Here is a 144179-nt window from a genome sequence, read left to right as displayed (position 1 = left end):
TTAATTTACACATTTGCCTGAGCACCTTTGAGTTCTTTCCTGTGGGTGGGTCAAAGGGTTTCACCCACAGGGCGGTCGTATCTTTGAAGGGTTAACCGTCTCACTTAACAAACACAGAGCTCGTTGTCAAGACATACAGAAAGGCAGGCACTTGATCAAGTTGAAAAACATCAACAATATCACATATAAAATAAGAAATAAAGCTATTTGGTATTTAAAAAAATCTTCAAACCCTAGACAAAAACAGTATGAATATGCAAAGGCTGAGATGTAAACCTATTTTTTTCACTTCATTGAGACCCTACCTATTAACATTTGTTATGAAAACAGTCAATATCTTTGTTGTAATAATATACTAATTACGTGACTTTTCTTCATGACAGGTAAAATGCGCAAACAAATATTTTTTCCCGAGAGAATTGCAGTTCCATTTCGCAAGGGACCTCTGGGGTATCTTCGTCAGGATCCTACTAATTCTGCAAAAGTCATTAAAGACAACCCATCTCTCCAGGACAAGTCTGCACCTGTAAGGGAGGAGCTGGTCAGGCAAAATGCACTCAGTGTCGTCCGTCAGAGAGGTGGGGATGCCTCAGATAAATCTGAGGTGGCTGGAGAATACATCCTGCAGTTTGGGAAATACAAGGGGAAGTCCTTCCGCTGGCTTCTTTAAAATGATGTAGGGTATAGGGTATACCATCTACCTAATCAGGAACAAGGTGAAGGAGGAGGCTGCAGGAGTGTTTATAGCAGAGGGGCACAGCAAGGGCAGCCTACTGTCATTTGTGAACTATGCCCTCAGCTTTCAAGAAATCCAGTCTCTTCTTGACTATGAGGCAAGGTCACAGGTTGGGACAGTAGCAGCATCAGAGGATGACCAGCTGGTTGGGTTTGGCTCTCGTGCCAACAACGCTTGGCGAGAGATTTGGGACAGCAGGGATGATGGCTATGCAGCCTTTATACTGAAAAAAAGCTGTGCTTCAGGGACAAGGATGCACAAGTTACAGCAAAACCTGCAGAAGAAGCTGCCCTCACCACGCTCTGGCTCTTCTCTGATGACACGTGCGTCAAATGCTCCTGCTCATTGTGCCGTTTCCCTCCCCAGCCAGAATTAATTGACAGCATCTCTGATCTTCCATCCCCAAAGTACTTTCAGCTCCATCCCTTTTTTTTATATGGAAGCCAGAGAATGACTTAATGGCAAGGCTGAGGAACAACGACACTCTGCCATGCATTGAAGGTTGCGCTCAGGCCCAAGTTGCCTCTGCAGGTGTTGGTAGACCTCGTGTGATTGTTGGCATCACTGGTCAGTACTACCTTTTTTCATCCAGGCTGTGCTGTAAAGTTTGCCGGAAAAGGTGGTATGCTGACAATCCACCGTGGCTGGAAAAACTACCAAAGAGGTTCGCAAACCTGTTGCCGGCAATACTGACCTACACGAAGGCCGTCTGTAAATCCGTAACGGACGAGCTCAGGCGCACAGGTAACTCACCCACCGACATGGCAAAGCAGATCATGGAGATGATGCACCTGAAATACAAGCGTGCTCACCTGGCCTTCCTCCGTAACTGCCAGAACATCATGGATGGTGAGGCAGGAAAGTATGACCTAAGAACCATCAGCATCAGTTCATAAGACAGGAAACCAAGCCAGCTCCCTTTGGAGAGTATGGGGATTCAGATGGCTAGAACGGGATCTCTGTGTCACACTACCTAACTGACTGCCTACTGCACGAGTACAAACACCAGGAGGGTGCTATCACAAAGCTTTCTCCAGGGCACCTTTGGACAGGCTTTCCGCTCAGACCACACACGGAAAGTTGCTAGGAAGGTCACCTTTTCATCTGGGACCATGTCATCATATGCAGTCATGAATGAGAACTGGATGATCCTTGGATGGGTGATGGTGCAGTCTGAGACAGAAAAGTCACTGAAGCCCATGTATGAAGGTATAGCACACCGCTACAACACTGCAGGCATAGAGGAGGCACACTACCAGCGGGTAGACAGGTAAGATATAAACAGTATATTTTACTTTCGTTGGTGACGTGAACAGCTAATAATCACAATTAAATTTGCTTTTAATTTTTCATAATTTCACTTTGCGTTCATTTTATTTTATTTTTATGACTGAATACACTGAAGTGTAAATAGGGATTGATATCACTGCTTTGTGGTGACCCACAAGTAAAAAGTAGAGCGTTTAAGTGGTGTGGCTGTGTCTCACTCGTTGTATGTATATAATATGATGTGGAGAGTAAAGCTGACTCAACGCATCTCCGTCTCTTGTCTCCTCACTTATCGCACTCCACATTGGTGACCCCGACGCAAGTTGAACATGGCTGAATCATGTCGAACAACGACTGTGGTGAGAATGCTGCTGCTGCGGCGCCGGCCGCTGTTAGCGGCACGGTTAATGTCGGCGCTATCTACGCTGCCACTATCAAGTTACCGGACTTTTGGCAGCACAACCCGCGGCCATGGTTTCAACACATCGAGGCCCAGTTCCAGCTGAGAGGAATAACGCAGGATGTTACAAAGTATTTCCACGTATCGGCCTTGGATGCCTCAACGACGGCCAGGGCTATGGCGCTGTTAGAGGCTCCTCCGGCTAACGGCAAGTACGACGCACTCAAAACATTCCTGTTGAAACTCTTTGAGCTGTCGGAGCTGGAGAAAGCAGACCGCCTGCTGTCCCTGAACGGCCTTGGTGACAGCAAGCCGTCTGAGTTAATGGAGCGGATGCTCGCTGTGCTGGGAGCGGCGGATCCCTCATTCCTCTTCGCCCACATCTTCCTGCGGCAGCTTCCAGCGCCTGTGCGCACCGCACTGGCCTGCTCCCCCCTCACTTCCTCCAGAGACTATCGGGCGCTGGCTGTGGAGGCGGACAGGATTTTCCTCGCCAACCGGCAGCAGTTTGTCCATGCGCTGCTGCCCCCCCAGCACGCGTCTGCCACGCTCCCACCCCCGGAGGACGGCCCGGACACCGCAGCTTCTGTAACGGCCCGCCGACAGCGTGAGAACGGGTGGTGTTATTACCATTCCAGGTTTGGGGCCAAGGCCAAGCAGTGTCGCCAGCCTTGCAGTTTTGGAGCCCAGGGAAAAGCCAGGGCCGGCGCTCATTAGCAGCTATGGGCGCTGGCCGTGACTGCAAGCTGCTGTTCGTCACTGACACCTTATCCGGCCGGCGGCTGCTGGTTGATTCTGGGGCTCAGCGCAGCATCCTTCCGGCGAAGCCTGTGGACACCATGGCTGGCGGGCAGGGCCCTCCGATGGACGCCGCCAACAGCACGCCCATTCGTACCTATGGCACGAGGTATGTGGAAGTGTGTTTCGGCGGGCGGCATTTCGGCTGGGACTTCGTCATGGCCGCCGTGTCTACGCCGCTCCCGGGGGGCGGATTTCCTCTGTGCTTACAGACTGTTGGTGGATGTTACAAACTGCCGCCTGATCGACGCCCTCTCTTTTGCTTCGTATCCCTGTACGCTGGGCGGCGCTGTCTGTTGAACACGCTTGCCACCGGGGACCAGTACCAACGCCTGCTTGCTGAGTTCCCTGATATCACCACGGCCACGTTTTCATCGGCGGTGGCTAAGCATGGCGTGGAGCACTACATCACCACGGTTGGCCCTCCAGTCTATGCACGAGCCCGGCGCCTCGACTCTGCCAAGCTCGCGATTGCCAAGGAGGAGTTCGCCACCATGGAGCACCTCGGCATTGTGCGCCGCTCCAACAACCCGTGGGCGTCCCCCCTGCACATGGTGACCAAGGCTGATGGTGGTTGGCGTCCCTGTGGTGATTTCCGTCGCCTGAGCAACGCCACCACCCCCGACCGTTACCCAGTGCCGCACATACAAGATTTCTCCGCCCACCTAGCCGGTGCCACGATCTTTTCGAAGGTGGACCTGGTGCGCGGTTACCACCAGGTGCCCGTCCACCCGCAGGATGTTCCCAAGACGGCAGTCATCACGCCCTTTGGCCTTTTCGAATTCCTACGGATGCCTTTTGGCCTCAAGGGTGCAGCGCAGACGTTTCAGCGCCTCATGGACTCTGTGCTGCGGGACATGCCGTTCCTGTTTGTTTACTTGGACGACATTCTTGTGGCCAGCGCGTCCGCAGACGACCACCTGACGCATCTCAGACAGCTGTTCGGCTGCCTCAGTGAGCATGGTCTCATCATCAACCCGGCCAAGTGTGAGTTTGGCCGGTCATCTATCACTTTTCTGGGCCACCACGTCACCCCACAGGGGGCCGTCCCCCTCCCTGCCAAGGTGGATGCCGTCGCCGGTTTCCCTGCAGGAATTCCTGGGCATGGTGAACTTCTACAACCGTTTCCTCCCCCATGCGGCCCAACTCATGCGACCCTTGTACGATGCCTTGCGGGGTCGGAGGCCGGCGGACGTGTTGGATTGGTCCCCGGAGATGACTGCTGCTTTTGATGCTTCCAAAACTGCGCTGGCCAACGCTGCTCTGCTGGCGCATCCGTCTCCTACCGCCCTGGTGGCTCTTACTACAGACGCCTCTGATTACGCCGTGGGGGCTGTGTGTGAACAGTGGGTGGGCGGAGCCTGGCAGCCGCTGGCCTTTTTCAGCAGGAAGCTCTGTGACAGCGAGAGGAAATACAGCGCCTTCGACAGGGAGCTCCTGGGTCTTTTCCTCGCCACCCGTCATTTCCATTTCCTGTTGGAAGGCCGGCGGTTCACGGCTTTTGTTGACCACAAGCCGCTGACGTTCGCCATGGCCAAGTCTTCGGAGCCATGGTCTGGTCGACAGCAGCGTCAGCTCTCTGCTATCTCAGAGTACACCACTGACATTCAGCACGTGACCGGCAAAGACAATCTCGTCGCCGACGGCCTCTCCCGAGCCATCACTGGATCCGTCCACTTGGGCCTGGACTATGCAGCCATGGCTGAGGACCAGACCGTGGACTCTGAGGTGCAAGCCTACAGGACGGCCCACACGGCGCTGCTCATGGAAGATGTGCTGTTTGACACTGCCGACGCTACACTCCTCTGCGACGTCTCCACTGGCCAACCGCGCCCCATGGTACCTGCTGGCTGGAGGAATAGGGTTTTTGACGCCATACACGGACTTTCCCCACCCGGGGGTGAAGGCCTCTACCAAGCTGGTGGGGGCTAAGTTCGTCTGGCCAGGCCTGCGGAGGGACGTCAGGGTCTGGGCTGCTTCCTGTGTGGCGTGCCAGCGTGCAAAAGTGACTCGTCATACCAAGGCTCCTTTGGCACCTTTCAAAGTGCCTGAGAGGCGTTTTGATCATGTGAATGTGGACCTGGTGGGCCCACTTCCCCCCTCCCGTGGTTACACCTACCTCCTCACCATGGTGGACAGGACCACCAGGTGGCCAGAAGTGGTTCCCCTGTCCTCCACTACAGTAGCTGAGGTGGCCCGGGCGTTCGTTATGGCTTGGGTGGCCCGTTTCGGCACACCGTCCGATCTCTCCTCGGACAGAGGTCCGCAGTTCACGTCGGAGCTTTGGACTGCGGTCGCCGAGGTCCTGGGGGTAAAGGTCCACCGTACCACAGCCTATAACCCACAGAGCAATGGACTTTGCGAGCGGTTTCATCGTGACATGAAGGCCGCGCTCAGGGCCAGCCTTATGGGCGGCAACTGGGCTGACCGCCTCCCATGGGTTATGCTTGGCCTTCGCTCCGCCCCCAAGGAAGATCTTCAAGCCTCATCGACCGAGCTGGTGTACGGCCAGCCTCTGCGCGTCCCGGGGGAGTTTCTTCCGGATGCCACATCTGGCCTGAGCGGGTAGCTATAGACCGTCTCAGGCCTGCTCATGTGGATATTGGCGAACCGCTTCAGCTGGCCCAGCCCCCACGGCGAGGGCGCCCCACGGCGAGGGCGCCCCCCTGCGGCGGCCTCGGCTCCTGCCCCTGCCCTGCCCCTCGCCCTTCTCCTGCTAAGCGCAGCCGTTATGGCCGCCTGGTCCGCCCCCCTGTACGTTGACCTTTCTATGGACTGTTATGAGCTGGACTGTTCTGTTTTGCACTAGCAAATGGTGTCCTATGTTCACTTTGGTGTACCTGTTATTATGGGTGAATTCTGGGGGGGCCTGTGTGGTGACCCACAAGTAACACTGAAAGAGACATTCACCAAGGTACTGTACCTTTAAGGGAGAGGTGTTATGATTTGAGTGTTCCGGTTTTAACGTGGTGTGGCCGCTGTTGTTCTCACTCGTTGTACTTTGTTATATATTGAAGTGGAGAGTAAAGCTGACTCAACGCATCTCCGTCTCTTGTCTCCTCACTTATCGCACTCCACAGCTTTAACATTAATGGTTCTACTGTGTCTCTATTTCTTCTTTCAGGGATTGCTGCGCAGCATTTAAGGTTGCAGAATCTTACACAGGAGAGCATATGAACTAGGATGCTTGGACAACTACTAATGGCATTGTTGCTGCTGCCACTACTGGTGACCTGCTGAACACCTGTGCATCAAGATCCCACTACAATGGAAACATAATTATCAAGCTGGACTTGTTCCACTGTTTGAGACGGTTCCTCCGTGAGTGTGTGTCAGAGCATCATCCCCTGTACAGTTCCTTTGCTCAGTTCCTGTCGGCAGCCTTTTCAGTGGTGGATCAGGAAGACCTGCAGAGGCTTAAAGAGGCATATGCCTTCTGTGGCGTTCAGCCTGCCAACCCAACAAAGGCACACATTCATGAGCACTGTAGGACCAGAATTCCACAGCCTGAGGAGCTCGTCAAGAGAGTTGAGGGAGTTTTCCAGCACTTTTACCTCGCAACTGATCCAAACGGCGTTCCTCTCTTCAAGCCCTCTATGCTGAAGACATGGCGCATTCAGCGCATACACATCTTGCGCGGGTACTGAGTGATCCTGAGGTTGAAGGTGGGATCTTGTACAGGCACGGAGGAACACTGCAGCTAAACCACGTGCAGGGGGAAGGTACTAAAGTTCCTGTGTGGATCCCCATCAGAGGCACTTCACAGCAAGAGGGATACCATTTCCATCAGGCTCAGTGGGTCACTGGTACACGCGTCTCCACAGAGCCGTTCCAAGCCCAGGGGATGACAGGGGTGGCACGGCGGAATTATCAGCGCCTGGCGGACTTGAAACAGCCAGATGTTCACCTCCCAACTGTCTTTGATCCAGCTTTAATGGCAGAACTAAATGCAGTCTCTGAAAGATAGGGCTGGGTATCGTTCAGAATCTTTCGATCCGGTGCCAATTTCGATACCTCAGTTTCGATACAGATTCCTAACGATACTTTTTTCGATACCAAATGTTTTAAAATCCATTTCAACATCAACAAAAATACATTAAACACAAAGCTTTTATTTTCCATCTTAATTGTGAATCAAAACAGTTATCAAAATAAAAGAATTCTGGTAAAACTTCTCACTCAGAGTAACATTAATAAAAGTGCCTTGCCTTGCAAGCTCAGCCTGTCAGTCAGTCATCAGGGCAGGGAAACCACCGTTGTGGCTGCTTGTAAGAGGAAGTGGAATGTCAACAGCACCGCGACCGCTTTCGGCTCGCCATTAATATCATATCGCAGCAAACGCTGTCTGCGTGAAGTTTTAAAAAAACTGTAACCACACTTGAAACCAACCGTGACTTTCTGTGACTTCAACAAAACTGCAGACAGTTTACTCCGTCCGCACCTCTCTGTGTGTGTGTGTCGGAGCTCCGCTCTGTGTCAGTATGCAGAGAGGACAGATAAGCTTGCGCTTACGCGCTCAGACGCTTTTGGAACCGAAATTTGGCACCGAAAGATAAAGAATTTTTCGATACTCATAGGATTGGAATATTTTTTTCGATACCATAAAAGTATCGACGTTCGGTACCCAGCCCTACTGAAAGAGTGCTGGGGCATGTGAAGTATGCGGCTTTTCATTTCACTGGCAGAGACACTGGAGAGAAGTTTGGCTTGGAATATGTTGAGCCTAGTTGCCGCCCAGTTCCTCTAGACTGGGATAAGCACAGGAGCAAGACAGACTTAACCCCTGCCCTAAATCCCCCTCCTCAAAGCAGCCCACCCACTGCCCAGGCTGAGCTTCCTCAGTCATCTTCCAGCTCACCAGCCAAGCTCTTTCAGTTTGCTGCATGCCCTCCTGCTGTTAAACCAGATGTGACTCCAAGTTCAACTCCTGAGCCTCAGACAGAGCCAGGTAAACATTTGACACTTGACAAAGTGGTGGACAAAACTTCTGTATCAGTAGCAGTGCCTAGGTTTCGAAGCCTTTAGAAATGAGTTACATCTTTCTTTTCTTAGAGAGGAGACAATATGAGAACTTTATGTCATGTGTTATTGAATAGACTTTTACATAAAAATAATCATCCATCAGCCATTTTCTAAACAAACTTACCAACTGGAAAGTGAGTTTTCACCCATACAAGTGTATGAAATGTTTTGCGGTTTGTTTGTTTTATCTTTTTTTGGGCCGGAATGACTTATTGTACTCTGTCTTTTGTTGTTACAGAAACCAGAAGTCCGCTGCCTCTCCCCTTGCTTTCCTCACCATCTGGTGCTCGCACTGGACCTGTGAAGATACGTGGGAGGGTGTTTGTGTTGGACCACAAGCGCTGGCCAACCCCTATGAAAAAGGCTATTGATGACCTGCTTAATAAACACCATGGCCAGAAGGACATGCTCAAGCTTGTAGACCAGGACTATGCTGGTCTAGTTCACAACTCCTGTAAAGACCCAAACAGGATGCTCCACCCAACAACCAAACTACATATTGCACAGTATTTAAAGCACCTCAGCAAACTGTTAAACACCAGCTCCTCTTTAAACACCAGCCCGGAGAAACTCTGGCACTCTCTGACCAAGGGGAGTACGACTACCAGTGTGCCAGTTGTTACCACGCCTGCTGCAGTTGTTAATCCACCACCACCAGTGCAGACCCTGGCCACACCTCTAACTCAAGACTCTATTGAGAAAATAGTAAAAAGCATAATGGACAAGCAGCAGCAACAACAGCTGGAACAAAAAAAGGCACAGACAAAAACATGTCTTTCCTGTGGCCAGCCAAAGTCGAGGTATGAGAATGATGGTTCTTCCATCCACTTCTTTTACCAGCAAGGCCCTGTCAGGTATGTCTACTGCTCCACTAAGGCTTTTAAAGCCTATGGTGCTGAAGGTCTGAAAAAAACCCAAATGCCCTTTAATGACTTTTCACGGACAGTGTTCTTTCAGCAAGAAAAAGGTGGAGGACAGAGGACAGCAAAAGAGGAAAAGGACCACCACAGAGGAGGTCGCAAGTGTCGGTGTTGCAGAATGGAACTGAAGCAGGGCCCAAACAGTCCTCATATTCACACTGGATTCCCTGGAGTAGCAAGGAAGTACATTTACTGCCCTGCTAAAGTCTTTTCTATTTACAAAGACCAGGGCATGGAGAAGGAGATGACCTGGAAAGAGTTCCAGGAGTCTGCCTTTTATAAGTCAGAAAAACTGCGGTGGGAGGTCGAAAAGGGAAAATGACGAACATTGAGGGAGGGGGGATGTTTAGTAAGTACGTAAGTAAGTAAACTTTATTTATATAGCACCTTTCACAGAAAAAATGGGTCGCAAAGTGCTTTACAGTGAAACAAAAACAGAGCAAAAACAACACATACAAAGCTATATGGCTAATAAAACGCTTGTCTAAAAAGATGAGCCTTCAGGTGTTTTTTAAAGGTTTCCACAGAATCCAAAGCTCTCAAGGCTAAAGGGAGAGAGTTCCAGAGCCCTGGGGCCACCACCGAAAATGCACGATCACCTCTTGTTTTAAAATGTGTTCTAGGAACAATTAAGAGTTCCTGACTTGAAGACCTCAGAGAGCGACCAGGAGTGTGTGCGTGCAGTAGTTCCTGGATGTACGAAGGAGCTTGGCCATGTAAGACTCTATAGGTAATAGTTAAAATTTTAAAATGCACTCTAAAACCAATCGGTAGCCAGTGAAGAGCCTTAAGCACAGGAGTAATGTGCGACCTCCTGCTGGTCTTAGATAAAAGTCTTGCTGCTGCATTCTGTACGACTTGCAGTTTGTCCAAGGATGATTTGTTTAAGCAGGTGTACAGTACATTGCAATAATCCAAACGAGAAGAAACAAAAGCATGAACAAGCATCTCCATCTCTCTTTGAGAAACCACAGATCTAATTTTAGCAATGTTCCTGAGATGGAAAAAACAGGAACGTGTGTATATATAGTGTGTATATACTGTATATTTTGCCCATTTCATATTTATTTTACATATTTTGTTTTGTGTATGTTTGACCTTGCACTATGGGGCTTGGTGTGTTTAAACTGTCGTTGTATTTAATAAACAAGACATTACATTAACCAATATTTACATGTCTCATTAATAAGTGCATAACATTAAGAGAACAGTAAAATGTGTATAATTGAATGCAAAGGTTTTAAGAAATTGTAATGTTACACATACTAAGAAAACTGTAATATAAGGGAAGTCAAGTATTTGATACAACAGTGTCATATATTTTTAGTATATATAGTATTTCAGTATTTAGTAATATATATATATATATATATATATATATATATTGTTTAAGGTATTTACTTGACTAAAGATTAAAAACATACTAATAAACACCTATTTATCTTTAATAATGCATCACAGACATTGCCCCAACTGGGATTCGAACCTACGTCCAGATAATAATTATTAAATATGCAGGAAAAAACGCAGCTTGTTCAGCACCTTGGACAGCGTTAATAATGCCGCAACTTCATTGGCTGTCACTGGCTTCCACTTAGGCTTAAGTCAGACAACTGTAAGTCTCCCAACAGACACCAGATAATTAAAGTAGGTAGCCTATTATCTGCATTATGCCAAATGCCATTTAAAGAGTATCATGTAAAAGCTTAAAAAAAAAACTATGAAGCATTGAGCAATTTAAAAATGTAAGCAGCGTGGCGGATTTGAGACTCAGCTTCCAGAGATAGCTCCATACAGCCGAGACAGCCGGGGATAGGAGAGACAGAGCGAGGTAGCATGGAATTCTACAACGCTTTTTCAACGCCCACCTCAGAAGGTACAACTTCCAGCTTCACAGTCTTGCAGCCACACCGGCGCAACCTACGGATAACGATAAGGAATCGAGCTGTATTTAAAGGCCTCCAATCTCCCACTTGTTTCACTGAGGGTGCATATTTGTTTTTTCTATTCATTCCCATGTAGGACATATTCTCTGTTCATTCTCATGTCGGAAAAACTCTCTCTATCTCATAGTCACTGCAGACACTGAGTTCAGATTTTAAATTGCTTTAGTTTTGAAATTATTGCCGTTGATTTGGCTGACGATGCCCATTGGAATTGTGGGTAACGCCCGATACGTGCCATGTAAAAACGAATGTATGCGAATTCTCATGACTCATCCATAAAATGGGAACTTTAATCAGGTATATATGGTCATGGCTCTAAGCTAAATCACATTTCCTCTAGCCACGGCTGCCACTGTAGTACTTTCTCAGTTATTTTGTCTGCTGAAAATACGAGCCCTTTAGATTGTGTTGTCGTTTTGTTATTTTGTGGCCTCTACTCGCTTAGAAGCGAACCCTCATCTAAAGCGCCATGAGCATGCATGCTGCATTACCATGTTCGACCACAACGAGGTGTCTATGGGCAGGTGGCGCTCTTTCCCATTGACTCACAGATCTGAAATAGGTCTGTATGGTGTAAATGACAGTAACAATGTGTGCAAACAGGTACTCACTGAACTCAGGAGAAGAACTTTAGACCACAAACAGCTCCTTCCTTGGAACATATTGATATTGTGATCTAAAGCACTTTATAAAGGACTCAATGCACGGGATGCACTTTATTAGCTCATTTTGCACATTAGCAATGGTTTGTTCATTAGTTAAGCTTGTCAAGTGGCCGGGTTGGCTCAGTGGGTAGAGCAGGCGCACATGTACTGAGAGGTTTATGCCTCGACGCAGAGATCGAGAGTTCGAATCCGACCTGTGACGATTTCCTGCATGTCTTCCCCCTCTTTCTCACCTAGCTGTCCTGTCAAAAACTAAATGCGGAAAAGCTCAAATAAAGCAAAGGTTATTGTTTTATTATTTTTTTTGTAAGATATGTAGCCTACTGTTTGTAACTTGTATTTTGTAAAACTTTAATAAAGCTCTATTAAAAATAATAGGTCTGTCAATTCGAGACTACAGTTGTACAGACAGAGCTGCAGGACTCCAACCTCCACAACGCAAAGCGCGCGGAGGGCTTCTGTTGTGGCCTCTCGTGATGTTCGCGAGCGTTCACTCTCGTTGTTCCAAAAAAGCGCTAATCTGACAACTGAGTGGATCCAGCAGTACATCTACTCCACGCACAGACGTGCCCGCCTTGAGTTTATAGCTTGGTGTTTTTTATTCAGGTCATCCTCTTACCCAGCACAGCGCGGACACTTGTGAACGGGCTCTGCTCCCAATGTTTACTTCCCCAGCATGTCTCTTCCAGACAGGAAAAAGTAACGCTTCGGTTTATCGAAGATATCTATATGATGAGTCGATTGGAAAGCCACTATGTTTGTACGGCTAATGCACTATAGCTTACAGTAGTTAGGACACCTTCCTCTCTTGTTGTCGACAATTGGAGATCCTCTCGTGCTCCATGATGGCGATGTTTCGGAGCTTGGTCTCGGCGAGCACCCTGCTCCGCCAGCAGCAGCAGCCGCAGCTGCCGCAGCAGCAGCAGCCCAGCAGCGGCTCCGGCTCGCTGGCAGCCCCGGCGGAGGGCATCGAGAGCCAGTTCTCTTGTCCCATCTGCCTGGAGGTCTACCATAAACCCGTCAGCATCGCCAGCTGTGCTCACACGTAAAGTAGCTACTTCTTGTCTGGATGCGTGTTATTGTGTGTGGACTTACAGTTCAACGACATACCGCATTTTTTTAATTATTTTTTATCATTATTAGCAGACAGCTGAATGTGTTTTCGGTTTATAGCTGAGATCATTCGTCTTATTACTAATTGTTTCTGAAGCACTCAGTATTTAAATGATCTGTCAGCAGCCTCACCAGGCAATGATAGCCTACATCTGTCAGTCATACACCTCTGACTGATGCGCAATCCATCACCAATACTATGGGCTTATGAAAACAGTTCACGATAAACGGCTAACTAGATCTGAGGCAACGTTAGTTTAACAGTAACAGTAACGTTAATGTATTCATTTATTGAACATGGACAATGCTCATTAATCACTTTACAACGTTAGCAGGGGCGATTCTAGGATCAGACCTTTAGGGGGGCTCAGCCCCTAATGAGAATGTGACACAGATACAGTGCCTTGCAAAAGTGTTAACCCCCTCCCCGCTAAATCAGTAATTTCACTGGATAACAATGAATATATGTATTTACTATTATAACAGAGGATAAATGCTAAATATTGAACATATGAAAACACTACTAAAGTCCCTTCCTGGACTACCAGAAACAAATTAAATGATAATGAGGTGTAAACAATAACTAAATAAAAAATAAAACGTTCCTTGACTGGGTTACAGGTGCATAGCATTGACGACAGCGACACAGGATATTAAACCCGATTCTTTGAACCTGTAATTGTTTGCCCTCTGTAACGAACCGACACAAAACTCTAACTTGAAGCACTAAAATTGATTTTAAAAAAAATTAACAATTTCTTTTTTATTACAATTTTTAGAGGGCTGAGATGAGCCCCCCTAAAAAGTGTCTAAAATCGCCACTGAACGTTAGTGTCCCAGTTTCATGGTTTGTTCATCAGAATCATAAAAAGGTGTATTGCCACAATAAGTAGCCTACACTTAATGTGGAATTTGCCTTGGTTAATGGTGCAAACATAAACACACAAACATATTAAACATTAATATGAAATAAACAATAAATACAGAAAACAATTACATACATACGAAAAAACTGTTGCATAAGAAAAGAAACGAGGCTGAATGGGTCGAGTGCAATGGGCAGATGTATAGTAAGGTTAGAATAAAGGTTAGTGCAAAGTGTACTGGGGTGGGGGGGTCAGACAGCACTGACATATTTTTACACTCTAATGATATTAATAATAATAATTAACTCTAAATTTATATAGCACCTTTCAAAACAATGTTACAAGTTGCCTTATAAATATAAAAATGGTAGATAAACAATGATAAAAACAATAAAAAACAGTAAAAATGTTATAAAACATTGAGCAAAAGGAGCTATTTATAAAACAATATAAAATATATATATTTGTTTAACGTCCCTACCCATGGCTGTGAGATGCAAGCTCCGTGATTATTTTGAAATGACAATTGAAAACATATTTATTCAGCACTGCCTTTTATTGTCGCTCTTCGTTCATTTTATTGTCCTGGTGTTTACATTTGTTGCATTGTTACTATGCTTTTCCTTGTTTTATTTGGATCTTTCACATAGTCTATTGTTCTTGGCAAACCTGTTTGCTGCCTGTTGTTTTTTTGCTCATTGATTGGTTTTATCACACTGTGTCTGCACTTGGGTGTTTTTGTTAGTTTTGTCCTCACTTAGTTTGAGACTAATTTTACAAATGGTGCTATATAAATAAAGTTTATTATTATTATTATGAAATAGGTTTTAAGTAGGGATGCACTGGTCCGACTTTTTCAGTCCCCAGGGCTTTGGATATCGGCCAATACCAACTACCGATCTGAAACCTGTGTTTAATGCCTCAATGTGTGGAGGTGACTTGGATCATTCTTTAATGTGTAAGGCAATATCAGGCTTTCCTAACTTTGTAAAACTTAATGTGACCTAATAAATTCGATGGATATAAATGTACTGAATTGTTATTTATAATTAAAATAACTAATAATAATTAGAATTGAAATGAATAGATGGACAGCGTTTTCACTGATACCCGATTGAGTCAGTATTGGCCCGATCTCAGTATTGTGCATGTGACTTAACAGATAAAAGTGAATTCAGGCCACAAACCCTGTGAAAGCACACTTATATAAATGTGTTTTTAAGAGGCAGAGGCATGTTGTTAAGAGGACGTCACTGCTGGAATAAAACCTGACGTCCGATGTGTCTCTCACGCGCCAGATGTCCCTCCCCTCTCGCTATCTCTGCTATCAGGCTTAGCTTGGTTTAAAGAAACACAAACAAGCCAAAGCATTTTCTTCCCCCTATCCTAGAATAGATAGGCAGTGTAGCCTGCCCATACTTCATCGCAGAAACAGCGCAATGAAGATAGGTCTGGCAATGGGAGACTACTGATGGGACACTGACACTATCAGCTTCTTACTTTGTATCCAATGACAGATTTTTTTAATCTTTCTCAGTCTGGAGCTGAAAAGAAGAACAAAGAGCAGAGCAGACCTCAGGTAGCCTCAGTTCTATTTCTAGTTAAAGGAAACTGCAGCTATATTTACTCTTCTGCTGTTGATGGGGATGGATGAAACTTCAGGAAACACTAACACTAATGCTTGGGCCAATACATACAGTATTTTGGGACCTAAATAGTTTAACAGTAAGGGCCTTTTAAACAAAGTACTCTGCCATATGCTAGCCACATTCATTTTTAGACACAACACATGAGATATCCAACTACAAAAAAAGCCTGAAAAGTCTGAAGTTAGAACGGAAGTACAAAGAGTCGTTGCTAGTAGTTCCAAGTAGTTGCAAGATAAAAAGGCTGCTGGAAACGGCTGGAAAACTGTCCGACTTGCCAGCGGATTTTTGTCACCGACCCCGGCTGCTGCCGCCTGCTCTCGTCCACTTTACACGCGAGGTGTAGTTCATCTCCAACGAGCCTAATCTTGCCCTCAGTGATGCCCTCTGCCCCCAGTCACGTGACTTTGTGTATATTCTCACACACAGAGTGTGAGTTTTTAAAGTTATGGAGATTATGACAAATGCCCTGTGAATAGTAACCAAAAAAATACACTTGAGCTTTGAATAAAGTGCAGCTTCAGCTTGTAACGTTTACATCACGTCGTGCAGCATTGCCTTAAATCTTAACGTAAAATGCTACGTTATCAATAATGACATAATGTATGTAGCAGCAGCAGGCTAACGTAGCAATGTTACGTTACGTCCGTTACATGAGTGTGCGCTCTGTAGGCTCAATGGTGTTTTTTGCCCCCAACTGCTCCTTCCAGGCAGCGCTGCGACCGCTGCCTTCAAGGCACCTAACCCTAACCTTAACCCTAAGTAATGCAGTAATGCAGGAAGTGTGCATTTAGTTTCCTTGTTTATTGTGTTTCCACAACAATGTTAGTGAGTAAATCTACTGAAATGGCCACCACACCATAACAGAGGAGTGGGATGTGTCAGATGAGAATGCAGAGGTTAAGTGATGTATGTCATGATTGTAAAAAAACAATGTCTATCTGTACATCTTTGCCAAGCGCATACCAATGCAGAAAACATCAATACATTGTTGGGGAGGGTCATGCGTCTTTTCCCAATCATTTTGGAGGGTCATAGAACAATTTTAGTGCTGGCGAAGGGAGGGTCAAGTCTATTTTGACTAAAGATTCCAAAAGTCCTCCAGTAGTCCCTTAAATAAAAAACGAACAGTCCCTTATGAGATGATAAATGAATATCCCAATTGGTGAATGTAATAAACTTTGCATTTAAAAAAGAAGAAGGTACAACCCAATGTTAGCTTTGCGTGCTTAAGTATGCCTTCACAACAAAGACGACTGAAGAGGAGAGAGAAAGGGCTCAAAGAAGCAGCTCAAAGATATGCCGCTTTGCAGAGCTGGATTAAAACTGCCAGAGGGCCAGCTGTGAGAGAAGCATTTGATAATGTTAAGCAACAATCCTGCATTATTCATTTTGATGTGAAGTTGGCCTATTTTATCAGAAGCATTTTCTTTAAGTTGGAGTAGGCTAATAACTCATTAAAAACAAATGTTTCATTAATAATAAACACACAGTTAATTGTGTCTGTGCCATTTATAGCATTGTGATTATTTTATGTATGTCAAGAGCTCCAGTTCACAGAGCATTTGAGAACCTGGGGATCGAGTAAAATACTTGTACTAGCTGTAGTCATGTAATTGTTCTTTACAATATATATATATATATATATATATATATATATATATATATATATAAAATTCAAAAAGGAGCACCTTGTTCAATTGTATTTGTCTGTTCTGTATGTTCAAAAATATACTGTAAAACAATAAAAAGTTGATCTAAAAAAAAAGGAGCACAAAACGGCGAAAACAACCACTGGATGGGAAAAGGGTATTTTACAATAACTTTGAATGCACCACTAGGCTGGCGAGGCGAGGCTGAGTCTGTGTTTTTCAGACAACAGCAGCTACAGTCTGGTGTTAGAATCCTCTCCAGTGAAATACATACACACTTTTACACCGTTTAGCTGTCAGCATTTTAACCGTGTTTACTCCAGCTGCTAGCTAACGGTAGGCTAACGTTACCTGCTGTGGAGTGTAATGTTGACTAGCTAATGGTAGGCTAACGTTACCTGCTGTCGAGTGTAGTGTTAACTAGCTAACGGTAGGCTAACGTTACCTGCTGTCGAGTGTAGTGTTAACTAGCTAACGGTAGGCTAACGTTACCTGCTGTCGGGTGTATTGTTAACTAGCGTCCAGTGCGGCGATGTTTCAGTTCCCTCTAACGTCCGTTTTCGTAACATCAGAGAGAAGCGCAGGCATTTAAGTGGCACCAAAATAAGGCACCGAAATCTGCGTTGCTATTCGTCAGGTAGATCACGGTCGTATTAGCACCCCCCCGAAATAAAAACTCTTCGGATCTACACGATTGACGTGGATGACATTTTCCCTTCAAAACCGAAAAGCGATTAGTTTGTTTGCAGATAGTTTGCAGGTATGAACTACTCTTGGCCGGCTTGTTGCCTTTTTTCCAGATTAGAGCAATAGCCCCTCCAAATGTCTGTGCACGTCCCTGGTCAGAACTACATAATTACATACACAGATATACAGATGAATAAGGTGCGGATGAATAGAAATGACATATTGCACAGTAGGACGTGACATGGAGTAATAAATCAGTTATGTTGAAATAATAACTAAGTGGGTAAAGGCAAATAACAGAAAAGCTAGAACAGTCTGGTGTGTTCAGAAAATGACATCATTCTACTGTAATGCAGCCTTTAAAACCAGGAAAAGACAACACTTGTGTCATATCAGGATATTACGATATCCAAAATTTAAGAAGATATCTAGCCTCATATATTGATATCGATATAATATCGATATATTGCCCAGCCCTAGTTGATGGTCCATGCAGACAGGTGGCGGTCAGCTCCCAGCTCCCAATAGACCTTTTTCACGGCAGACATGTTGACATGTCATAGTAGGAAAAGCACAGGTGTATTCAAAACCATTAATGATGGCTGCATTCCACTTAGGAGAGGTCCTGGTATTGTGCATGCTGACTCACTGAAATATCTTACTGGGACACTTGATGGAATTGAGCCATCGTTAAGGTTATCAATTTCAGCTGTGCTTTTCCTACTATGACAAGTCAACATGTCTGCTGTGAAAAAGGTCCATAGCTTCCCCCAGAGCAGTGATGGATGAAAGCACCATAAACACTGTTTGCTGCTTCCTGTTTGGTGCTGGAGGGAGCGCGTTTGTTGGTTGTTGACAGTGTTCACATGATTTATTTGCACTGCCAAGACTTAAAACTTACGATAATATCAAACACGTTGATTTTTTTCGGAAAGTCAAGAGGAGAAAAAGATTGACTAAGTTTTATGACCACATTACACCTAACGATCGACATGACGGGAGCACGCCCCAACTCTACCAAGACTCATGATTTCATTCCTATTTTGTTAATTAGTCTGCAACTGTGATTCCACTGCTTGAAAAGTTGTCAACAGAAGGGAGGTTTGGGTTAGGTTTGGGTTAGGGTTTGTAGAAGAAGTGCTCTCCATGGCGAGTTCCATTTATTATCCATTGGAAATCTTGGCTTTGGTGGTTCTACCTGCAAAACAGATCTTCCAAGAGCTCTGCAGGCTCAGCTGCGATGACATAGTTCTTTGGAACTCACCTTTCTCAGCTACGGTTTGATTGACCCTATTTTAAGCCTGCACATTCTTAATAGCCTACATTCACTCAGTTACAAAATGTCTGTCATGCTAGTGACAAGGGCTATGGGACAGTGACCTACTTAATCCATCAGAACAGCGTCAATCCAGTCCATTGCGCCTTCATCATGAAGAAGGCAAGAGTTAACCTCTCTCAAGCCCACCACTATCTCACGCTTGGAGTGAAAGAATTCCAAGAGGAAATAAACACAAAGGGTGAGACTGCTCGACCAAAGTTCTTGAAGATGGCATTCTTACCTGGATATTCGGACCCTATGCCAGACCGTACGCAGTAGCCTGACCTGCACCTCCCAAAAAATGTTGCTACACGTCACGATGACGCACGTCCCTCGGCCGTGGCTTGGTCGCGTTGCATTTCCCACCGACTCATTTCCTGGTTTTCCTTCTCTGTAAACAAAATGAAATCAAGGAGAGGGTTAACTTCTCCTGCTTTGTTTCTCCCACTACGCCTCTAGAGTCGGTACTCGCCCCGAAGCAAATCGCCGTCACTCTCTCACTCGCTCTACCACACACTCCCCGTGCACACACACATGCTGACTCTGCTATTCTCTTAAAGAGATGGACGCACACACTAACGCACAAGTATAAACTTCAGGCCACTTACGTAGGCTACAGCGAAAGCTCTGCTTGGAGCCTGCGCAGATCCATAAATCACGCTTTAGAGTCGCAGGAAAGCTCAGTCGAGCAACAATGGCAAAACAACCTGCCGTTATGGCTAAGGACCTTCAGGTGTCAGAGCTCATGCTTTGGGAGATCCAAGAAGTACAGTAGGTCACAGTGGGCACAATCATGTGCTGTCCAAGCTGTGTCTGAAATACTGGGTTCCCAGTGCTAGTGCAACAATCAGAAGAGTCCTGTCCAAGTGCCTTGAGTGTCGCTGACTACATAGTGTTGTTGGACAACAACAGATAGCAGACCTACTGACCTATGAATGCTGTAGGTGGAGGCAGAATTTGGCAGACCTCTTTTGGAATGTTGGGTGAGAGAGTATTTGCGAGATCTCCAAATATGCCAGCAGTGGTCGGGAGTGCCAAGAAACTTGCCCGGCGACATTGTTTTGATTGTGGATGAAACTGCACCAAGAAACTAATGTGGCAAGGTAATTCAATGGATGCCAGATTAGCATGGGCTTCTTGCCAGTTGTGTGTAAAGACCAAGACCAGTCACCTAGAAGCAGTGTGGCAGTGGTAAATACTAAACTGCATAACCCTATATCATAGTTTAGTGCCAAAATACTAATACTAAACTCATTGGTCACCTGCAAGAATATTTATGATGATTTTTATAACTAATTAATAAAAAAACACAGCTTACAAAATGTGAAGGTTGTTATTTTTGTTGGACTAGAGAAGCACTTTACAGACCAGTTTAGGCTCTGGTAAGTTTATGATGAAAACGTGTCATTACTTTTGACATTCATTAGACTGATTGATTCATGTGAAATAATAATTGATAGATTTATAGATAATAGAAGGGCATAACTTTGGGTTCAACATTGGAGGGTGGGGGGGCTTGAGATCTCCACTTTTGAGCAAAATTGAAATTTTGAGCATCAAACCCTTCATTTTCTGCGTTCTGGTGAATGTTTCTGCATCAATTTATGGTGCATATGTCTTTATTATGTAAAGGAAATTATATAAGTTTTTTTTGGGGGGGTTGCACTGGCCAGTTTTGATTATTGGGGAGATTGTAACCCCCCCATCCCCCCTGTAAATTACACCTATGGCAAGCAGGTATGAACAGCGTCCCCCGGCGCAAGTCGTCCCCGGCGGTCTGTGGAAGCGACGCAAGTCAGACATGCACGCTCGAAGACAGGATGCATGTTGAGAAAAGAGTAGTTACGAAAAGTAATTGTGGGGGACTATCAAAAGTATTTTGATAACTTTTTCTCATGAGGTTCCACAGAGTCTACATGCAAAATTCCAAGCAGATCGGATTCATTGTCTCTAGTTAGTTATTCTATTATTATAATGAAATAATCCAGGCAATATTGTAACCGAAAGACTTTCAAATGCAAATATAGACTAGTGATGAAGCAGTGCTGAGAGAACTCATCAGTGCTCCCTGGACCAGCAGGACATATCTGGGATGCCCCTCCCTCATTTGAGCAAGAACTTAACATTTTCTCCCCTGCTGTCTGCTGTTCCAGGTTCTGTGGGGAATGTCTACAGCCATGTCTTCAGGTGACCTCGCCCCTCTGCCCTCTCTGTCGTGTGCCCTTTGACCCCAAGAAAGTGGAGCGCTCCTCCAGCGTGGAGAAGCAGCTGGCCTCATACAAAGCACCCTGCAGGGGCTGTAACAAGAAGGTAGATATTGACCATTCATTACCAGGGCCACATGGAATCTGCGGATACAGAATTCTGCAAAGTTTTCAATTTTCAACTTTCTAATATGGGTATGTTTATTATTTGGTACAAAAGTAAATCATCATATTGTGACTGCCTAGTACAATTGATATACACTCATGTGAATATACAATTTACGTTTTATTTCTGCAGCATTTACAGTAAAAAAAAAAGTTATTTATGTATTTATTTGAAAGTAATACCAAGTAACTGCATCAATTAAAATGTACATGCACAGAGTTGTACAAAACTAAAGACAGGGTGAGGTTGAATGATGAATGCATTTGATCAGTTGTTATTTATGCTTTGCAGGTGTCTGTTACTAGCCAGATATTTCAAGTGATGATGGTCAATCAGTTAGATCTTCTATGAATATGGCAGCAAGTAACACTAATGAGATGTTTTATTACTAATGTTTGTTTTATTCTGTGTGTGTGCGTGTGCGTGCGTGTGCGTGTGTGTGTGCGTGTGTGCGTGCGTGCGTGCGTGTGTGTTCTCAGGTGGCTCTGGTAAAGATGAAGTCCCACATTGCTTCCTGTTCTAAAGTACAGGAGCAGATAGCCAACTGTCCTAAGTTTGTCCCTGTGGTCCCCACCTCCCAACCTATACCAAGGTACAAACACTTTGGCCACGTCCATGCTGAGCTGCCTCAATCTGAACATGCGGTTTACATGCCAAAATAATGTATGTGCACATTAGCATTTTTTTTTCAATTATTTTCATTAACATTTCTCGCCTCTACTTTTGAGAACAACCCAAATCTCTTTTTGTGCAGTTAACAACTACAGCTTCCAGGAGTCCCACTCATAGCTGCACTTTCAAACCCTTATTCTTTGTTAAAAAGTCAAGGTGTGGGCGCCCGGATAGCTCATTTGGTATAGCGGGCACCCATATGTAGAGGTTTACTCCTCGATACAGCGAGCCCGGGTTTGACTCCGACCTGCGGCCCTTTGCTGCATGTCATTCCCCCTGTCTCTCCCCTTTCATGTCTTCAGCTGTCCTGTCAAAATAAAGGCCGAAAATGCCCCAAAATAATATTTAAAAAAAGACAAGTTGCTCACATGTTAATGTCCAGTGCACGAGTAGAATGTAATGATTATAGTAATATAACATACTTGATATGTTGCACATGTACACAATGTACACTAGTTACTACAAGCTTGTCATAATTAATTTTTTATGTGTAATGTGTGTCCACCCATATGCAGCAATATTCCAAACCGGTCAACATTTGCGTGTCCGTTCTGTGGGGCCAGAAACCTGGACCAGCAGGAGCTGGTGAAGCACTGTATGGACAGCCACCGCAATGACCCTAATAAAGTGGTAAGAGACTACTCTGTCATATACTAGATTACACTGTCTAGAAGACAGTCCAGCCAATATTTACTGCATGAAACTATAACACTGTAATCTGATGTGATTGACGTTTAAGCAACAGCATGTAGCTGACCTGTGTGTAGCAGGCTTCCCTGGTGGCGTTAGTGTTAGTGCTGGTGCTGACCACCAGTTTGAATGTGGCCAAGGACCTTTGTTGCATGTCATGCTCACCTCTCTCTCGCTTCTTTTCCTGACTGCTGTCCACTGTCTGCTCTTTAACAAAGGGATACATGGGCAAACATGTACTAGCCTAGAAATCTAGACGCACCCTAGCGGCAGCAAATGTAATTTGCAGCCAGGGGGTCTAGCAACTCTCCGTTGGCTTGCGAGCTGGAAAAACCAAACTCTAGTCAGGCCAATCACATCATGTATAGAGTCGGTGGGCGGGCTTATGGCTGCTGCTGCTGCTGGGAACAGCGGTCTTTTGAATCGGCTTTGGCCGCGACTCTGGAAGACTTGGAGTTCAGCTTTTCTTTGAGAAAAGAACAAAGAACGGCACTGAAGTCATTCTTAAAAAAGGAAGATGTGTTCGGAGTTTTGCCGACCGGATACGGCAAAAGTTTAATCTATCAACTAGCTCCGCTACCTTCTTCGTTGCTCTGGTTGGTTGTAGCACTATCCTATTGCGTGCAGAGACATTTTGAAAGACAACCGTTTATCCCGCCCCTTGGATTGAGCCCTGCCAATGGTGAGTTCCCAGACCCAACATCTTGATGTGGGTCTGGCTTGTCAGGCTAAAAATGTACTGTAAGGTGGAGAGAAAAAGGAAGAAAAAGAAAGAGTGAAAAAATGAGAGAAAATTAAGTCCACACATGAGTTCCTGACTTTAATCTCTTGTGACTGTTTCTTTGAAAAGGTTCCCTCTCCATCGTTGATACATCTTCAGCAGTCGGCTTTTTTCTGCCCCTCTGCATCTTTCTCTCCACACAACATTCCAGGATGGGAGAAAAACGTGCTCTGGTTTATTGGCATTTCTTTAAACCAATCCCAATCATCTTGGGCGGCGCTAGGCGAGGGACAGAGCCATGGGGCCTCTGCAAAATAGTCTCGGGAAGGAACTTGTTTTGGTGGAACATGTGTACGTAGGGAGGCGAGCTCTGGAATTAAGTCTGTGATGAGAATTTGTCCCAAAAAATTTGATTATCAGTTCTAGCACAGAGGATGTTTCCCAAATCGACTGGTTTAGAATGCCAACACTAGGAAAAGGGCTGGTGGAAGTGCCAAGGTCCACCTTAAAGCGTAACTCTCGCCAAAATGCAACCTAGGGTCTTTTTGTGAATGTAACTTAGTCAAACTTTAATTTAAAAGCACGTTTAAAAGCATAATTAGGACGGAAGCGCCATTTTTTAGATTGACCGTATTCTCGTTTTCGATCAAATGGCCTTTTGAATGGGAGCAGTGTTGGGGAGTAACGGAATACATGTAACGGCGTTATGTATTCAGAATACAAATTATGAGTAACTGTATTCCGTTACAGTTACAATTTAAATAGTTGGTATACAGTTACATTGTTGAAATCAATGGATTACATGACGATACTTCTCTGTTTCACGAGTTTATTCACTCTGACTAAATTAAGGCAACTCAATGTTTATTCCAGAAGCCCCGATATGAAATCGAAAAAAATTGCTATTTGCGTGATCAGTCACAATGGAGTCGGAACCGGCACGACAGAGCCAGGGCAGGAATGCGTTTCTATCTTGGAAATTCAAACAGCATTTCACATTAAAGAACGAAAAGGGAGAACGAAATATAACTGTGCAGTGCAACCTCTGCTAACCAGCAACCAACCTCCTTTCAGCGTCCAAATTACTCCACCCCCAAACGAAAAAAAAACTTTAAAAAAATTATTTTTTATAAATAAAAATTTTTTTTTTTTTTTTTTTTTTTTTTTTTTTCCTTTTTTTTTTTTAATATATAAATTTTTTTTTTTTTTTCTTCCTCTTTTTTTTTTTTTAAAAAAAAAAAGTTTTAAAAAAAAAAAAAACCCCACAATCTACTCCTTTTTTTTAAATAAAAAAAAAAATAAAAAAAAAAAAATAATATTTTTTTTTTTTTTTTTTTTTTTTTTATAAAAAAAAAAAAAAAAAAAAAAATTTATTTATTTTCTTTTTTTATTAAAAAAAAAAAAAAAAAAAAAAAAAAAAAAAAAAAAAAAATATTTTATTTTTTTTTTTTTTTTTTTATTTTCAAACCCAAAACCCAAAAAAAAAAAAAAAAAAAAAAAAAAAAAAAAAAAAAAAAAAAAAACAAAATTAAAAAAAAAAAAAATAAAAAAAAAAAAATGCGTTACAAATTACATTTGTGGGCATGTATTCTGTATTCTGTAACGAAATACGTTTTGAAAGTATCCTTCCCAACACTGAATGGGAGTGCTAGGGATACTACTATGATAGCATCAAAATCACTATTTTTACAACACTAAGAAGGCTCGACACAACATGAAGTATCACCAGGGGCTCTACACATGAAAATAAGGTTTTAATAACTCACTGTAGCAGTTGGTTTTTCCGCTCTGCCCCATCTTGCCAGTCAAAAAGAGTCGATCTCCGAATGCAACGTAACAGGGAGGAGACTAAAGATGGGAAGCTCCTAAAGCTAGTTCCATATAAATGCACGGATAATTTGTTGTTTTATCTTTAGTGAAAAACAATATTGACTTTGTAGTTGAAAAAGGAGCCTCATATAAGAATGACATTTCCTCCTATGGAGTCCGTTCATGTGTATATATATATATGTAGAGGTAGCGGAGGTGCAGAGCCTCCCCTTTAAGGTGATTGATTTTGTTCTAGGAAATAATGTGGCTGGGGAGAAAGTAGGTCCAGCCGTAGCTGGGCAGCTGTTGCACCCACTTAAGCCCAGATCAGGATCTCGTAATTATGAAAAAAGTACATATCAATCTACATGTTTGCGAATACTTATTTGTGACTTTACATTCAGAAAACGCGTGTCAGAAAATGTTGAATGAGTAAAAAAAGTATGACATACAAGTTCAGATTTTGGTTCTTCAAGTTCTAGCATTTTGAACCATAGCCCTATTGATCCTCATAGTAACTAAACTTGGCTGTGTGGTTGTATCTCCAGGTGTGTCCGGTGTGTTCAGCCATGCCGTGGGGAGACCCCAGCTATAAGAGCTCCAACTTCCTCCAGCATCTCCTCCACAGACACAAGTTCTCTTATGACACCTTTGTTGTAAGTCCTCTTGAGTGGTATCTCTCCATGTTGATACTTTTTTTTTGTCCAGGTTTGGAGATTCCCTCAACCACAGTACAATAGAGGTGAATAGATTTTAATTTGTGGTGCAGTACTGAGTACTAGGTCCTGCTTTATCACAGGGTCCTGAGGCCTTATTGATTCCTTATTGCATGATCCAAATTTTCTTCCAAACTTGCCATTTTCAGCATGTAGAATTATATCTAACTATATATCTGTGTGTGTGTGTGTGTGTGTGTGTGTGTGTGTGTGTGTGTGTGTGTGTGTGTGTGTGTGTGTGTGTGTGTGTGGCACGTGTGCCCGTTGTCTTTGAAATATCTCATGCACCGTTTATCCAATCTACTTCACACTCAGTTTCCTGTGTGCCAAATAATATTGGCATTTAGAATTTGGAGCAGTAGTAACAGCTTTGGATATGGATATGAATGAACTATCAACTATGAATTAAACTAAACAACCGCACAATAGAGGATGAGGATAAAGGTTGACAAAAAGGGCTACCATATCGCTGGCTCTTCAGTGTCTCCCCTTCACAATAAAAGGCCTGCTTCAATTCACTCAGAGCATTTCAAGGCATTTTAGCGTAACTAAATATCAAACAAAAGCCAGACACTACATAGTATTTAGTTGCTGTGAGCGCAGACTGATCTCATGAAGTGGCGTATGTATGACACGCCAATTTGTATGCCATTTTGGCATGTTATCAAGATGCATACTCGCTTTTCAGCGTGTTTATCAACACCGATTTTCAATGAGAAGATGACGTAGCATTAAGAGCAACTACGGTAGCGAGTAGTATGAAAGCCTGAAAATTTGCATAGGGAGGTTGGTTGGGGGGGTTGGATGGGTCAAACAACACAGGACTTTCACCCAGGAGACCGGGGATCGTGTCCCGCATGTCACGTTTCTTAAACCCAACCGTCCAGTTCTTCTTTTCCTAAACCCAACCGTCCCGTTGTACATGGCGTCGACATACTATCGATACTAGCTAGATAGCTCAAAATGTATACAGATAACACGCCACTTGGCGTGTATGTTTACGCGAAGTCATGATATTATGTTGGTGAGCTGTAAATTCACCACTTCTAAGCACACAGCAGAACTTAACGTCATCTCGGAGCTAACGGGCAGTCAGGCGCGCCGTCTACTCAGACTCCCACACACACACACACACACACACACACACACACACACACACACACACACACACACACACACACACACACAAACTCTTTTTCCCCCCCCCCACACACACACACACACACACACACACACCCACACACACACACACACACACACACACACACACACACACACACACACACACACACACCCGGAACAAGGTGCTCCTTCATGATTCAACCACTTCCCAACTATCCTAACTAAGTCAGCAGGTTGGGGGAGGTGAGGGTTGATGCAGGGTTCACATGGTCCATGGTCTTTTGTACATGTAGTCACATAAAATTACATTTATTTTGTACAAATTTATAACAAACATTTCCCAAGGATTAGCCTTATTAGTCCAACATACCCCTACAGCCAGGGGTCAGTCAGATGAACTTGCGTACCCCTTCATCAATTCACAATGTACACTATTCATTATATAGGCCTAAAAGTGGATATTGTTAATTTTATATATACAATTAAACAGTCAATATTAAAGTTGGTTTGGTCAGCAATCGTACTACGACTAATCTTCTAGGCTACTACTACTTGGAGTGAAGATGAATGTTTCAATCATTTATCTATTATCAACCATTATAACTATTTCAGTACTTTTAGCTAACTAGTCCAACCTTTAGCTAACTATTTCAACTTGTAGCTATGTTTACTGTTTCTCTATTACTTTAAGCTAATCATTCAAACTGTATAGTTAAACTTTTAGCTAGTTATTTTGACCATTTATTCATTAATTTTACCTAACCTTCTGTGATGGCTTGTTGACTAGTTTGCACACACTCTACACAACTGCAACATGTAGTGTTCAGGTGTTACAGATGACTTCATGTTAATATGGAATTAGTTGAGCTACTCTCCGATCTTTCCACGAACTACCTGGCAACTGCTGAAGTACCCCCGGTTGGGAATCACTGCCTTAACCCTTGTGTTGTCTTCCTGTCAACTATGCAACTTTTAGTTTTTCTGGGTCAACATTTTTTGACACTTTTGTTGCTTTTCCACCAATGTTTTTGTCACTTTTTTCAACATTTTTGTCACTTTTTCCCAATGTTTTTTCCTGCACCTTTTGACGTTTTTTCAACGTTCTTTTATATATGAAAAAATTCAAATGCTATGAAATTGAATAAAACTTGTCAAGAGCGTTGTAGGGAGCCATCCAGGTCATTTCTTTTGACAATTTGGTTGAAAGAAACCTAAATTTCTGATATAGAAACCTTTTGAAAATGGGTCAAATTTGACCGAAGGACAACAGGAGGGTTAAATAATGGAAGGTCGATTAGGGTTGCATTGTGTGGTTTGCAGTGACTAGTAGCTGTTGCTTTTTGTGTTTTGTCAGGACTACAGCATTGATGAAGAAGCAGCGCTGCAGGCAGCTCTGGCACTGTCGCTGGCTGAAAACTGACAACAATCACACCACAGCCACCCTCTCACCGTGAGAACCAACTCGACCATGACTGCTGCCACTCTCGTCCCTCTGCACTGCTGCTGTTCCTCACGTCTCAGAAGATATCATCCAGCCGATAGACACAGCTGACCCCGCCAGGTTCACACAGTCTCTACGGAAAGCCACATCGCAGAGAAGTCCAGCCATGTTTGGATTTGGTGATAAGCTTACTTCCTTTTTTGGGGGGGGTTTTCCTCGGGTAGCGGACAGCCAGTTTGCTATGCTACAGAACAAAAGCAGTTGGGATGTGTCTTCACTGCTTCATTTGATTTGATGATTTGAAGATAAAACATTCTGTGTGCTTGGAATGGATCCAGTGGGCAGGTTTGTAGTTGAGACCACCTAAACCGAGACCAAGTCACCACCAAGACCAGAGTGTATCGAGACCGAGACAAGACCGAGACCAAGGCCGGGCGAGACCGGGTCAAGACCAAGACGAGATTTGTGTTAGACAGCCAGAGCTTCTTCTCCTGTCTCCCACAATCACTTTCTTGGGAGTGTGTGTAAAGGGGGCAGGGAGAGGGGGCTTTACGGTAACCAATTTCAAATAAGATATAAGCCAAGTAAGTGGTTGCATCCGCAAGTTTTAACACATAGGCTTACATCAGACAATGCACAGGCAACTGCGAAATCCCAGCAGTTGTGGTCTTGACCGGTCTTGAAATAAAATGCAGAGTCCTCTTTATCCAAGAACGGTCTTGAGACCAAGACTGATCTCGAGTACTACAACACTGCCAGTGGGTGTTTAACATAAACTACGTTAAAATACCAATCTACAGCTTGGAAACAGTCCGTCCACTCACATCTTCAGATTGTCTGGACCACCACAGCATGAAGGGCTACCTCCATTAAGCAAATGTCTTGTGTGTGAGTGTGTAACATCCTGAAGCCTGCTGACTCTTAAACACTCGTCAGTGGCCACTAGTCACTGGCTAGGAGTTCCTTATTGCTGGTACTCACTGTGAAGAACTTATTCTACAGATTGGTCTGCAGTGAGCAAGTTTGAACGGGCACTTTTTTTGATGAGTTAACATACAGTAGCTAGCACACAAGGGCTAATTAGGAAGTATTTTGCAAAGGTACAACAATGAATAAAATACAATGAATAAATAGCTCCTCTATATCTCCCCAAATGGTGCAAAATACAACACACCAACTCTAAAGTTGGTGTGTTGTATTTTGCACTTAACAGACCAAACAAAATCATAGGAGTCAGAAACGCAGGTTTGTTGACCATACACACAACAGAAGAGTTCATCCTGTTGCTTAGTTCTGTAAGTTCAAGACTGAGCTGCTCAAAGTGTGGTTGCACGGCAACACGTGCAACGGTACTGCCCATGGCATCTTCTAATGGTCATGGTCAGTAGGTCAGAGCAGTGGTTCCCAACCTTCGGGACCCCCTAGAGCAGGGGTGTCAAACTCAACTTCCCAGAGGGCCACACTGGAAAAAGAGAATCACACCAAGGGCCAGACATGGAGAGTTTATTGACGTGCTTTTGTTACTGCATGTCACTTTATTTTTTTTACATTTTTGTAGGTTTTTTCCTTATTTTTGTTCCGACTTTTTTGTCACCTTTTTGTAAATTTGTTGCTTTTTCCGACATTTTTGTACGCTTTTGTCGCATTTTTGTTGACATAAGGCCCTACAAAAGTCATCAAAAGAGTTCCTTAACCATCATAGAATTTAAATCAAGTAAAACAATGATAATTTTTTTAAACGAGGAAAACTCTCTCTCTGCTTTTGGGGGAATTTCTGAGTCTCAGAGTCGGCAAATCTGCCAAATTCTGCTTTGAATGACACGTAATTGCAGTTTAAAAAACACTTTCCTGTGTTTTGGGTTTGGCGCACAACTAGGCAGGCCAAAATTTATTGTGAACCCAAATTGATATGCGGGCCGGATCTAAATCGGCAAGGGGCCGGATTTGGCCCACGGGCCTTCAGTTTGACGCATGTGCCCTAGAGGGTCTCAAGAAAATTTCTGGGGGTCGCCAGTAGTTGAAAAAAAGAAATAACATTCTAGACTGGGGAATGTTTTTTTACATTTCTGTGTGAGTTTGGTACCTGGAACACAGAAAAGGGTCTGAAGGTGGGTCGGGGTAGAGAAGAGCACCAACTTCAATATATTGAGGGGTCGTGACTCTGAAAGGTTGAGAACCACTGGGTTAGAGGACGGTGCCAGAACATCGTGCATGGAAAAAGTAAAAGTCCATGGATTTTTGAATGCATCATGCTCCTCCCATTATCTGGCCTTCTAGTTTCACTGCGGTAACCTGGGCATTTGTGCTGCTGCACACTGCCACGCTGGCTCTCTCCAACTTCATGCAGGTGTTATGAATATTCTGCCTGACAACACAGTAGCACAGACTGACAGTTGTCCCATTAATACAATGTTGTGTAGCAACAACAGATTGTATTTCACTAGGGATGTAGCGATGCATCATGAATCGGTTAAAATCGGTATTTAGTTTTTTTGGGCATGTTTTTAGGCCTTTATTTTTTATAGGACAGCTGAAGACATGAAAGGGGAGAGAGAGAGAGAGAGAGAGAGTGGGAATGACATGCAGCAAAGGGCCGCAAGAACCCGCAGCCGCTGCACCAAGGAGTAAACCTCTATATATGGTCTACCAAGTGAGCTACCCAGGCGCTCAAAATCAATTTAAATTTGTAAAAATTACAACCGGTTGAGATAAAAAATTAATTGCGATGCAATTTTCAAACGGCCTAGGACATGAGGTAACACTTTACTTGAAGGTATCGATATAATTGTGACATGACACTGTCAGAACTATGACATGACACATGTCATGAACATGTCATAAACGTGTCAAGTTGACTTAATAAGGACACTTATTATGTCAAATGTAATGTCAAGTTGTCATGACAAATAAATCTTCTGGTAATGTCATCCTGGTTAATGTCAAGTTGTCATTACAAAGACATCCCAAACAAATTTAAAGGTCCCATAGCTCATCAGGAGCAAGGTTACCTCCCCTTTCTCTGCTTTGCCCACCCAGATAATTTGGCCCACCCATGAGAGAGAGACATCATGGCTTTCAAACGAGCAAAGTGGCAGTTGGTCAAGGCCACACCCCCACCCCCACCCTCCCCCTTGCCCCCCACTAAGGCCTATATAAAAGAGACTTCAGATACAGTATTAGGGGACCACTAAGGCCTATATAAAAGAGACTTCAGATACAGTATTAGGGGTACACTAAGGTCTATATAAAAGAGACTTCAGATACAGTATTAGGGGACCACTAAGGTCTATATAAAAGAGACTTCAGATACAGTATTAGGGGACCACTAAGGTCTATATAAAAGAGACTTCAGATACAGTATTAGGGGACCACTAAGGTCTATATAAAAGAGACTTCAGATACAGTATTAGGGGACCACTAAGGCCTATATAAAAGCATCCAAAGAGCACCATGTCATGGGACCTTTAATGTCAACTTGTCATGAGCAAGACAACTTCTGGTAATGTCACTTTGATTAATGTCAAGACAACCCAAACAATGTCAACTTGTCATGACAAAAACCAAATGACACTTAATGACAGAAGTCATAAACGTTTATGACTTGTTTATAACGTTTATGACACGTTCATGACAGTGTCATGTGATAGTTATGACAGTGTCCTGTCACGATTATGTCAATACCTTCAAGTAGTGTTACTGGGCGTGATCTACTTTTGATTTCACTCGTTTGACTTCAAACGTCACAGTTTATGTATTTGAAGATATTTTTTTTCTATTTATTTAGTAATTATGATGTGGGATTTGTTTTAGATATCTATAATACCGGTAATTATGTTTTGTTTAGGATACAATACAATTTCAGTTGCGCTTTTGATAAGAGGACATATCTGTTTTGCTCAGTTTATATAAATAAAGGAATATTTTCCACTTATTTGTCTGTAGCTGATTCGGTAAAAAAACAATTGCGAGAAAATCGAATCCTGAACTTAAAATTGTGATTTGTATCGAATCGTGAGTTGAGTGTATCATTACATCCCTACATGGATTGGCGTATAAACATACTGACAGAAAGCTCGTAGCGGTATTTTGAAAGAGATCTTAATAGAGTAAGCTCAGTGTTCAGTTACTAAACCCCGCCATATGAACAGGAATATATTATTCAGGGCTTTGAATTCTTATAAGTTAGAGATTTTATATTTCAATATATTTTATCTTATTTTATTGTTATTTTGTATGCACACACAAATGGAACTTGTTATAATAAACCACTTAAGAAACAAAATACACATTTCTAAGATGATGGACTGAAATACCTCCTCAGATGTCTGTCAGCTGGAGGTATGAGTTTGTCTGGAGGCTGATGGATCTCAGTGATGAACTCAAATGTTAAACTGTGTTGAGGTTTGTGACATCGGTAGCTCAGGTGGCTGGCAGAGGGACGACCCAACTGGCTCACTATTTTCAATGAGCTCAACCTTTTCAGTCCCATTACTGCCAGCTTTGCACATTCTGCTGCACCACACCACTGTGAAACTAAAGGCCCCCGTCCCACAGCCATCTATCTAGCTCCCTCCCTCTCCAAAATAACCTTTATTTTATGTTTGCTACTGCATAAAAAAAAAACATCGGAAAAAACAAGTCAATTACAAAAAAAGCATCAGCATAATATTTCCATAAATATTTATGGCAGGCTTGAGCCCAATTTATACTTTTCACATCCATGAGATCCATCTTCTGCCCACGTCCATGCCCATGACAAACATACACATCTGTATTAGAGTCGGTCTTCCTCTATAATACCATTCAAATTCCATTTGTTATTTTTTTAACATTCAAATAATATTTGAATATTTAATGTTATAAATATGTACTACACTACTCAGGCGTATGCATTGTCAATGCCACTATAAGCATGTGGTTGTTGTTACACGTTCTGTCCACTAGAGGGACTTCTAACATCAGCCTGGCCTTGAAGGGGGTCTACGTCACAGGGCGTTGCATTTCCGACAAGCCGCTCTCTGTTTACATTATTTTCCGCCACGAGCACACAGCGACAAACACAAATCAACAGAGAACTCTGGAATGAAACATTATCTAACAAGTGTATTGAAGCGGCTCTGTTGTAAAGACTAACGGTGCTCGGTTAGCACAACGACATCATGTTAGAAAGCACAACCGAAACGATTTATCATAAACTAAGTAACACTAACACTAGTGTTGGCTACAATGCTAACGGCATTGATAACTAAGCCAAACGGTGCTGTCACTACTATTTTAGTGATTTATAAGCAACCTGTATCTTGCGGATTGTCACGTTACTGAGAATACAGCTGTTAGAAGGTAATATATGAAGTGGAAGCTACTCTACTCTGGGCAGCTAATATTAACTTTAGCTGTCTCTATGAAGCTCCTAAGGTCCTATAACTCGCGACGCAGTTAGGAAACCAGAATGAGCTAGCTATTGATAACATAAGCATTTTGGCTCGGGTGCCATGTCATTTCTCCGACGCTCCATTGTTACAACCTCTCAATAAACCGAAAAATTCCCTTTGGTCCTACTGCCCACTAGTCCGACATCCCTTTGTTTCGAAAAAAAAAAATAACCCTCTGCTCCGACATCCCATTGTTCCGACCATATAGGCTTTTGTGGATCACCTCCCATAACTTAAAATCTGAATCAAAAATAACAAGCAAAATTACTTTTCTCTAGCTTATTAACACAACATTTTCCCTTTCCACAATTAAATGTGTATCTTTGAAAAACTGAAATAAAAATGTAGGCTAAGTCCAAATTCCAACAGGGTAAAGTTAGTTTTGGGTTGGACATGTATTTATATTTCCATAAGCCTGCAATGATAATGAATAGGAATGGGGCATATCCCTGCAATACCCAATGTAAAACTAGCTTCATCAGTGAGAAGACGCCTCATCTTGGTTGTTTCAAACAGGAAACTTCGGGATTCCCGACAAAAATGCTAAAGAAATATTATAATTAATTGTCCCTAACCCTATAACCCTAACTTTAACCTTCAACCTAACCCTATATGGTTGGAACAATGGGATGTCGGCGCAGAGGGTTTATTTTTTCGAAATAAAGGGACGTCGGACTAGTGGGCTGTAGGACCAATGGGAATTTTTTTGGTTATTGACAGATGTGTATAAAGTACTAGAGACCCATACTTGAGTGCTCTATCAAAAAAGTGACTTGAGTAGAATTAGAAGTGCTCTATAAGCACCACACTTAAGTAGAAGTACTAAAGTATTCAAAAAATGTTGTACTTAAGTATTGCAAGTAGTTTATTTTAAAAAGATACTACTCAAGTACTGAAAGTAAAAGTACAAGTATTGTGTTATTTAGTTATTAAAGAAAGCAGTCAAAAGTTTGAATATATTGTTTATATTATTTCAAATGTTTAGCCCAAGGCTGTAGCCAAAGGAATTAACAAATATTAAATATATTATATTAAAAATAACAAATATTAATAATACTGAAATAAAATGTACAATTATCACAATGTGCAAGTAAAATGAATATCCTCTCCAGCACATTAACGATTAAAGCCCCAAAAAACGTATCACACACTAGCTAGTAACACGTGTGATGAACAGGAAAGTGGCTTGTGCTCTGACGTGGCAGCACAAGCACAAGCAGCCACCGCACGGCCAATACACTGACACTAGAAACCTTTTATAAATTACATATATAATGACAGAATTAGTATTGTTTGTTGGTCGCAGCGTGTCTGTTAGCGAGCAGACCCGTGCAGGACTTCACTGTGAGCGGACGTTTTAGAGACGATGTGACCGGCAGGTAACGTTAACTGGTCCCTATACGCAAACAACGTCATATCATAAATGATAGGGGAACCCAGCAACAGCGATTATGAGTTTTTCCTCCATTTTCTTGGAACTAATGTTTTGGTAGGAATGAAAGTTTACATCGTATCTCCGGAATCAGCCAGCGCGAAGGACGTCTATATTCTGATTGGTTGCTGGCGTTTGCCGCTGCTTGCCCACTGAACCGCGTCATAGCTCATTACCGTAAAGTTGACATACTTTCAACTTTCTGGTTGCTCAAAACGCCGACAGATTTGCTGCTCCTTGCAGCTCAGAGAAGCCAGCTTCCGTTGAAAATGAATGACTTCCGGTAACTTTAGAAGCTCAAAGAAGCTCCCCACCGCACCCCCACCCCCCCTCCAAGTGATCAATGCTACTTTACCAATTGCCAAGCCATATATAACTAAAATAGCACAGTCTATGCATAGAACCATAAAATCTGAGCAGTAGTTGCTGGTTGCCGCTACAGAGCTCAGGTGACTGTGAGCCGGCTACAGGCACCACCAGATGACGCTCCTTTCAGGGGCCGTGGTCGTGGAGTTTAGCCAGAAAAAGTGAGCGTCATGCGGCGAATGACTCGTTAAATGTAGGAAAAAAATCAAGTTGGATTAAATCACTCCCGAGAAACGAACGAGCGTTTCCTTGGTGAAAGTATTTTGTTTTTGCCGCTCTCCGGCTTGAAAGCGCTGTGTTTTATGCAGACACAACACTGTGCTATTTCAGTTTGACTTTATTTTCCATTAAATATTGAAGTGCATAAGTGTTTCGGCATGCACGGCCGAGTGGCGCTAAATCCATGGTATTGGAATGGGGATTTAATTCTTGCATGTTTTGTTTTGTCGTGCATGATCAAAAACACCCCTCCCCCTCTGCTTTTTTTCCCCCACAAATCGCACCCTGTATATAGTAGTAGAGTCCTGTCTGGGGTCCACAGCAAAACCCTAGACAGGCTCTAGTATTTATTCAACCTTCATTTAACCAGGTAGGCCAATGAGGTCCAAAACTCTGCCGCCAGGGCCCTCACCCACACCAAGACCTGGCAGCACATCACCCCAACCCTCATCCATCTTCACTGGCTCCCAATAATTTTTTGTTCCAGAATCCCATATAAAATCCTCTTTATCTTACCCAACAACCTCTCTGGGTCCTCAGACTCTGGCCTGCTCTCCATTCCCTACATCAGACTCTGTACCTTCGGAGACAGAGCCTTTAGTGTTGCAGCCCCATCCCTCTGGAACACCCTCCCTGCAGATATCCGAAATGCTACATCCCTGGACATTTAAAAAAAACTCCTCAAACACCATCTGTTCACCACAGCCTACAACCTCCTTTAGCTTAGCCACAGTCATTCTGTGAAAGATGTTATATAAATAAAAGTTATTACTATTATATGTAGACACACAATATAGTTTAGATAGAACTGTATCCACATTTGTTTTCTGGCCCTTCAGCCTGTCCTAGCCTCTTAGCGCTGTTTATAACCAAAACGCATGCACACACAAACACACACACACACACACACACACACACACAACCACACCCCAACACACACCACACACACACACACACACACACACACACACACAACCCACCTCATTGTCATCTCAGTGCTCATGCACGAGCCTGAGGGCTCACTCACAAAATGTAGCCATGAAAGCTTAAAATGAGTGTTGGTAGCTTCAACTTGGCACAGTGATGGCCGTGTGGTCATGGTCGGTCAACCGCAGCTCGCCAGACTCCAAAGGGAGCAGCATTCGCAGAATAATCAGGTTTTTATACTAACCCATTACTCTTGTGAAAAGATTGAATTCATCATTCAGTACACTTCAGTCTCTTGTTGGCGTCAAGATCTGAAAATATGTTTGTGACCTTTAACCGGATCCCTGACCAGCTGCCCACACTGTAGAGAAGTGTTTAAGTTAAAAGAGCTGATAGAGACAAACAGCCAGCAGTCTGTCCAGTTTACTCTGATGTCAATATAATAATATATATAATAATATACTATATAGTAATAGTAATATAATAATAATACTTCCTATATTTGCCAAGCACATTTACACATACAAGGAATGTATCTTCTGCATGTAACCCATCCCAACTAATTACAAGCAGTGGGCAGCAATCGTTCGGCACCCATGGGCCAACTCCAGTTGTAATACCGTGTTGTTTAAATGATAAATTGGTATTTTAGTCATAATTCTGACATGGCAACACCAAACAGAGGCTTCCCAAGCCGTCATCTGATACAAATGAGCCGTAGATTGTTTATCACTGTCCATCCCAGCGGTACTGAGGAGAGACCATAAAGGGTTACTACCCTTTCTTTCAACCTGGACCCTATGTTCCTATGTTTTTGTGTCTAAGTGACTGATGGGAACAACAATCTTTGAAATTGGTCCAGTATTAAGTAAGATCGCTGTCGGCAGCGGCGAAACAAGCTACAATGTAAGTTAATAGGACAATTGTCCAGCTTGTATTTACCTTCAAAAAAGTGCTCCTTTTGCCACTGACAGGCTCAGATTAATATTCTAAGGGCCTGATTTACTAACACTAGCGCAGTTTGCGCTGCGTCTGTTTATGCGAGTTCGGTAATGGCGCACGCTATGCTTCCACAGTTTGCGTAGTATTTATCAACCCTGACACCCATCAGGCAATCAGCGTCTTTCTCCGCCCACTAGACCGTAAATTGCGCTGTAGCAAAGCGGTACTGGTGCTATGATATGGCTGAGTGCAGACTGCCATATTCCCACTGCTGATGCTATGACTGTTTGAAATGATCCTGATGCCAATATTTGTAATGTAGCGAGGAGTTTAACAACTGCTGGAATGGGATGTGAACGCTGAGTGGGAGATTCAATTTCATCTTTGATTTCTTCCAGTAACTCTAATATTGCATGGCTGCTTGATCTGTAACGCTAAATGATGTTGTGTTCACTGACAAAGTGTGATTCTTCTGTTAAAAATATGTTCAGCCTCGCCTATGTCTTCGTCTAGCTCAAATTACTGTTGCCATTTCACCAGCGGCATAAAGGTCTACGAGGAAACTCGACTGCGGCTGGATTAGACCTGCTTTTAAGAGGCGGAGAATTTCCCGCGGCAGAAGTAGGCGCTCTTACTGACCGTCTTTGTAAATACCACGGAATATATAATTAGGGGCACTCTTGCCTTTTCCTCCCCCAACTTTTGGGTGGAACTCCCACTTTCCCCACGACCCTCCCACGAACGCATATTGAAAGCGCAACTTGTCTCTTCTCGCTCATGTGGCAGACAATCTGCGATTTTACCCAGGTGCGCCCTGTTTGTAAATAGCCCGCATCGGTTACGTCCGTCTTTGCGACCAATTAGCGCCTGGAAACAGGCGCAAACGGCTTGATAAATCTAGCCCTAAGTGTCTGACAACATTATGGAAAGGATCCCTACAGAGATAGACCTTTAAAACCTCTTGGAGACCTTTCTGTTTAACCAGAACCAGCTCTGAAGTCGCTAGCACTAAACCCAGCAGACTCCTGACATCCAACATATTTTCACATGTAATGTGTTTATTTCAACAAAAACTAGAGTTGTGATGGTTGGAAAAGTGGAAAGACGACCCAAAATGGCTTTTCATAGTTTTATTTAGTTTTTGTCGACTTTGAATGAAATGTATTTTATGATGCTAAAATTACTGTTTATTTACATGGAGTCTGGTGGGTTTAGTGAACGCAATTTTACAGATGTTTTTATGTTTTAAAAAAGGATCTTACTCTTTAACAGGAAGGTCGACCTCCTTAGAAATCCTTTCCATAATGTTGTCAGACACTTAGAATATTAATCTGAGCCTGTCAGTGAGAAAACTAATACTTTTGTGAAGGTAAATACAAGCTGGACAATTCAGAAAAGATGGAAGTGCTGGATACTGCTATCTGCTTCTTGGACTATTGCTACAAGGAATACTTTTATGATCCAACGGCCAAGATAGATTTATAATTGCCAAAAAATATATTTTGGAAAATGTTTCCATTTCAAAACATGGGACATGTTCATCAGCTATGTGTCTGCAAGCTTTCTGGGATGATGAAGTTGATTTAAAAACTTGAATTGCTGATTACACACACGCGTGCGCAACACACACACACACACACACACACACACACACACACACACACACACAGCACTAGAGAGGAGACTAGCACAGATGTTTGCTATAGTATAACCAATAGATGGCAGTCCTTCTCCAGACAGACAGAGCATTGAGAGCCATACTGAAAAACACATACACTACATATGGAAGTCATGCTCTCTATGGAGGCAGCTTGTGAAGAAAATAGAAGAGGGAACTTGGGTTCCATGAGTCATCATTTGCACTTTAAATCATTACGTTTATTATTATTATTATTACAATTAGAATTTTATTTGTGTAATCTCAATTCTTGTTTAATGTGTTTGCAATTCAATGTCTTTGCAGAAAGAGTGTTTTGTGAAAAAAAGATCTTGTGAATTGTTAAAGGTTACAGGAGTTTAAAGGTATTAGATAGAAAATGTAACAGTAGTTTTTTTGCGTGTGACAAAACATTCAAATATTTTTTAAATGAGTACTTTATCTAAATGGGCAGCATGTGCCATTTCTTTCTTTCAATAATGTTTTTGTGGTCAAATCATTTCAAATGACTGGGAATGTTCTTTATGCAACACCAGAGCTGACATTCAGTGAAGGACGAAGGCCATGTGAAAGAAATGAAACTGTGATGAATGGTTAAAGGTGGGAAAGATTCCCATGTGTGTCACATCGGCTGATGAAGTTGATCTTGTGAGGGTTAAACATACTTTGCATTGACAATATAGATTTATATTCTTTAAAATTATTACAATTACAGTTTTCAATTCTTTAAAATTGAATCAAACGACATTAGGGTCCATGTTTGTTTGGTGTTCTGGCACTGTGGAGGAAGGTGTGGCAATGTGAGACTAGCCGAGCTGTAATCAATGAAAAGCATTCTAACGTACGTCCCCTTCTGGTCAAGTTGTGTGAGTGCTATGTGGAGAGCTGTGGCAATCGCATATTCCTAGGCGTATTGGTGCCAGGCAAGGTTGGCAGGAAGGCTGGATTTAAAGTGCTCATATTCAGCTTTTTGGTGTTTTCCCTTTCCTTTATAGTGTTATATATCTTTTTTCTGCACGTTATAGGTTTACAAAGTGAAAAAGCCCAAAGTCCACCCAAAAGGGACTTACCATCTCCAACAGAAACCACTGTTCACCAACTGCTCCAAACAGCTCTATTGTAGTCCAGCCTTTACTTCAGAGACAAACATGGTCACTTTGGAACACACGTTATAATGCTCGCCTAGCTGCTAGCATGGCACGCCCTCATACTCTGCTTCTGACTGGCTAGTAGTCCTTACCTAGCTACTGTCAGGGCACGCCCTCATACTCTGCTTCTGACTGGCTAGTAGTCCTTACCTAGGTACTGTCAGGGCACGCCCTCATACTCTGCTTCTGACTGGCTAGTAGTCCTTATCTAGGTACTGCACATGTGCGACTCCCAACAAAGATTGTACAGAAGTGAGATGTCTCACTCTGTAGCTAAAACAGAGAGCTAAACACACAGGGTGAAAAGAGGAGCTGAAGCAATGTGAAGTACAACAAAAATATGGTGTTTTTTGAAAATGAAACCATGTAAACCTATTCTGATATAACCTCTAAATACAATTAGGAACCTGAAAATGAGCATAATATGAGCACTTTAATGTATTTTAGTTTAGTAGAGTATGGGGGTAAGTGCTACTGGTCTATGATCATTTAAACAGGGGATGTTACTCTGTTTTCGCACTGGTAAAATTGTGGCTGGTGGGTACAGTGGCCTGGGGGGGGACAGATTAAAAATGTCTGTAAAAACCTCTGCAGCAACTAAAGAAATTAGATTAGGGTAACACGTTCATACTAATTACACAAAAATAAAGATTTATATTATTGTGACACAAAAAGCAGGCATCACTTTAAAAAAATATTCAAAAAAGAAGGCAATTTAAATATTGAAATCAGTACGATGACTTCTCACTCTGTGTGAATGTCACTGTTTGTGTGTAAAAAGACAGAATTTTAATTTAGATGTGTTAATCCAAAGTCTGCCTTCTGGGTGATTTAATATGCATTCTTTCTTTACATAGTTATCATACAAATAAGAAGTGCTTGCAGTGACACTACTGCTGGAAATAATAGTAATAATTATAATGCATTTTATTTATATTGCACTTTTTGTAACACTCAAAGACACTTTACAGAGTTTTTTTTTAAAAGGAAATACAAATACATTAATCAAACATTAAAAGCAGCTGATAATAATGTCCAGACTTTCCAGCTGTTGCACTGCTTGGGGTTTTATCAAAAGATTATTAGGATGATTTGTAGCATTTTTTTTTTCTTTTCCCAGTTAAATAAAATAAAAAAACACTGAAAATATAGTAGTTGTATTGTTATTATGTGGTCTAGAAATGGGCAACAGGAGCACCTTGGTAGCCAAATGGTTACAGTATATGCCACATAACCGCAACGTCGCCGGTTGGGTTCGGTTTGCGTGTCATACCCCTCTAACCCTGCCCCGTTTCCAGTCTGCCTGTTTAAGGTGCCCATATTATGAAAAAATCACTTTTTTTCCGGGATTTGGGGTGTTATGTTGTGTCTCTGGTGCTTCCACATGCATACAAACTTGAAAAAAAACCTCCCAACAAAGATGGGATAGAAGTGAGATGTCTCACTCTGCAGCAATGTGCAGTACAACAAAAATATGGTGTTTTTTGAAAATTAAAAACCTATAAACCTATTCTGATATAACCTCTAAATTCAATTAGGAACCTGAAAATGAGCATAATATGGGCAATTTAATGTCCAATTAAGGCGAAAATGCTAAAACATATTCTAAAAAAAAGAAAAGGGTATCACCATCCTTAAAATGGAAGTCGATACATTAATCATCTACCTGCAGTTCTATGTTGTATGAGGTCAAAAATAAGGTCAATTTCAATTCATTTTTATTTACAGTATCATACACTAGGGTCATACACTTACTACAGTGTGCCTGAGTCTTTGTCAAGTGGTTTGGGCAAAATTGTAGTTGTGGAGTAAATGTAAGTAAGATTTGTGAATAGTCATTTTTATATTAATTGGTTGTAGTTAAAGGTGGTGTAAGTAGGATTGCGAAGATCCAGGACTTAGCCAACATTTTTTAACATCGACAACTTCTCAGTCACTCCCCCCTTTCTGCTAAAGCCCAAACTGTCTCCTAATCCCCTCCCCCCCACAAGGGAGAATGAATGCATGTGCATGAGCAGTGACTGATAGCAGTTAGACGGCTAACGCTAACGCTAGCATGCTATGTCGTTCTCAATAGCAAAGCACTGCTACAACACACACAAGTTCACCATAATCTACAAAAGAACTACTTCCATGTGCTCCCTGGTTTAGAAGTCTCCCAGCTGATCCTGCCTTGTAACTGACCAAAGTTGGAGAAACAGGTTTTCTTTTACTGTCTCTAGAGTTAGCTAGCTGACATGATCTACATCTGAGCTACTGAGCATGTGCGAGTGCAATCAAAGATAGTACAGAAGAAGAAGATGAAAAGAGGTCTCACTCTGTAGCTAAAACAGAAACCAGGTGAAAAGAGGATGCAGCAGTGAGAGAGAGCTGTGCAGTACAACAAAAATATGGTGTTTTTTGAAAATTAAACCATGTAAACCTATTCTGGTACAACCTTAAAATACAGTTATGAACCTGAAAATGAGCATAATATGGGCGCTTTAATACTCGCCTAATTTAGTATTGATTTACTGTATAATTATTTTCCTTTTGTCATTATGATTTTATAAGGAAGTTGGGTTTAGAGTTTAATCAGTTTTCCCTAAGTAATTAAAAATCTGATAATGCAGCTTTATTGCGTTTGTGGTATCTCTGCATGCAGGTAGGTTTGGTTTTATTTCTCCAGGATTTTGGATATCTGTCTGAGATTTCTGTCCCCAGAAATATAATTTGTGGATTATTCATAGTGAGCACCACACATGGAATTCCATCCGCCTCCACTGTGTTGGAGTGGAGGCAGAAATCTCAAAGACAGATATCTCTAAACTCAAACTATCTACAATCTGTACAGAGAGATGACGACTGCAAAGACACACACACAGACACACACACAAACACACACACTCATCCAGTCGTGGTGGAAAAAGAGGCGGGGGTGTAGTGGCTTGGTTTGGCATAGTTGGAAATGTTAGCACCTCACTGAGCTCCTTTTCCACAGCGAGCGCACAGATATATCCAGCTCCATCTCTCCTCTCTGTCTATACACCACCATAATAAATCACCCGTTCTTCTCTCACTTCACCTACAGAAAAATGACGCTGATGACGGTATTGTTGAGCATGCCCCATGTGGAATAGACGTTGTGATATATTATGTTTTTACCCCATGTATTCTAAGCCAAATGGCTGCCACGTGAGCATCACCGTTGAATATTTTGTGTGTACCTGGAGGATTAAAAGCTATACCCTACTAACCATAATCCATATTTTCAAACTCTGCAGGAGCAAAAATCTGCTCATGAGCACAGAAAAACTGTTTACATGTTTTCAGGTCACGTTTTAGGCTGATGAACCTCTGGCATTCATTATTTATACTAGAGGTTACCTTGCAGAGGAAGGCTTCCAAGACTGCACTATTGGGAGTACACACTGCAGGTTGTTTACTGAATAATCTTTTGGTTATGGTAAGTAGATGTATGTATGCAAATCTGATTTAAAACAATGCCACCTGGATTACATTTTCAATGAATGTAAAATTATTGCAAAATGTGCATACTGAGCGCATCTGCACATCACATTTCAGTAATTTTTCCTCCTTCCTTATTGTTGGTTAAGGTTAGGGAAAAAAACATAGTCTGAGTTAAATATTGAAACGGTACATGAGGACAGTACATGTTTACACAATCTTTCCCTATAAACTTAACCGTACACTTAAAGGAGAAATCCGGCGCAAAATGGACGTAGGGGTTAATAACACGTGTACTGAGTAGGCCTGTTGCAATATGCAATAAATCAATTAATCGCATGATAAATAAAAATAACCTCGATAATTTTTAAAATGAAATTATCATATATATATATATATTTATATTTGTTTTTGATTGTTTTGTTCATTGATTGTGGATATTTAAAATGTCTTCCAGTTCCAGTGTTAGAAATAAAAGTTTATTGATCTTTGAAAAGGTGTACCTGCATTATTATGCCATTATCATTATATTAGATGAAAATGGTCTCAGAACAACAATAATATCGTTTATCGCAATCATTTCTGGGACAGTTTATCGTCCAGCAAAATTTGTTATTGTGACAGGCCTAGTACCGAGTCGACTGTTCTCTGGGATATGTTTTCATGGTTATCGAATGTGACCAGTTTTAGCGCATAACGCTAATTAGACTAGACTAGCATTATAAGCTAATTAGCTTATAGAGCTAGTCGTCGGGGCATGGATGAAGTAAAAAGAAATCTCTATTTCTACACCACTAACAAGGCTCAAAATAGCACCACACTTCCACGGTAGCATAATGAGGGTCCCTACATGTAAACCCAAGCATTGAGAACTTTGTAAGTGTACAGACAGTTTATTAAAAAGATAGTTTATAAAGAACTTAGTAGAGGACATCTTTGGGAAAACAGTCACGATCAGTCGAACGAGCGAACGACGGTGTTCGACTGGTCGCAACTGTTTTCCCAAGATGGCGCCCGCCTGTATACGCAAGCCACAACACTTTATGCCTACGCAATGAATCAAAATCAGGTTTATTGCCAAGTAAGTACTTACAAGAAATCTGCCTTCAAAGCATTCGTTTGTTCAAATGTTTGTTCTGATTCGGATTCGTCATTTTAAAAGTCAACATTCGTGTCACTGTGATTCACAAAGCCTTAAATGCGACCTTAAATGTTCCCCCTGCTTCCCCTCATCTGACTTCACCCCAGCATCTGCCCTTCTTCATCCTTCAACCCTAATTAGCGCACTCAAGCACATGCACACACCCTGCTGCACACATTGGCAGATGTCTTGGTAACAAGTGTAAGTGTCATTTGCAGGGCATCAGAAGCCTGTGGTCAGGGACTTTATGGAAACACTCCCACATCCACTGTGGAAAATACCAACATAATCTGATTGCCATCATGTCTATTACTTCCCTTACCCATCACACACACACGCACACACACCCACACACACACACACACACACACACACACACACACACACACACACACACACATTTTCTACTGTATCCATTGGCCTAATATTGTAACTTAAAATAGTCCTCATGTCTTGACAGCAGCTAAATCCGGCGTCGCTGTCTTGTATTACTGACACACTGAGAGATGAGAGCTGCCCTCATGCCTAATATAACAGCTTTCCATGTATTTATAGGCCTGCAGGGAGTCAGAATAGCATCTGTGTGTGTTGAAAATGAACCTGGCTGACTGGTTGGGAAGATTTAGACCGTGTTCCACAGACTGTTACTGGTCATAGCATTCCATTACATCATAACAGAGCCATTCTGGTGGGCAAACAACAGGTGCTCAGATTCGTAGTACAGGTGCAGGGCAGGGCAAGTGTTTGCAGCATTGTGACAGCAATTCGTGCATCTCTGCTGCTGGTGGAAATACTTTGATCATTTCATTTTTTTAAACGGCACATTGTCCGTTTACTATTTACATGCTGCCATTAGGACATCTCATAAGATTACACATCAGTTTCCATTTCAACGCAGACGATTCCCAGGTTTACCTCAGCTGTGACCCTCACCCTCATACTTTCAATGGATTTTTCTCTCTTATGAATCGTCTCGAGGACATTCATAAATGGATAAACAAGCATAAACAGGACTTTATATTCACTGTTATTCATGTTTGTATTATTATTTCGACTTATGCTACTTCCATTGTTGTTTGGACGCCTACTGAACTTATGCATACTTTCAGCTACAAAAAACATTCAAATATCAAAGTCTTTTAGCCTTTTAAGGACATAATGGGAAATGTTCAACTTTCTCTACCATTTTTACTTTTTAAATATTTATTTTTACAGAGACCCAATGGAGAGGATCTTCAAATCCTCTTAAAGGGGAATTATGCAGTTTTTTAGTTTAATTTACCTTAACTGAACAGCTTCGGAGTCATTGGAATGGTTATATGACTTTTTTGGGGGTTGAATGGTGGTGGTCTCTCTCCCCCCTAGAGCCTGTGAGCAGAAAAACCACCCTTGCAACTTTCGGCTGGCGGCCCGCCGGCGTCAGCATCAGGAAGTATGGCGTGATATCAGGTCTCGCGATGTAACGAATTGCTTCACGGCACTGCACACATACGCACCATTCAGGAACCTGGTACAACAAGGTGGCGATGGAGTTTTTCACACATCGTCATGGCTGAGCCGGCAAAAAAGAAGCAGAAAATTAGGAAAGCATTGTCAGAGGAACAGAGGAAGAGAAAACGGCAGACTGACCGAGAGAGGAGTCAGACACGAGTAAACATCGGAGCTGCCAAATATCTATTCCAAAGCTGTAGAGAGAAAACAACGAAGAAATGGCCAAAACTGCATAGCGCCCCTTTAAACTTACTCCACGTCCAAATGGTACTCCTCTTAAAGTTGAGTTTCACAGCCCTATATAACTCTGTGCTCCAATAGTTTCCAACTAAAATGTATTATCTTATGTTTCATTTTCTTGCCAAAGGTTTTGATAGATAATCATACGCTAGTCAATTAAGCCTGAAAACTAATGCAGCTAGGGCTATATGACTACACAGCACTTTATAATGGTTGGATTCCTGTCAAGAGTTGCCAGAGTTACTTTACTTACACTCCAAGAAAAAAATCTGTAAAAGAACAGAAAAACTTCTGGCAGCTCATTACCCGGACTTAGTCCAGTAATTCATTAAAAAATGGAAATTATGTAGCTACAGTTAAAATACAGAACTTTTTGTTAGACCTATATAAAATTGTCTCATACAAAGCTGCTCAGTTAGTAAACTTCTGAAAACGTTAAGTGTCAAAAAGGTTGGAAAGAAAAGCAACAAAAATGTCTTAAAGTGTCAGAAAAAGGCGATAAAACCCAGACAAAAATGTCGACATTTTTTTCAAAAAAATGACAACGTGGACTTTAATCTCCCAAAACCAACCTCTGAGAAACAAAACAACTTTATTATACAGCATATACAATAATCGTGATGTCATTCAATACTAAGTTAATGTAACTGAATGCTCAGTCCGCTACTTCAACTGATGAGAGAGAAGCCTGACCTGTGCTTCATAAATGTAACATTGCCACCTCTTGAGTTTGGTGTTTTTTTCCAGTTTTTATTTTGAATAGTTCCTCATTTGACTTTGATCACCAGGTCTTACTCAGTCTGAGGCATTAATGTAATGTAAACATCCCTTCAGCGGTTTGTTAGGGTGACTTTAAGGTATCACCCATACATAATACTACTCTGAACTGATTTATGGTTGTGTGTTAAGGGTATTTTTGTGTCTAAATGATGGGAACAACAATCCTTGAAATTGGTCCAGTATTATGCGAGACGGCTGCGAAACAAGCTACAATGTATAAGTTAAAGGGCAATTGTGCAATTGTTCAATTTCTGTCCACTAAAAGTACAGGATTTACTGTTATTCTCAGTGTCAGACAACATTATGGAAAGGATCCATACAGAGGTCACCCTTTTTGTTCAAGAGTAAGATCCTTTTTGACATTTTTTGACTAGCGAAACCCAGGCTCCATTTAAAAAAACTAATTTGCCCTATATGAATACACGGCTGCCCGGTTCGCGGCTGCCGGTCACACCATTCTCGCTCAACAATGTACGTTAATAGGACAATTGTCCAGCTTGTATTTACCTTCAAAAAAGTGCTTGTTTTGCCGCTGACAGGCTCAGATTAATATTATAAATGTCTGACAACATTATGGAAAGGATCCCTACAGAGATAGACATTTAAAACCTCTTTAAGACCTTTCTGTTTAACCAGAAACAGCTCTGAAGTCGCTAGCTCTAAACCCACCAGACTCCATTTAAAAAAAACAATACTTTTAGCGTGTATAGAGCAATATTTTCACATGTAAATTGGTAAACTATGTGTTTATTTCAACTAAAACTAAAGTTGTGATGGTTGGAAAAGTGGAAAGCTGACCCAAAACGTATTTTCATAGTTTTATTTTGTTTCTGTCGACTTTAAATGAAGTGTATTTTACGATGCTAAAATTACTGTTTATTTAAATGTAGTCTGGTGGGTTTAGCGAGTGCAATTTCGCGGATGTTTTTATGTTTATAAAAAGGATCTTACTCTTCAAACAGAAAGGTCGACCTCCTTACAAATCCTTTCCATAATGTTGTCAGACACTTAGAATATTAATCTGAGCCTGTCAGCGGCAAAACGAGCACAGAGGTAAATATTGCAATTGTCCTATTAACTTACATCGTAGCTTGTTTCTCCGCTGCAGACTGCAGCGATCTCTCTTAATACTGGACCAGTGTCAAAGATTGTTGTTCCCATCAGTCACAAAAAATTGGTAGTTACCAAGTGGTTAAGACACAGCAAAGGCACTTGTTTGCACATACGCAATATCACATAGTCTACACTGTGCCTAATGTGCACCTCCTGATACATGTACTGTAACTACACATGGGGACTAAGGCCGGCTACACACTGGCTGTGTGGCGTGTCCGTTTTTATTTCGGCTCCCATGTTAACAGGTTAGAGCTTACAGACTGCCTGCGTGACACACATCTCAGGAGCGGCTCTAGCCGCAACGAAAACGCGTGCATGCTAGAAATAGAACTGACACCTATTTTTCAAGCGTGTTGGAAGAGTTTCCAGGCAAAATAGAATAGGAAAAGATGTTTATATGTCATTTAGACATGAATACATTTAATAAATGACATGTTGATGTTTGAAAGTCTCTAGGTTTTGATATAAATGCAGTTATAAATGTAATTTAAAAAAATTACAATATTGCACCTGTCAATACAGAACTATTGTATATTATTGTATATAAAATATTGTATTCTGACTATTTTGCCGTCAATACTGCCGACTGTCTTTGCTGTAATCAAATCAGTATATATTTATGTTGGTAACATATGGTATTTTATTTTATCAATGGGAAACATCCATGTGTTCAGACAAGGCTAGCAGCTGACATGTTTCTCGTGTGTAAAGACAGAAAAATCCACGCAGCCGCCATGCAGCTGACACGCAACAGAAACGCCACGCTCACGCCACGCTCACACCACGCTCACGCCACGCTCACGCCACGCAGCCAGTGTGTAGCCGGCCTAAGGCAGATCCCACTTGGGGACTTCAAGAACTGTGACTGGGCCGTTGTGTTTTCTCCAACAAGTTTGCGATGACAGCGAATGAGAATAAGGGGATTAAGCAAACTGAAGAAAGACTCCGTAATCTTTTTTCAGTAACACATCTAACACAGCCATCTCCTCTGCAAACCCTCTGCTCACCACAGTCACCCCTCTCTGTCACAGTGAATCAAACAACACAAACCATTACTGTGATACAGCCTGATAATGTGTGACCTATTCCTCTTATTATTGTGTGGGGGTGATGTGGGGGTCAGTTCTAACATCACTGTTACCAGGCAATAAGAGCAAAAGGAACATTTAAATACATGTGTGGCTGCTTCATGCTGACTCAATCTGTGCAACATTGTAAACACTTCAAAATACATGTTAGTTGGACACATATACACTTAAGTAACTAAGTGGTTTCTGACAGCAAGCTACAGATGTCAATACACTATTTTGTCAAACTCTGTGAAATAATTGTTTTGTCATCAGACGCTAGCTTGTTTTCCACTGCTTAGGCATGCAGGTTTTGTGATCCACACCAAGCTGTGCAAACCTCCTAGCCGGTTTTTGTTTCAAAGCCACGGTTGTTCAGTGAGACTCTACAGAAGAGTATTTTGGAGCAGGAAGACGTTCACAGTCAGGACAGCGGGCAGCCAGACTCATGGTGCTTGGCCAACAGTGAGATCCTAGAGAAGGTCTTGAAGCAGCTTGCACACTGGTACTTTTTCACTTCAGAGTGGGTTTGGAGGTGAGCTCGCAGGTTGGATCGGTCAGCAAAAGCTCTGCTGCAGTGTAGGCACGAGAACGGCTTCTCTCCTGCATGTGGAACACAGAGATTTATGTCAGTAATGGCGCGGTAGTAGTTTCCTGTTCATAGTAATCCATAAACCCTCTAACCCAGGGGTCTTCAATGTTTTTTAGGCCAAGGACCTAGCCAAGAAATCTAGACACACCCTAGCGGCAGCAAATGTAATTTGCATCCAGGGGGTCTGGCAACTCTCCGTTGGCTTGCGAGCTGGAAAAACCAAACTCTTGCCGGGCCAATCACATCGTGTATAGAGTCGGTGCGCGGGCTTATGGCTGCTGCTGCTGGAAACAGTGGTATTTGGAATCGGCTTTGGCCGCGACTCTGGAAGACTTGGCGTTAAACTTTTCTTTGAGAAAAGAACAAAGAACGGCGCCGAAGTCATTCTTAAAAAAGGAAGATGTGTTCGGAGTTTTGCCGACCGGATACGGCAAAAGTTTAACCTATCAACTAGCTCTGCTACCTTCTTCGTTGCTCTGGTTGGTTGTAGCGCTATCCTATAGCGTGTGGACTGAATTTGAAAGACAACCGTTTATCCCGCCCCTTGGATTGAGCCCTGCCAATGGTGAGTTCCCAGACCCAACATCTTGATGTGGGTCTGGCTTGTCAGGCTACCAAGGACCCCTAACCTGAAAGAGAGACAGAGCACGAACCCCCTACTACATATATTACATAAAATTGAGTTGCACATTAAACTGGGCCTACGATAACTTGTAGGGCAGCCTAAAGCCTTTATTCATACCTTTTTCTAATGGTGCCCTACAATACGAAACTATTAAAATAATAATTATTGACATATTCATATATATTTATACATTATGTTTTAATGTTAATCATACATGTAGCACAGTGAATCCTTGAAGCTTAACTGTATCTGTGGATGATGATTTAAATGGCCCCAATGCAGCAACTCTGGAGACCCCCCTGTTGAAGATCTCTGCTCTAACCAATCCCAACTAGAACAGTAGCCTATGCAGAGAGACACAGTGACGCGGTTCAAACCTGCATCAGGGATCTATATGAATGGGTCAACGCAGAGCAGCCGACCCTAGTTTACCACCCTCCTCCTGACCCAGTGGGACGCAGATTGGAGGCTGCCCAATTTTGGTGAACTGGTTTTGCTACCAGGAACGGAAATTATTTCAATGATGACGGCATTTGAACATCATTCAACCAACCGGGCGAAAGCGAACGAGAGACAAAAGGACAGCGAGAGTGAGAGAGAGAAAGAGAGCACATGCGATTGGCCGATCGAGAGATGAGAGTGTGTATATCTTCAGACAGAGGTGAAACTGAATCTCCTCAGAAATGCACACGCCTTTTCAAGCGTCATGCCTGCAGTTTGTAATGCAGGCTTGCTGCTATAGACCCCTTGCAAACACGTGACCACGACCACGTGACGACGCCATGACGGACGGCAGAATCACCGGAAGCACAAGCTAAATAGTGTAGTAGACGAGCGGAAAGTTTCATTAGTTTCAAATAAATAACACTAAATAAAATGTAATAATAATAATTATACTAGCTATCTTCTTCTTCATGGCTTCTTCAGACATTGTTTAAATTCACCTACCCTGGTCCCTGTCTCGATCCTGCCGGTAGCTAGCTTGCCCCGCTAGCCGTTACCGTTAGCTGCCGTCCGGTGAGTGTAGTCAGCCAGGCTTCTGTGATAATCATCCCAATAACAATCCATGGAGCGGTGGTGGTGTGGCTATGTCTTCCAGTTACTGAAGGCTAGCTTTAGCTTGCGCTTGGAGCAGCAAGTTCATCTGCCTGTTGCCCCTCTGTCTGTCTCTGTTTTTTCCAACTCTTGAGGCTAGTTCCTTCGTCTGTATACGCGTCGATATAAAAGGCACGACCATATTACCTCCAAAAGGCTCTTCTGTGTGTTGCATATCTGCTATATTCTCCATAGTTATGTTACTCCAAGCTTCTTCCCTTGTAAACAAATCTGCTCTTCACTCTTCACACACTACGCTTCGAACGGAACACTCGCCGTTACCTTTTCTTGCTACAACTAGCAGCTACTACCGCGCTACTGTTTTTTTTTAGGGGGAATACACTTCAATACGTGATATGACCTGTCCTCTGGAGGACATAGCCACACCAACCGCGTGGATTGTTATTGGGATGATTATCACAGAAGCCTGTCTGAATACACTCACAGGACGGCAGCTAGCAGCTAACGGCTATCAGCTAGCAGGGAAAGCTAGCTACAGGCACGCATCGTTGTTCACTGGCTGAGCATAATTTAATCGTTGTTTGGCCTTTTGAAGCTAGTTTCCGTGCCATGTCATCTTTAATTTAACCAATATTTTTTGTATGCGTGTTAAGTTAAATGATCAAGAGAACGGCTTACTTTTTGGGATATGTAGGTCAGTGAATAACCAATGATAGTTATGTGGGACCTGTTAGCAGGAACAGCTGGTTAGCACGGCAGCTAGCTGGGTGAGGAAGTTTTATTATTATTATTATTATTTATCAGTCATTTAAAACAGAAAGGCAATACATACACATGCTTGTGTTGGTGAGGATTACTCTGCAGATTGTGTATGTGACTCGTGAGAACAAGAACAGCGAACCATACACAGTATATAAGCAGCGAACACGTTCTCGTTTGACTTGCCGTCAGTCTACAGAATAGCTCTTCCACCGTCCGTCATGGCGTTCATAATTCGCGGGAGTAGAGTGTGATGTCACGTGCAAAGGGTCTATAACTTTGTAGTCTCCCGATGACATCATCAGGGTTACTTCCTCAGACTTCACTGAGCTCCTCCAGAAGGACATACCATGACTGGTCAGCGGACCTTTGTGTGTAAAATCGGAGAGTGGCCCTTTAATAAAGAGTTGTTTTTTTACAATAAGAAGCTTTAAGGTGTGGACGTGTGTTTCACTGACCTGTGTGTGTTCGTATATGTCCCTGAAGCAGCCAGGGTCTGGAGAATGCCTTGCCACAGAGTTTACACACACAGGGCAGTGTGTGTGTCCTGATGTGCATCTTGAGCGCTCCCAGGCTGACGTACTCCTTCTCACAGTACTTACAGCTGAAGTGCTTCTTACTGCTCCACTCACACTGGAGCTGCTCGTGTTTGGCCAGGCCCGAGGAGCTCAAGTACTCTTTACAGTCCAAACACGCAAAGCTCCCCTGGCTGCTGCCGTGAGGGATGGTCGGAAAGAGGGCCAGGAGAGGGAGGGACGAAGGGATGAGGTTCTCTCTCCTCCTGTGGTCTCCTGTGACACACTGGATTCCCAGGTTCCCTTTGGTGCAGGATTCAGCTGGCTTGTAGGCATCTGCAGGGCTTCTAATGTAGCCCTCTGAAGAGTGGCCCAAAAAGGAGAAAGGGGGGGTGTTTGGAGAAGATGGCAGATGCAGTCGGTCTGCTCTGAGAGAAAGAGGACAGGAGGAGGAGGAGAGGGACTGGAATAGCCATGGGCTTGTGGCTGGACAATGATGACGAGGGGGGATGTCATTGTGCAGCACAGAGTCTTCATGGGGGCTGCAGGGGACCTCTGCGGAACACACACACACACACACACACACACACACACACACACACACACACACACACACACACCTTACAGTATTATCAACAATATTAATTAATCTTCATAATGCCTCTGTGATATTTGTACATTTAAAGGAGAAATGTGTAATATATTTACTGTATTAAATCATAAAATTACCATGATATGTCATTAGATAATAATGGAACATGAAATACTTTCTTCTCTGACAACAATGCTAAATTTCCATTACGGTACGGAACGTTTTGGCCACTAGCCTGGTCCTACCAGACTCTGGTCCACTAGCCTGGTCCTACCAGACTCTGATACATTAGCCTGGTCCTACCAGACTCTGGTCCATTTCATTGGTCCAGAGAGTCTGGCCACTCTCCATTGACAAGTGTTAACTTCCTTGAAGGCGGGTACTCTGTTGAAGTTTAAAACTATTGAATCCGCCCCAAGCCACTCTGGATCTGCCATAACCAATCGCTAACGTTTGGTCATGACGTCGGCTTAGCATCGCTAGCGTTCGCCTTAGCCAACTCCCTCTGTTTGCTGATTGGACCGGTAAAGATTTGACCAGAGACAACCCAAGAATATACCGCAAACCCAGACGGAGTACTGGAGGAAAATTAAAATTGAGTGGAAGTACGTAGGAGGGCGGAGCCAGGCTAGTCGTTGCCAGACATGAAACACAAACACAGCATGCTGCAGCCATTTTTTGATTGCAGTTGCATGATCAGAGATGTGATAAAACATGGGTAAATATTGGATGCATTTTAAGATAGAGACATTCACACTGGCTGCGTGGCGTGAGCGTGTCAGCTGCGTGGCGTGTCCGTTTTTATTTCAGCTCCCATGTTAACAGGTTAGAGCTTACACACTGCCTACGTCTCAGGCGCGGCTCGAGCCGCACCGTAAACGCTTGCATGCTAGAAATAGAACGGACTATTTTTCATGCGACACGCAAGCGTGTTGGAAGCGTTTCCAGGCAAAATAGAATAGGAAAAGATGTTTATATGTCATTTAGAAATGAATACATATTAATAAATGACATGTTGATGTTTGAAAGTCTCTAGGTTTTGACATAAATGCAGATATAAATGTAATTTTAATAAATAATTATCGATTTTCAAATATTGCACCTCTCAATAGAGACCGAAATATTCTGTAGCCTATTTTGCCGTCAATACTGCCGACGTGGCTCGAGCCGCGCCTGAGACGTGCGTGTCACACAGGCAGTGTGTAAGCTCTAACCTGTTAACATGGGAGCCAAAATAAAATCCAACACGCCACGCAGCTGACACGCTCACGCCACGCAGCCAGTGTGCAGGAGCCCTCAGGAGTAAATCTCATCAGTGTCAGTGAGCCAAAAATGCAGCATGCTTGTACCAAGATCTAATAATGCTTTTGATTGGCTGCATGCAGGAAAAACACTACGCTACACACAAATACGGGGCTCTTGGTGTGTGTTGTTGTATTTTGAAAGGCGCGACTACCGTGTGCGTCACATAGGTATAAAGGAGCTGAAACTAAAGTGTACTGTCATGTGTAAGTTCTTTTTATTAAAATGGGTTTGATTAGTGCTGTCAGTTAAACGCGTTATTAACGGCGTTAACGCAAACCCATTTTAACAGCGTCAATTGTTTTTGATTAGGCTAACGTTCTTTTTGGCCTGCAAACGTAGTTTTTTTCACATGCTGTTGCAACAACTAGTAACGTTAGAAAAACTACAACACCACACCGGATCTAGGTAGACTGGAAACTAAACAACAGGCACACCGCACACACTAGTTTGGGCTCGTGAGCCGGCCAAAGAGTAGTAGACTAACATTGTGTGTAATGTCTGGAGCGCTACAAGGCAGAGCCTCTTACTGGCATGGATGACTGTCCCCAGGAATGGTGGTCCACACATGAAGGGGCACACAGTGAAATGGCCCGCCTTGCACACGAATACTTAGCAACACCGGCCACATCGGTACCTTCTGAAAGGTTGTTTTCACTGTCTGGGCATGTTGTACAAAAGAAGTGAGCTTCCCTGTTGTCTGAAAATGTCAACAGGCTGTCTGTTTGAGTGACTGGCTCAAAGCAAAGAAGTAGCTTACCTTTTATTGGTAACCGTTACTGTTCATTCTTTCTGAAATAAGAGGCTGGGTTGATGAGCCTCTGGTGAATAAAGAGCAGTAGCCTGACTGCTATGTTAAAAGCAAACTTGAGAAAAAGAAAGTATTGTAATGTTATTTTGTATCGCCCTGTTTTTATCCCTCGGAGAGGGCTGTTGAAGGGGCTGTTTGTGTGACAAAGTATTTCTTTCACCATTTTATTGATGGACAGTGTTACATTGTGTGAGAGATTATTTGCTCTAAGTGAGAATGTTAGTGTGAAACTGAACACTACAGTATATGCCAATGTTGTTTTCAATAAAAAAAACATTTGCACAAAGCTAGCCGATCCACTTTTCCATGTTGATAAGAGTATTTAAATGAGAAAAAAAATAATGGGACAAAAAGAAATCAAGGGACATTTAAAATAGATAAAAATGTGCGATTAATTGCAAGTTAACTATGACATTAATGCGATTAATCGCGATTGAATATTTTAATTGTTTGACAGCACTCATTTTGATAAAATGTATCGTTCAGAAACCGGTATCAAATCCAGGGTATCGACACCCAGCACTATTGATAGTGTTGATATTGTAGGTATCAACCTGCCCGCTCCAGCTCTTTTCCAAACTTTACCACTGGCTGTTGCTTATTTAGTCATGGTTTTTTTATGTCAAAAAGAAAACTAAAATCTTTTTAGGGGCTTAATTCTAATCCTAATCTTCACTCAAAAAATGATCAAAAACCCAACATATTTTAAATACAGACAGGAGTTTAAGAACACACACTTGCAAAAATACACTCACTGCAATTCAGTCTTTGGAAACGTGCAGGAAATCACCATTTGTAGCCCTTTTAAGCCAAACATTTAACAAGTTTCTTTAATTTAAATCACTATAGTTTCCTTTAAACAGTCAGTCTTATTACCAGGTCTTCTTTCTATTTCCTATTCTGATGGCAATAATGGAAGTTCATCAATACAGTGGGATGGGGATGGGGAAGGCTCAAGCTCACTTTAAGGGCTGTTTTGGAACAAATACAAAGGTGCAAGGAGGGATTTGTCAGAAGGAGCCTGGAAGGCTGCTACGTAGCCTCTTGAGGCTGCTTAATGGGGCCCTTCTGCTCTCTCAAGGAGCTGGGGACGTTGCACCTGCTAAATCACAAAACTACATTTTGTTTGTGGCCAGACAAAACTGCCATGCCCCTTTATTCAGCATTATTTCCCTTACATAATATTGTAAAGAGCTGAAACAGAAAGGTTGTGCTGGGTTTAAAACATTTAGTAGGATACATGACCACTCCAATGTCTTTAAAATACTGTAAAACCTGACCTTCTAACCAATCAGTTTGGTCAGAAAGAGGATGCCTTTAATCTCTAATGGTTGTGAGCCATTGGACATCTAGAACAACAAAAAAGTGCTAGGCTACTCTAAAAAAAAATATTATTATTATTATTTATTATTTTTTTGGACATTTACTTAATTGAAACATTTAAGTAAAAGTCCAGCATTCACACTTCCGAGCAATAAAATACTTTGCTTGGCGTGTTCAATTATCAACGTATTCATTTGTAAAGATTATCTTTATGTAGGCTAGCAGGTGTACTGTTGTGTAATATCAATTTCTATGTTAGCTGAGGTTACTCTATATTACCTGACATAACTTTATTCAATATTTCTATTTTGTAATAATAGCCAAGAGTAGGCCTACTTTGTTACTTTCCCTCCTCTGACCGTTATTCACACAGAGTGATGCGTTCAGTGAATGTGTCTTACCCTCAGTGTTTGAGCTCAGTCTTCCATAGTTTGCTCTCTTAGCGATGTGATGTTTCTTTACCAAGAAAGACCGCGGCATGTTGTCGCCCTCTTCACGGGCGGGAGTTGGTGTGGAGTGACGGTGGTCTACAGCCGGTTAACGGAACCAGCTGTCGGTGGTGTGACTTTAGAGTAACCCGCTTGTGGTTCACAGCGGCGGTCCGGCGGCTGTGTGTCTGTCCGTCTGCGGCCTCGCGCATTCTCCCGTTGGTCAGGTGCGAGCCAAGGGTCGCGCGGGGGAATTTCCATACTCACTAGTGTTGAACCAATTACAATGAAAGGACAAGTGCAGGGGGCGGGCTATGTGTGTCAATCAGCATGCCCCAACAAAACAGGTGTATGAATGGTGATAGCCGCTCACTATAGAGGCACGGAAACACTCCACACTGGTGGAGCTGCCCCCCCCCACCGCCCCTCCTTTTTCATTATATGAAAACAGCTGATGGTAAATCTTAGCATCGCTTAAAAAGTCTCAGCATGAAACACAGCAGCATCAGATTATTATAACTATAATTATAACATGATTGCATAGCAAAGAGACAGAAGATTACCAAAGATGATCTTGCATTTCTGCATTTAATTTGAATGAAACCAGGGGTGTAACAGAAAATTCTGGGCCCTGTAGAAAGGCATTCTCTATGGGCCCATCCCCACATCCACAGCTATTCATTCCAGCATCTTTTTCGGCCCTCTTCACATGAGGGCCCTTGGTAGTCAGTCCCCTTTACACCCTCAGTCCGACACCCATATGTATTTAAGGGTAAGTGCTTGTTTTGCCATTGACAGGCTCAGATTAATATTCTAAGAGTCTGACAACAATATAGAACGGATTTCTAAGGAGGTCGACCTTTCTGTTAAATAGTAAGATCCTTCTATTTAAACATACACTTCATTCAAAGTCGACAGAAACAAAATAAAACTATAAAAAGCCGTTTTGGTTTGTCTTTCCACTTTTCCAACCATCACAACTCTAGTTTTGGTTGAAATAAACACATAGTTTACCAATTTACATGTGAACATGTGTTGGCTCTATACACGGTCTCGAAGAGGCCTATCTCTGTTGGGATACTTTCCATAATATTGTCAGACACGTAGAATAATAATCTGAGCCTTTCAGTGGCAAAATAAAGCCCTTTTAGTGGACCGAATTTACGATGCACATTTGCCCCATAGGAATTACTGGAATTGTTGGGCCTTTGTAAATTATAGTAATAATATATCTGTAAAGTGTCTCGAGATAACTCTTGTTATGATTTGATACTATAAATAAAATTGAATTGAATTGAATTGGTTACATTGCAGCTGTGGCTGCCGGTTACAGCGTTCACCCTTAATACTGGACCAACGTCAAAGATTGTTGTTCCCATCAGTCACTTAGACACAAAAACATAGGAAAATAGGGTCCAGGTTGAAAAAAACTGTTGTTACCCTTTAAGATCAGCATAACTTGTTGAACAGTGGCCTATGAATACATATTAATATATATATATATATACATATTAATATATATACATATTAATATATATATATACCCCACTGCTGCTCAATGGAAACTTGAAATTAATTCAGTGACTATTACCTGCAGAATCAAAGTACTGAGTCTTTACCCCAACATTCTGGCAGCTAAAATAGATAGATAGATAGATAGATAGATAGATAGATAGATAGATAGATAGATAGATAGATAGATAGATAGATAGATAGATAGATAGATAGATAGAGTGTGTGTGTATATGTATATATGTTTCCTATTAAATATGAAACTGTTGGTATGTAGATTGAGTATGCATATGTCATGGCAGAAGAAGTAACTTGTCAAATACGGTATATTGGACACCAATATTTTATTTATAAATAATGTACAGAACTGTTGGTTGAGTTAGGGTTACATTGTGAAGAAATTGTAATAAATGTCATGCATAAAAAGAGATGTTATATGTCTTATTCACTGCAACGCGTTTGATCATCTGCCTGCCTGATGTATGCTCTCAGGTCACAAATGAAAACCCCAGATGTTGAGAACATGTGGCCAGTTTCAACATGCCTGCCACTGGTTTCCCTCCCAGCCTGGTCTGGGCACGGCATTCACCTTGTACTTGGCCGGCTGGAGGACCACACCAAACTTACCCTCCAGACTGGGCAGAGAGTGACCCGCTGGGACAGAGAAGGTGAAGCGCTGGAGGATCCGCGACAGGAAGAGGAAAAGCTCCATCTTGGCCAAGGCCTCGCCCAGACACACCCGGAGACCGGCGCCAAACGGCAGGTAGCTGGACGACGGGATGATCAGCCCTGTGCCTTCACTGTTCAAGAACCGGCCTGCAGAGGAACAGCACGGGAACCCATATCAACACACACAAGCAAAACTACAAGGTAAAGATTATATTAATAAGAGTCATTTAGTTTAAGTTCTTTGTTTGTTTTGACTGACCAAGCTAAGGTCATCCTAAGTATATGTATTTATAGGTGTATGTGTGTATATCACAGTCCTTCCAGAAAAATTTGGAGTTGTTTTGTGATTGTTGCGGGCAAAAATCCTTGATTATGTGGCACGTTTTCTTAAAAAATGCGATGGAATATGCAGGATATTTATGCAATTTTATGCGATGAAATTGTGGGAACTTGCAAAAACTGCGATTTGATGAAAAAGAGAAAAAAAGTGATTTCCCCCCCCCCCCAACACCCCAACACCCTGCTTTTCGATGATGTTAACGTCGCGTAATTACGTCACTTCATAACGTTCCCATGGCAACAGGGGAAAATGGCTGCTCTTGTGTGAAGTAAACGCAACATTTTTCAACTTTCTGCTAAGATATATTATGGGACTTTTTTCCAACGAAAATGCGGGGATTATGAAATCATGCAAGGCCCGCATATTTTGCGCGGAAATCGGCAATTTATGCGGCGAAAGTGCGGCGTATTTAAAAAAATCTTTTTATGTTTACGCGCTGATTATGCATTGAATTATGCGATCGCATAATCGCGTTTTTCTGGAGGGACTGATATCTATAAGCACAAGAAAATGTGTGTGTGTGTATGTATGTGCATGTGTATGTGTGTGCATATATGTGTATCCTTAATTTTTCTTTTCTTTCTGTAACCTCTGACACACTGTCCATGTGTTGTGTATCTGTGTTGCATTGGTATTTGTTTTGTTTTGCTTTGTAATTAAAATTTAAATAAATAAAGAAAGAAAGAAATAAACTACAAGGTCCACATGAAAATCTGCGTCATGCCAAAAAAAAGGATTCTCAGTTCTGTTGCAGAAGGACCTCATGCTATCAGTACCATCTTAAAAGTTCAATTCATTTCAATTTCAAACAGAGTTCTCACCATTCTTTTGGTTTTCTTAGTCCAGCATTTAAGATATGATAAAATGGAGGTGAATTTGTATTTCCAGAAAGAAGAGGTCTAGATTATCCTGAGCAGCTAGAATTTTTTTCTTTTCTTTTCCAGAAAGACACATTGCTGTTGCTGCTAAATATTATTTTTCAATGTTGTGAGCACCATAAATGAAGTTCCATTTTCTTCTTGGGTGGATTATCAGTCAGTCACTAGACACTTTTTAAGTTTTATAATTCCTCAACATATGCTGCATGTCACCCAGAGTTTAAATGGTCTCGGGATTCAAATATGTTTTTACTGCATTTGGATCATAGATCCCTGTATAATAAAACTGGCTCAGGTGGTTGGTGGCTAGAGACTAGTTCATTTTTCCATTCTACATCCTGAGTCCTTAACAGCAGAGATGGCTTATTTTTGCATCATCATTAATCTGGTTCTTTTTATATTGAGTTCAGTAAAAAAAACTGACTTCACAATAGGCCTTTTCTCCAGCCGACATGAGAAAATGTCTATTGGCTCCACACTAAACAATTACATTTCAGTGCATTACTGTCCAGAGTAAAACCTGGTATTTGACAGCAGTTTCCTCTCACCAGGGTCAAAGAGCTCTGGGTATTTCCATTCCTTCTCATCATGGTGCAGAGACCACAGGTTGATGATGACGCGAGTTCCTTTCCTCACTGTGAAATCCCCTATGCTAAAGACAGGCACAGACACAGAGAGGAACAAACTAAATGTCTGCAGTTTTGACACAAATGACACAAAATATGGAGCAACATTCTCCAACATCAGTCCAGTGTCAGACCAGTTATGTGTAACAAGTCAGTATGACATGACTGGTGCTGTATATTCTCGCATGGACAGACCTTCCTCCACAGCACTGCGGAGGAAGGTCTGGCCTCAGGAAGCCTCAGGAAGGAACTTGTTTTGGTGGAACGTATGTACGTTCAAAAGTAGTTTTAGTCGTGCAACAGAAAACTCAGATTGGACAGATAGTCTAGCTAGCTGTCTGGATTTACCCTGCAGAGATCTGAGGAGCAGTTAACCATAGTCCTCATGAATCCACCGGAGTTTAAAATTACAACACAAAGAAAGCGGAAGGTAACAGACAACCAGGCGAAAAGAGAAATCTGGCAGAATTTCCGGCAGCAATACCGGAAGTGGAACGTCGTGGTCAGAACAGCCTAAAGTGCCATGTGTTGAGTGTACCTGGTGTCACTGAGGGCCACGTGGGGGATGAGCAGCGGGGCCACAGGGCGGATCCGTAACACCTCCCTGATGGTGGCCTCCAGGTAGGGTAGACTGCCTCTGTCACTGAGCTGGGGGGACCGGTCCTCCCCCACCTTACTGTCCAGCTCCTCCTGGATACGCCTCTGCACCTAATCACACACGCACACGCACATTTTACACTCTGTTTGTAAGAGCATACTACACACAGGCCTGAAATACACACACACATGCTCAGGTCCTTTGAAATGGAGAGACTGCTGAACAGGCGCCCTGAGCGGTTGGAGGGTGGGGTGGGAGGGGTTCTGTGCCTTGCTCAAGAGCGCCTTGGCAGTGCCCAGGAAGTGAACTGCCATCTCTCCAGCTACCAGTCCACACTTCGTACATTGGCGCGTAAAGGGACTTAAACCTGCGACCCTCCGGTTTACCAACCCAACTCCCTACGGACTGAGCTACTGCCACCCCAAATATTAATATAATTTTTTTAACCAGGTTTTTTAATCTATGAATTTCACACTTTTTCGAAATATCACTTTTCATGTGATTCCTTTATAAAATACATAGATCAGAGCTTTCACGAGCTCTATCACCACCAACGTTTTGTGGTATCACGGCTGAGGATGTAGCATCTGTGACCCATCCCCCATAGGTTTCTGACGGCATGGCTTTAAGTGTGAATTATCGTACATCATGATTTTCATCGGTTGCTGGGGGTCTGAAAATCCAAATGTGACTGCGATAGGCTGAAACATCTGTCAATAAACCTGACATAGTTGAAAACATACTTCTCCACAACTATAACCAAGACTCACATAAGGAGAAGTGAGATAAATAAACTGTGGAGCCCGATTAGCATCTAGTGGACTCCAGAAGAACTGCAGCTCAAGGCACGTAAGATTGGTTTCTGTACAGTGCATGTTTGTGAAGTCACAAAATGCTAATTAAAAAAATTAAAATAAAACTTTAACACTTAACCAAGTTGAGTGTCAAGCATGTGGAAGACTAGACAGAAGAATACAGGTTAATGATATGGCTGGATGGCTAAATAAAAGCATTCCATCATCCCAACAGACAATCGCTGTGTTCGAAACCGTTCCCTATACTGTGTTTGCCGTTTTGTAGTGGTGTTCCAATTCTCTGCTGTTAATTTCATTCACTATATAGTCCACTATAAAATACCCACAATGCACAGCTAATTTGAGTGTACATACGATGTACCCTGCATTTTACTCCAGTACACCCACAATGCAACGCGGCCCTTTTTTCCCGGAGAAGAAGAAGCAGAAGCAGAAACTGAAAAGGAATAATGGAGCGGGAAATGTAACATGCAACATATATACAAACGTACAACCTTTTACTTTTCTCCTGAGGGCTCGGTTGCTTTGAGGGATTCATTATAAGTCATTTTGTTTCAGTTTGTTTACCTGATGCTGGGCGCGCCCGCCTCCGTCACACAAATAACCGGCACATCTTCTGACGCAACAATGTTTTCAGTGCCGAAATCTGGTTTGGTCGTTTCCTATATAGTTCACTATTTAATAGGGCTGTCAAACGATACATTTTTTTTAATCGCGATTAATCGCTGAATTTCTATAGTTAATTGCGATTAATTGCATGTTTTATCACATGATTAAAATTCTATTATTTTGCATTTCAGAACTGTTTTTAAGTACATATTAACAATGGAAAGCAATTCTTACCAGTGTATCTTGATTGGGAATCAAATGAATGCAAAGAAAGTTACTTTATGAACTTGACCTTAACATTTGTATTAGTTAATTATTTATTTACTGTAAACAAAAGAAGAAAAAAGAAAAAAAAGAAGGGTACTAAACAACAGTCAGGAACTTGTTTATTGTTAAGGCCATGGTCAAAATTAAAGATTTAATAATAATAATAATGTAATAACTATAACAATATAACAACGTTACCTGCTGTCAGGTGTAGTGTAAAGTCAGGCACCGAAATGAGGCACCGACATCTTCATTCTTATTCGGTCTCGTTACTACCGTTTAGGTCAGCACGTTTCGGTACCTAACCCTACTTACCAGAGTCAATATAGTGTGCAGTACCTCCTAAATAATTTTGATTACTCACTGACGTCCAGCGATCACCGGTTGATGAGACAGTCAATAACAGGTCGGTGAGTAGCACTCTCCAAAATAGAGCTTTGCCTGAGCTCACTAGCATCAACCTGAGACACGTTAACTGTACTATGCTTAGCTCGTAGCTGGTAGCTCAAGCTTCACGTGCTTCGGTGACATATGGCTTTCGACTTGTCTATGAGCCGTCCGGGAGTTTTGGAAAATAAAAAGCGCCATTCAGAATCGTGTTGCTGCTGCATTTCTCCATCATGCTGCAGCCTACAGCATCAGGATGTGTTAGGAGGAAGTATGGCAGCTTGATGATAAGTAAAGGTGCGACAAAGGGTCAAAATTGTAGCCTGTTAGGGACGATGTGAGGCAGAGTGAAGTGAAAAGAAATTAATAAATGGCGGCATGCGATTAATTCGATAAAAAAAAATGTATGCGTTATGTTCGGCCGTCAATCGCAACGCGATTAACGCATTAATGTTGACAGCCCTACTATTTAATAAACACTATATAGGGTAGTGTTTCTCAAATGGGGGTACGTGTACCCCTAGGCGTACTTTGGAGGACTGCAGATTTTTTGAAAAATGTTTGTCAGTTACAAGGCTGTTTTTGCAAGTTTGTCACTTTTTAAAACATTTGTCACCTTTTTTTGAAGGATTTGTCATTTGTTTTGACCTATTCTTCAAGTTTTTGTCTCTTTTTTTCTAAGATTGTCGCTTTTTGGAATTTTTGTTACTTTTGTCGCCCTAGTGTTGCCTTCCTTCTTTCTAATGTGTTTTTTTTTCAAAATTTTAATTGCTTTTTTGAAGTTTGTGTCTCTTTTTTTGAAGTTCTTGTTACTATTTTCAACCTATTCTTGCCTTACTTCCTTCTTTCTACCGTCTTTTTTCCAAGGTTTTTCGCCTTTTTAATTAGCATTTAAATGTACTCCAGGTCCAAGGCTGTTGTTTAGTAAATCTATCGCTGACATCGCTGTATAGAGACTTTTTTTTTTCTACCAAAAATGAATTGTGCTGGTTAGGGAGTATATGGCTTAAAATACTGTTCAAAGGGGGAACATTATTTGAAAAAGCTTGAGAACCACTGATATAGGGAATAGAGGATGGATACCCGACGGAACCCGACGGAACCCGATGGAACCCGATGGAACCCGACCGGAACCCGACGGGCCGGGCTGGGTTCGCACAGATATTTAGAAATGATGTTCGGGTTCGGGTCGGGCTCGGTCACATCAGCGCACCTCTTGTGCACGCCTGTGTTAACGTGCGCATGTTGCCCTGTGTGCGCTGATGCGCTCATCTGTTGACATTTCCAAATGCCTTCCTACAGTTGCTTAATAAAAGCGGGCTTTCCACACAAACAAACGTACATTAGTCATTAGTATGAGAAAAATCTTTTGATTTTAACTGTGTCGGGCTCAGACATAAATATCTTAACGGAGTGTCTATTTGCACCCCCGGTACGAATAGCCTCGGCCACACAGCTGAGCTATTTACACCCTGTGACGTAACAACAAAAAACGCGTTGCTTAATCCACGCAAACCCCCCCCAATTGAAACTGGCATATTAGGGAAGTTTTGTCTCTAAAGTTTATAACAATTGAATTTCTAGCGGAAAATGGATACTACAGTTGCGCTTTCTGTCTTCAGTGAAAGCATACAACCGTTAGTTTGTTAGTTAGTACCTATTTTTTTGTATACAGTATGGTTACCTAGCAACCGAGGCTTGAAGAAACCAAGTGGTAAACAGTTGTTCAACTTCCTGAAAGAACTGCTGGCTGAGTGGTAAGTACGCTTGCCTTTGGTATGGGAGTTTGGAGTTTGATTCCCCTGTGTGGTTATGTTATTTTTTTAAATTTGGATTGGATAATTTGCATGCAATTGCGTAAGTCAGGACCTGCGAACGCGAATTTTTTTTTTGCAGGGTGGTAGGGGAAGACTCATGAATATGCCTGCTCTGGTTGGGTTGGTTAGGTTTAGGCAAGAGGAGTGGGATGGTTATGGTTAGGGTAAGAATGTCAGGGCGATAATATTCCAAAAAGGTGTAATACATGAGTAGTATGGATAACTCTGTGTAAATATATGCCAAGGTACTGTAAATGCATAGGGGTGCAAATAGCATACACTGCTAATTGTACCAGGGGTGCAAATAGCATACACTTCTAATTGCACCAGGGTACAAATAGCATACTGCTAATTGTACCAGGGGTGCAAATAGCCTCACCCATATCTTAATTGCTGTCGGGCTTGGGCCGGGTTTGGTTACTGCTCTGTCGGACGCGGGCCGGGCTCGGACAGATAAATGCGCCCCGATCCGGACTCTAATAGGGAACAGTGAGTGACTGAATGAGGAAACGGTTTCGAACACAGCTATTGTATGAAGGAGAGATTATTTGATGCCCACCTCTCTTGGCTACTGCTCCAGCCTTACCTGTGGGTAATGGATGAGGTACGTGATGGCCCATTTAAGCACAGTTGTGGTGGTTTCCACGCCAGCTCCAAAGATGTCTCCCACAGTCATGAGGAGGTGGTCGTCACTGAGGCCCACCGACTCGGCACTGATCCCTGCGGTGTTGTTGTTCTCAGCGCTGCGTTTGGCTCTCAGCAGCGCGTCCAGCAGGTCTCTCTGCACATGGTCACTGTAGTCTGCCTGGGAGGGAGCACCGTGTCAATGTACACTCACACTCATAGTATACTGTACACTGCATTAGATGGGGTTTGCATTAAATAGATAAAGCAACTCCGCAACTGCAACTAACGATCAATTTCATTGTCGATTAATCTGTTGATTATTTTCTTGATTAATCGATAAGTTGTTTGGTCTCTAATAGGGTGAAAAATGTCCAAGATGACATCCTCAAATGTCTTGTTTTGTCTAAAACTCAAAGATATTCAGTTTACTGTCTCAGAGGAGAGAATAAAGTAGAACATATTCACATTTAAAAAGCTGGAATCAGAGAAGTTTTGACGTTTTTTTCATAATAAAATGAAACCGATTATCAAAATTGTTAGCGATTAATTAAATAATTGACAACTAAACGATTTAGCGATTAATCTTTGCAGCTCTGAAGTGAAGCATGTCAGTAACAATGTGTAATAATAACAAGCATTGCGAGCAAACGGCAGAGCAATCAGTAACTTGAGACAGATTGGTTGACTGGGTTGCCGATCATGATGGTCAACATTGTCCTAGTTTCAAATATTACATATTTCTTCTTAAAAATGATGGATATGATGATGATTGATTGTTGAGTAGAGTTGGTGGATTCTGGTGAGGTCAGCAGCGGTGACCGTCAGCATGAAAGATACAGTTTTCCTTTGGGGACATAATTTAAAGGTTGAAAAAAGGTAATAAATTGCAATATATAGTAGAATAACACAAAAACCACAATAATATGGTATCGCGATAGTATCGTACCGTGGGGGCCTCTGGGCCCAGTTTTTTAAAAGTAATCCAGTGGGATTTTGGATCATGGATTGGCGCAAATCTTGGAAATGGGTGTTTCAAAAGCAAAAGAGGATTCCGAACTAAAATCAGATCATGTAATCCGATTTTACATTTGATCTAGATCAAACCTGCCTTTTGGGTTTTTCAAAACTTTGAACTCGGTATGGGATCTATTTGATCAACAACAACAAAAACAGGATTATCCTGATCCAACCATTCAGTTGTGAGTTTTTTTTAAGTGAATGATCACAAATTCAATGTTTATTGATGATACATTTCTTCATATTTGAAGCATATGTGAAGCATGTTACATCTAATGAGATATGGACTATTGGATAGTATTATCTTAGTTTAGTTATTAAACATTATAACAAAATAAGGAATGTAAAGTTTTTCTGTTTATTACAGTGTTTCTGTTTCTTAAAATTAAAACAAACAATGGCTATTTGTGTATTTTGCATACCTGTTGTTCTTTGCTAAGCCAGTAGGCTACACTGTTGGTTCCATTTAAGGCTCTGGTTAACAGGATTTGGTAACCCTGAAATTTGGTATTTAGATCAAAGATCCAATCCAATGTTCCTTTAAAAATCTGACATAAAAGTAAGATGGATCAGGTGATCCTGAATAGCAAAACATGGGATTTCCAAATCCGGATCATTTTGATCCAGATTAAATTTTTGGAAAAACTGTACCCCCTAGTAGTTACATAGCTAGGTAGAGGTCATAAGCAGCAGTGGATCTCAAAAGAAATATCATTGAAAAAAACACTGAAACCGTAACCATGAACTGGCAGGGACCCATTTAAAGGTCCCATGGCATGAAAATTTCACTTTAGGAGGGTTTTTAAACATTAATATGCGTTCCCCCAGCCTGCCTATGGTCCCCCAGTGGCTAGAAATGGTGATAGGTGTAAACCGAGCCCTGGGTATCCTGCTCTGCCTTTGAGAAAATGAAAGCTCAGATGGGCCGATCAGGAATCTTCTCCTTATGAGGTCATAAGGAGAAAGGTTACCTCCCCTTTCTCTGCTTTGCCCGCCCAGACAATTTGGCCCACCCATGAGAGAGAGACATCATGGCTTTCAAACGAGCAAAGTGGCAGTTGGTCAAGGCCACACCCCCACCCTCCACCTTGCCCCCCCACCCCCCCCCCCTCCTCAATAGCATTTAAAGCTACAGACACAGAAATGGCGCATCCTAAGGAAAGCTCATTTTGGGACTGGCTCTAGTGGCTGTAATTCTTCAGATACAGTATTAGGGGACCACTAAGGTCTGTATAAAAGAGACTTCAGATACAGTATTAGGGGACCACTAAGGCCTATATAAAAGAGACTTCAGATACAGTATTAGGGGACCACTAAGGCCTATATAAAAGAGACTTCAGATACAGTATTAGGGGACCACTAAGGTCTATATAAAAGAGACTTCAGATCCAGTATTAGGGGACCACTAAGGCCTATATAAAAGCATCCAAAAAGCAGCATGTCATAGGACCTTTAAACTCACTGGGCCAGTTGTTCAAAGCTAATCTGATCGGATTTTGGTTATCGGATTGGATCAAATCTTGAAAATGGGTTGTTCAAAAGGGATAGAAGGATTCTGAAATCAGATTAGATTACGGAATCCAATCCTAGTTTTAATCTGGATCAAACCTTCAGTTTGTGTTGTTCAAAACTTGTCAGTAGGATTTGATCCAAAAAAACAGGATTATCCTGATCCCAACAGGGGGTAGGATTTCAAGGTGGATTCCAGGAAGAAAATGTAGTAAAATTGGTCAAATAATACATTTGTATCATGTAGTGTATATACTTTTATTTATATTTTGCACTTGACTTGTGTAACCGTTGTAACAGTGATAAAGTAGATGAAGTAGACATAGGCTACCAATTAAGCTATTCAGTATAGTAAAGTTAAAATAAAATAAAAATAAAAACGGTCTTGTCCCCATGTCTAAACGAGAAACTGAAAGAGCAGAAGCACAGATCCTCCTGGCAGAGGAACTAATCAAGCTGACCAAACCAAGGCCAAACTTCAGATCCGCCTCCTAAAAGCAGGGCTTGGAGATGCTGGTCTCTCCTCCTCAGATGAAGAAGAACCCTGAACATTCTTTATTTTGTTAACTATTGGACATTTAGCCTTTTGTTTTGTTTTTAAGACATTTTCAAAATATCCACAATGTATTTGTTAATGTATATTTGTTTTTATTTGTTGTGGCTCAGATGAGGGGTCATAAAAGAAATTATGAATGGAAGTGGATGGTTATGTTATTTTTGTGTTTTGTCTCAAAATAAGAAACCCTTACAGTGACCCCATGTTGGCTCTCCTACCTGTTCTTTACATAGCTGTTAGCCCACATAGTGATATGTTGTCCCATTTAGAGCACTGGTAATCCAGATTTGGTAATCTTGAAAACTGTCTATCTGGATCAGGGTGATCCAGTCCAATGTTGCTTTGAAAAACCGGCATAAAAGTAAGACAGATTACCTGATCCTGGATAGCAAAAAATGGGATTTCCAAATCCAGATCATTTTGTCATCATAAATGTTTTGAACAACTGGCCCCTCATGATTTCATTCCAATATTGGAAATTTGTCTCCAATAGTATAATCGCTTGAAAAGTCGGTTGGTGTAAGATCGGCATTAGACTACACAGAAAGACAAGTTTTACATTTCCGGGCTGGACTACAACAGTTTGTGAACAGTGTTTGCTGTTGGAGATGGTAAGTCCCTTTGGGGTGGACTTTGGGCTTTTTCACTTTGTAAACCTATTACATGCCCAAAAAAGATAATATATAAGCATAATATGAGCACTTTAAAAGAATACAAAGTGTGCCACTGTCTCTATTTTCCCTATAATAAGTGGACTTTTGTGAAGAAACAACTCGCGTATCTAAAAATTCTTCTGTGCAGGTGCATAATAATGTCAAATGACATAGTCCTTTCCAGGAACTTCCCACAGAGATTATAGTTACAGATTGTGGCCACTCAAACCATCTTTACCCCATTAGTGACAACACAGGGAACATAATGAGCAAGAGGCCAACTGTACCTTGTGTTCATCATATTTCTTCTGAAGAAGTTCGTCTCTGACTGAAACACACTGCTTCAGAAGACGCAGGTCTGCATTAGGAAACATCTGGAGCAAAGAGAGACAGCCGTTATTAACATAATGACGTTTGTTGTATTATGAGTGCATGTATATTTTCAATAGACACGTTAATACAAATATAAACAGTATTTTGTCTAAGTCTCTCTATTTTGTTCCAGCGTTGAGTTAAGTCGGATGGTTGTATTAAATATTTTTTTAAGGTTGAAGGTGTTAGGAAAAATTTTTAACATCCCAAATTAAAAACTGCATGTATGAGTCATGAAGGGGACTCCTCTTTTTCTTTTCTTTTTGTTTATAGTGGAATACAAGTGATCAACGTGAAGACACACATGGAACGGTACAAGACAAAAGGAGCTAAAAAAAACAAAAAACGAAGGGGGACATATTGTTTGGCTTAGATTTTTTTTTATTTGAATACGCACCTGGTGTGTGTGTGTGTGTGTGTGTGTGTGTGTGTGTGTCCCAAAGGACAGAGGATAGCGAGGCGGCGACATTTAGGCGGTGGGACATTTAGGGACAGCTGGGTCAGTGTTAACAACGCCCAGATAAGTCGTTAGTTCAAGCTGCATTTACCAACTATATTTAGTCGGGTCAAATTTGACCCATATTCAAAATGTTTCTATATCAGAAATTTTGGGTTCTTTCAACCAAATTGTCAAAAAAATTATGTGGATGGTTCCATACAACCATTGCTCTTCACAAGGAAAATAAAAGATCAGCTCAGTACTTTCATTGAATTTGGGTGTTTTATTCAATTTTATAGCATTTGGAGAAAAAAAAGAAGAAAAAAGAATGTGAAAAGAGTGACAAAAATGTCGGTTCAAAAACAGGTTCAAAAACGTAGGGAAAAAAACAACCAAAAAAGCACAGGAAAAATGTGACAAAAACATCAGTAAGAAGTGACAAAAAAAGGTATAAAAAACTTTGGGGAGAAGCAACAGAAGTGTCAAAAAAGACGACCACAACGTTGAAAAAAAAGAGTAAATTTTGACCCAGAAAAATTTAAAGTTGTACGGTCGACAGGAAGACAACACAAGGGTTAAATGTATAGTGATGGCACCCTCTAGTGGCCGTAGTACTTCTGAAGGGAGCAGAGCAGGAAATAAGGTGGGGTGGGAGGTGTAAACCAGGGCTCTTCAGTGTTTTTTAAGCCAAGGACCCCTTAACTGAAAGAGAGATGGAGCAGGGACCACGTAATATATATATTGTATAACATTAAGTTGCATAATAAACTGGGCCTACAATGACATGTAGGGCAGCCTAAAGCCTTTATACATACCCTTTTTGCATAGAATACTAAGCTATTCAAATGTTATAATTATATTATAATAATAATTGTTGGTATGATTTTATAAATAATATTTTAATGTGAAACATACATGTGGCACAGTGAATCCTTGAGATGAACTGTATCTGTGGATGTCCTTAGTGACTAAGTTACCTATAGGCCAGTAAGCAGTGGGGATTTACATTTGCTAATAATATGTTGGATTCATGTTAAGACTTTTCCATTTTTGAAAAAAAACAAAACAATTTGAAGGCCCCCTGCATTGACTCTGAGGACCTCCTAGTGGCCCCGGACCCCCTTGTTGAAGATCCCTGGTGTAAACATCCCTGGTGTTGCATGACACAAGATGCTTCTTACGGGATTTATGGGAAATGTGGTCTATACCGTTAAGGCAGTGGCTAGTTATTGCTTTTCCTGGTACGCAGCAAATGTCAATAGTAACTAACTTAAATAAAATAAAACTAATTTAATAAAACTGATAACATACATTGATGTTGAAAAATACTCAAGATGCTCTTTAATTGTGTTACTGTACATCTCCTGTAGATTAGATTAGATTAGATTAGACTTTATTGATCCCAAATTGGGAAATGTCAGTGCTACAGCAGCAAAATATCAGACACACAACACACATACAATAAGTAATGAATAGGATAGAATACTAGAAGAAATGTTCAAAAAATAAAGATATCAAAAATACAAAGGAAAGACTGTACAAACATACAGTATACAAGTTGGGAATACTTAACTACTTAAATAGTATTTATAAAGATGTAAGCAAAACCTATGTCTGTGTAAGCTGCACTTAGTGCAGTATTGTGATGTATATGAGTCTAATCTAACACTTTTTCTTGAAGTGGTCAGTGCGACACCGTAGCTATGTTTTCTTGTTTATTGCCTTATTATTACATAAGATCCTGCTCTAACGTTGTGTTTGAGTTGTGTACCTGTAACCAGGGGAAGATGTCCACCAGGCTGTCCTTTGCCACAGTGTCCACGATGCCCTGGCTGTAGCGCAGCATGGCCTCAAACTCTGGGTCCCCGCGGCGGTACGAGGAGTTGAAGCAGAGCGAACAGATGACGTTGGTGACGGCCCGAGTCAGCTCAGGAGACAGATCCAGGGCCAGTCCAGCAGCTGCTGCCTCAGACAGGACGCAGCACAGGGACTGGGCCTCTGCACAGACTGAGCAGGACACAGGCAACACACCATCTGTACAATGCTTACTCTAAAACTGTTATCAAAATGTTCACTCGCTTTATACTTTATATTGTGTGTGTGTGTGTGTGTGTGTGCGTGCGTGCGTGTGTGTATATGTGCGCGTGTGTGTGTACGTATGTGTGAGTGCATGCGTGTATGTGTGTGTGTGCGTGCGTGTGCGTTTGTATGCGTGCGTGCATGTGTGTGTGTATGTGTGCATGCATGCGAGCCTGTGTGTGTGTACGTGTGCGTGTGTGTGTATGTGTGTGTGTGTGTGCGTGTGTGTGTATGCGTGCGTGTGTGTGTGTGTGTTAGGGTTATCACCTAAAACGAAAATAAGCACAAACTATTTTTTTTTGTAAACTGAAACTAAATAAAAACTTAAACCTTTAAGGAAAACTAAAACTAAACTGAAACTATATTGCCAGGTTAAAAACGAATTAAAAAAAATATAATATATCTCACTACTTTAAAACAGGGGCAGCGTGAATTTCGGTCAACTCTGGAGACCCTGAACTTGACTTGAGATGGCGCCGGGACGTAATTGCTTCACTTGGGACACTAAAGTAGCACAAAGATTCAACATCAGGGCTATTCCTCCACAATGGATTCTGTATCTATATGTAGCTAAATCATACTGAGACATTATAACTGGCCCTGAGAAAAACAACCTCACACTAAAAACACACTCCGAAAACAAACTCAGACTAAACTGAAATTAAATTGAAAAGTCAACTAACTTTAAATAATAAACAAAGAAAACTATTTGATCCTTGGTGTGTGTGTATCACACTCATTTAAACTACTTAACTACTACTACACTGCTGGTTAGTTTAATGTACACTATAACAATGCATTATATTTATATAGACTGAGTGTATATTGTGTATGTAAATATAAGCTGTCAGATAATGTAGTGCAGTAAAAAGTACAGTATTGTTTTCCCAAATGCAGTGGAGCTGAGGTATAAAGTATAAGGAAAACGAAAAAACTCAAGTAAAGCTCAATGAAGTCAAAATTGTATGTAAGTACAGTACTTGAGTAAAAGTACTTAGTTACTTTCCACCACTGTGGATGGTAGAAAGATCTGAGAAGGTACTATGGGCATCTTCAACATGCACTTTATCTAATGAAAAAAATCTTCAATGTGCAAATATTGTAATGACATTGACATGTAAGCATCGGAAGCTCTACCCATAATCCTACACTACACCTCCATTTCTACATGTCATCATCCCGTTGTCCTCCTATGTCCCTGTCCTGCATCCAACTCAAATACCCAATTCACCTGTAAGTCGATGGACGGCGAGTTAACAAGACAAAGTATTTTTTCAGTGTGGAATTTGTACTGTACTTTACAGTACTGTAACATAGAGAGTAACAGCGACACTGCTTCCTCAAAAAAAAAAAAAAGTATCTGCATGGTGAGATCCCACTAGATCAGGGGTCAGCACCTTACTATTAAAAAAGCCATTTTTGGCTATAAGTAAAAAAATCGGTCTGGAGCTGCAAGACAAATTTGAGCCTTTAAATGACAAAGCCTATTATGTCTAAATTAGTATATCAACATTTCCTATAGGTCTAAATGAGCATTCATTAATATGGTGATGTTTATTGCCATTTTTATGGTTATGGTTATTATGCTTTTTGACCAATTCCAGAACAAGCACACTGCATGATGAGAGAAAGCAAGCGATTTCGGAACTGCTGCAGAAAGCAGAGAAGAAGAACATTTTTTTTTTGAATTGTGTGTTTTTTTTTTATAATTCTTAAAAAATTCTGCAGCAGTTCCGAAATCGCTTCCTTTCTCTCATTCCGACCTGGATACTTTTTTTTGGGCAAATGCAGTGTGCTTGTTCTGGAAATGTATTTCAATATTACTTTTTTTGGGGGGATTTGGACATCTGTTTTTTGGTAATTGGAGGACCGGCCATTTAACTGATCACCTGTGTATCTATTTTATCCATTTTTGTCCCTATTTTTGAAATTTTTGTCGCTTTTGTCACTTTCTTCAACGCTTTTTTTTATATTTATAGTCATTAAACCTAATGTAAATGACATTTTACCTAATTTTTGAGTTATAAAAAAAGCAGAAATTATGAATTATTTTGACTAATAGTTATGATCAGAGGATGTTGAGTGAATCACAGACTGGTTTATGTCAAAGTTTAGTCAGGAGTCTGTTCTAAAACCATTTAAACAGATCTTTTTCAAATGATATGAAATAGAATAAAACACCCAAAATTCAATGGAAGTAATCATTCATTTTACCTGTGAAGAATGTTGCATGGGTCCCATACAACCTATATGCACGCATCCAAGTTATTTTGGGGGAAATTTGGTTGCAAGAAACCCATATTTCTGATATTAAAAACATTGAAAACGGGTCAAATTTGGCCTGAGGACAACACAAGGGATGAGAAGAAGAATCACGTTGGAGGAGTGTAGAGAGAACTGTACTCACTCATTTTCTCGATGGAGGCAGAGCCCTCCCCAAACATGCACAGGGCTCCATGGACTATCTTCCTGTGGAATCTCCAGGTAGCGCTGTAGTCTCCAAACGCAATGTCTTTCCCATCTCTGGTCAGGACGTCTGTGGTTACCTTCATCACACACAGGACGGGGGTGGACAAAGGGGGGGGAAAAACATAAATGACAACTGCAAAGAAGAAGAAGAAGAAGACAATGAAGAAGAGGTCTACTCACAGTTCTGGGTCTTCCTGCAAATATCTTTCCCTTCTTCAGCAGGATTTCTTTGGCGTGTGTGTGCTGGTTGATGACGATGACACAGTGGGAGCCCATCATCAGAGAGTACGTCCGTCCGTATTTCTTCTGCAGTTCTTTAAAAAGCACGTGAGGAGGGTGTGGGCTCCGCAGGCTCAGCAGACTGCCGATCAGGGGTAGCGCTGGGAGGCGGGGGGGCTCCTGGGGGCCACGAGCGGACATCTTGAGCTTCAGGCGCAGCGCTAGCAAAGCCAGGCCCACGGCCAAAATCACACACAGACACAGAAACCAAGCCATAGCCACAGCAGAGGGCCCTGACAGAGGGGAGGGGGGGGGGGTTTCAGCGGAGGCCAAGCATCACACAGAGGAGCTCTGCAGGAAGGCGCTGAGCTGCTGCGGGGACCGCCTTTTATGCAGCTCCTTCAATGCCAAATCCTTGACTCGGAATTCTTCAGGCCCGGGCCAACTTCAACAAGATAAGATGACACTTGATTCACTGGATCCTGCAGAAAGCCACGGCGACACATATCCACACATGGCCACTGTGACAGTGTAGTCAGCAGTGGTGGAAATTTGGAACTAAGTGCATTACTGTATTGAAGTACAATTTTCAGGTAGCCTTTAACTTTTGTATTTCAAACTTCTAAGAACAAATGCTAAATATCACTGCATCACAACCAAATGAGTTGATTTATGGAACAGCTGCAGTGAAGAGATGAAATCATGTACAACAATGAGCAATTTTAAGAGACTATTTAAATTGAATATATTGAATGGATACAAAAAGGACAAAAAGGGGGATAGTATTGTATACTGACTGATGGTTTCTGGGCTAATATACTACTTTAAAGCGACTTTGAGTCCATGAAAAGCGCTATATAAATTCAATTTATTATTATACTACGTCTAGTTTGGATGGGTTATTCGGTTTGATATAGATAGACGGAAACGAAGAAGATAGATGGAAAAGATATTTTTTTTGTAAATGTGTGTGTGTATGCATCTGTGTCTATGTGTATGCATGTGTTTATGTGAGTGTAGGTAGGTAGATATACGATGTATGTACATATAAATAAGAAGCATCAAATTGTTTTGTATTTAACTAAAGGATAAAAATAGAAAAAGGGGGTAGGTATTTTTTTTAACTTCTTCCCACTCCTTTTTGAACATGGGAATTTCTTATTCGAATCATTTATAATAATTTTGGAAGATTGTGCTGAGATGTACATGTCCTTATTTATCTGTTATTTTAATTGTATTATATATGTATGTATGTATGTATGTTTGTATGTATGTATATATTTATATGTTTTTTACACTGTTCTGGGTGCAGCTCAAATGAACTCCTTACTATTGTGTAGTTTAATGTACACCAGTATCTCCTATTTTATAAACTGCTCATATGTTTCATGTGTAAAATGTTCATCTGCAATGTAAGCACAAACTACGGCTGTCAGATAAATGGAAATAGCCTAGTTAGTGTACTGTATAATGTATACTTTTTAAAATGTACCCCTGTTGGGGAAATTCGATTTAAATTTATTTAACTCGAAAATGTTAAGTGGCAGAAAATTGAATACTCAAGTATTTAGTTTAGTTTAGTTTTGTAGTTTATTTTGAACAAGCTGCTTAAAATACAACACAATAATATGATATACAATAATGCAACACTATGGGAGGGGCAATTTTGAGTAGCCTAGTTTACTTTACTGATAATACCTCTGTATTTGGAGCCAGTGCAGTATTTGTATTTGTACTTTATTGACTACAGGAGTCAAACTGTGACGGCAGAGAATGACCTTGTTAGATATGAATGCATGTGGAAAAGAAATACAAAGGAAAGTCGATTCATTCGTTTTTAGTTTAGCAAGATTATGAATTTTAAATTTAAAGTGATACAATTCTTACTGGAATACTAGTGGACGCGTTGCTGTGTATTTTGACCCTGCCCACGCACCATCGCTAGCCAAAACAGAAAATGGCGTCAGCTGAGTCCCAGCCGCGGTTTGGCCAGTCTGTCAAAGGCTTACTATCCGATAAAGTGGGCTCCTGTAGCGGGGACGTGATCGCAATGACCCGTCAAGTGCTGAAGGGATCCCGGAGTCAGGAGGTAAAACGATACGAGTGATTTAATCACAAGAAATCCGTCGCTGTAGCTTCATCTAAATGGGAACGAGCTAACCTAGCTAGCTAGCTAGCTAGAGAACAAACGGAAACGTAATTTTGTATTCAAAATAAAAGCATTGCCTGTAACGTTATGTTAACGTTATCACCCACCATAATTGCCCCGGACTCCATCAGTAGGGATTCAAAATTGACCTTCAGGTTTTATTTTGGTTAGCTTAAGACTGCTATTGCTTTTTAATGTAGCTAAACGTCTTCGATAAAAGCGTATAACGGGTGTTAAGTAATTAGAATGCAGTGGTGTAGCTAATGTAATTAAGTACATTTACTCAAGTACAGTATTCAAGTATACTCAAGTATTGTACTGAAGTAGCTATAGCTACTTCAGTACAATATAGTAGCTATAGCTACTCCAAGTAGCTAGCTACTTCAGTACAAATTTGAGGTCCGCTACATTTCAGAGAGAAATATTGTACTTTTTACTCCACTACATTCATCTACTACAGCTTAAGTTACTTTACAAATTAAGATTTTTCACACAAAACACATGTAGTTTTTAAAATAAATTTTTACAGATACATTTTTTTTATTATAGATTAAACTACTCAACAATTTAACGGCCTTTAAGTCCAGCTGAAATGATTAGACCATTAAACACCAGTTTCTAAAATGGGAGGCTTTTTCTGCACTGACTACATTTACTTTTAATACTTTAAGTACATATTCCTGATGATACTTACATACTTTTACTAAAGTAACATTTTCAATGCAGGACTTTTACTTGTAACAGTGTATTTTTACAGTGTGGTATTTGTACTTTTACTTACGTTAAGGATCTGAAATAGGCCTGCACGATTCGGGGAAAAATATGAATTAAGATTTTTTTTTTTAGCTTAGAATTGATATCACGATTCTCTGCCACGATTTTTTTCTCACGAGGTGTAATGTTTATTGCACACATGAACCATGACAAAACAAAACAAATTGAGAGTACCAAACATAGATTTTTTTTGTTACCTAGGTGCACAATGTGCTCTAGCTAGAGCACATTGTGCATCACCACAAGCCTGTAAACATAGAGGCTTCCATGAATAAAGAAAATAAAATACATACTGGCCATTTACAGTAGTACAGTAGGCTATCAAAAATAGTGACATATAACACATAGAACTAAATATGTCCCTGATACAGGCTCTATATGAACTCCTCTTCTTTACATAATTAAAACATGTCAATGTCAAACGCTTTCAATAAATTAATTGGAGAAAAAAGTCATTTAAAAATGAAATTGCGAACAGGGTATGAATCGAGACAGCTATTTTATAACCATTTATTGTGCAGGCCTAATCTGAATGCTTCTTCCACCCCTGTAAAAAAAAAAATGTAACCGAACATTAAACATTGGTCTAATATTATTATATTTCCACTGACAAACCTAATAACAGAACTACTTCGTAGACGAAACTAATTGAGCTAAAACGATTAATGAGTGACGTTATTCCATAAATCGTTTGAAGAAGGAACTTGATTTTAGGAACTCGCTGCTGTTTCTTTGGCTTCTGTGGTATTAAACTAAATATGTTGCCTATAAAAACAAGCAATTTGAAGACTTCACTTGGGCTTTTATTTGTGTTGTGAATATGTTCCATTCCATTCTGTAACAGCTCTGAACAAAGCCTCGCTCATTTGTTTCAACTGGTATCGTACATTAGTTTAATACATTGTCAGTGTTTCCCTTCCTGTGAACCAATCCTCCTTCTTATGGAGCCTCTTTCTTATCTTTCTACTCGCGTCACGAAAGCGAATGGAGCAATTTTAGGCGTAAATATTCCTGTGTGTATCATTCAACCTTTAGAACATTGTGAACTGAACCCTGCTTCGTGCCTCGTCCTCCCAGATTTCGTAACTTTCAGAATCAACTCGCAGTAGTCGAGCCAGTAGATGATAGGATAGGAACCACAACAACAATAGTGATCAGATTTTTTTTACTGTTTTCTGACATTTTACATGCAAACGATTAATTCATAGCCTGGATGCCAGCCGAACTTAGCCCCGCCCACAACATTTGAGGTCGGGAAGTTCGGACTGGACTGGATCCGTTGTGGAGCAACTATGCTCCAACCAGAGCTGTTTGGACCAATCAAATTGTCAGGGCGGGCTTTATACGATGATGGACAGATGATCAAGAGTAACTTAATCAACCACGTCACCAAAGAGCGCTTGGGTTGAATTTGTTTAAAACAAAGATGGCTGCCATGGCGTCTGTTATAGAAGATATCGACAGCGCATTCATTTTAAAAGAGGATCAGAGAACTGCGATCGAGGCGTTTGTTGATCGGAAAGATGTTTTTGCCGTCCTTCCTACGGGATTCGGCAAAAGTTATCAGCTGGCCCCATACATCTGGCTCAACATACGTCACATATTCCGTTGCTCTGATTGGTTGTAGGTCTATCCAATTGAGTGCAGAGTCATTTCCTTTCCCGGGTTCGGTTGAAACCCGCCCCATAATCCCAGCCCAATGGAGCAGCATCAGACTCCTATTCTGACTACAATCTGAGTATGACCACGTCAGGATAATTAATATATGCAAAGGCATGGGCACAGTATTCCAATTCCAGCAATAAATAACTAACTAATATATATATATATATATATATATATATAATTTTATTTTTTATTTTTTATTTTTTTTTTTCTTCACACACTGGCAATGGTGGGTTAAAGGTTAGAGGAACGAGCTTGTGACCGGGAGGTCGTCGGTTCAATCCCCAGACGGACAGGATGAACCTGGCTGGGGAAAGAAAGAACAGCGCTTGTCCCTCATTACCACCACTGAGGTGCCCTTGAGCAAGGCCCTAACCCAAAAAGGCTCCTGCTCGGTATCCAGCACAATAGACTGTGGTTGTACTGGGCATGCATCGACGAAATCATTGACAGGTCGATTGGTAATACAAAGAATCAGTTGCAGCCCTAAATGCCGTCTTGTTGTTTGTCTTTTCCAGCTCCTTGGTCAAGCAGCAAGAAATATGGTCATTCAGGAGGACGCCATCCTGCATTCTGAGGATGTAAGTATTAAAGTATAGAGTTAGTAAATACACCTCTGATAATAGAACCAAGTACTGGAGACACTATTCACTGTTGATGAAGACAGCCGTACCACAAACTAAAGAGTTAAAGGACAATTCCGGCGCAAAACGAACCTAGGGGTTAATAACATTTGTGTACCGAGTCAAAACGTTCTCTGGGACATGTTTTCATGCTAATGAAATGCGTCTCTAGCTTTAAACAAGCTACCGCAAAGAGGTCGTTAGCTGCTAACGCTAGCTTTCGGGTCACATTGTAAATCGCTATTTCTATACCACTAACAAGGATTAAAATATCACCAGACTTCCACGGTAGCATAATGAGGGTCCCTACATGTAAACCCAAGCATTGAGAACTTTGTAAGTGTACAGACAGTTTCTTAAAAAGATAGTTTATAAAGACAGTACTGTTCATGTTTACATGCGGGCGCCATCTTGGGAAAACAGTCACGACTAGTCGAACGACGAACGCTGTGTTTGAGCTACGTTACTGGTTACTGGTTCCATGGCGTTCGTCGTTCGACTGCTCATGTTTTCCCAAGATGGCGCCCACATGTAAACATGAAAGCTACAGTCTTTATAATCTAATACTGTCTTTTTAATAAATAATAATAATAAACTGTCTGTACACTTACATGTAGGGCCCCTCATTATGCTACCGTGGAAGTGTGTTGCTGTTTTGAGCCTTGTTAGTGGTATAGAAATAGTGATTGACCATGTGCCCCGAAAGCTAGCGTTAGCAGCTAGCCACCGGTTCGCGGTGGCTTGTTTAAAGCTAGAGACACATTCAATTAGCTTGTATGTACGATCCACAACCCAACATCATTATCATCTGTCTTCCAGAGTCTGAGAAAAATGTCCATTATCACCACACATTTACAATACCAGTAAGTATCAGTCAGCTGCTTGTGAGTACAAACATGTTAATCTTTTGCTCAAATTGGAAGTAAATATTGAAAGTGTCTGTCTGTCTGTCTCTAAGGCAGGAGGCCATCCAGAAGAAGTAAGTCTAAACACTACACTCTGTTTATGCTTCAGTATAAAAAAGCTGACATTAGTGTCTCAACAGTAAGCCATAACACACACACTGATAACGTGCACTGACTCCTCCTCTCCTCCACCCCCACCCCCCACCCCCAACCCACCACCCCCCAGCGTGGAGCACTCTAAAAACCTGCAGGACCAGCTGAGACACCTGCTAAAGTGAGGGAGCAGCAGAGGACGCACCCCCCCCCTCAGGGGGGACCATGTGTCAACCAACAGGGTTCAGCAGGAGGGTTCAATGTGGGCTAATCTGCCATCTTTACTTTGGAACACACTGGTGGCCGGTGCAGCTGGGGCAGGAAGGGATGTGCTGCTCTGTGCCTGGGCTTAAGAATCACTCCGCCATGCAAGGACCTTGGAAGTTATTTTTTTATTGAGTTATGTTAAATGTTTTTGATTAATTGTATCACACTAATTTATTAAATCCCTTATCTGTATCATCTTGTCTCCTCATAATGCTGCCCTGTGAATCAAGTCAAACAGCACATAACTGTGTGTGTGTGAGTGGTAAAATGCAGACCTGGAGAACAGGTGAAATCTAGAGAGAGCTTTACCAATAACTTCTGTAATACATTTGTATGGGAGTCAGTCCAGCACTTTTTTTCAATGAGTGAAGAGATTAGCTCCTGGCCTTGTACAATTGATATGAAATTACAGTTTTTGTCTGTAATCTGAAAGCATAGGTCATATTCTCAGAACTCAAATCACACACACACACATACATACATACACACACACACAACTCTGCCTTCAAAACAATGTCTTCTCAAAATAGAATGAATCATGAATACATTTCATATAAATGCCTTATCAGTGTCTTCTGTTTTTTTATACCCAAATAATAAAAAAAACATGTTCTGTAATATAAACAAATGTGCCCCCCGCCCACCCCCTCAAAAAAAAACTTTATACATCCCAACAAAAACAAAGTTGAAGTTGTACAGTATTCTACATACAGTAAAAATAACATTAGGCTGTGGGTCTGGCCACAGCACCTTATCAACATGCAGCAATGTTCTCCCTGGTGAAGCAACAGGTGACGTTTGGCCTAGCATGGTGAATCCAGCCCTGAAAAGTTTCTACAGCTCTATCTACACATGCATCGTCCATAGCTTGTAGAAGAGACATATACACGTATGGGGGATGCTGGTCATGTGTGGTTGTAAGCTGCATCTCGTCATCTTAACCTTTGTGTTGTCCTCGGGTCAAATTTCACCCATTTTTAAATCAGAATTGTGGGTTTCTTTGAACCAAATTGCCCCAAAATAACATGAATGTGTGGATGTATGTTGTATGGAAGCCATGTAACATTCTTGGCAGGTAAAATTATTATCTGTAAATCGGAAAGAGAGGATCGTGAGTTTGCAGTGTGTTTAGCGATTGTTGCCGTAATTCTAAGCCGATGAAGTGTGTTCAGTCGGGTGGAGAGGACGGCGAGGTAGTGGTAATTTTAGCGGTTCCTATCGTAATTCTAAGCCGAGGAAGTGTGTCTGTCCGTCGCGTGGAGAGGTCGTGGGGTTTTTGGCGGTTCCGGTGTGTCTGTCAGCTGGGTACAGATCTCCGCGTGAGCACGGGCTTCTATGACTGTCAACATAGCCAGCATCTAACGTTAGCTACTCCGCTGCGCTGTGGAGTAATGTCTGGCTATGTGAGACTAGCATCTAGCAACATTGTTAAATGCTGCAGTCTCAACCTGGCAACCTCCGTGAACTTGGAGTCTGGGGAGGACAGGGCGGGGGAGACGACTCTCTCCAGTATTTTTACTGCATTTTAAACATCAGCTGTCAGAATTACATGTAGAACCTTCCAGAAAAATGCAGAGTTTTTTTGTGATTGTTGCGGGCAATAATCCTTGATTATGCGGCACGTTTTCTTAAAAAATGCGATGGAATATGTGGGATATTTATGCAATTTTATGCGATGAAATTGCGGGAACTTGCAAAAACTGCAGTTTGATGAAAAAGAAAAAAAAAACATCCTGCTTTTCGATGATGTTCACGTCGCGTAATTACGTCACTTCATAACGTTCCCATGGCAACAGGGGAAAATGGCTGCTCTTGTGTGAAGTAAACGCAACATTTTTGCAACTTTCTGCTAAGATATATTATGTGTCTTTTTTGCAACAAAAATGCGGGGATTATGAAATCATGCAAGCACCGCATATTTTGCGCGGAAATCGGCAATTTATGCGGCGTATTTGAAAAAATGCAGCCCCGCATAAATATGCAGACTTTGGCTGATTATGCGTTGAATTATGCGATTGCATAATCACGTTTTTCTGGAGGGACTGTTTGTTTAGCATTTTGAATGGCATAGTGTGTTGCATGTGAACAGGAGCTGTTTGGAAGATTGCACCAAATATAGAGGACTGTGTGTAGTGTTTAATTAGAACTGCAATGTAAAGCAGGAAATGTGCTTGTATTTTAGCAGAATTTGTTCAGGGGGTTGGGACAGGAGTTACAGGTGGTGTCGCTCAAGTGTCAGTGTGTAAACAATAGAGAAAAAACTTTATCATTACCCATGCCATTTCACATTTACAATACATACTGATATTTGTTACATCACATTTCAAGCAGCTTAAACTTTCATCCAAAGTGAGTGCATTCAACCATGAAGGTACAAACTCAAGAATCACACAGAAGGACACTAGCCTCAAAAAAGCCAAACTACAAAGAGCCACATGTAAGTTCAATTTGGTTTTTCTGTATGTAAGTGCAGTAGTCCAGAAACAGTATTCTGACTTTATTTGTTCTTAGGTTACCAGTAGGGGTGGTACGGTTCATGAAAAAACATCCGAACCGTTCGGTTCTCTTGTCTCGGTTCTCTTGTCTCAGTTCTCTTGTCTCGGTTCGGGGCGTGTGTGCGTCAGTACACTGGTAATGTGCACTAACCGCTTACTGCCGTAGCGCCCACTTTCAACACCCATGTTAAAACACTTACTGGAAGTGACGAGGGGGATGAGCGTGACGAACGCAACACCTGGCAGCTGATTGGACGAACGCGTCACGTGGGTCTTGCTGCTCCCGCATTTCAAAACAGACTCTAAATGGCGTCTCGTTCTGAATACGATCTCGTATTTTACAAAAATAGTTCACCGAAACATGTTTCTGAAAACATTTAAAGTGAGAAATAGGCCATACAGTTGCTGAACCGGTCTGCTTTTTGATCGACAAAGGTCAGTTTAAAAGATTGGTCAGATTTTGATAGGCGCCGAGCCGACCGCTCCTCAAGTGGAGCGTGGCGTGCTGCTGCAGGTCACGTCACGTGCAGAAATGTCAAGTGGGAGAGATAAGGAAGGCTGCCCGGAGCTGGAGGATGCGCCAGCGTCGTATATAGTCTGGTGTGTGGGAACATTTGGGATTTTATGTTTCCTATGATGACAGCGGAAATAAAACAATAGATAGAACTGCCACTGTGTGCGTGTATTGTGCAACGTGCATTCAATATGCTAATTTTAGCTATATATATGCTGAAGTATATTTCTTGAGTGTTAAAGATTAAAAGAAAAAATAAGAACCGTACAGAACTGAAAACCATGACCCTAAACAGTGTTGTGCCTGAACGCGTTCATTGAACGATAGTTGTCAGTGTTGTCAAACATCGCTTGGACTGACCGGTGCGTCTTTTGTAGGTTTTGAGAAGACAGAATTAATAAGATGAAATGCTTAACAGGCCTTGTGAGGTCAGAGCTGCAGCAGGTGTTACTCAAATGTACTGCACTTACAACTCTCGTTTCATTTGCGTTTAAATGATGCATTAAAAAACAATCTTCTGTACTGCTGCGTTAACATTTACAATTTCCAGTTTGTGACAGCTTTGATTTCAGACAACTGTTAATATGACATAAACAAAGACATGTAAGCAGTGTGCCTCCCAAAAATGAAACAAGGCCCTGCCGACAGAGCAACAAATATCTAGTTATTGTAATTAAAGATTGAGAAAGACCAAACTATTGTGGTGCGTGTGTCACGCTCCAGACTCCACAGTCTCACAGCAGCCCAGGGAACACGAAATGAAAAGTTGTGGAAGGTCTTTATTAAAAGAATATTCCTTTGATTGGCTGCATCCTCGGCGCAGAGCCATGATAAGGAGCAAAGGAACAAACTTATCAGCAGCCTGAAGGCCAACAGCTGCTTGACCCTGACGGCGTCCCTGAGGCCACGCTGCAGAGTCCCGCTACGTGTTCCACACCAGGATGTTGAGAGTTTGCTGCGGATGAGCTGGACATGCTGGCCTTCACTATAGTCAGCAGAATCCACGTATGTAAGATAGTTCTAGAATTATACAGATTCATTATAAGGATGCTGTGTTTCTGAGAGGGGATACACATGCGAGAGAAACACTATATGCACCAGCAGTGGAACCTTTCAGTCACTTTACATTTCTGGTGTAAAGGAAAGACATTTGAAATAGCTGCATGAAGGTACAGTTAGTGTAACCTTAAAAAGGACCATGCCAGCTGTTCCTTTACCATATTTGATAGCATACTACATACTTTAAAAGGTTTTTTTTCAACCCTATGTTCCTATGTTTCTGTGTCTAAGTGACTGATGGGAACAACAGTCTTTGACATTGGTCCAGTATTAAGAGAGATCTCTACAGTAGGCAGCAGAAACAGAGACACTAAAGTACAATAAGCGTACAGGCCTATTGCTTTTTTATTTACCTACAAAGAACGTGCCTTGCGTTGCCCAGATAGGCTCAGATTAATATTCTAAGTGTCTGACAACAGCCCTTTACCCCAAGTGAAGGAGTACTAGTACTTTGGGGTATTGTTCGCGAGTGAGGGGACGATGGAGCGGGAGATATGGTCAGAGAATCGGCACACTCCCTTTATCGCACTGTTGTTGACGAAAAGAGAGCTGAGCCAGAAGGCAAAGCTCTTGATCTACCGGTCAATTTTCGTTCCTACCCTCACCTATGGTCATGAAGGCTGACGGATGACTGAGCTTCTCACCCGATCTCCAAGGGTGGCTGGCGTCTCCCTTAGAGATGGGGTGAGACGCTCAGTCGTCCGTGAGGAACTCCGTGTAGAGACGCTGCTCCTTTGTGTCGAAAGGAGCCAGTTGAGGTGGTTCGGGTGGTTCAGGATGCCCCCTGGGCGCCTTCTTCACCTTCACCGCCTTCTTCACTCGAGTTTCTGCGCGGGAAAGTCGCCGGACTACACCATTTTACTGTAGAATCATAGCCATACAGACAAACACAGAGGGAGAGCTGTGTGGAGCTGATAGTCTTAAATTAACTTCGTGTCGACTTATTTGGCAATGGCTTGAGTGTAACGGACGCTCGTTAATATCAAAAAGTTACGCACTAAAGCTTTAAGGTGCGTTGCATGCCTCTCCCTACACACTTTTAAAGTTCTGGTTTCAGTGCCTCACAGTGCTGATGCATCCCTCACTCATCACGTCATATTTCAGTATGTAATGTGTGTTTGTCTATGCTCACACTGAATCGGTTTTCCTTGTACCCAGCTGATCTCAATGAGACTACCTGCTAAAATGGATGATTGACTGATTCACTACTAAAAAGCATGCACAAACACTTTAAATCTTCAAAACCCTTCACCTAACTTGTGACCTGTATCACTGAGATGGCTCCTCGCCTTCAGCCCATATCCTCTATCCCTCTCCCTCCCCCTGCCTCAGGCACAGATCTGACCCTGTCAGGAGGGTTGGAGTCCTGCACTCTGCCAGGCCATTTCCATCTCCCCTTCATTAGCCTTGAGTCTAAATGATCTTCCGCTAGGACAGCACGTTGTCACGTCAGAGCCCTGAGGTCTGGGAGGATACAGGTCCAGGGACAGGGGCTCATCACGGAACACCTCGCATCTTCTGCCTCTCACAAATCTTTTCACCTCAGGACTTCAAGAAGTCGGGCTCATAGTCAGGTCTCAAACAGATACTAAAAGCATTTGCTGATGCTGATCCCAGCATCATGGACTTCCCAAACAAATGTTTGTTCATAGTTTTCTGCAGGTTTCAACAAGTCAAATTTAAGACTTTTTAAGACCCTTTAAGACCATCATGCTTGAATTTAAGACCCTTATCACAACAACTATGCCCTAAATTCAAGGTTTTTTCAAGCCAAGTATCGCTAAACTTGCACTCCACATATAGCTGAAGAGTTTTATGTTGTGCAATCTGAAAGAGACTCGCACCAATAACACGAAAGCTGATGGCTGCAATATAAGTAGCAGGTTGGTGTCATTTGTAGTCGTAATAGAAGTTTTTCACAGCAGACATGTTGACTTGTCATAGTAGGAAAAGCACAGCTGATATTGATAACCTTAACGATGGCTCAATTCCATCAAGTGTCCCAGTAAGCTATTTCAGTGAGTCAGCATGCAATAAAACAAGGATACAAAATCATAAAGATTTTTTTTTTTTCTTCTCCTAAGTGGAATGCAGCCATCATTAATGGTTTAATACCAGGACCTCTCCTAAGTGGAATGCAGCCATCATTAATGGTTTAATACCAGGACCTCTCCTAAGTGGAATGCAGCCATCAGTAATGGTTTAATACCAGGACCTCTCCTAAGTGGAATGCAGCCATCAGTAATGGTTTAATACCAGGGTCTCTCCTAAGTGGAATGCAGCCATCAGTAATGGTTTTGAATACACCTGTGCTTTTCCTACTATGACATGTCAACTTGTCTGCCGTGAAAAAGGTCTATACAGCAAAATTATAAATGGACTAGCGACTGAAAAATCTACAACACCACGGGAAAAAAATTTGCATTACAGGTAGCGTTGCATGGACATAGGAAAATTAAGACCCGTTTGTAATTAATTAAGACCTGGAACCAAATACTTCAAGGAATTTAGGACTTTTTTCAGACTTTTTAAGACCCCGCGGAAACCCTGTTGTTATTGTGACTGCAATATAAATGGGGATAAATTAGAAAGTCACAAAAAGTGAGCAGACAAGAAAAGCTCTGGTCAGATGTTTGGTTTCAAGTTTGAGAAAGAACTAGGGCTGTCAATCGATTAAAAAAAATTAACTAATTAATTGCACAATTTGCTGTAATTAATCGCGATTAATCGCTTTTTTAAATTGAGACTGAAGCTTGTCATAATGGATATTTAAATGCTAAATCACTTAACTTTGCAAATATGAAGAAAAAAAACAAACAAGGAAAGGTTCTGCTAAGTTCAGAATGTTTAATATCTTTCAGAACAACAGCAGCAACAATTTGGCTTATTTAGTCCTGCTGAAGGCTGCTGGCAACGGCTAGAAACAGTTCATCTCCAACGAGCCTATGTTCAGTCGGCGGCAGGGCAGTCGGGACAATGAGGAGACTAGTCTCTCAAAATCTGACGAAAATCTTCTAAACTGACCTTTGTTGATCTGAAATGAAGACAGATTCAGCAACTGCAAGGCCTATTTCTCGCTTAAAATGTTTTCAGAAACATGTTTCAGTGAACTATTTTAGTACAATATGAGATCGTATTCAGAACGGCCGCCATGACAGTCTGGCTCTCAATATCCGGAGAAAACAAACCCATGTGACGCGTTCGTCCAATCAGCTGCCGGTTTTCATTACTTGGGCAACAATACAGAGTAGCACCGCCTGCTGTTATGTAGACGTATTACGTTTCTCTGCCGCCACATGAAGTAAACAAACACAGCTGAGTTAAATATTAAATAATTAACGCAAAAATTAACGCGTTAATTTTGACAGCCCTAGAAAGAACAGGACCTGTGATGGCAGATACCTAGCCGTTCTGCGTGATGCGACTGAGCCGATAACTGAACACACAGCGGTACCAAGTTGTGGAAGTTGGTGACACATGAGAGACCAGCAGGCCTGTTAGTTAGTGGCAGCTTTGGTCTGGAAGAAATCCTGTCAGCAATAATTACTCACAGATGTAAAGGGTAGACAAAATATAGGAATTGTGAGTAACTTTGACCCTAAAAAATCCAAACTTGGCTACAATGTACAGTAATGACTTGACTACTGTAACAGTGTCTTTACAGGTCCCCCTAAAAAAAAAAATCTATCAGACAGCTGCAGCTGATTCAGAACACTGCTGCTCGAGTCCTCATTAAGACGAAGAAAGTGGATCACATCACTCCAGTACTGAAGTCTTTACACTGGCTTCCAGTACCTCAAAGAATTGATTTCAAAATACTTTAGTGATTTATAAATCACTAAACGGGTTAGGGCCAAAATACATTTCTGATCTGCTACTACACTATGACCCCCCCAGACCTCTCAGGTGGTCTGGGACAGGTCTACTTGCTGTCCCCAGAGTCAGAACTAAACATTACATTACATTTCATTTAACTGACGCTTATATCAGAGGTAACACACCTCTGGAGCAACTAGGGGTTAAGTGTCTTGCTCAGGGACACATTGGTTGATGCATCACAATGACCTTTGAAGTCACTGTTCCATTATCTTTAATGTGACTATTATTGCCACTGTTCATCACACCCCCAACCGGCCCCGTCAGACACCGCCTACCAAGAGTCTGGGTCTGCCGAGGTTTCTTCCTAAAAGGGAGTTTTTCCTCGCCACTGTCGCAATAGCCACTGCTAATGGTTGCTCTTGAGGGAATTACTGCAATTGTTGGGGTTTTGGAATTTATAGAGTGTGGTCTAGACCTACTCTATCTGTAAAGTGATTTGATACTATAAATAAAATTGAATTGAATCACAGTGGGAATTGAACCCAGGTTTCCCACACCAAAGGCATGGGTCATATCCACTGCACCATCACCACCCCAACAGGGGGAAGCAGCGTTCAGTTTTTAATGCTCCACATATCTGGAACAAACTCCCAGAAAACTGCAGCTCCGCTCCAACTCTGTTCTTTTAAAGGTCCCATGACATGGTGCTCTTTGGATGCTTTTATATAGACCTTAGTGGTCCCCTAATACTGTATCTGAAGTCTCTTTTATATAGACCTTAGTGGTCCCCTAATACTGTATCTGAAGTCTCTTTTATATAGACCTTAGTGGTCCCCTAATACTGTATCTGAAGTCTCTTTTATATAGACCTTAGTGGTCCCCTAATACTGTATCTGAAGTCTCTTTTATATAGACCTTAGTGGTCCCCTAATACTGTATCTGAAGTCTCTTTTATATAGACCTTAGTGGTCCCCTAATACTGTATCTGAAGTCTCTTTTATATAGACCTTAGTGGTCCCCTAATACTGTATCTGAAGTCTCTTTTATATAGACCTTAGTGGTCCCCTAATACTGTATCTGAAGTCTCTTTCCCAAAATTCAGCTTTGGTGCAGAACTACAGCCACTAGAGCCAGTCCTACAATGAGCTTTCCTTAGGATGTGCCATTTCTGTGTCTGTAGCTATTGAGGAGGAGAGAGGGGGGGCAAGGTGGAGGGTGGGGGTGTGGCCTTGACCAACTGCCACTTTTCTCGTTTGAAAGCCATGATGTCTCTCTCTCATGGGTTGGCCAAATTCTCTGGGCGGGCAAAGCAGAGAAAGGGGAGGTAACCTTTCTCCTTATGACCTCATAACAAGCAGATTCCAAAACGGCTCATCTGAGCTTTCATTTTCTCAAAGACAGAGCAGGATACCCAGGGCTCGGTTTACACCTATCACCATTTCTAGCCACTGGGGGACCATAGACAGGCTGGGGGAACGCATATTAATGTTAAAAAACCTCATAAAGTGAAATTTTCATGCCATGGGACCTTTAAATCAAGGCTGAAGACTGTTCTTTTTGACGTTTCCTTTCTTAAAATAATTGTTAAATTCTTATACTGCACTGTAACTTTTATTCTCTTATTTTATCTGTTTAAAAAAAAAATTTAAATAATTTGTAACTGCTCTTTAATGTTTTATGTAAAGCACTTTGAATTGCCCGGTTGCTGAAATGTGCTGTACAAATAAAGCTGCCTTGCCTTACAATATCAGATCAGAAAATTTATTACAAACATCAGTCATGACTTAAACCATCTAAACTGCAGAATCGCTGCTTTCAACATTCTTCACAACAAAGACAACATTTCAATTAAAACGAGAAAAAAAAAAAAAAGTCAACCCATGCATTACCTACTGCTGGTAAAAAATGAAAAATACATTCATTTGGTTCACTTTGCATTTCAGTATGTCTGATTATTACAGTCTAAGTTAGGCTTCAAAGCTGACAGCGAACACAGGCATGCTCAACAGTTCTGAGATGAACGGATATTAAACATTTAAATCATTGGTGCTTTTTGCTCTGAAACCTCAAATAACACGATAAGCATCCCAAGGTGCAACCCGGGGCTGAAAAAGGTCAAACAATTAATGGTCAAGAGGACATTTAAACAAGTCAAAATATGTCTCTTCAGTCCAAACAGGATGAGGCCGCTTTAGCAAATGTAATCAGCGACTTCTTGTGTGAGACTAAAACACAAAAACAGTAGAATCTCACATTCACACATTTGCTTTCTGTGAATCAGAGAGGAGGCCACGTTCCACCTCATCTAAGGATCAATACTTTTTTTTTTTTTTTTTTTTTAAGAAACAGGTCCTCCTTTTAAATCACAGGTCTTTTTAAAATAACAACATGTAATAATACTCTCAGCACAAAAATACACTATTGTACCCTCATCACGTGGACTTACACACACACACACACACACTACAGTACCAGCACGTTTACAGCAGACACAGCAGTCGTGATCAGCAGCAGGTTCACCTTTTATGGAGGACCATTACCGCCAACGACAACAACAACACAAACACGCATGATAAAAATCAAAATCACGACAGCGAGTTAATCATCATCATTTTGAATAATAATTGTGAGGTGATAAGTCAAAATTTGGACAAATCGCACTGAACTACACATTTTTATCTCAAATTTGACTTAGTTAACATTTTAACTGATGACTTTATAAAAAAACAGAACAAACTTAAATTCAAAATTATGAGTTGTCAAAATTGTGACTTTCTAATTTCCTATTTACACATTTTGTCAAGTCAATCGGATCAAGCCAAAGATTGGACTTCTCCTTAATTAAGTCTTAGGGTCTAATAATGCAGACTGAAATTTAAAATGTTGCAAGTCGGAACACTGACTTGTTATCTTATCATTTGAACCTGCCAGTATTGCGATTGTCGTCTGGCAGACATGGGCTTCCATACCTTTCACCTGTGACCATGAAAACAACTCAACATTCATGTTCAAAATAACAATAATTCTCATTCACACTCACTGTATCTGTAAAGCGAGACGAATAAGGCAGTAACTGTGGTGCAAGGTGTACTATCTACATTACTTTTTTAAGACATGTAATGCAGACTTATATAAGAGTAAGGGGTTACACTTTACTTGAAGGTATCTACATAAGAGTGACATGACAGTGAAATCATAAATGTTTATGGCATAACGCTTCTTTTAGTAAGTGTCATTCGGTTTTTCTTATCACAAGTTATGGTTAGAGTTTGGGTTAGGGTTCATGACAGTGTCATGTCACTCTTATGTAGATACCTTCAAGTAAAGGGTTACCGAGTAAGGACTTCAGGGTGAGCTTTGGGAATTGTGGTCCTATTTTACAACACAGTAAAAAGAAGAATTACCGGGTAAATAAGTAGGTGACGTTTCTCTAAGCTGGTATCATGAGATGTTAGCATGTGAAATCCACGTCACCGTTAGCAGGCATCATAAACATATACTCTTATGGAGTAGAACCGTTTTACCATTGAGTCTAGTTTCAGCAGCTGTGGTTAACACACAACGACGTGTGTGCCGTGTGATTCAAAACAGTGAGACAAGAGGCTTGCTGGTGCCTTGCTGTATCTAGCAGGCTTAAAATCTGGAGCTGTTGGAGCTACAGCCAATGAGAGCGCAACACACTGGCTGAGGGGAAACCGGAACATTTTTGTTTGCAACACGGACCAAAGTTGTTGCTTCACGTAGAGAAAACAGGCTATGGATAGTAAAGATATGTGGAAACAGGCTATTTTTTGCCCCCCCCCACCTTTCTTTTCTTTATCGCTGTGGCTCAGCCACCAACTACTCGTTGTGATCGTTTCTTGCAGAAATCCAAAAATCCTGTCTCGCATATGGTGGTGGGTCATGTGCGTGTTTTCATGAGAAAACAGTTTGGAGACCAGACTCGTGGAAGCAGGATGTATTGGATGTGACAGCAATCTGCAGACCTCTCTGCTCTTCTCCTTCCCTCTACTCCTCCTCCTCCTCCTCCTCCTCCTCCTCCTCCTCCTCCTCATCGTCATCTTCATCATGGCAGTGAGTGATCTCCTGTGGAGGCTGAGGGAAGAAGTGGGGGGGCTGGATCTCGCTGATGGATCGAGTCAGCTGGTGCCGTTTGCACTCCATCTCCTTGAAGTCGACGTCGTGGCGGTTTCGTGTGGCCAGCGGCGACTCTGTGTCAATGATGTGGACTTTGGCGTGCTCCACTGTAGACTCATGAGGCATCTGGGGTGGAGGGGTGGGGGGGTTTCAATGTAATGCCATCAGTCAAAAAGTACATAAAGCAGTCCCTCCGGGATTTTGCGATGTTGCGATCAATTCACGCAAATTCAACCAATCACCGTGAATTTGGTGTGACTCGCAATTTTGAACAATCACCGCAACTTTTACGCAAATTTGACCGATAACCGGAGTTTCCCGCGACTTCAACCAATCCCAGCAGTCCCACCAGTCAGACTTTGTGTCATGTGACTCTGAGAGCCACCGACCAAGCGGGAGTGAAAACAGGTTGACGTAACACACGCACGTCGCCAAATTCGTTCCCTTGTTTCTGATATGAAGACGACGATATGTGGGACTCGAACATCTCACATTTACCAACAAAACGTTCAGCGAAAGAAAGAAACAATGTACTCTAAAGTTGCTGAAAGCTGCTTCTGTTTCAATCCTGTCGGCTCTCTGCAGCGGGCGGGGCTGCTGCTCAGTTCCCCCCCCACGACTGACGCCCGCACACACACAAAATCAGGCATTTTGGGCCGCAACAATCTTAAAAAATAAAAAAGGCTGCAAAATCCCAGAGGAACTGATAACGTGCACGTGACAGACACAAAGTGAGATGTGTGAGTGAAGCTCACCTGCACGTGTGCAGCTCTGAACAGATAGCTGAAGGGGTAGTAGAGCAGGTTGATGAAGGAGGCGGCGTACAGGTCCGCGTAGCGCATCACTTGGGAGGCAAACAGAGTCTGTCGGGACCCGCTGCGAAACAGACTTCCCGTCATGCCGTAGCACATGTCCATGTCATGGGTCACTTTCTGGAAAGGACACAAGCACGTGTCTGATAGTTTTCTGAGGATTATGGAAGCCCTGATGTGTCTGACCAGACAAAACATTTCTATGCAGGAACAATCTGTCATTTCTACTGGCAGTGGAACTGCTTTTGAGAATTGTGCATGGGCATACTAGGCTGCCCTTACAGGGATAAATACGTTCGTATTGATTTGTGGTCACTTCCTTCAAGACTGCTAGAGTTAGGCGGAGTATATTTGCTCGTCTCTGCTTGCCTGTACTGCCTGCTGTGTTGGTTAATAAATCATTTTGTAGCATGATGCAGAAATCTGGCTGTGGAGACTCAAAAGAGTTGTTGCAGCGTGGTCATGTGACATTTGCAAGATGAGGCCATCTATTCCTGGGGCCGGCCATACAATGGCCACTTATATGTTGAGAGTTTGATTTTGGAGGAGTGGTTTAATGTCCGTGAATAACCGACAGGCATCGTCTTGAAAAGGTCAGAGCAACGTGATTAGCTGCGGGGGGACCACGAGGACCCGTGGCCCCAGCCTCTGACGTGACTCCATAGGAGTATCTCCTGGCCAAGTAAACGATAAGATGTATTGTATAGTCTTCCCAGAAGAAGGACCTGATTGTTTTAACGAAGGATGATCTAAGCCTGAGGACCTAATAGAGAGACTGACCGAGTCACAAGCTGTTCAACAATTTAGTTGCCAGCACTTCCAACGACTCAAGTACATTGCTGAAGATCAGAATAAAACTAACGTGGCCATTAAAATGTAAATTAATATCAGGGTTTCTGCTGATTTCACCAAATCAAATTTAAGACCTTTTTAAGACCTTTATGAATTAAATTGAAGACCTATATCACAACATCAACTAAGCCCTAAATTCAGTTTTTTTTCAAGCCAAGTATCGCTTAACTTGCACTTCCCCACAGCTGAAGAATAAAATCTGTTTTTATGTTGTGCAATCTGAAAGAGACTTGCACCAATAACACAGAAACTGATTGGCTGCAATATAGTAGCATGTTGGTCTCATTTGTGGTCGTAATACAGCAAAATTATATTTGGACTAGCGAAAGAAAGAACTACAAAACCACGGAATGAAAACAATATTCTGAGGTAGTGTTACATGGACATAGGAAAATTAAGACCGGTTTAAAATGATTTAAGACCTACAACCCAATACTTTTAAGACTTTTTAAGGCCTAAAATTTAGATTTTGAAATGTTAGACTTTTTAAGACCCTGCGGAAACCCTGTAATATATGTTAAAGAAAAAAAACAGAAAACAAAATCACATGATCCGTTTATTGTTTTTTCCAACATAAAAACGAGAAAACTAAATTCAAAGAAAAGTCTCATTTGGGTTTTTGCACATTCATTTTTTCAGTGCTGATTGGGGACAGACTATACGATGGAGCGGAAGTGTGAAAGGCTAAATAAAAGTTGGCTTGTGTAACACTTTAGCTAGGTTATTATATTTAACAAAAACTGCAAACTTAAAACTAGGTGTGAAAGAAATAATAATTTGAAATAAAAACTAATGAAAAAATACAAAACTATATTAACTCTTAAGTTAGGGAGAACAAAGCATTTTGCCGTAAGCATGGGTAACCTTCATCACTAAACCCCCTAGTGTCGCATTGCCAGACCTTCTTCCACAGCACTGCGGAGGAGGGTCTGGCTAGTCTACACAGCATTCCGGGATGGGAGAAAAACGTGCTCTGGTTTATTGCCATTTCTTTAAACCAATCACAATCTTCTTGGGCGGCGCTAAGTGGCGTACGGAGCCTCTGCAAAATAGTCTCAGGAAGGAACTTGTTTTGGTGTAACGTGTACGTTCAAAGGTTGTTTTAGTCGTGCAACAGAAAACTCTGATTGGACAGATAGTCTAGCTAGCTGTCTGGATTTACCCAGCAGAGATCTGAGGAGCAGTTAACCATAGTCCTCACAAATCCACCGGAGGTTAGAACGCCAACATAACACAAAGAAAGAGGAAGAGGACGGACATCCGGCCTAAATGAGTGAAATCCGGCGGAATATCCGTCTGCAACGGAGCAATCCTGGAAGTGGAACGTCGTGGATATAGACTACTAAAGCCGCCTACACATGATAAGTGGTAAAAGCCTGAGGTTGCGAGCAGAACAGTGTTGAATTTACATGATGGCATGGTGGGGGATTTTGTTGCTCTGGCCATGGGGTGGGATCAGAAAGAACGCATAAATATAGGTGTGTGCAACTCTAATAACGTGTTACACAGGCCTACTTTTATTTTGTCTTCTTGTGTGTCCACTGTTCTACGGTCTGTACCCAATCAGCACTGAAAATATAATTAATAATAACAAAAAAAAAAACAGACCACGTGATTTTGGTTTCAAACGATATAACGAATTGTACACAGACTTTTCCATTCTTCAATCTAAAAAGGAACATGATAGGAATTGACAATAAAAAAATAAAAAAAACGGGCCTTTATTAATTGTTTCCTCGTTTTTTTGATTCTGACACTAGAAAAGGTTTTTCGGTTTTGAAACAAATAACAGGACAATTTTTTTTGATTTTCTATTCACAAATAAATTCTGGATTATCCAATGATACTCAAACCGCCATTGAAGGTAGCTTGGATATTTTAAAATGGCGGGTGTGTGCAGGATGTCCCGTTGTCATGCAAGTGACGATTCTCTCTGACCAATCGGTAGTCAATCTGGTTTTAGTTTTTTCCAGATATCGGTGCTAAAACGATACTCTGCTTAACTGAAAACAAGAGCCCAAAACGACAGTTGTTGACATGCTAAGGCCATATTGGCACAGGGTTTCTGTACCCAACCCTAGTTTTAATTCTTCCTTTTAGTATTAGTTCAGCTCGCTTCGAACCTCAACTGAGGTGGTACCAAAAATCGTATCAGGTACTATCCTCTTACAGATGACAGTCACGAGCAGTCAAACTCTAATCCTTGTAGTTAGTCACCCATATTTTAATAAACTGATAAACTTAGCACAAAAAGTAAGGACATTTGTGTTTGGTAGATTATTTCTCTGTGGTAACAATGATTTTTGGCAATAAATCTTATACCGTTGGAAAGCCTGTTTAGTTCCCTTTCAAATGCTGCCCCATTTGTAAGGAACATGCATTTGTGGGATGAGCAGCAGCGCTGAGTATGTGGGTTGCGCCCATGAAAAATTTGCCAAATCTTCTCTGCCAATGCCAAACAGCTTATTCTGCCATTGACTCGTTTGGTGTTTGGTGGATTGGATGATTCTGACTACGGCAGTTGGATCGTAGGGTCAAAGTGTGGAGAAGACGCGGAGAACGCTATGCTGATTGCTGCATCAAAGAGTAACACCTTTTGGTGGAGGCAGTGTGATGGTGTGGGGCGGCATCTCCCTCAATGGAAAAACGAGGCTTGTCATCATTGGAGGCAATCTCAATGCAGAGAGATATGGAGATGAGATTCAATCCCATATCTCCACGGTCTGGGACCGAACTCTATCCTCCAAGATGACAACGCTCGCCCCCACAGGGCGGGGTTTATCAGAACCTACCTCCAGAATGTGGGAGTGGAGAGGATGGAATGGCCTGCCAGCAGTCCTGACCTCAACCCCATTGAACACTTGTGGGATCAGCTTGGGCGTGCTGTTCGTGCCAGAGTGACCAACACAACCACGTTGGCTGACTTGTGACAAATGCTGGTTGAAAAATGGGATGCCATCCCACAGCAGTGTATGACCAGGCTGGTGACCAGCATGAGGAGGAGGTGCCAGGCTGTTGTGGCTGTGTATGGTTCTTCCACACGCTACTGAGGCTCCCGTTTGTGAAATGAATAAATTGTTCAATTGCCAATATGTCTTGTTTCTTCAAACTTCAATCATCCAATCCACCAAACGAGTCATTTGCAGAATAAGCCGTTTGGCATTGGCAGAGAAGATTTGGCAAATTTTTCATGGGCGCAACCCACATACTCAGCGCTGCTGCTCATCCCACAAATGCATGTTCCTTACGAATGGGGCAGCATTTGAAAGGGAACTAAACAGGCTTTCCAACGGTATAAGATTTATTGCCAAAAATCATTGTTACCACAGAGAAATAATCTACCAAACACAAATGTCCTTACTTTTTGTGCTAAGTTTATAATTCATGCATTTCCATGCAATTACATTTCACAAACGTAATTCCTATCGACCCATTGGGAAACCACGGACCATGGGAGATTTCAAGTGACAGTTCCGTTCATATTGCACGGCGTTCGTCGTTCGACTGGTCATGACTGTTTTCCCAAGCTGCCGCCCGCCTGTATACATGAACGATACGGTCTTTCTATACTATCTTTTTAATAAACCGTCTGTACACTTACAAAGTTCTCAATGCTTGGGTTTACATGTAGGGACCCTCATTATGCTACCGTGGAAGTGTGGTGCTATTTTGAGCCTTGTTAGTGGTATAGAAATAGCGATTTCTTTTTACTTCATCCATGCCCCAATGACTAGCGTTATAAGCTAATAAGCGCTTTGCGCTAAAACTGGTCGCATTCGATTAGCATGAAAACATATCTCAGAACAGTCGACTCGGTACACGTGTTATTAACCCCTAGGTTCATTTTGCGCCGTATTTGTCCTTTAACCTAAGCTAGGCTGCAAAGAAAATACTGTTTTACCAGCAGGGGTACAGTAGTGTACAGAAGCGTTTTCCATGTCCTGGCGTTTAAACACGAAGTGCTTGTCTGCCTGTCTATTCACACGAGGAGCGCAGTGAAACCCAAGCGGCTACACAGGCTTACTGTCTGAAAAGTTTTTCCTTAAAAATCTGGTTGACTTATAGTGGACTCCAATTTAGTGAAGCTCTATTTAAGTAAAAGACAGAAGGAAGAAATGGGTTTGTTGGAGGAAGTTGTACCTTAATGCGTCTCTGCAGTGAGCTGATGTCAGGCCTCTCATTGCTGCTGCTGTCCAGGTGCCTGAGGACAAAAAAAAGAAAAAAAGTGTACTGTGATCTGTAAGCCCAGCTCTATTTCAAATGTGGTTTCCACATCATACCGACTGCAGCCATCTCGCTTAATGACCAATGTCAAAGATTGTTGCTCCCATCAGTCACTTAGACACAGGTTGGAAAAAACGGTAACCCTTTAAGAACTTTTTTGAAAAAATACATTGCAAGACACAACAAACTGTTGACTTAAAGGGATACTTCACCGATTTAGCATTCAGCTTTGTATCAGTAGAAACCCGATAGTATTTCTGAATGACCGTGCCTCCCTCCCTCATGTCCCCCTGAGACGAGAGATTTCTGCATTTGGGGCCTGGAAAAAATCTTCCGATGACGTAAAATGACGATTTTTGCGTCATTGGAAGATTTTTGGGCCAGAGGCAAAGGACTACAGCCAATAGTAGGATCTACTTCCATATGTTTTCAACATGCCCACAGGGGGTTGGACTGCCGAGTCTGGCCGAGGTATTCCGAATGAAACGACTGTCAGCCATCTTGAATCTTCGCTAAACAGGCTTTCGGTTTTCAGCAGAAAACATTTACAACAATTATCTGCATTCAAACTACGGGACGTGTGTACCACCGGATACATCGGTACAGATCGGAGAATATGGAGGAAACGTTATTACAGCACAATAATACCGGCACTACGCGGAGCTTCGCTGCACGGAGACCAGCGGTGTCGCTCAATGCCGCTAGCCGGGCTAGGGGACATCCTCATCGGCTAGGTGGAAAGCTAACGCTAGCTGTCCACCTGTCCCAGCCATCCTGCTTGCAAGTGTCTGCTCATTAAACAACAAGCTGGACTACATCCTCCTTCAACGAAACTCCTGCTGTGTTTTTGTTGTTGTGGAAACATGCCTGAACAACAGTGTACCGGAACCGGGACTATCCAGCTACCAGGCTGCTCTCGCCGGCCCGTGGAGGTGGACTGGTGTAGAAATAAAATCCAACTAGCTACGGCTAACTGCTGGTGGAGCTTGTGACTGTTAAATGCCGACCATTCGACATTCCACGCTAATTCACGCCTGTGTTTATACTCCGTGTTTAGCTACACCAATGCTAGTCATTTGGGAAGTCAGGGTGGCCGTGACGTGCCGACGTGTAAGGTGAGCGTATTGTGTCACTTCCGGTGTTCCCGTGTTACAAACGCTAGTTTGCTGCTCCGGCAAAAACTTACTGAACTCTGCTTCACTGTTTAAATTAGCAGCTATTTGCCTGGATTGCATTTGAATTACAATTGTTTTACTCAAGCACTTATACTTAGCTTCACTTACAGCGACTGACTCGCTGAATTTACAATTGTTAAAACACTGTTAGCTACTTTAGCTTAGCCATTAGCAATGGCTAATTCCTCTCCCTCTCCTGCTCTCTCTTGCTCTGTGTGTCAAATGTTTAGCTATTCCCCTGCCTCCTTTAGTGATAACGATACATGTAATAAATGTAGTATATTCGCTGTTTTGGAGGCAAGGCTTAGTGAATTTGAGTCACGGCTCCGCACCATGGAATCAGAATCGATATGCTTTCCGTAGCTAGCCAGCACCATGTAGTTAACGCGGCCAACATACTGTAGCTTCTGTAGCTTCTGCTAGCTGTCCCCGGCACCCCCCGAGCAGCCGGGCGAGAGGGTGACTGTCCGAGGGAAGCGTAGCGTTAGATCTAGACCAGGGAGTGCACATGATGAAGGTCGCTCTAAACCGGAGCGTCTTGCCTCTCTAACAGTTTCTCCCTACTCAGCGATACACCCGCTGAGAAGCCAGTTCTGGTTATTGGGAGCTCTATACTGCGTATGTGAAGCCAGCGCCCCCGGCGTTACAGTAGGCCTACCTACGGTCATATGTGCCCCGGGGCTGGAGCGGGCGATATAGAAACCCATCTAAAGCTGCTGGCAAAAAGAACCGTAAATACAGTAAGATCATACTTACGTAGGTGGTAATGGTCGAAATCGGAGATCACTAAAATGAATGTTGAGTCACTTTGTGCATAACGCAAGACAATGTCGGACTCAGTAGTTTTCTCTGGACCCCTGCCAAACCTGACCAATGATGAAATGTACAGCCGTACGTCATCCTTCCACCGCTGGTTGTCGGGTGGTGCCCAGCTAATGATGTGGGCTATGTGAATAACTGAGGGCGTTCTGGGGAAAGCCTGGTCTGATTGAGAGAGACGGCATTCATCCCACCTGGGACGGTGCCGCTCTCATATCAAAAATCTGAACGAGTTTATCAGACATAAACCATGACAACCCAAGTTTGATATTAGTAATCAGAGGTGCAGTGCTCAGCCCTCTGTGCTTCCGTTGGAGCAGTCGCCCACTCATAGTCTAATAAGCACGGTGTCTGTCCCCCCGGCTCAGATCGGTTAAATCAAAGGTAAACGAAAGATGCGCTATACTTAACAACCTAATTGGAATTAAAACTACTGCAATAGAACAAAATAGGAAAATTAGATGTGGACTATTAAATATTAGATCTCTGTCTTCTAAAGCAGTACTGGTAAACGAGTTGATATCAGACAATAAAATTGATTTATTTTGTCTTACTGAACCACGCCGGCTGGGCCGAAGACTATGTTAGTCTAAATGAAGCCACTCCTCCCAGCCATATTAATACTCAAATTCCTAGAGGCTCAGGCCGAGGAGGGGGAGTTGCAGCCATCTTTGATGCAAGCCTGCTAATTACTCCTAAACCTAAATTACATTATAACTCATTTGAAAGTCTTGTTCTTAATCTTCAACATCCAAAATGGAAAACATTACAGCCAATTATATTCGTTGTTATTTACTGGGCTCCAGGTCCCTTATTCTGAATTTTTATCTGAATTCTCAGAGTTTTTATCATGTGTAGTCCTTAAATCAGACCAAGTACTTCTTGTAGGTGATTTTAATATCCATGTGGACGTTGACAATGACAGCCTTAGTACTGCTTTCAACTCATTACTGGATTCAATCGGTTTCAGTCAGAGTGTGCACAAGGCGACGACTGTTTAAACCACACCCTCGACCTTGTGCTGGCATATGGTATTGAAATTGAGGATTTAATAATATTTCCGCAGAATTTGGTATTATCAGATCATTCTTTAATTACTTTTGAATTCTTACTACCTGATTATATTAAATTAGATAAAAGCTCCTACACCAGATGCTTATCTGACAGTGCTATAGCTAAATTTAAAGAAGATATTCCAACAGCATTTGACTCTATGTCATGCCTTAACATAACAGAGGACCTGTATGTTAACCTCAGTCCCTCTCAAATTGATGCATTTGTAGACAGTGCTACGACATGCCTACGGACGACCTTAGACTCACGTCGCCCCTGAAAAAAGAAGATGATGAAGCAAAGGAAACTAGCACCTTGGTATAACTCCCAAACTTCAAGAATTAAAACAAATCTCGCAAACCTCGAATGTAGGTGGCGTTCCACCAAGGTGGAAGAATCTCGCGTTTGGATTGGCAAGAAAGTCTCAAAACCTATAGGAAGGCCCTAAGAAAGGCCAGATCAGACTATTACTCATCACTAATAGAAGAAAACAAGAACAACCCAAGGTTCTTTTTCAGCACTGTCGCCAGGCTGACAGATAGCCACAGCTCTACTGAGCCATCTATTCCTCTAGCTCTGAGTAGTGATGACTTCATGAGCTTCTTCAATGATAAAATTACAACAATTAGAGATAAAATTCATCACCTTTTACACTCAACTTCTAACGGTTCACCTTTAAACGCAGAGTCGTTAGAAATAAAGACTAGTCTCGACATATACTTAGACTGCTTTTATCCTATAGATCTTCAACAATTATTGTTAAAGATATCCTCAGCTAAGCCATCTACCCGTCTCTTGGACCCCATCCCAACGAGACTACTCAAAGAAGCATTACCTGTGGTTAACACCTCATTACTAGATATGATCAATATGTCTCTATTAACAGGTTATGTACCACAGTCATTTAAAGTAGCTGTGATAAAACCTCTTCTGAAAAAACCCACCCTGGATCCTGAGGTCTTAGCAAACTATAGACCTATATCTAACCTTCCCTTTTCTATCCAAGATCCTTGAGAAGGTGGTTGCTAATCAGTTATGTGATTTTCTACATAGCAACAGTTTATTTGATGACTTTCAATCAGGATTTAGAAAGAATCATAGCACAGAGACGGCACTGGTGAAAATTACTAACCGACCTTTTAACTGCTGCAGACAAAGGTCTTGTCTCCATTCTTGTTTTACTAGATCTTAGTGCTGCATTTGACACAATTGACCATTCAATCCTGTTACAGAGATTGGAACACTTGGTTGGCATTAAAGGAATTGCTCTGAGTTGGTTTAGGTCCTATTTCTCTGATCGATCTCAATTTGTGAATGTTAATGATAAATCCTTCAAGTACGCTAAAGTTAGCCATGGGGTTCCGCCCAAGGCTCAGTGCTTGGACCAATTCTATTCTCCTTATATATGCTTCCTCTAGGCAATATTATTAGAAAACACTCAATTAACTTTCACTGTTATGCGGATGACACCCAATTATACTTGTCAATCAAACCAGACGAAACCAGTCAGCTAGCAAAATTTCAAGAGTGCATTAAGGATATAAAATCCTGGATGACCTATAATTTTCTGATGTTAAACCCTAACAAAACTGGAAGTTATTGTGCTGGGCCCTAAACACCTCCGAACTTCATTATCTAGAGATATAGCTACTCTGGATGGTGTTGCCCTGGCCTCCAGCACCACTGTTAGAAATTTAGGAGTTATCTTTGATCAGGATATATCCTTTAATGCCAATCTAAAACAAACCTCAAGAACAGCCTTTTTTCATCTTCGTAACATTGCCAAAATTAGGAATATCCTGTCTCAAAACGACGCTGAAAAACTAGTCCATGCATTTGTTACTTCCAGGCTGGACTATTGTAATTCCCTACTGTCAGGTTGCTCAAATAAGTCTCTTAAGACTCTCCAGCTGATCCAGAATGCTGCAGCGCGTGTTCTCACAAGAACTAAGAAAAGAGATCATATTTCTCCTGTATTAGCTTCTCTGCATTGGCTTCCTGTTGAATCCAGGATTGAGTTTAAAGTCCTTCTCTTGACCTACAAAGCTCTAAATGGTCTAGCACCATCATATCTAGAAGAGCTCCTAATACCCTATTGTCCTACTAGAGCACTGCGCTCCCAGAATGCAGAGTTACTGGTGGTACCTAGAGTCTCTAAAAGTAGAATGGGAGCCAGAGCCTTCAGTTATCAGGCTCCTCTCCTATGGAACCAGCTCCCGATCTGGGTTCGGGGGCAGAAACTGTCACCTCATTCAAGAATGAACTTAAAACTCTCCTATTTGATAAAGCTTATAGTTAGGGTGAGGAGGTGCAGTGTTCACCTAACTGGCCCAACTGCTTCTCTTCATAATTGTTAGATTAATAATACATAACAAAGTAGAGGGAGGCAGGCCAGCCAAGCCAGATCCGGCAGGGGGAGAGTTCTAAGCCAAAACAAAAGAAGCTACCTCTCCTTATGACCTGTCTCTCTTAGTTACCTGTTATAGTTACGCTGTTATAGTCCTAGACTGCCGGGGGACTTCCTTCCTTTGACACACTGAGCTGCTCTCTCCTCTCCCTTTCTATTACTGTTTCTATTACTGTTACTATTACTATTACTATTTGTGTGCAGCCCGTCCCAGAAATGCTTGTTACTAATCATAGCTTCTGGGGAGTTTACTCCCCGGAGTCCTTATGCTTTTTTTTCCCCCAGACGTATTTCCTTGGAGAACGTTGGCACCAAGACCCTGGTTGCAGCTGTCGCCGTGGTCCTGCTGCACTCCTCGCTGAGCTCAGCGATGCCCTGCAATGTCATGCTGCGTCCTGCTGAACCCTGCAGCTTCCCGCTACATCCAGTCACTGTTCCATTATTAATGTGACTACTATCGCCACTGTTCATCACAACCCCAACCGGCTCGTCAGACACCGCCTACCAAGAGCCTGGGTCTGTCCGAGGTTTCTTCCCAAGAGGGAGTTTTTCCTCGCCACTGTCGCACTGCTTGCTCTTGAGGGAATTCTGGAATTGTTGGAATTGTTGGGGCTTTGTAAATTATAGAGTGTGGTCTAGACCTACTCTATCTGTAAAGTGTCTCGAGATAACTTATGTTATGATTTGATACTATAAATAAAATTGAATTGAATTGAATTGAAATTGAATTGAATAGTATGCGTTAGCTGAACTTTACGGATCCTGCTTGCAAGTGTCCGCTCATTTAGACCACAAACTGGACTACATCCAACTTCAACGACACTCCCAACGTGAGTTCAGAGACTTTGTGTTTTTGTTGTGGAAACATGCCTGAATAGTGTACCGGACTGTCCAGCTACCAGGCCGGCCCGCCGCCCTCGAGCTAGAGATGCTCTGTCGCCGGGTAAAAGAGGTGGGCTGTGTTAACACCGAGTGGCGCAGAAATGTGGTGATTTGTATCCATTTAACTGCTAACTGCTGGTGGAGTTTGTGACTGTTAAATGCCGACCATTCTACATTACACACTAATTCACGGCTGTGTTTATGCTCGGTGTTTACAGCCCACCAAGCGCTAATGCTAGTATGCGTTAGCTGAACTTTACGGAGCAGAAAAAGTGTGTGTACTAAATGTAGCCTGTTTCGTATGTCGTTTTTATATAATTTCGTTTTTATATATGTTAAATGTGTAACACCACTTGAGTCAGGCGAAACGTTGTTTCGTGTATATGGTATGAAAATAAAAAAAACCCGCAGAGTTGAGTTGAATGCCTCTGTCGGTCTGTCAAGCGGTAGGCGTGGCTTGGGAGTGGACTCAAAGCAACGAAGCAGGTGCATTCTGGGATTTGGTGTTTTTCATCCATATAAGACCAAAACACATTTTCTGGCTTTTCTCGGCCTAGAAGGCACCAATTTCAATTTTGTTTTCACATTTCTAATACATAAGTGACCCAATTTAAAGATATATTCAGCTTTCCAGCGGTGAAATATTCCTTTAACAAAAAGGAACTTACTTGTAAAGCTCAGCGAGGAAGCATTCCAGCGACTGAAGTTCCTCAAATATGGCTAAAAAAAAACAAACAACTTGCATTAGTATAGTTATAATGGCCTAAATCTTTAATAACCAGAAAATCCCAAAACAATACTCTAATCTTTCTTTTCTTAAATCAGTCTTTTAACTATCTTTTGTGGGCCTAGCACGGATCTGAGCTTTAGTGAATTATTCCATGGTCACATTGTTGTGATACATAGACCACTGGAAAATAAACAGAAAACACGGTCATATTTTCTGTCATGCTTGGTAGGAGTATCATTTCCTAACCCCCTAATAAAACCAAAATATACAGTACATTGTTTATTAAGTAACAGTGAACTACAGGCGACATCACCCCAATCCTTAAGTTTGTGCTGCTAAATAACACTGTATAATGGAACTGCAAACAAGCTAGATGTGCATGTATGCATGAGTGTGTATGTGTCTCACAGCTCTTGTCAGTCCACACATGCAACTCCTGGGCCAGCTCAGGTATCACCAAGAAAGTCCTCCAGCCCTGGCGCTTCTTGGATTTGAGGATGTCACCAAAAATGTGGTCTCCAATGTAGATGATGTCCTTTCCTTTAGCACCCAGCAAGTCACACACAATGTCTGAAGAACCTGGGAGTACAAACATGTTTTTTCATACTATGAAAACCATCAATGATGGGTTTTGTATGAAGTTGCAATGATAGCAGAGATTCTACCCCACACAGTGTGTAACATGCTGCCCACACTTCAGTTTGACGAGTGTTTCTATGAGTCAGCATATCAGGTCTTTTATTCAAGGATGTCGACTTGTAGTTTCCTAAGCGCAGTCACAAATCTATTACTCTTATTTTTGACCATATGAAATATATAGATACATTTAGGGCATTCTCATCAGGAGTGCAAATGATTTACAGCAGGTAGACGGTGCTACAGTAACACATTCTAAAAAGGGTCACAGATATCAGCTGAACACCGGAAAAGCCTGTGTTACTGCATCCAGCAACATTTCTTTATATAGGCCTAATTGTATTTTTATTTTTAGTTTAGAAGTTATCTGCTGTAGTTATGGCTGATACTGGGGCAGGACCATCACAGGAAAGAAGGAAATTAAACGAAGAACTAAAGCTGAAAGGGAAAGTGAAAGACGAATCAGTCTGGGTCGGGCTGTCAACAGATGGAGACAATTACGGGATTGTAAAGGATTCAAAATCGACCCCGACTTGGCCCTCAGGTACCCAATATGTCTACTGCATTCATAAAATAACTTTACAATGCACAATGGGGTTGTACATCAGTAACAGACATTAAATTACGTTCCCCTTCCATCCAGCACGGACATTTGATTCCTTTTACTCTGTTTGTGTTGGCCTACTATTTTCTTTTCTCTTGTCCCTGTCCTTGTGTAAAGCGTCCTTGGGTTTCATGAAATGCGCTATATTAATCTAAGTTATTATTATGTTGGTTGCTACAATCTCTTAATGCTTTGGCTCGTGACACAGTGACAGTGATAACCGGTTTAGCTCATGAGACATCCAAAGTTACGGTATGCAACACTTGAAATGCAACGATGCATCCGTAACTCATTCTCTTATTGTAAATGAATGATTATCTGTCTGAGCAAAACATTCATTGCAACTATATGACCTCCCCGTAACGCTTACTCCTAGACCTTTACGACAGCTAGTGTGGTAAAAACACTAGCGCTTTTGTCCGAAGGGGCCGCTGAAATGATCAGAAAACACACTCGACCAGTGTTAGGAAGGTTCCTTATTTACCTCCTGAGTAAACAATGCCATGCTGCAGAGGTCCAGTGTATGTGCCGATCTTCAGCCGACCTGTGGTCTAAAAGAAACCAGCACTGAGTCACACACTCGTATACAATATTTATTTATCTTTACAGCAAAAAAAAATAAAAAATTGCAGTTTGAAATTTTAGTAATGGTGTTGGTATAGTATAATGTACGTGCAGGCTTTTATAGTACACACTTACAGTGTCAACCTGCCGCAGCACTGTTCCCTCTCCAAAGAACACAGGCTTGCGGGCGTCCACCAGGATCAGGTCAAAATAGGACTTCCAGGGCCGGTGAGGTGTGCTCGGCTGCAACACACACACACACACACACACACACACACACACACACACACACACACACACACACACACACACACACACACACACACACACACACACACACACACACACACACACACACACACACACACACACGCTTATTTTTCTTCCTCAAACAACCTATCATGATATCATACAGTATCTGTTCCAGATATTTCTGAGCAAGGTGGTTCAATTCAAATCTTTTGAGATTCCTGACAACACTAATGTAATTAAATCAGCAGTGTTACCTTTGGGCCGTGGGCAAAGTCAAACAGGTAGGTCATAATTTTCTGTAAGAAGACGAGAGTTGTTTTTTTTTAACATGTTGTCCCAGAACAACTGGAAAAATGGAAACTATACTCCATCATTAACAACACCTGGCATTATTACTTCATTGGGCAACCATCTAAAGCAACGGTCAAAATTAATTAGTACATTATGGGACAGTAGATTCTGGTTTGCTTTAAAAGGAACACACCAAATTATGGGGACTTTGTCTTATTCACCGTATTCCCCAGAGTTAGATAAGTCCATACATACCCTTCTCATCTCCGTGCGTGTCGTAACTCTGTCTGACACACCCACCGCTAGCCTACCTTAGCACAGATCCCGGAGGTAACCGGCTCCATCTAGCCTAGCTTAGCACAGATCCTGGAGGTAACCGGCTCCATCTAGCCTAGCTTAGCACAGATCCTGGAGGTGACCAGCTCCATCTAGCCGACTGCTCCCAATAAGTGACAATAACGCCAACATTTTCCTATTTATATGTTGTGACTTGTACATCATCATCATATTCTTTATTCAGGACACACACAAATGGTCCATAGCACAATACAAAAACATAGCAAAATACAAACAGATACAAGATAAAACACATACAATAAGAAATGTCTACAACAGTCAAAATTCCACAATACACAAAAAAGTGTTCAGATATTAGCATATAGATTAAAACGCCAGTGGTTCCACAATCTTGAAGTGAACCTAACTGCACTCAATGCAGGGTTCACTAGTGTTGCAATGATGCTGTTGTATGACTCTGTTAGTCTACACATACATCTGTACATGAGATTCCTGAGTACAGCAGGACAGGTGAATACATTGACACTTACAAACATTTGGCTTGCACTGCTCCATCGCGTGGCATTTTAAGCAGCAGCCTCATGCCATCATTATATGCCACATTGAGTTTCTGCATACTGCTTTTTTATAAGCGCCGCCACAAATGGGCAGTATACATTTGGAGTACAAAAGCTTTAAAAGCGTGGTCTTCACAGACAGTGAACACATGCTAAATTTGCGATTCAGCATATTAGCTTGTGCATACAACATACAATACTGTCTATGAATGTCCCTATCATCAGACAGGTCATCAGTTATATAGTGCCCTAAGTATTTGACCTCAACACACACTTTAAGGACAGTACCAGAGAGAGAGAAATCAGGAAATGACAATTTGTTGTCGTCCCTGCTTCTAACAATCATTATATTACTCTTCGTAGAATTGAACTTAATATCAAAGTCTGAGCCATATTGGGAGCAGACCCTTAGTAGCTGTTGAAGGCCAGCACTATATGGACAGAGAATGACCAAGTCATCTGCGTACATCAGGTGGTTTACAATGGTGTCCCCAACCATACAACCTGTTCCACAATTGTTTAGCAACTTTGATAGATCATCCATATAAATATTAAAAAGAAAAGGAGACAAAATGCTTCCCTGCCTAACTCCATTGTTTACATTAAATGGGGCAGACATAGAGTTACCCCATTTCACATACATTGACTGATGAGCATACCAAAAAGCCAAGATTCTCACCAAATATTTGGGAGTCCCTCTGCTGTGCAATTTGTAAAATAACTTCTCATGATTCACACGATCAAAGGCTTTAGAGGCATCAATAAAACACATAAAAATTGTGGAGTTATGCCTGTTATACAAATCTAAAACCTCCTTTAAGGCAAAAATACACATATCCGTGCCATGTTTAGGTTTAAAACCAAACTGGTTGTCAGAGGTCAGGACAGACCGTTCCAGCCTATTCAGTATAGTCCTCTCCAAGACCTTGGATAAAATACTGGCCAAAGCTATAGGCCTGTAATTATCCAAGCTGTTAATCTTACCAGCTTTTTTTTTTGATGATAGGCACTAATGTGACAGGTAAAATAGAATCAGGTAAAATGCCATGGACTAACAACCCAGTAAAACAAAAAGCAATTAGGGGACAAAGTTTTCTACTAGCAAATTTTAAATGCTCTGCAGATATCTTATCCATACCGCATGCCTTATTATCTTTTAGCATCATAATTGCATCATATATTTCTTGAGGGAGAACTGTCGCATCTTCATTACCATCAATGTTACCCACTGTAAAGGATTTACTTTTAACACAGTTAAACAGCTCATAGTAATGTTTCTGCCACAACTGAGTAATGTTTTCTGAGCCACTAACACCATCAATATTCGTTGGTAACGATGTTTTACAATTATTCATTCTTTTGATTTCTTTCCAGAAATCAATAGGACTATTGTTTCGCAGCTTCTTTGCAAGAGAGTCAGACCTCATTGCATTTTCATTCCTCTTAATGAAACGTAGAGCATATTTAAACTTTGCATTTGCACGCTTCTTATATTCAAATAAGGGACCATGTTTATGTCTGCCTGACTCATCCCATGCTTTGAAGGCCCTTCTTGCTTCAGCATGTGTCTCTTCCACATAGCCATTCCAGCCTGGCTTGACCTTGTACAATCTGTGTGTCTTATACAGAGGCCCGCTCGAAACCAGGAGGGACTTCACAATATTCTCATAGAGGGAGCACAGCTCAATACCATGTTGAGAGTTCTTACAATTAATATCAGAGCATACAATAGAATCTTTAGGTAATTCAATGTTACTCAACAAAAAATCAGACTGAATATAATATTCTTTAAGGTCCTCCTTAGTCAGATTAGACCAATCTATTTTCCCCACACACATGTTATCTACAGACAGAAGAGCAGGTATATTGCCTGGATTAACAGATAAAGAAAAAGGCACATGATCAGTAGTGGCAAATTCATAATTAATTTTCATGGCCTCTATAGAGTCATGTGCATCAGCCGTGCAAATGCAGTGATCTAGCCATGAAGTTGTGTGCCATGCCTCACTGATGTAGGTGTAGCTACTATCAGGCAAGAGCAATTTGCTAGAAAGAATCAAGCCATTATCAGAACAGAACTGCATTAAGTGTTTGGCAAATAAAGCGCTGCCATCGGAAACATCTGCATTCATATCACCCACAATAAAGATGCACGTGGAAGCATTATCTTGAATGAAAGACATAACACAAGCCAATCTGTTAAGATATTCATCTTCATTTTGAGAACACTCATAGGGTGTGTAAATGTTTAAGATAATGAAGTTTTTAGCACCACAATTAAACTCAATTCCTATGGCCCAGTCAACACCCAGTCTAACCACCTTAACCAGCTGATCATATTTTTTATGCCATAACAGGGCAACACCGCCAGGTATTCTACCATGAACTATCCTAGTGCTCAGGTCAGTAGTAGATTCACCCGCCCCATAAAAGTCTTTATGCAGGGAATTTAGACCCTCTAAATCCTGCTTTGATAAAAAAGTTTCTTGAACACATAATAAATCACAGGCCTCCAAGAGTTTATCCACTACAAGGCGGCGCGATTTGTCTGCTTCACTGTGCCCAACGCGCAGTCCTCGCGCGTTATAAGACACGATATTGATATTCATTTATGTTTATCAATCCCGGGCCGCAGCCTGACTGCTGCTCCCCTGCGTAGCTACAGGTATAGGAACAGACACAGAGCGCTGCTGCTGTGGGCCAACCTCTCCTCCTGATCCCAGGGCCACGCTATCACCGTTAACTTTGGGTCTGCGAGCCTCAAAATAGCGGCATTACGTCGATCCCCTCCGGCCAAAGTTGTGGCTCGTACATTTCATCAACTTCGTTGCATTCAGCAGTAACATGAAACGAACTGAATCTGTTGCGGGTAGAGTCAATCTTCCGACATGTCACAGATTTGCCCAGTTTCTCAATCAGGTAATCACACAGAGTGACTGCATCCAGATCAGGAGAAAATCTAGTGGCAAAAACACTCACCAGCTTAGTTTTAATTACTGGAATGTTACTTACTGTACCGGTACCAACTATCCCCATCTTGCGCTCTCGCTTTAGACGAGTCTGCATACCGCCAGGTTTCGGTTGCATGGCGACTTTTAGGGGCTTCTGAGGCTTACGCTTCCCTTCCTTCAAGACAATATTCCATGCTGGGGACAGAGGTTGGGTAGGCCTACGCGTAGCCTCTCCCGGTGACTGGCGGGCAAGACCCGCCGATCCCTGCGTTTCTCTCTCCTGAGATCCTGACGCCGCACCAGCCCGGCCAGGGGATCCACGGGTCTCCTCAATAACCGTAATCCGGCGATCCAGAGCCGCAGTAGCCGCCCCCGGGTTTTCCCGCCGCTTGCCTGCGTTTCAAGAGCTCCCCTTAGAGTAGAAACTTCCCGGCTCAATCGTTCCAGCCTACCGAGTAGCGCAGAGGTATCCATGTTGCCAAAACCAACAGGTGGAAGTTCATCCAGGAAGTATGAGACAAACCTGGGAATGTCTTCACCTCGCTCATTGAGCAATTTCAAGCAGTCCTTGATGTTATTAACGTCCTTCTGAGCGCCTTTGTGCTTGACATTGCGTTGCGTTGTCGGGCACAATTCAAACAGAAGTCTCTTGGAATGCTCAATCCAGTCAGAGGAGAAGTTGTTTGAGGCTAACAAAACAATTTCATCCTGTGATAGTGTCTTAATTTTAATAGAAATAAAGTTTAAAAACTCATCTTCCACTATCACTTTCCCGTTAGAGGTTTCATAAACCTCGGGTTTTGTACGAGAACATACAGCGCCACCAGCACGCAACGCTGCACCAGCCATTGTCACTGTGTACAGCCATTGTCACTGTGTACAGCATGTACAAATAACAAGGTCACATGACACATAGCCATCTTCTGACCTTATACATACTGGGAACTATATTCTCAGAATAAGGCAGCGTGGTGGCTCAGTGGTTAGCACTTCTGCCTCACAGCAAGAAGGTTCTGGGTTCAAGTCCAGGTTGTTCCGGGCCTTTCTGTGTGGAGTTTGCATGTTCTCTCCGTGGGTTTCCTACGGGTGCTCCGGTTTCTTCCCACCATAAAGACATGCATACTAGGACTACAGTTGAAAATTAGCCAACTGGCTAACACTGGCGCATTTACAGAAATGTTGATTAATGTGCATTGTCCTAATCAAATAAAACTTACTTTAAGAAGGCGAAGCACTGCTACTGCTGCTACTTGGGCAGCACCTCTCCCCCTTGGGTGAGCAACTGGAACAGTGACAGGACGTCATCCCTCGCGAAGTCATGGCAACCAAATAAACAACAGGGCGAGTACTACTTCACTCAATAAGTGATAAACAGCGACAAAAGCCACGACACGAAATCTGCACTCACGCGGGTCCCGTGAAATTTGACAGCTACAGTTTATTGGAAAATAGCATTGTGGTCACTGACTTTGATGAATTTACTGTTTAGAAGACCCCAGATGAGACAAGAAGCTAATGTTAGCTAATGCTGCGGTGACGGCCCCTCGGCCTCTGACTCCGGTTGCAGGAGAACGCTGTATTCCTCCGACACGCAATAGTGACATTACGGTTTTAAAACCATTTTCCAGGTTAGTGGGGGTGCATAACGCTCAAAACCAACATGAAAAACGTAGCTAGTAATGGCCACTCAGCGTTTAGTTTTGTTGTTAACTGTGTGTGTAAAATGAGCGCCGACGTTAAATCACCCTACGGTACCGTCTATTTGCTGGATGGTTTCAAGGTAACGGTCGGCAGCTAACATTAGCAGATAAGCCCATACACTGATGTCTATACAAATCACAACATGTAAATAGGAAAATGTTGGTGTTATTTTGTCACTCATTGGGAGCAGTCGGCTAGATGGAGCCGGTTACCTCCAGGATCTGTGCTAAACTAGGCTAGATGGAGCCGGTTACCTCCAGGATCTGTGCTAAGCTAGGCTAGATGGAGCCGGTTACCTCCAGGATCTGTGCTAAACTAGGCTAGATGGAGCCGGTTACCTCCAGGATCTGTGCTAAGCTAGGCTAGATGGAGCCGGTTACCTCCAGGATCTGTGCTAAGCTAGGCTAGTGGTGGGGGCGTCAGAGAGAGTTACGACACGCACGGAGATGAGAAGGGTATGCATGGACTTATCTAACTCTGGGGAATACAGTGAATAAGACAAAGTCCCAATAAGTCGGCGTGTTTCTTTAAGCATTCATTAAGATATCTGACTGTAAACTGTCTGCTCACCTCTGTGTATTTGTAGTCACTGTTAGTGGCCAGAAACACTTTGGCTACTTCATTCATGCGACTGAGGAGAAGAGGAAGCTTCGGCTTGGTGGAGGAAAGACAGAATCAACCATGCAGAAAAACTGAACAGCAAAAAGGTGAGACTGAGCTCAAATGTGTTGTTTAACTACTATGGAGTAATACAGAACTTTTCATTCCAACTATACAGTCCAGGTATATACAGTGGTTGGTGTGCATTTATAAGCAGAGCTTATTATGCTTACTTACATCCTTTACCACATACTTCTCCAGGTTTTCAACAGTTTTTTCTTTTAAGGACCCCTGTGAAAATAAATAACAGTGGACTGATGACTGCGACTGGACCGAGTGCAGGAGATGACTTACTGGGAACAGGTTTCATGTGGATAAGCAAATTATCCTACCTTTAAATGAACCCAGTCCACGCTGTCTCGGACATCCTGGAACATGCTCTTATAGGACATGAAAAGGTCGCCGTCTTTGAAGCCAGCGTCACAACTACAGAGACAGTTCAAATCAGGTCAGCATGAGATTCTGCGTAACGGAATTCTGAGGACACAGCGTTTTCCCCAGAACCACGTTCTTGTTCAGACAGAGAAGCTTCTAAAGGAGCTTTGAGAGCATCACGGGATACTGAAATTCCACTGAAACTCTGAACATGATAGACATTAAAGCGGCTCTTATTCAGAATGTCACTCATGATTCCAACAAGCTTCACTTCCCAGAGACAGCCAGTATTCAGTATGTAGCAGTGAGTATGCAGTACCTTGTGTATCTGGAGCAGTTACTGAAGAAATCAACCAGGCAAGCAAAGAGGTAGGTTTCTAAGGAGAAATCAGAAATAAGAGTGACTGCAGACCTGAATACAGTCTGGCATAGCGCGTGTGTGTGTGTGTCTATATATATATATATATATATATATATATATATTTCAGTTGGACTTAAATCCACCAAATAATTCGTTGATAATAATTTGTACTTTTTACTAGCTCCACCTTCTCCAAAATACATTCTTACTTTTCTGTATTCCAAATGATTGCAAAAGGAAATTACTTTACGGGTTTTCGATAAATTAAGCAATTTAAATGCCTTTGGGCTCTGGCAACATGGCGTCATTATTTTATTATGCATTTATTTTATTGCCAGATCAAAAATGATGCCGAAAGCCTAATGGTAAAAAATGGCAGCCCTAATAATGCTCAGCTGACGCATCTTGAATACATTAAATCAAAGTCATTTTTATATATTATATAACTATATATGTTTTATATTTTAAATGTAACAGTGTGCTCAGCGTGTGACACCACTGGATCCATGGTGAAACGTTGTTTCCTCTCACTATATACAGTGTATATGGTTGAAATGACAATAAAACTGACTTGACTTACATACCTCAAAATCTTACATTGATGACTTTATTGCGTTTTAATACTTAATTCTAAGATTACTAAAGGTTGTGTTGTAGTCATGTTTTTTTTCCTTACCAGGCAGGTTGAAGAGTGTGTTGAGGATATAGAAGCGGTCCGTGTCTCCACGCTGAATGAACTTGTTGGGGTACAGCTCTCTGATGTCAGGTCTGTGCAGAGTGAACACAGATACAAACAGAAAGAACCAGGAGACATGACTTATTATACGTACAACACAGAGTTCAGTTTTTGCACGACATTGCGTTTTCTATTAGCTCCCTCTGCAGTGGGCAGAAATCACTTGTCACCGCTGTGCTTGTTGCATGCATGTGCTATAAGAACATGACATACCAACAACGCGTTTACGATTCATTTAAAGAATAGTGCTGTAGGTGGAATGGAGGAAGATTTTTTTTTTTTTTTTTTTTTTTAAAGAGATGTGGTAGAGTATGTTTACAGCTCAGTGGGAGTAGTGGACCTCACCCCCTCAAGAAGTTGAATCCGTGTACACACACCAGGATGTTCCCATATGCATCCACTTTAAGCAGGTTGCCATACATCGCATCAAACACCAGACCTCTGAGAAGAATGGAGACAGGCGAGTGAAGACAGACAGTCAGAGACAGAAAGCACAAAGCGCATTTGACTGATTTAAAAAAAGAAAAGAAAAAAAAGGCAAGGCTTTGTGAACCAGCCTGGTGGGGAAGGAGGGGTCGTAGACAAAGTTGAGCAGCTCTTGTGGATAGCCAATGGACACCAGGCGCTCCACCGTCAAGTCGAAGCCCAGCGACTCATACTCAGGAGATTTATACACTAGACAGACAGACAGGGAGAAAGACAGGCTCATGTGCACAACACGCAAATCACTCTGACACCCTCCCTCCCCCCACAACAACTCTATACAGAGAGGTTATCTGTACCACGCAGCAATGTCTTCCATATAAAACATTTCCTTTCTAAAGCAATCTTTAGTGTTTACAACTTTCACATCTGCTTGGAAGTGCAGTTGTAATCGCAGATTCTTTAAAGGTCCAGTGTGTAACGTGTTTAGTTGTTCATTATCAAAATCTGTGTTGCCCGTTCACAAACTTGTCCTTTTTCATGAATATTTACCTCCACCATCAATTCCAAGTATTCCTATTGGCTTACAATTTTACATTTGCATGAACTGGGGTAGACGCTCCATATTCATGCTCCATCTTGAAATACGTTAGCCGGTAAGGGACATACAGGACATACTGCTTTGCCTTTTGTATTTTCGCTGTCACATGATGAACTCACAGGTGCTGCTAACGGGTATCTAGGCTTTTTGAAGCGTGAAGGCTACCGTAGATGTAATACATACCTTGAACTGCGTGGCGCGAGAGAGTTGATTGAGATATGTGATCTCAACGCTACATGGGAGAATTTCCTACACATTGGACCTTTAAAGCTAGACAGAGTGATGCATTAAAATACATGTTGGAGATTGGAAAAATGACTTCTCCGATCATTTGTTAGCTCATAAATACAGCTGACTCATGTATCAGATGTGCTAAAGCTGTCCACAAACACATAACCTCTGAAAACTAGTTCTTCGTTCCTGAGGCATAAAATGGTTTGATATACAGATGAGGAATATTGACGAATAATGATGAATGCAAAAACTGGTATCGGCTAACCCTCGTTTCCACCCCAGCCCCCTCCTCCTATCGTGGTATGTGGAATTACTATTTTGACTGTCCCCGGGCCAGGAATATCTTAAACACAGCTGGACAGGAGCCGCTTGGGTTACAGTGGGTGACTGTCCCCCGTAAGAACCCAGTCATTTTAAACTCCTGCAGACTTGCAACTTTGCAACAAAATTTTAATAAAAAAAAAAAAAAAAGACTTGCTTTGGAGGATTGTTCTCTGCCATTCAGACAAGTCAGACAAAGCCGGATTTTGAGAATAGTTCAAAAGTTAGTTAGTAACTAGGGATGCACCGAATATTCGGCCACCGAAAAATTTTCGGCCAAAATACTTTTATCACCGAAACAATACGGCCGAAAATGTGCTCTTAGAGTCTGTCAGCACACGTTTCAGTGAGATCTATTCGGATCCTCTGCACTTCATCGCGACTGTACTTGATCCGCGTTATAAAGGCCATTACTTGGATGCGGAAATAAAGCAGGGCGCACGAGAAATGATCCAGGCCGCGATGGATGCGGAGAACCCGCGTGGAGACGGAGACGGAGCGCGCACGGAGCAGCGGCCAGCGCAGGAGATCAGAGCGCAGAAACAAAGACTGGTCTCTCTGCACCAGACGAGGGGCATGCACCCTCGTTGTCGGATATCTTCAGTGAAATCCTGCAAGAAAGTGCCTCAAATAATAATAAATAATAAATAATAAATACAACAATAATAGGTAAGCTATTCTGTTCTTAGGCTACTATATACTGTATGTGACTATCAGATTGTAGCCATATTTCTGCTAGATATTTTTTTAATTAAACTTTAATATTAATTTATATAATTGCAGTGCCTTGATTTTAGTAAAGTTAGTACACAGTCATAGCCATAAATGCAATGGTACTAATAATTGGCTTAATTTCTTTCGGTGTTTCGGTTTCGGTTTTCGGTCTTGGTTTCCTCTTTTTTCGGTTTTCGGTTTCGGCCAAGAATTTTCATTTCGGTGCATCACTATTAGTAACAAATAGTTAAAAGTAATAAAATAAAGAAATTGCTTCTTTTAAAAAAAAAAAAACTCTTATCACAAAGACTAACAATAATCAAATTAAGGAAATTTCTATGAAGTTTGAATTTTAATTATTATAAAGAATGTAATATGAATATTCCAGTTTTTGTCGTATTTACATTATATTTTTTTGTGTTTAGTTTGACTTATTTTATTTGTATTGACTACTTTTATGTAAATCTATTTGTTTGGTTATCTGTTCTTCAGTGAGTACATTTTCATGCACACCAATATTCCACTATTATTCCGAACAACACAATATTCTGAATCACGTAAACAGCATATTACGGTTGGATATTTGGAATAAGGCCTTAGGCCAGTTACACACTGCCTGTGTGGCGTGAGCGTGGCGTTTCTGTTGCGTGTCAGCTGCGTGGATTTTTCTGTCTTTACACACCAGAAACGTGTCTGACGCAGTGCTGCTGCTGCTAGCCTTGTCTGGACACATGGATGTTATCCCAATGATAAAATGAAATACCATGTTAAACATAAATATATACTGATTTGATTACAGCAAAGACAACGTCGGCAATATTGACGGCAAAATAGACTACAGAATATTTCCTTCTGTATTGACAGGTGCAATATTAGAAAATCTTTAAAAAAATTAAAATTACATTTATATCTGCATTTATATCAAAACCTTGAGATTTTCAAACATCAACATGTCATTTATTAATATGTATTTGTGTCTAAACGACATATAAACATCTTTTCCTATTCTATTTTGCCTGGAAACGCTTCCAACACGCTAGCGTGTTGCATGAAAAATAGGCGTCGGTCCTATTTCTAGCATGCACGCGTGTCACGCAGGCAGTGTGTAAGCTCTAACCTGTTAACATGGGAGCTGAAATATAAATGGACACGCCACACAGCTGACATGCTCGCGCGACGCTTCCAGTGTGCTTCCGGCTCGTCAGACACCGCCTACCAAGAGCCTGGGTCTGTCCGAGGTTTCTTCCCAAGAGGGAGTTTTTCCTCGCCACTGTCGCACTGCTTGCTCTTGAGGGAATTACTGGAACTGTTGGAATTGTTGGGGCTTTGTAAATTATAGAGTGTGGTCTAGACCTACTCTATCTGTAAAGTGTCTCGAGATAACTTATGTTATGATTTGATACTATAAATAAAATTGAATTGAAAAATTTAATTGAATTGAATTGAAATTGTAACCGGCCTTATGTGAATATAGCATTTTCCGATTAAGACATGGGATATTCCGGGCTTATAAGCATTCTTTGGACACGTCAGGGTTTTTAGCGCAGTTTACGGCTTCTTGCCCGTTTACGGCTTATGGTCAGCTTCTCAAACCAACCAGCCAATAGTTTGCAAGGCTCAAGACCAGACAAGAGGGAGAAACACAGCTACTTTTAAACATGATCAAAGACTTGGATATCAACAGGTTTTTGGATATGAGCACACATTGCTACGCCGACCTTTTCAAGAAGCTGGTTGAAGGAATGAAAGAGGGACGCTGTGTTCACACGCTCCAACAAGTCCTCCACCGCTGGAAAACTTTGAAAAAAAATCATATTTTGCACGACTACATGTAAACGGGAATATTAGTGGAATATTCACTTTCATTAGCCATGGAAACAGCTTAGTCAGAATATCGTCTTTTTCAGAATTAGGGCAAGAAGTGGAATATTATGTGCACGTAAACAGAGTCAGTGATTCACAAGTTCTTGTGTTGCATTATGGTCCCAACCTGTGAGCTTAAAATTTTAATTTAAGAAAACACAGAAAAGAAAGAGTTGCAGACAACATGTAACACTAAATTCCTAACAATTGTGAAGCCTTATGAAAAAGTCTAGCAGGCCAGATCTGGCCCCAGGGCTGGTAGTTTGAAACCCCTGCTATAAGGAAAGCTTTGTGCTTCCTACAGTCCTATGTACAGGGTTTCAGCAGGTTTCAGCAAATCAAATTTAAGATTTTTCAAGACCTTTTAAAAGACCATTATGAATGATATTTAAGACCTTTCTCACAACATCAACTAAGCCCTAAATTCTGTTTTTTTTCAAGCCAAATATCGCTAAACTTGCACTTCCCCATAACTGGAGAATAAAATCTGTTTTATGTCTGTGGTACAATCCGAAAGAGACTTGTGCCAATAACACAAAAGCTGATTGGCTGCAATATAAGTAACATGTTGGTCTCATTTGTGGTCGTAATACAGCAAAATTATATTTGGACGAGCGAAAGAAAGAACTACAACACCACGGAATAAAAACAATTAGCATTAGAGGTAGCGTTACATGGACGTAGGAAAATAAAGACCCGGTTAAAATTATTTAAGAGCTAGAACACAATACTTCAGTGAATTTAAGACTTTTTAAGGCTTAACATTTTGATTTTTCGAAATTTTTGACTTTTTAAGACCCCGTGGAAACCCCGTATGTAGTGTTGCTGGCAAGTTACAAACACCAAATGGATAGAAACACATTAGATGATAGACCGTTTGGTGTTGGTAACTTTAAAAAGGCTCAGTTTAGTCAGGTTGGTCGTTTTGGTTGTGGTTTTAGATTGAGGCTCAGTTCCTCACAACAGTGGTTCCAAATTGGAACCACTGTTACAAATTTGGCAAGTACTATTCCAGTTTAACCAGTTAAGTTTTTTGTTTTTTATTTATTCATTTTACTACAATTTTACTCTGAAAAAAATGCACGAGTTCTGAAAACATATTGCCAGCGGAGAGTATGTGAGGACTTAAAGAATCAAATAGGCCTGAAGAGTTGCGATGTACTGTGTCCTGTATTCACTAAAGGGTATCAGTGAGACAATCCGTGCCAGGACATTCAGAGTGTACATGCAGCTGGTGTAGGCTCTACAACTACACTTTGACCCTTTATGCGTTTATCAAGGCTGATACCACAAGGCTCAGACTGCACTCACCCGCCAGAGTGTAATCCATATCAAAACCAAAACACTTGATCTTCTCCATGGCCAAGCTTCGGTTGACAAACACTCTGAAAAGGGGGAGAAAAAAAAAAGTATGGTCAATAAACGCATGACAGCTGGCAGTTCACACATTAAATGCTGCACTGCATAGGCTTCATACAGCACACTTCTAACTTATAGTGAATAGTAGGCGAGTCAGTCTGGTGGAACATTTTAGAGCTACAGGAGAAAAAAAAAAAACTAAAGAGCAGCATTGACTGAGCGACACTTCCTTGAGGTCAGGTTTTGATGGCATGGCAGACTGTGTTTGAGTAAGACTACCATGAGTCACTTCAATAAAACACAACAACCACAACACCAACAGACATGCAATCCTACCAGTTATTTATAGTGATCAGTACATTTGAAATCAAAACCTCTTATGCCTGCCAATAGCCTACTGTTACCCTTCAAATGGTGAGCTCACGGGATTTCTGGTGATTATGTTGACTGATTGCATTTAAAACACTATACGTCTATAGGGCTGGGCGATACGGAGAAAATCAAATATCACGATATTTTTGACCAAATACCTTGATATCGATACCGCAACGATATTGTAGTGTTGACTATTGGTGCTTTCACAAAATATTTACCCAATGAGATTTATGATAAATAATCATCAGTAATGTAGATATAATGACTAAGTGGGTAAAGGCAAATAATAGAACAGTTACAACAGTCTGGTAAGTTCAGAAAATGACATCACTTTACTGTAATGCAGCCTTTAAAACCAGGAAAAGACACCACTTATGTCATATTACGATATCCAAAATCTAAGACAATATCTAGTCTCATATCACGATATCGATATAATATCGATATATTGCCCAGCTCTACACGTCTAAGTTGTTCATATTTTTAGAGCCCAAGGAATTCAATTAAATTAAATTTTATTATAGTGTCAAATCCCAACAGGAGTTATCTCAGGACACTTTCCAGATAGAGTGGGTCTAGATCACACCCTAATTTACAGAGACCCAACAATTCCCCCAAGAGCTGGCATTTGGCGCGACAGGGAAGAGGAAAAATGTCAATGTAAGACATCGTACAGAAAATGTCATCAAGGTACCAATTACACATTTTTATTAGTGTAGATTCTCTGTGTCCCCCCCACATTCACTGCTGTCTCTGTTTTTAGACGAGCACCAGAATCTTTCTCATTCGTTGCCACCAAATAATATGCTATACACAGTATAAAAATCAACAAAATGATCATTTAAATATTAAAATATACACTCTGTTGACACTGTATTAGGTAGGGCTGCACGATATGAGGAAAATATGCGATAACGTTGCTGAACATAGCGATAAAGATATTACTACCGATAAATTAACAGATACTAAAGTGTACTCAGTTCTGCATTTCTGCTGCTTTCAGTGTTCTGCTTTAGTACAACAATTTGCTTGTTGATTTTAAAACAAATGAAAGGAAATCATTTCCAACATTTTTATTACACAAATTGAACATTGAATTGAAAATGCACCACTAAAAAAAGTGCAGTTTTCTACTGATATGTTCTGTCAACTAACACACCTTTCTATCTGTTCAGATAGAAAGGTGCTTATTCAACTGTCTGCTCATTTTGGAGGCTGTAGTTTGTACAGCTGTTTAACTGTACTGAATTGTACTGAGAGGTGTTTCTGATACCCTTTTTGATAAATAGAATTGAGAATGTTTGACATTGTTTGATGAATGACTTAAAGTGCTCATATTATGCTCATTTTCAGGTTCATAATTGTATTTAAAGGTTATATCAGAATAGTCTTACATGGTTTAATTTTCAGAAAACACCATGTTTTTGTTGTACTGCACATTGCTGCAGCTCCTCTTTTCACCCTGTGTGTTGAGCTCTCTGTTTTAGCTACAGAGTGAGACATCTCACTTCTGTTCCATCTTTGTTGGGAGTCGCACATGCTCAGTAGCTAGGTAAGGACTACTAGCCAGTCAGAAGCAGAGTATGAGGGCGTGCTACGCTAGCAGCTAGGCGAGCATTATAACGTGTGTTACAAAGTGACCACGTCTGTCTCTGAAGTAAAGGCTGGACTACAATAGAGCTGTTTGGAGCAGTTTGTGAACAGTGTTTTCTGTTGGAGATGGTAAGTCCCTTTGGGGGGGGACTTTGGGCTTTTTCACTTTGTAAACCTATAACGTGCACAAAAAAAGATATATAACACAATAAAGGAAAGGGAAAACGCCAAAAAGCATAATATGAGCACTTTAAATGATTGATCAATTACTAGATTAGTAATTCAGTCTTTATGCTATAAACAAAGTCTAGCTCCTAAAACATATCCAGCCCTAACCACGTGACCTTAACTATCATTTTATACATTTTATACATTTTAAGTCTATGAGGCAACCTGCAGACATTTTCCATTCCCTGTTTTCATCTTCATCCGTTTGAAGTTTATAGAATTGCTTCTCAGCAGTGACTCACTGACAGTAAAACTCTCACTAGGAGCAGCTCACAGGAAACAGCCATGTCTGGTTGCTCATGCAGAAATACAGATTATAATGCAAACATATAATCTGTGAGTCTGCTCAGACTGCACACTGGCCTTGAGTTTTCTATTTAGAATGGATGAGAGATGAAGTAAGGGATGAAGATTAAATGAAAGATGCAGGAAGAAGGGGAATGCAACAGAAAGAGCTCACAGTAAAAAAATCACAATGACCACCAACTGCTGCGATACCCAACTCACAATCAGTGTCAGTATGGATGGAGTTCTATGAGAGTTGAATGCAGAATCAATTCACATCATGGACATCAAAACGGAATTTAGTCAGTATTCGCAGTTTGTTCCAACAATAAAAGGATGGCATACCTTGTTGCAGGATGGTTTTGGGCCAGATCCCTTGGAAAGCTTTGTAATAGAGAATACATTACATGTAGTATTACCACTGAACTCATGGCTGCGGGCATTAGCACTGATGTAATGCTACATGGCTTTGGTTTACTGTTTATCAGCCAATAATCAATATTCTATTGGAACTGCCTCCAGTACCTGCTATTAGGGGTGGCACGGTTCATGAAAAAACATCCGAACTGTTCGGTTCGCTTGTCTCAGTTCGGAGCGTGTGTGGGTTGCACGGTTTGACGCATGCGCAATGTGCGCAATCTAATTTCTGTTATTATTTTGAAACAATTAAAACATGAGGCCCTGCTTCTGTTCTCCTGTACTTACTATCTTATTTGCATGTAAACAACAAGCTAGCCTATGCTATGCTGTTCTGTTTGTAAGTACTCAAACAAGGCATGTGGGGTGGAATATAAAAAGGTTTTTATTATATTATTTACAATAAACAGTTTTTTCTTAATGACTATTATTTATTTACATAAATATTACATGTCTTTCCTTTTTTTTGGGGGGGTGGGGTTATTTGGGGTCGACATCCACACCAGGACTGCTGCAGTCATTTCTCATGTCCTCTAAAATACCCCATACGTTCCCAATACTTACTAAAAGTATAAGCATAGACTGTAAAAAAAATAATGGTTTGAAAATAGAAGTTTCTATACATGTCTATGGAAAATGAATGTACTTCTCATCTTATTTATTACCTCAGTAAACATTTTCATAATGAGTTTATCGCCTCAATTGGTAGTATCAAGTCTTCTTCAATACAGCATGATGTTCATTTGGTAAATTATTATGCATGCTTTAGGGCGTGGCCACACGCTGACCGGTCAATCAGGACCGAGGCTAAGCAATGCTAACCATGGCACCGTGGACATTAATATAGACCTGAACTTGTTTTGGGTGTGTAGCTACCACTGCCGTACATGCAGATGAGTAAATCTACCCGCTGGTAAATCTCCGCTGGATGACTCGCTTCAGAAGGGTTGAATATCTGCAACTTTCACCCTTTAGTGTTTAGCTTAGCACAGCGCCATCGCAACCCTAAACGACACTGGCTCGGCCGCGTCATCCTCCCCGGCTCCACCCTCTTGTCAACAGTAGCCACGTCGGGTTTAAAAAAAAAAAAAAGATGGCGATGGCCAATTTGCCAAACTCGAGGCTTCTACAAACTACTGGAATGGGTGACTTTACTGATGCTACATCCATTATTACAGTTTATGAGTGCAGTCATTTCTCCTTTACTCTAAAAGTACCAATTGTTACTCCCTTGTTCCACTCTTCCTACATTTAAAAAAGGTCCAATATGCAAAACTGAAATAATCAGTAAACAATAGTTGAAGCTGTACTGCTTTAAAGGTTTCAGTCAGACGCTGACTTCCAGTGAGTGAATCCTTCCAGTATTAGCACACAGCTGACTATAGTGAAAGCCTGAAAGCTGTGTATTGTCTTGTCAAGCCTCTTCTTCACAAGGAGATGATTAAAACCAAAAAGGATCCAAACCCTTTTCTTCATTGAAGATGGGGCCAGTTATATTACTATTAATACACTATGGGCGCTCACTCACAAGCTTTTTAATTGACGTAGCAGTTTTGGTGAGGACAAACTGTAACTTTATTAGCATACTGGAATAGATTTGTGACTGTAGTTAGTAGTAGAGGATACATTTCTCCAATCTTTATTTCTGCCAAAAAATATTAGTTGAATTGATTGCTTTTGCTCTGGCTTGTAGTGGAAGTAATTTGGACTGGGTTATTTGGACTTTTTTTAATCGATGCAAAACAGGATACATTCAACAACAGTATTAACACAACATGATATCATGATTTCGAGTAAACATACACGCCCACTTTCTTAAGCCAAGTGGCGTGTTATCTGCACACATTTTGAGCCATGTGTATGTCTACGCTGTATACAGCGGACGTAAACATACACGCCACTTTTTAAAGCCAAGCCAAGAATTTTGAGCGGCGTATACAGCGGACGGGTCGGGTTTATGAAAAGAAGAACCAGTTGGGTTTAGGAAAAGAATAAAGCTACTGTTGGGTTTAGGAAAAGAACAACGGCGTCTCATCTCAGCTCCAGTGACTGCCCAGTGGACAGAGCACGAGAGAGCCGAGAAAGTCAACAACGTTACTGCTGCAGATGGCTGATTTCCCAAACTACGGAGCAAAATCACAGAACACCGAGTGTTAATCGCGCTTTAAAAAATGTGTAGCGTTAACTCGTTAATTTCGACAACCCTACTCATAACTAATAAACTGGTTGATCGCCTCATTGCAGTCAGCAGAGAGTTCCTTTTTAACTGGCACCCCAATAATGTATATCATAACACATGGAGCTGTTGTAACTTGACCTCGCATAGTCCAGTCTGCCCCAAATGTCACATGCTGGATACGAGTCCAGGCCTGACAACATGCCCATATTGAGTCATAAGCTGTGTTTCATCAGTAGTGCCACTTCCCCTCAGTCCTTGATATTACGTAACATCATACGTTGCAGTATAACTTGTATAAAAAGGTGCTATACAAATATTATTTATAAAATGTATTCTTATTATTATGGTTTTCAACAAATCATCCGAAAGGGTTAGTGTTATAATAATTAAATTCAATATAAAATTGATTTTTTTTTTTTTTAAACTCTGCACTTCTTTTTAAAAAGAAGCAGAAACTATTGTTTTTGCTGAACTCTAGTGGTGTAACGTCTCCCCGTGCTGCAGTGATGTACCATTAAACTCAGGGTGATCACTGTCGGGTGTGGTTACAGTTGCAACGAGGTGTGCTTAACATGTTTTTTCCATTTCATTCCATTTTCACAGAGAGGCGAACAGACTTGAAACATGCACAAGCAGAAAGAAATACTGCTTTCCAGCCTGGTATTAAGTTACTCTTTAAGTACTGCTGGAAATAATATGGATATTTAAATTGTTGTGAGACTCGGTTAGGTTTTAACATGTCTAGATGTGTATCAGATTTCAAGAGATTTCAGGGAAGAAAAAATGTTTCTGTTGCACTGTTCTTTTAGGTGTACATTTTACCTTGGCAATTTTTAAACTTTTTAAAAGGGAAAATTAAACTGATATTCCAGTCAGTGATCAGCAGCCGTTTGGTCCACCAGAGACTGTTGATTGACAAAGAAAATGCTGCATAGTGATGGCCGAAGAAGAGTTAGCTTTAGCCTAACGTGAGCCTTCCTTTCTTCCCGTCTTTGTTTGTGGTCTCAACCTGCCCTGCGAGCACTTCGGGTCATCGGTGCCGGGTTGGTAGCCCCAGTCAGTGTTGTAGTACGCGTCTGCACATGCTCTGTAAGGATATAACTGCCCCTCCCCACTACGCTGCAGTGGTTTTTGACCGTGAATAGAAGTGAGCGGTTGGAAGCAATGGCGCCAAAAACAACAGCAACAACATAAGCTTTAAACCTTTGAGGAGACTACTGTCAAGAGGAGCCATTCCTGGATGGGGAGGAGAAGATTTTCCAAGTTGTGATTTTTACCAGGTCAACCAGAAGAACCGGAAGATAAAAACCTTACTCTGGCCAGTTTTATGTTGGCAGAGTGCCACCTACTGTACCAGTGGTAGAGTTACAATCTGCATTCGTCCCATTCTTCCCTGCTTACGTATACAGGGAGAACTGACATAATCCGGTTATTTACTTAATTAGTGGCAAGACCATACCTTGGTCACTGCTGTGATATGTAAAAGCACACACTGGTGTAGCCAATAGCCTTTGTGTGTGGAACAGGATTTGTCTAGGTTTAAGACTTCAGGAGTACTGTTTGCTGCAGTCTGACTAACACGTACCTGTGGTGAACTTCCCGTCGATACTTTTTCATGGCCACACCGTCCATGTTGGCCGGTAGGTCGGCATAGTTCTGCAGCCGGTCACTCCATGAAGTCGTCATCTTGAACTGCAAAAACACACAAAGACACAAGCTGCTCACTAAAGCCAGAACACACTACTGTAGGGCTGTGCAATTAATCAAAATGTAATCGCGATTACGATTTTGGCTCCCAGTGATCACAAAAACAGAATAATCGAGAAAAACAATTATTTAGCGCATTACGTTTTGCAGGTAAACTCTGATTTTCTCTTGTGTTCCGAATGAAAAAATAAAGTTTAAATAGGAAAAATATTAAAGGCAAACTTCACAGTTGTATGTGTTTTCTTTTACTGTTGATTTAACGTTTTTTAAGTTTAATAAATGGAACCTCTTTCCAGAAGTCAACAAGTAATCGTGTTAAATTGTCAATATTGACCAAAATAAATCATGATTATATTATTTTCCATAATTGAGCAGCCCTAGAAAACACACACACACACACACACACACACACACACACACACACACACACACACACACACACACACACACACACAGCTTGTGAGACTCTATTCTTAATTTAAGTAAGATTAGTGTGTTAAATAGTGACAATGACTATAGATTGTACCCAGTCTACTCACAGGGAGTGACCCGATGATATTATATCCTGAGGATTAACAGGACAACAATATTTCCCATCTGAACTATAAGTAAAAAATTTAACTTTACACTTTTTAACTGTAGCAAAAAAAAAAACAACAACAGCACATTCCTTCTGGTCATGCAACAAACTTTATTAATATTGGAAAAGTATTTTTACTGTTTCTCTAAAGCTTTTGGAAAAAGCTTGGAAGCTAACCCTGTTGCAGTGATTTTGAAAGCTACAAGTCTCTTATCTCTTCACGAAAAGAAGCCTATTGAATATGGGATGGTGATTGCAAAGAAATAGATTTTACGCGTGTGGAAAATGGACTCTGCCTACAAATGACTTGTGGTTGGGATGGGAGACATGCTAACACCCTACATTTGGAGAGTGATATACTAGAACTAACCCTAACCCTAACCCAGTCTTCTTCCACCAAAAAAATGTGATGACACTAACGTTAATTATTGGAATATAACGTTACTATAAACCCATGCTACTAATTGACCCTGCCGGTTTAACACAGATATATGTATCAGTCGGTCGTTTTACATACAGGGCCATATTATATTATTATATCACACACAAGCCAGATTTGTAAACAGAGGTTGGAATAACACTGACGCCCCCTCCAAACAAGAGCAGAAACGTAGAGGCTAGGCTAAAGTTAGCTCGCTGTCCCGTAAACAAGGTAGTGGAACTTGCAAAGCTAACATTAGCGAACCAATAAGTGACTGGTCCGTTATGTTTCAGCTGGACGGTGAACACTTAGCAGCTAACAAATGAAAACTGCTAAATAATAATTGTGTGCCACGTTTAAAACAGCACATTAATAGGTAACTGTGGCGGCTGTCTCCATTTGTGTTCAAACACGGTTTACTACAGACTGTAAGATTTAAAAACAATGTCGACAAAGGCACAACAACACTACTTACCAACACTACTGCCGCCTTCTTCTTCTTCTTCTTCTTCTTCTTCTTCTTCTTCTTCTTCTTCTTCTACTGGAGAATTGCAGCCGGAAGGAGCATTATCGCCACCAGCTGTAAAGTTACAGTTACACTTCTGTCTTTGTCATCAGTCTTGTGTGTCTAAAAAGGAAACAGGCTTTTTTATGGCTTTTGAGCATTCTCAAAAGAAGCACAGCGATCACACTGAAGGGTGGACTAACATGGGAGAACCACCTCCTGTTAGTGCTCATGAAATTCAGACTTGGCCTCTCCAACAAGGACTTAGCATACCGATTCGGCCTTACCTTCTCCACTGTTTCCAAAATTGTAAGGGAGTGGGTACCCCTGCTGTCCTCCGTCCTAAAACCACTAGTAATTTGGCCCAGTAAGGAAGCAGTGAGAGCAAACTTTATTACAAACACCAGAACACAATCAAATATTTAATTGGCATAACACCTGAAGGCTCTATATCCTTTCTGTCAGATGGGTGGGGTGGTCGAGCCTCAGACAAACTAATAACATTAGTATATTAGTATAAAATAACTTTTTAAACAACTTTGACAATGGCGATGTCATACTTGGCGAGTGTGGGAGCAACTTTAAGAATCCCTAGTTTCACTAAGGGTAAGTCACAGTTGTCTGGTTCGTGCGTTGACACGTCCCGACAGTTATCGAGGGTTCGTATACATGTAGAACGTGTAACTGGTCAGCTGAAGAATTTTCAAATATTGAACAGCGTCATGCCAATAAGCCAGGTTGACATGCTGGATCACATTGTCACCATTTGTGCAGGTCTCACAAATCTGGGATTTGAGGTCTGTGGTCCCCTGGAAATAGACAGCAGCATTAGTATGTATATATATATATATATATATATATATATATATATATATATATATATATATATATATATACATATATACATATATATATATATGTAAAAAAAATTTAAAAAAAATTGTCCTGACCCCTAGTTTAAGAACCACTGCTTTGTTGTGATCAAACGGACCGACAACTTGAATATAGCGTACAATACAATGAATGTAAAAACAAGTGTTAAAAATGTATAACTATGTGTGATGTATGAATAATTAATGCAATTTGTAATGATATTTGTAATATGATGTTATGTAACAAACAAAATGAAAGTAATGAATATGTATTTAACAATGATGTATGACTTGAGGTGACTTTTTTGGGGCGTCATGTGCAGTACAGTATCCACCTAGGCTAATATTTATGTCTTTACATCCACACTTCCAATTTTTGGTCTGTCTGACAACGTTCACACATTTGTAGTGGAACTGTTGGCAACAGTCTTTGCATGTGATCATTTTGCAAAAACTGGGTCTTTTGCAACGAGGACAGCTGACCTCTTCAGCCAACTGGGGGGTCTTGGTGGCAGCAGACCAGCTCGGGAAGGAGGTGGTTCCATGAAGAACACTTCACCCTTTGAAAGGGCTTCTTCAAGGAAGTGGCCATCTCACCATATCCAGCTGGTGATGCTATTGTTCTTTGTCCACACCATGAAATCGCACATATTCAATTGGCAAACATTTGCAGTTAAACCTGTGAGTAGTATGAGTGGTTATGGCGCAGCTCATAATATTCATCCAGGCAGAGCATCAGCTTCAGACCCCTGTAGTCCCTCTCTGTGTTTGTATGGACATTTGATCTCTAGTAAACCTGTTCCACAGCATTCGCAGGAGAATACCCCATCAGGAGAAGCAGCCAGATATGGCTTGTCTGCTTTCACGGTTAGCCCCACTCCTTTTAGGTTGAAATTTGTATGTGTCTTCCTCATTTCTGTTTCGTAACACTGACGTGCAGTATCTTCCATTTTCCTGCCCCACACGACAGCTGGTACAGTGAGCTCTTTGGCGTCATACTGCATTACATGTTTGTCCACACTTTTAACTGAATACTGCTTACATCTAACAACCCTGTTAAAAGTACTTCCAGTTATACGTCCTACTCTGTGTATGTTCCATGTTGTGCACTTTGCCTGCTCTTTAGTAACATCCTGTAGATGTTCCAGTTTAGTAATTGTGCATCTTCCTCTCATTTTGTCAAAGCTAACTTCACACTTAACTTTTAGGTCAGCATACATAGCTGTCAGAGGTTCAGGGAGTTCTATGGTGCTAAAACAGTATCATAAGTATTTGTAACTTGTGAAACACAATGCACAAATAAATGCAGAGGGATCCGTATCTGTAAGGGCAATGCACAAATAAATGCAGAGGGATCCGTATCTGTAAGGCCAATGCACAAATAAATGCAGAGGGATCCGTATCTATAAAGGTGTATCTGTGTCCGTGACTCTTATTTGTAATTCGTATTTCATCATTTGTAAAAGAACTTAGTATTTTTTCAATGTAAATATACGTGTAAATCTCCTTTTTCATGTGTGGGTACTTTTGAGACTGTTTTTTCGCGCCGTTTGTGGTCAGAAGATATTCGTAACTCAGGTGACAATCCCAGCACTCTCCAATAGATGGCGGTAATGCAACTCTTATGGATTCCAACCGCTGTTAAAATAAATGAAAGCTGTGAAGAAGCCTAGCTACACTGTTCGCAAAATCTACTTGATGTTGTTAATATATGTCAATGGATGTTCCTCCAGGTAAGTTGACATTATTAGGACTTTGTCGTCAGATAAATTACATTCATGTTTTCAGCATCATTGTTGCAGTGCATTTACAATACGCTTTGTGTTGTTATGGCGGCAGTGACAGTTCGCTACTTTTTAGAGTGTGCTAACATTCACGTTCTTGTACAGCTTAATCAGCGATGTTAACTTAGCTAGCTAGCTAGTTAAAGTCAGGCTTGTAACATGGGCTTGCTTGGTCTTTGTATGGCAGTCTGAAATATTATTAAGCGCTAAGTTATGTTAGTGTTGCTATTATTTAGTACAGTTGATCATATTGTGTTTTATGTTTCACGTTTACTCCCGTTTATCCATTGCTGTTAACAGGGTGGCCAAGTGTGTGCTGGTAGCTAGCTGACGTGACAGTTATTAAGTATGATACAGTTAGTCGGTCAGTTGGATTGTAGTTGTGAGCAGTACCTTTTCTTCAGAGTGTGCGTAAATGAAAATAGTAAGTATAGGCTATCTGCTGCATCGTGATATTGTATTTCTTCGTTAAACCAGCTGTTATTTCTGCTATTTGATGTGGATTTACCATATATAAACTTTTGTGATTGAGTACAATAAGAAGTAAGTGGTGTTACATATTGTTTTCTGTACCGCTATCAAGGCTTATCTAGCGAGGCTTTGCTAGATTTTCAAAATAAAAGCATCCAGCCGTTTTGTTGTTGGAGGCTTTAAAGCATATCATTCATAACATGAAATGTTGTCTATGTTAGCAGTAACTTAACAGATGGGCGGAAATGTCTGAGAATCCCATATAATAAGCGGTTGAATTGGAGTTTGAGATATATAGCCATATTCCGACTATTGTTTATATTATGTTTGGTAATGTTATTACTGCTTAAGGTGGAATGAGTGTATACAAACAGTATGTTTCCTTTATTCATTTGTATTATGTTTCTCTCTTTATAGGAAGCACACACTGTCAAACTCAAACAAGAAAAAGGAAGAAATAAACAGAATTAAAGCTGCGAGCAGCGATGGACAGGCCCTCGCGCCTCTGCGCGCGTCGGGGTTTCCAGCGGACGCCGCTCCTTGCGACCGTGCATTCGCGCGGCACTCGGACGCCGCAAATCGTCACCAATTAAAAGGGAACTCCCCGCCGAGTTCAACGATACCTCACACAAGACTCTACGTCATACGGTTCATTAGCTGTGAAAAGAGGCGTGGCTAAAGCATAGGGGGCGGGTCAAACCATCACCAATTAAAAAGGAAGTCTCTGCTGAGTTCATTGATACCTCACACAAGGGTCTATCTTAAAAAGTTCAAATTGTATGAAAGGGGGCGGGGCTTAAGCATAGGGGGCGGGGCAAACCATAACCAATTAAAAAGGAAGTCTCTGCTGAGTTCAATGACACCTCACACGAGACTCTACCTTAAACGGTTCAAATGTTATGAAAGGGGGCGTGGCCTGAGTAAGTGGGCGTGGTCATATTATAGGGGGCGGCTCAGTATCACATGTAGACCACACATTCTAAGTTTCATGTAAATCGGATGATGTTTGTCATATAAGGCAGATTTCCTGTGGCGCGGGGGCGCTGACCAAAGTCAATTTTGGCCTGTAGGTGTCCTCAGGCCTGGACCCTTGTCCATCCGTGACAAATTTCGGGCAGATACGACAACGTATACACTCAAGTTACAACAACTTCTTTGGTCATCGCTAAACACTCAAAATGGCGCCACGCCAACCGCCCGACAAAAGTTTTTCTTTAATAACTTTTCATCGTTAAGGTGTTGGGATGGTACAGACCAAGTTTGAAGTCCATCGGATGAAATCTCTAGGAGGAGTTTGTTAAAGTATAGCACCTTGACTTTTAGGCCTACTTCCTGTTGCCACTAGGGGGCGCTATGACTTTAAGTAAATATCGGCCTTTATTTGTCCTCAGGGTTGGACTCTTATGAATCCTGAAAAGTTTTGAGGTAATCGGACAACGATAACCCGAGTTACACCCACTTCCTGTTTCGCGGCGAACGCACAAATGGCCACGCCACGGCCATCGTCCTATGACGAAAAGTTTTTCTTTGAACAACTTTTCATCTTTAATATCTTAAGATGGCACAGACCGAGTTTGAAGTTGATCGGATGAAATCTCTAGGAGGAGTTCGTTAAAGTACGACATGTGGAAATGGCCAAAATCGCACTAATTTCGAACTTTGAAATCAAAATGGCGGACTTCCTGTTGGGTTTAGGGTATGTCTCTAATGAAGTTTTTTGTACGTCTTGACATGTTACATATGTGTACCAAGTTTCGTGAGTCTACGTTAAACGCACTGCAGGGGCTCAATTTTCTTAACTTTCTAGGGGGCGCTAGCGAGCCATTTTTGTGCGCCTATTCCCAAAACCCTTAAAATACGTACATTTTCACCAGACTTGATGCGACCGCCAAATTTGGTGAGTTTTTGTATATTTTAAGCCCCTCAAAAAGCCAATTCATTTGACGGGAAAATAATAGAAGAAAGAAAGAAAGAAAGAATAATTCCTTCAGTTTCAATAGGGCCTTCGCCGCTGTCGGCGCTCGGGCCCTAATAAGAACCATCTCTCAGCTCTTCATTTCAAACTCTGGAATATTTGCCTTAAGTGGTGTTCTGGCTGACATACCTGAGTGAACCTGGTGATAAACCCAGAACTAGCACCTTCACAACACTGCTCCTTTATTCAAGACCAAATGTATGTGCAGTTGTACATCGTGATAAAAAATGATAGCCTAGTTCAATCTAACACTGATCTGACTGACCACTGATGAGGTGTACTTGGACCCACCAGACTCTCCTCAAAGTATGAGATGAGAAACCATCAGGAGGAAGTTATTGCTCCACAGGTGTCATACTTCTCAACTGCTCAGTAACTAAAGTATCAACTGCTACTGTAAGGACTGTACTGTCCATAGACATTGATCAGGCTGTGTGAAAGGGACTCTTGTTTCACAAAGTAACTAATCAAATTTCACTTGAAGTTTTTATCCGTCCATTATATTTATGCTGTGAAATGTTTTTCAAGCTGCAGATTAGATTTATACCCTTTATACCCTTTTAATATTGTCATCTGTCAAAACAATAAAGTATATAACTGTTAAATGTTTTGTGCTGCTTACTGTCACTATTACCTGTCTTAAAGGATTACATTTATATAGTCAGGATGTTAAAAGGACTTAGTGTTTGACCCTTCTACATGCATTAAATCAGACATCACCTGTTTAAACGTCTTTGTGAAAAAAACATGTTATATAACACTTAAGGAGCCTTACTACTGAACTTAAAAATGACCAAACCCTGCATAGAAATAAAGCACTTTATTCATAGTCAATGAAATGTAAATATAAAGTGTGTATACATAATGCACAGAGTAGCAGATAACAGTCCAGATCATGTCCTCACCCAGATTAAAGGGTTTATTTTCTACTGAGGATGTGTCAGCTGGTAATGTAGGCTCTCAGGTCACAGAAGTCATCCTGTGGATACTGAATCTGTCCTGATGCTGCTGTGTTGTCTTCAGACCATCATCACTTGGCAGAAGTATGGCACCTGTCCCACAATACCTTCATACTGTGAGGAGAGTCTTGTGGGTCCAGGTAAACCTCATCAAACAGGTGTCCAGGACAGCATCTGATCAGTCAGATCTGTAAAACATGGCAGATTTAGTGATTAAATGTTGCTATCCCAGTGTGTTGCAATTACTGTACTAATAACATGATTACAATATGTCGAGCAAATGTTAAATTTAAATTCTTTATAGTTTAACTTACAACATCATCGATTGATTCCTTAGATCATCTAGTTTCATATGATAGGTCTACCAAATATATTCACTAGCTTTCAAACTGGACCCACTAACAGATTAAGCAGCGCTTAATATTTCAGACTTCAAATTCCTGACTTTAACGAGCTAGTTAAGTTAGCATCGCTAGTTGCCTTTAGCACACTCTAAAAAGAAGCAAACTTCCACCATAACAACACAAATGAAATTGTAAATGCACTGCAACAATGATGCTGAAAACATAAATGTAATTTATCTGACGACAAAGTCCTAATAATATCAACCTACCTGGAGGAACATCAAGTAGATTCTATTATGTCTATGGTGCCAACCGTCTCTCTGAAACATTTAACAAGGCTTCTTCATGTGGTTTAAGAGCAGTTGGCATCCATAAGTGTTGCATTACTGCCATCTAGTGGAGAGTGCTGGGATTGTCACCTGAGTTACGAATATCTTCTGACCACAAACAGCGCGGAAAAACAGTCTCAAAAGTACCCACATACGTAGAAGGAGATTTGCACGTATATTTACATTGAAAAATACTAAGTTCTTTTACAAATGATGAAATATGAGTTACAAATAAGAGTCACAGACACAGATACACCTTTATAGATACAAATAGCTCTGCATTTATTTGTGCATTGCCCTTACAGATACAGATCCCTCTGCATTTATTTGTGCATTGCCCTTACAGATACAGATCCCTCTGCATTTATTTGTGCATTGTGTTTCACAAGTTACAAATACTTATGATACTGTTTTAGCACCATAGAGTTCATATTCGGTTTCAGAGGCTGTATCTGTGTCAGAGTCCATGTCGGTGTTGATGGCTGTAAACAAAGCAGCATCTGGGAATATTGTTTTCAGAGCCTGAAGATCATCGGATTTATTTGCTGTGTGTAGGAACAGATTTGTATATTTTCAATAGAAAGGCAGTATATTTAATACAACTTTTTCAGTGAACTTTTTACTACGGTTTGTATGTATTTTTGTATTATGAAAATGCAACACCATCATTGTATTCATAATTTATTTACATGCAGGCCTATCTGTTGTTTTATCTGCTCATTGAAATTATACATGTTGCAAGTAATTCCAAATCTAGGCAAATGGAAGAGTGGGACAGAAGGAGGAAGTTGTGTTATATTCTTTCTATTCATAATGTTTGCGCCTCTAGGATGCAGATGGCTCAGTGTGTAGCCTACCTGGAACGTTTTGGAGTGTTGGTACACAACGAGATTGGGGTAACTCGGTTAGATGCCTTTTTGGACGGCTAAAGTTAATCATTTTTAGTTTCTGTGGCTCAACTTTTGACCGGGACATATCCTTCCACTGATTGGGCTTGGACGTGCAGGCAACCTCCTCCTCAGTAGCATTTTTCCGTCCTGACAGTTCAACTTGGCACATGATGGCAGCAGCATGACTACAACAAGAGACGAGGCTGGAGTGATAGACAGGGTAATGTGAGTAAAAGGAGAAATATCATACATTATTTTTGTGTGATTGCAGATACATTTTGATAGGTAGACGTACCCTGCCATGCATTTGCAGTTAGCCGTGAGGATGTACCCAAGGGCCTTGTGGACATACACCCAGGCATCATACAGCTTGGCTTTAATGCCTTGCCTTTGACTAGGGAGCACACCTGACCTCAACACGCAAAAATCAGGTGCAGCATCAAAGTATTTGACAAGCTGGACATGACCACATAGCACGTAGTTGTATGCATCAAGGGATTTGTATGCTCTAATCCTTTCTCTAGTATACACACTTGGTGTCTGAATTAGATAGTTGTATATATCAGGCCATTCAATTGCTGGCCATTTCTTGTCATCCAAAATCCACAGATCGTCCTGTATAGCGTAGGGATCTGGCAAGATCCATTGCTGAGAGTACGTTTTTTAATATAATCAGCACGGTCGGAGGTGCTAAGGCTTCCCACATAATCTATGGTCAAATCTTTGATATACAGTACAGTATTTTGTGTATGTGTGCAGTCATGAAATGTGGCAGGTCGTAAAGTAACGTAAATAAGCGTAACGTAACTTTAATATAAAAGCAAATTCGGGCTGTCCAGTAGATGCTGCACTGCTAACATGGCTATTACATTACTAGCCTAACATGATAATTATAGCCATACATATATCAAAATTAAAGACAGACAAACAGATCCAACTAAAATCATGTTTTATCGAGTCAGCAGTTATATACAAACAATAAGGGAAGCTTCAATACTTAGGGTTGTTGCAGTAGCGGACCAGCTCACCAATCTGGCTTTCTGCCCCTGGTATGCGCACGCACCCTGTAATGTTTGTACACAGGAAGACATGCTTCAAAATGAATTTCCAGATTTTTTAAAGGTCCATGTGTTTAATCCCTTTACGTTCCAATTCGTTCCCTAATTATGGAATGCCGTTTTATTCAATATTCAATAAATGAATAAATACATAAATAAATGAATAAATACATGAATACATAAATACATAAATACATTAATAAATAAATATGCCTTTGAAATACATCATGAAATAAATAAATGAGGCAATAAATACATAAATAATTAAATATTTGTATACAAATGAATCAATTAGTTAAATAAATACAGCCCACAGTCACCTATTCTGGGGTAACTAGACCACCAACTACTGCTCAACTGACAGAGCACCACGCCCGGCAGCTCGCGGTGCTGTGTACCCAGCCCACAGTCACCTATTCTGGGGTAACTAGACCACCAACTACTGCTTAACTGACAGAGCACCACGCCCGGCAGCTCGTGGTGCTCTGTACCCAGCCTACAGTTACCTATTCTGGGGTAACTAGACCACCAACTACTGCTTAACTGACAGAGCAACGCGGTTGACGAAGACACCAACTCACTGACAGAGCACCCGCCCGGCTGCGTGGTGCTCTGTACTAACCACAGTCACCTATTCTGGGGTAACTAGACCACCAACTACTGCTCAACTGACAGACACGCCACGCGCTCAGTGTTGTATTGCCCAACAGTCACCTATTCTGGGGTAACTAGACCACCAACTACTGCTTAACTGACAGAGCACCACGCCCGGCAGCTCGTGGTGCTCTGTACCCAGCCTACAGTCACCTATTCTGTGGTAACTGAACCACCAACTAAACGACTGCTGTGCAAGAAGGAAACAAGATGAATGTGGACAGAAACATCCACATACTGTAGCGGAGTGGCAATCGGGATAGGGAGGACTTTTCCCGGTGGGCCGGTAGTGTTTTGATGCCGCGAAGGCCGGTCTGATAATAGTTATACTTTGCAAGTTCTTAGCAACACCATCCGGCGGCCTGGTGTGCGGCCGCTACCCGCTGATCACACTTTGCAGCCTCTGCTCAACCCATACACTGCTGCTGGGTACACAGCACCGCGAGCTGCCGGTGGTGAATTAATGTGAGAGATAACCACGCCCCCTGATTTGCATATAAGAAGTGGAAATAAATAGAGAGGGAAATAAATAAATGTGGCATTAGGAAATAAAAGTCCACGGAAATAAATAAATGTGGACTTATGAAAAAAAAGTCTCTTGAAATAAATAAATGTGGACTTATGAAAAAAAAGTACCATGAAATAATTAAAAGTAAAACCTTTTAATATATTTATTTAACTAATGGTTTCATTTGTATACGAATATTTACATTTATTTAATTACTTATGTATTTATTGCCTCATTTATTTCATGATGTACTTCAAAGGCATATTTATTTATTCATGTATTTATGTATTTATTCATTTATTTAATATTGAATAAAACGGCATTCCATACCTAATAACTGTCTTTGGTTTGTCTATTGAGAACATACAAAAATGATGATCCACAGTCTGATATATTGCACATATTACAGTGTTAAATGTGATGAGATCAAATAGTTCAGTTTGTTCCAGTCTTCCCAATAATCCACACCCTTCCTTCTGACTTTTTTTTGGATACAAACGCTTCCTTTAAAGATCCCATATTATGCTCATTTTCAGGTTCAGTAGGAAATTGGAATTTCCACGTTCCAAGACAGAAATTTCACCTGGAAGGCCGCCTAAAGTCAGATTCCCGACCCGGAAAGTCAGAGAACCTCACAGTGCACCGACCTCAAAATCCAAGATGGCGGGGGGGGAAGCAACGCTACCAAGCCACGGACGAGCGATGTACGTCACCGCAACATTTTTCGAGAGGTGCATGTCAGGCTACGGCGTAGGGTCCGGCGTAGGTTCGTGTTTCCATGTAGCTACATACGTAGCAACGGCGTAGATTTTACGTAGAAGTATAAAACAAGCTGAAGCCTGATGCCACCACTGATAGGGGCATCAGTAACACTTTGCCTAAATAGCGACCTTTTCTAGTTCTGTGCTGTTGGCACTTCAAATCTGATGCCTGTGGTGCACTGTAAAAGCATCAATTGAGGCGCATCAAATGAAGCGCCTCAATTATCACTTTCAGTTTGGGCCTTTTTGTATCATTTAATCAGTACTGTCTAACTTCTATCTGTGGACATTTTGCATGCACCCTAATGCATTGTTATCAACTGCTATTGCTAACAATGGCTAACCTGGATAGAGGAAACCCCACTGTGAAATCCGACTTGTTGAACGTGGTCAACTGGGGTGTGACGTCGTTCCCAGCTCCAGCTTCCGAGTTCCGAGGTAAATGGAACGCGCTATTAATTAGCTCTACTGTCTTATTTGTGTCTCTAAAGTCTCACACACAGTACTACTCAACTTCTGTCGACATGTTTGTATGCACAAAATATAGCATCATGCGTTGTTATCAACTGGTATTGCTAACAAATGGCTAACTGGATAGAGCAAACCCACTGTGAAATGATGGTTATTCTGACTTGTTTTACTGGAACACGGTCAACTTGGGTGTGACGTCATTTCCAACCCCGGCTTCCGACTTCCGACTTCCGATGGTACTGAAACACAGCATTAGCGCATGTCTCTTTAGACTCCCCTAAGCCCACTCTGCTCCAATTGTTTAGCATTTTGGGGTCCACCGCATCTGTACTCTTGCAGTCTCTCCACTGTAGTGGCACTTTCTACCTATATATGTATATACAGTATTCATTTTCCTGTTCATAATTCAACCCTGTTATCATTCAGCTGTCCGGATTGAGAAAGGGATGTGGTCTACCTGTGAATCTGGCCAAAGAAAGCCATGAGGTTTTCACAGGAGGAGGCTGGAGGAGCACATGTTGTGCGAAAGCTCATGGATAAAGGCCGAAGGATTGTGTTCGGACGCCTTCTCCATCCTCCAAGTTCTGTTTAGTTCTGTTTACATCTTTTAAGAATGCACTGTCTACGACGTGCTACCCAGCCCAGCAAACCTACATGTCTGGGGCAAGAGTGAGTTTCCAACTCACCCATGTCCTCTCTGCCCCAGAAAGGGTACTCTGGAGCACAATCTTAGCAGCTGCCCATCAGCCAGTCTGCTCACATCGGCATCGAACTGGGAGCTGCAAGTTGACTTGGGCAGGCAGCTCAAGTTCCCAGACTACGTGACACCTTCTTTCTTGAGGCCAAACGTGGTGCTAACATCTGGCAGATCCTCTAAGTAGAGCTGACAGTCCCCTGGGAGGACCGCATGGAAGAGGCCAGTGAGCGCAAGCAGCTCAAGTATCAGGAGCTGGTGGAGAGGTACCGGAGGAGTGGCTGGAAAGCTTGTGTGAGCCCATAGTGAGCCCATAGAGGTCTCCTCTTGGCATCACAGGAGCTGCCAAGAGGAGAAACATCAAGTCCACCACAGAGGCTGCAGAAAGAGCCTCTAGGTTAATTTGGATTAAAAGGTCTGTAAGTGGGCCAATGTTGCTGGGACACAAGTCTGGGCCTGATCAACCCCGGCTGGATTGCCCGACTGGTAAAGCTAATCTCCTGGGCTAGAATGAGCTGAAAACCGACTAAATCCAGGTCCATGGTCATGAGGAGAGGAAAGATGGTGGACAATTTCCGCTTGTGTCATGATAGCGCTGCAATACCATCTAGTCACCAGCCTAAGCAAGGTCTTTGACTGACACAAAGCTCTGATTGGAACAGTGGTACCTCAGCGTGCCAGGTTGGGAGCCATCTCACAGCCACAATACGACAAGGCCCA

The 144179-nt window shown here is 41.7% G+C and overlaps 5 protein-coding genes and 1 long non-coding RNA gene across 10 annotated transcripts; 3 read left to right on the top strand and 3 right to left on the bottom strand.

Annotated features, from left to right (window-relative positions):
• The first annotated feature begins 1813 nt into the window (after positions 1 to 1813).
• LOC120547816 lies at positions 1814 to 9467 on the top strand. The gene is made up of 4 exons (XM_039783511.1): positions 1814 to 1945; positions 6328 to 7166; positions 7844 to 8151; positions 8464 to 9467. The coding sequence occupies exons 2-4, from the start codon at positions 6811 to 6813 to the stop codon at positions 9465 to 9467; spliced, it is 1668 nt and encodes a 555-aa protein (XP_039639445.1). The 5' UTR covers positions 1814 to 1945; positions 6328 to 6810.
• A 2866-nt stretch (positions 9468 to 12333) lies between these two features.
• On the top strand, positions 12334 to 30064 carry LOC120547563 (E3 ubiquitin-protein ligase RNF166). Of its 3 annotated transcripts, none has more exons than XM_039783033.1 (6): positions 12334 to 12801; positions 21192 to 21348; positions 21888 to 22000; positions 22596 to 22710; positions 25849 to 26042; positions 28493 to 30064. In XM_039783033.1, exons 1-5 carry the CDS (start codon positions 12599 to 12601, stop codon positions 26038 to 26040), a joined length of 780 nt encoding a protein of 259 aa, XP_039638967.1. In that variant the 5' UTR covers positions 12334 to 12598; the 3' UTR covers positions 26041 to 26042; positions 28493 to 30064. The 3 variants fall into 3 exon arrangements, with proteins under 3 accessions (XP_039638967.1, XP_039638968.1, XP_039638969.1); XM_039783034.1 differs by having other exon boundaries at positions 12338 to 12801; positions 25849 to 25956; XM_039783035.1 differs by lacking the exon at positions 25849 to 26042 and having other exon boundaries at positions 12343 to 12801.
• A 19610-nt stretch (positions 30065 to 49674) lies between these two features.
• LOC120547725 (steroid 17-alpha-hydroxylase/17,20 lyase) lies at positions 49675 to 76756 on the bottom strand. The gene is made up of 11 exons (XM_039783344.1): positions 76407 to 76756; positions 76165 to 76303; positions 73450 to 73685; positions 71155 to 71241; positions 67092 to 67310; positions 62551 to 62720; positions 61935 to 62038; positions 60067 to 60315; positions 57961 to 58050; positions 53475 to 54086; positions 49675 to 50587 (listed from the first exon to the last, which is right to left on the bottom strand). Exons 1-11 carry the CDS (start codon positions 76719 to 76721, stop codon positions 50409 to 50411), a joined length of 2400 nt encoding a protein of 799 aa, XP_039639278.1. The 5' UTR covers positions 76722 to 76756; the 3' UTR covers positions 49675 to 50408.
• Positions 76757 to 78366: 1610 nt separating this feature from the next.
• Positions 78367 to 83113, top strand: borcs7 (BLOC-1 related complex subunit 7). The gene is made up of 5 exons (XM_039783343.1): positions 78367 to 78534; positions 81552 to 81614; positions 82476 to 82519; positions 82615 to 82635; positions 82788 to 83113. Exons 1-5 carry the CDS (start codon positions 78403 to 78405, stop codon positions 82837 to 82839), a joined length of 312 nt encoding a protein of 103 aa, XP_039639277.1. The 5' UTR covers positions 78367 to 78402; the 3' UTR covers positions 82840 to 83113.
• Positions 83114 to 92547: 9434 nt separating this feature from the next.
• nt5c2a (5'-nucleotidase, cytosolic IIa) lies at positions 92548 to 131806 on the bottom strand. 3 transcript variants are annotated; one of them, XM_039783340.1, is made up of 19 exons: positions 131660 to 131806; positions 130062 to 130168; positions 126226 to 126264; positions 123352 to 123425; positions 118442 to 118559; positions 118230 to 118325; positions 117825 to 117916; positions 117107 to 117164; positions 116745 to 116838; positions 116590 to 116643; positions 116323 to 116406; positions 110210 to 110251; positions 109839 to 109946; positions 109624 to 109690; positions 108308 to 108478; positions 107838 to 107889; positions 100750 to 100810; positions 95701 to 95877; positions 92548 to 95071 (listed from the first exon to the last, which is right to left on the bottom strand). In XM_039783340.1, the coding sequence occupies exons 2-19, from the start codon at positions 130160 to 130162 to the stop codon at positions 94817 to 94819; spliced, it is 1743 nt and encodes a 580-aa protein (XP_039639274.1). In that variant the 5' UTR covers positions 130163 to 130168; positions 131660 to 131806; the 3' UTR covers positions 92548 to 94816. The 3 variants fall into 3 exon arrangements, with proteins under 3 accessions (XP_039639274.1, XP_039639275.1, XP_039639276.1); XM_039783341.1 differs by lacking the exon at positions 126226 to 126264; XM_039783342.1 differs by lacking the exons at positions 118442 to 118559; positions 126226 to 126264; positions 130062 to 130168; positions 131660 to 131806.
• Positions 131807 to 137596: 5790 nt separating this feature from the next.
• Positions 137597 to 138460, bottom strand: LOC120548204. The gene is made up of 2 exons (XR_005637152.1): positions 138364 to 138460; positions 137597 to 137938 (listed from the first exon to the last, which is right to left on the bottom strand). It is a non-coding gene; the product is annotated as an uncharacterized LOC120548204 (long non-coding RNA).
• Positions 138461 to 144179: the final 5719 nt, after the last annotated feature.

The sequence above is a fragment of the Perca fluviatilis genome, chromosome 19, assembly GCF_010015445.1.
Source record: "Perca fluviatilis chromosome 19, GENO_Pfluv_1.0, whole genome shotgun sequence".
In the NCBI taxonomy this organism is placed as follows: domain Eukaryota; kingdom Metazoa; phylum Chordata; class Actinopteri; order Perciformes; family Percidae; genus Perca; species Perca fluviatilis.
This window is presented reverse-complemented; position numbering and strand designations above follow the sequence as displayed.

What these genes read in the sequence shown, in the direction of transcription:
- LOC120547816 (XM_039783511.1), top strand. Translation starts at nt 6,811, where the DNA reads ATGGCGCATTCAGCGCATACACATCTTGCGCGGGTACTGAGTGATCCT. An exon ending in CTAAATGCAGTCTCTGAAAG is followed by an intron (nt 7,167 to 7,843) that starts ATAGGGCTGGGT and finishes CCCTACTGAAAG; the next exon opens with AGTGCTGGGGCATGTGAAGT. An exon ending in TGAGCCTCAGACAGAGCCAG is followed by an intron (nt 8,152 to 8,463) that starts GTAAACATTTGA and finishes TTGTTGTTACAG; the next exon opens with AAACCAGAAGTCCGCTGCCT.
- LOC120547563 (XM_039783033.1), top strand. Translation starts at nt 12,599, where the DNA reads ATGATGGCGATGTTTCGGAGCTTGGTCTCGGCGAGCACCCTGCTCCGC. An exon ending in GCAGGGGCTGTAACAAGAAG is followed by an intron (nt 21,349 to 21,887) that starts GTAGATATTGAC and finishes GTGTGTTCTCAG; the next exon opens with GTGGCTCTGGTAAAGATGAA. An exon ending in ACCTCCCAACCTATACCAAG is followed by an intron (nt 22,001 to 22,595) that starts GTACAAACACTT and finishes ACCCATATGCAG; the next exon opens with CAATATTCCAAACCGGTCAA.
- LOC120547725 (XM_039783344.1), bottom strand. Translation starts at nt 76,721, where the DNA reads ATGGCTTGGTTTCTGTGTCTGTGTGTGATTTTGGCCGTGGGCCTGGCT. An exon ending in TGCCTCCATCGAGAAAATGA is followed by an intron (nt 73,686 to 76,164) that starts GTGAGTACAGTT and finishes TGTCCTGCTCAG; the next exon opens with TCTGTGCAGAGGCCCAGTCC. An exon ending in CCCAGAGCTCTTTGACCCTG is followed by an intron (nt 60,316 to 61,934) that starts GTGAGAGGAAAC and finishes GTTCCTCTGCAG; the next exon opens with GCCGGTTCTTGAACAGTGAA.
- borcs7 (XM_039783343.1), top strand. Translation starts at nt 78,403, where the DNA reads ATGGCGTCAGCTGAGTCCCAGCCGCGGTTTGGCCAGTCTGTCAAAGGC. An exon ending in AGGGATCCCGGAGTCAGGAG is followed by an intron (nt 78,535 to 81,551) that starts GTAAAACGATAC and finishes TGTCTTTTCCAG; the next exon opens with CTCCTTGGTCAAGCAGCAAG. An exon ending in CAGGAGGCCATCCAGAAGAA is followed by an intron (nt 82,636 to 82,787) that starts GTAAGTCTAAAC and finishes ACCACCCCCCAG; the next exon opens with CGTGGAGCACTCTAAAAACC.
- nt5c2a (XM_039783340.1), bottom strand. Translation starts at nt 130,162, where the DNA reads ATGACGACTTCATGGAGTGACCGGCTGCAGAACTATGCCGACCTACCG. An exon ending in AGAAGTATGTGGTAAAGGAT is followed by an intron (nt 116,407 to 116,589) that starts GTAAGTAAGCAT and finishes TCCTCCACCAAG; the next exon opens with CCGAAGCTTCCTCTTCTCCT. An exon ending in TGCTGCGGCAGGTTGACACT is followed by an intron (nt 109,691 to 109,838) that starts GTAAGTGTGTAC and finishes GGTTTCTTTTAG; the next exon opens with ACCACAGGTCGGCTGAAGAT.